This window comes from Sebastes umbrosus, chromosome 15, assembly GCF_015220745.1.
Source record: "Sebastes umbrosus isolate fSebUmb1 chromosome 15, fSebUmb1.pri, whole genome shotgun sequence".
NCBI lineage: Eukaryota > Metazoa > Chordata > Actinopteri > Perciformes > Sebastidae > Sebastes > Sebastes umbrosus.
The window spans coordinates 31,300,580-31,443,138 of record NC_051283.1 but is presented as its reverse complement, the minus strand read 5'-3'; the positions used below and the strand labels follow the sequence as shown (position 1 = coordinate 31,443,138).

Below are 142,559 nucleotides of genomic sequence, written 5' to 3'. Positions count from 1 at the left end.
AAAAGCAGTCTTCATTTGGATATCACCTTTTTTTAAACAAAATGTATTTATTTATTCAATATTGTATGTCACAAAAGGACACACAAACAAAGAGACGATTAGTTCAAACCTTTTTATCAGCAGGTCATTTACTGGACATTTTCTAGAGCTTTCAGCCACATCATGTTGTCTATGAAATATTATTAATTATACAATGCATTAAAGTCTATGGAGGCCCATTAGTCTCATGATATTTAGAACTCAGCACTTGTACACATTCAAATATGCCCTTTTCACAGCAGCCATTCTGACATGTCACTGCAGGGTGATCACAGGTGTAATTAATAACATTATGGCCCTGATCCACGGAGGTGGGCCAGCTCCCTGGTACTGTGCAAGCTGGCTCGCTGGAACGGCTGTGACACACTAAATAGAACTATTTAATTCAGTAAATACATTAAGGCCAATTAGCTTTCATAAAATCAAGCATCAGCATCAATGTGCACGTTCATCAGACACATTTTATTCAGGAAATACTTCTAGTTTTAGGAGGAAGTTCCAGGTGATACTACAGAGAAATTGTAATATTGAAACCCTTCAAACAAATGTGATTACATTTATCTATTTACCATACTCCACATCAAACACATGTTGATACACCGTCTTTTATATGAATCAGTGGCAACGTTTAGCAGATTACATTACTGTGTGCCACTGGGGGGGGGCGTCAAAGATCCCGTTTCGGTTTACTGGATCCAAAACTCAGCTCTCACCTTCTACATCTCCAGACAAACATCTCTGATAACGCCGGTGTGCAGCAGCTGCTCAGCAGCAGAGAGACCCAGTTAAAGACCAGCTGGTGAACATAGAGGAGCATCCAGCAGCTAAAGAGACAGATATTTCCCAAACCCAGAGCTGTAAGAGAGAATACTGGATACTAACTGGGTGGACACAGACTTGCCCCAAGATGGTTGTTCAGCATCAAAATTCATTCTTGACCTTGGAAACTGTAGTTCAACAAGACAAATCTTAACCTACGGTCCTCTTACAAGCTGTTTCTGCAGCAGTCATCATTAGAAGATCATCTGTGTCAGCTGAGCTGCAGTTTGTCCCATGAACACTGAGAGGACTACAGTTTGCATGTCAAACTTTATTCAAAGTGTGAATGCTGATAATTCAAAACCAGTAACTGAGATGCTCTGCAATGCTTCAGCCTCGTTTGTTGGTTGAAAGCATCCGACTATCTGAAACCAACGCTGGTGGACATGATGAGAGCAGAAGCATGGAGAGGAGAGGAGAGGGGGGGTCTCACGAGTCCTCCTTCTCTTGATACCTGAACACCAAAATCAAAATGATCAGCGAAAGGTCACAGCAGCACAGAGGGTTCAAATTAACTTACACTATACTGTATATATATATATTTATATATATGTGTTCATATTGATTACCTGCAGTGTATACAGGTGAAGAAGACGGTCTGTCCTTCATCTGCAGATCTCATCTGCCTGGTGTGGTAAACCATCCCCTCTTTGTTGCAGCGAGAGCAGCGTCTGTCGATCTAGAGGGAGAGCAGGTGAGCTCATTAATACAGCAGACTGTTGTTATCATCACACAGCAGCAGTCAGTGAGCAGCAGACAGTCTGTCCTCACCACAGCTCCCTTCAGCTCAGAGTTCTCCTCGTCCTCCAGAGCCACCGACGACTGCTCCGCGGGGTTGAACACGACCGTAGAGCAGATCTTATGGCCTGAGAACTCTGGAAGGTAAAATACAGGTTCAGTACTGTGTTTTGGACCTTATAGTGTCTGTCTCTGTGTCCCTGTCAGTCCCTCTCATGGACTGTGTTTTGGACCTTATAGTGTCTGTCTCTGTGTCCCTGTCAGTCCCTCTCATGGACTGTGTTTTGGACCTTATAGTGTCTGTCTCTGTGTCCCTGTCAGTCCCTCTCATGGACTGTGTTTTGGACCTTATAGTGTCTGTCTCTGTGTCCCTGTCTGTCCCTCTCATGGACTGTGTTTTGGACCTTATAGTGTCTGTCTCTTTGTCCCTGTCAGTCCCATTCATGGACTGTGTTTTGGACCTTATAGTGTCTGTCTCTGTGTCCCCGTCAGTCCCTCTCATGGACTGTGTTTTGGACCTTATAGTGTCTGTCTCTCTGGTCCTGTCAGTCCCTCTCATGGACTGTGTTTTGGACCTTATAGTGTCTGTCTCTGTGTCCCTGTCAGTCCCTCTCATGGACTGTGTTTTGGACCTTATAGTGTCTGTCTCTGTGTCCCCGTCAGTCCCTCTCATGGACTGTGTTTTGGACCTTATAGTGTCTGTCTCTGTGTCCCTGTCAGTCCCTCTCATGGACTGTGTTTTGGACCTTATAGTGTCTGTCTCTGTGTCCCCGTCAGTCCCTCTCATGGACTGTGTTTTGGACCTTATAGTGTCTGTCTCTTTGTCCCTGTCAGTCCCATTCATGGACTGTGTTTTGGACCTTATAGTGTCTGTCTCTGTGTCCCCGTCAGTCCCTCTCATGGACTGTGTTTTGGACCTTATAGTGTCTGTCTCTCTGGTCCTGTCAGTCCCTCTCATGGACTGTGTTTTGGACCTTATAGTGTTTGTCTCTGTGTCCCTGTCAGTCCCTCTCATGGACTGTGTTTTGGACCTTATAGTGTCTGTCTCTGTGTCCCTGTCTGTCCCTCTCATGGCCTGTGTTGGGAGTTTAGAGCGAGGTCAGCTGGTACCTGCTACAGGGATGCAGAAGGAGCAGCGAGGACAGCGGACGGTGTCCAGGATTCCTGGAAGAGGAAGAACATTCCCACATTCGGGGCAGAAGTTGGTGTCGCCCCCGAAACACGACATCTGTGAGGAAGAAGAGGAGCATCAGTACGGTACTGTAGGTATATATAATAATAATAAGTCAATATCACTAACAAGACTAGTCCAATAGCATGTAGCTACCGGAAAGGTTGTATTCAGCTAGCGTTGTGTTAAAGAACCTCTCTAGTCTGACCTCATCAGTAACTCACCGGGTTGATGTGTAAACACAAACAATCCTCTCCTCAGCGGACAGATCTCAGCCTCTCTCTGTTGTGAGTTTAAGTCTGTCTCTGTCTCTCTCTGTCTCTGTGTCTCTCTGTGTCTCTGTCTCTGTCTCTCTGTGTCTCTGTCTCTGTCTCTGTCTCTCTGTGTCTCTGTCTCTGTCTCTGTCTCTCTCTGTCTCTGTCTCTGTCTCTGTGTCTGTCTCTGTCTCTCTCTGTCTCTGTCTCTGTCTCTGTCTCTCAGGCAGTTTAACATGTGGACGGTTGATGGTTAAACACTGCGGGTCTTTCTACTCCTACTGACGCATTCTGATGACGCGTCATAGCTGATGTACGGAGCCTCCTGATGACGTAGTTCAGTGAAATGTGAAAGATATTGACAGATTCAAACTCCCTGGATCAATAACTCATAAACCAAACGTTGTTAAAACACCAACGAGGGCTCTTTCTACCATATATATATATATATATATATATACATATAAATATATATATATTTATATGTGTATATATAAATATATATACACATATATATATATATATATATATATATAAATATATATATATATATATATATATATAATATAATATATATATATATATTATATATATATATATATTATATATATATATATAATATAATATATTAATATCATAGGTCTCTATGTGCAGCCGGCTGTGTTACGAGTGGTCAGGGACCGTCTACAAAGTGCAACGCCGAAAAGAGAAAAATAATCAATAACTTCAGTATTACAGTGTAGTACCACCAACATGACTTCACACATCAATGATCTCCTCCTGATTATAGCTATTAAACTAATTACGACATTTTGATTGCACTAGTGAAGTTACTGAATATCTTTACCATTAAAAATTCACCAAAATTATGTAAAAGCATATTTTTTCCAAACTAAGTGTTGTAGTACAACTATGAGGAGATCATTGATGTATGAAGAAATGTTGGTGGTACCACACGGTTAGAAAGAGCCCTCGTTGGTGTTTTAACATTTCTGTTATCAGTTATTGATCTGGGAAGTTTGAATCTGTCAATATCTTTCACACTTTACCAAAGTACATCATCTAGGGGGGGCTCCGAAGGTTTTTGTCGGCTTCCATATGTAAAGCGTCCTCGGGTCCCCTGAAAGGTGCTACTGTGTAAAATGAAAGCTATTCTTCTTCTTATTGTTCACAATGGACACACGACTGGTTCGGTACTGCTGGTCGCACGACTGGTTCGGTACTGCTGCTCACACGACTGGTTCGGTACTGCTGCTCACACGACTGGTTCGGTACTGCTGCTCACACGGCTGGTTCGGTACTGCTGGACACACGACTGGTTCGGTACTGCTGGACACACGACTGGTTCGGTACTGCTGGACACATGGCTGGTTCGGTACTGCTGCTCACACGACTGGTTCGGTACTGCTGGACACACGACTGGTTCGGTACTGCTGGACACACGACTGGTTCGGTACTGCTGGACACATGGCTGGTTCGGTACTGCTGCTCACACGACTGGTTCGGTACTGCTGGACACACGGCTGGTTCGGTACTGCTGGTCACACGGCTGGTTCGGTACTGCTGGACACACGGCTGGTTCGGTACTGCTGCTCACACGACTGGTTCGGTACTGCTGGACACACGACTGGTTCGGTACTGCTGCTCACACAGCTGAATGCTGTCAATGAAACAGTAACTCCTTCACCATGTGGGCAAATATCAAAATAGTTCATTTTATTTATACTGTATTAAAGTTATAAACACATCAGGCAGTGGTTTTACACATCACCATACAGACATGGGAATCAATCAATCTGCTGGAGAACCTCCCAAAGTTAATTACAGTACAGTGAGAATCATTCTGTAATCCCTCCACAGCACAAACACAAACTGTCAGAACAATCGGTGGTTTTTGAACAAACCTAAGCTGAACCAAACCGTGGTTTGGATGTCATGTATCAGGGCTTCAGGGTGATCATCACATCCGTCAGGTTTATCTCATTTGCAGCTCAACAAACTTGTTAGAACTTCAAGTTCAAGACGATTAAATCATTTCAAAAACAGCCACGACTCCATCCTTCATATGAACTACTTCCTTCTACACACTTAGACACCGAGGTCACTCACCTGGAGGAGAGATGCAGATTCTGTGACCCTCTGAATGTCAAAAGGGAAATCTCTTCAACCATCACATTGATGGAGTTTAAACTGGGCCACTCAAACATTAAATGCTTTACATTAACAAAAAAAAACTGAATTATAGGCCTTCCAAGACCAGCTGGAGATCAGCTGGAGATCAACCACCAAGACCTCAGGATGCTTCTCACACGGCGCTCGTCTAAAGGTGTCGACAGCAGAACTGAAGGCGCTGCGTCTGACGGTTTGGAACAGGTATGAACCTGGTGTTAGGTGTTTTTACTTTCTGGCAAATACAACTTCCAACTAACACGTTGGGCCCATCGTACACCTGGCGCAGAGCGCAACGGTCATTGCTAGTTTCATAACGACGCAGTTGACATTTTCACGCCCACGTTGTGGGCGCACAGATGTACTTTCGCCCATCTGTGCGCCCACATTGGTCTTAACATGAGGTGTGGTTCGGGTGCTTTGTTGGCGCGTCGCTATCTTGAGGCAGCAGAAAGCGATTGCACCGTTGACCAACAAAAACCTGGTCTAAAGTCTGCCGCAGTATTTTCCTGCTTATTTAAAGGGTGCATTATTACGTCATGTTTTTATAGGCGTTTGTTTTTTCTTTTCACTTTTCACAGGACTTTCTGTCTGGTAGCGGTCTACGAACAGAGAAGGTAAAGGAGCTGAAAACAACGCTTAATAGACGACAGTCTCTGTTTACCAAACTGATGAAGAAGAAGGCCAACGCTGCAGCAGAGGCTTCGTGTAGCGGCGCTCATCCTAACGGAACACAAAGCCCTTCACCGATGGAGGGATTGTAATAGAAGCGATTACTGAAACGTTATTAAAGGACCATGAAAGTAAGACAGAAAGGATGTCTGCTGTTGGCGACGGACCACTTGGTTGCGCTGTGTGTGTAGCTCTCGGCCACTTTCATTTTGTCAAATTAGCTCTCAGAGGAACAAAGGTTGGAGACTCCTGATCTACAGACCGTTGCGGTCTACAGTGGCCAGATGTGAAGAGTTGAAAGAGTTAAAAACATGTGATATTAACACTGTAGTGTCTCCGTTCTAGAGACGATCACTCTGCTTCTGTTTGGCCTCTGGTGTTTTATCACCGACACTGAAACAACTGTAAAGATTTCCTGCTACCAAACTCCCATTTACAGCTGCTGCAAACATCTGGATGTGATGTTTTAAGTCTACATTTGGCCAGTTATTCACAGAAATAAAATAAAAAAAACACACCAAGCAAAATGGGCCCAGAAAGCAAGGCACGTTGCCGATAGAAACCAGGTTTTTAAGGGTGGAATTCTCTTTTCCTTGCAGTGTGTGTGTGTGTGTGTGGCCGTTGAACGTGCTGATCCTGACCGAGCACCCTATTGTAAAAGCTTCCCTCACAAACAGCTGCTCTAAGTCCTTCATGAACCACCGTGTGCGTCTGCTGGATTCTTTGGTCTGAGAGGGTGTTTCCTCTTCAACACCATTCACATTGTCCAGTCTGGATGGGTCTCTCAGCTCCAGCTGACGTCGTACTGCGTCCAGCCCTCTGGCGGAGCCAAGAACACCCTCCGACCCCGGAACAGGAAGTTGACCACGCCCCTGTAACCTGTACGAGGAACTCCAGATTTCAAGTCGTCCATCACCCCCAGATTTCGAGCAAAGACTTTAAAACTGTCCCGGCTTGAGTACTGCACCCTGAACGGTCCAGGGCCTCTTAAGGTGCCCCCTTGTTGCAGCTCCTCGATCTTCACCAGAGGGGCGCCGTAAATCTCTTTTATAAACATTTCATCATACTTCTCTTTTAGCAAATAAGACAAATCCTGTTTGGTAAAAGGCACAAATTCAGTGTTTAGCTTAATATAGCGAAGGTACTGGTCGAAGAATTGACCTAAACTGACGCCTTTCCGGCCAAAGGTGATAGTCCGGGAGACTTCGGGCCGGATGCAGGAGCGCTCCTTGCGCTGCTCCGGCTGACGCATCCAGTCGTCCCAGAAGGCCGAGGGCCATTTGGGTTCCAGTTCGTCCCACATCTCCTTCAGCAGCATCCAGCCCAGACCGGGGAAGAAGTCTGTTCTGTAGAGGAGCTCCGCTCTGGATGGATCCACCAAGGCGTCTCTGCCGTTATCGTTCCACGCAGAGGCGCACCACAGGCTGGGGTCGGCGCGCAGGATCGGGTACAGGGCTCGGAAATACTCAAAGAAGTCCGGGGCCACCTTAAATAATGAGAGGAGACAGAAGCACAGTATTGAGCTGCTGCTTCACAGACACAAACAGATCAACAGAATCACTGAAAAGGCCGTTCACACTCTCTTAACTGGCAGTTTGGGCCAATTTAAACCTGCAGTAGTCAGTATATTTTTGGCATCATTGGGCAAAAATTCCATAATAACCTTTCAGCATATTGTAATTCAAGTGTTCTGAGAGAAAACTAGACTTCTTCTCCTCCTCATGGCTCTGTTTTCAGAATATAACAAGTAAAATATATATATATATATATATATATTATAGTATATATATAATATAATATATATATATATATTTATAAATATATATATATATATATATATATAAATATATATATATTTATATATATATAAATATAAATATATATATATATATTTATATAAATATATATATATATATAAATATATATATATATATTTATATAAATATATATATATATATAAATATATATATATATATTTATATAAATATATATATATATATATATATATATATATATATATATATATATATATACCATTATTAGATTGTTAACACTGATGCATTTGTGTAAGCAGCATTTTACTGTTGTAGCTGCTCGCGGTGGAGCAACTTTAGTTTAGTTTAGTCCAGTGGTTGCCAACCTAGGGGTCAGGCCCCTCTGAAAGGCCACAACATAAACCCGAGGGGTCATGACATGATGATTGAAGGGCAGGAGAGAAGGAAAAACATTTGTATGCATCTTTTTGACCATTCTCAAGTTTGATTCTACATGTTATTTAACCTCACTGGACTTCACACAGTTATTAAAATGAAACCATGTGAGAAGTTTAGAAGGGAAATGTCTCTTTAGTGGAGCTGCTAACAACTCATAGACATCTGAAATGTGACAAAGGGCCTCAACTAGACACTGCTTTCTGTACGGAGTCCCACTGCTGCTGCTATCTTTACTAATAATGCATCGTATTTTATAAGATCCTCATATCTTTTTAAAGTAAAATCTTAATATGAAGAGTAATGCTGACTACAGCTGTCAAATAAAGACTAAAAAGTGACATATTTCCCTCTGAAATGTAGTGGAGTACATTTATAAAGTAGCTTAAATGGAAATACTCAAGTGAAGTACAAGTACCTCAAAATTGTCCTTACGTAGGTACATAACACCCTCTATCTTTTCCTCTATCTTTTAGACGTTGACCGTTTCATTGCAACATCCCTGGTTCACACCCAGCCCTCCCTCTCCTCTCGTTTCCCGTCACCGATCAAAAAGACAAACCAAAAGCACCACAAACATAAAATGTTGTGCATTTGACCGCTGGTTGGCTGCACTCAGTAAGTCCGTATGGTGGTGGGCCAACTGGTGGGTTGAAGAGGTCAAATGATCTTGAACTCTGAACTTAAAGAGAGATTACCAGAACAAACAGGGAGAGTTGGTGCTGAGCTGTCGGGAACAGAAAGAGGAAGTCAGCGGAGTCACGGAGGTGAAGCCACATCTTCTCTGCTCGTTGGCTAAATAACTGCTGATTCAGTTCAATGTGCTAATCTCAACTGAGATTCTCTCTCTCTCTCTCTCTCTCTCTCTCTCTCTCTCTCTCTCTCTCTCTCTCTCTCTCTCTCTCTCTCTCTCTCTCTCTCTCTCTCTCTCTCTCTCTCTCTCTCTCTCTCTCTCTCTCTCTCTCTCTCTCTCTCTCTCTCTCTCTCTCTCTCAAGTTCCAGTTATAGTTTCTGCTGTGATCCAGAGAACACACACAGTCCTACATACTGGAAACCAGTCTGGGCTCTGTCACCACACACTAAAATAGGTACTGGTTAGCTAGTCGAGACCAACTAAACCGAGACCAACTAAACCGAGACAAGACCAGGACTTTGAGGGGTTGAGGTGACTTTTTTGTGGGAATGTTCCTTTGAGTTCTATGAGCAGTCGTAGTAATGATGTTAACAAATAAATCAGACAATAAGCAGGTCACTTAGTGTTAAAAATAAAATATAATCCAGAGTCCTCTTTGTCCAAGACGGAGACGAGACGGAGTAGAAACGCGGTTGATTCCGAGACGATACCGAGATCTTCAAAAAGTGGTCTTGAGACCGGTCTGGGTCTGGAGTATTACAACACTACTGGTTAGAGTTTACTAAGTTATCACAGAGTCTTCATAAGCTGATGTGGCACATTTTGAGGAGACTGTCTTCAGTGGTGAATACTTGAGACAAGCGTGGGATCAGTGGGACCAGCAGTGGGACCAGTGGGACCAGCAGTGGGACCAGCAGTGGGACCAGCAATGGGACCAGCAGTGGGACCAGCAGTGGGACCAGCAATGGGACCAGCAGTGGGACCAGCGGGATCAGTGGGACCGGCTCCAGACATCATTAACCCACATTTGGACGGAAGCCAGATGTAATTACACCTTTACCATGGAAAGGCTATCTACCCTCTTGAAACCTGCCAGACCTCCCAGTGAGAGAGATAATTACTAACTCATGTTGCGTCTACAGGCACGGCTCACTTTATTGTTTCTATTCTGCTGGAGATCCCAAAGTTTACAGCTGCAACGCTGCGAACCGTGAAGCTAAAGCTTGAAGTGGAGAGCTGGTTCCATACAGAGCTGTTAGACTGGTCAGTAGCATTCTGCTGGTAGACCAGTCTGAGTGAGTTTGTGTCTGACTAAATTAAAGGAATAGTCCAACATGCTGGGAAACACTTTAATGTGCTTTCTTTCTAGGGGTGTAACGATACGTTTTTACAACGATACGATTTCCATGGTTCCGATACGATTCCAGGACGATATCTGGCTCATCTAGAGCGATACGATACGATTCAAATACGTGATACAGGACAGAGCAGGTCAGGATTGTGTGGTCCTAATACTCCGTCGTACCGTCGTACCATAGACCTACAACAATGATCAATAAAAATGAAAATGTATAAACAAAAAACAGTTATTCATTTCCATTTCTAAACATCCACAGGGAGCCACTGGAGAGGAGCTAAAGAGCTGCAGGTTACCGACCCCTGGTCTAGGGGAACTGACAAAGAAAACATCAAATGTATTTTGCAATGCCAAAAGGCACGGTGACAAAATGTTGGGTGAATGGCTAAATGATGTGCTGTTGCACCAAAATAAAAAAAGTTAGGCGCACCAGTGCAACCACTGTAAAAAGTTAGTCTGGAGCCCTGCAATGCCGACTGTAATGCCTACGGTAATGTCTACTGTAATGCCTACGGTAATGCCTTCGGTAATGCCTACGGTAATGTCTACTGTAATGTCTACGGTAATGCCTACTGTAATGTCTACTGTAATGCCTACGGTAATGCCTTCGGTAATGTCTACGGTAATGTCTACTGTAATGTCTACTGTAATGCCTTCGGTAATGTCTACTGTAATGTCTACGGTAATGCCTACTGTAATGTCTACGGTAATGCCTACTGTAATGTCTACGGTAATGCCTACTGTAATGCCTACTGTAATGTCTACGGTAATGCCTACTGTAATGCCTACTGTAATGTCTAAGGTAATGCCTACTGTAATGCCTACTGTAATGTCTACGGTAATGTCTACTGTAATGCCTACTGTAATGCCTACTGTAATGTCTACGGTAATGCCTACTGTAATGTCTACGGTAATGCCTACTGTAATGCCTACTGTAATGCCTTCGGTAATGTCTACGGTAATGCCTACGGTAATGCCTACTGTAATGTCTACTGTAATGCCTACTGTAATGTCTACGATAATGCCTACTGTTATGTCTACTGTAATGTCTACGGTAATGCCTACTGTAATGTCTACTGTAATGCCTACTGTAATGTCTACTGTAATGCCTACTGTAATGTCTACTGTAATGTCTACTGTAATGTCTACGATAATGCCTACTGTTATGTCTACTGTAATGTCTACGGTAATGTCTATTGTAATGTCTACTGTAATGTCTACGGTAATATGTGGTAAAGTTGTGAGAATGAGGCAGAAGTCTGACAGCACTCACCTCCAGGTCGTCCTCCACTATGACCACGGTGGACTGGGAGAACGTGTTGAACACCTGGTTGAGGGCCCAGTGGTAATGTCGGGATATTTTGTAGTAGCCCTGGAACTTCCTGTGCTCCGGTCGGACTCTGATGTCCCCCAGGTCCGGCTGCCGTATGTGTGTCACTTGATCGCCGTACGAGCCAATCACGCGGGCCGTCTCGGCGTGACCGCAGTCCTGGCTGACGATGATTGGAAATAGTTCTTGAGAGGGGCGGTACTGGATCAGTCTGTCGAGGCTCCGTTTCACCGTCACTCTGTCACAAGCGATGACTAGAACAGGAATGACGACTTTTGGGCCGGCAACGGAAGTCCCCAATTTATTGTTCTCACCGATCTCCTCCTTTATATCAACGGCCTGGTGCTGATCCAACTTAGAGTCCGAAGCGACTATGTGAACGGGCGTCTGTGTGTTTTTTACTTGAGTTTGGTCCCCATCATCCACACCTTCTTTTACAGGAAGTGGAGGCTTTGGCGGCTGGTGGAAAACCTCTTGTTTGACTTCTTTTGCATCCTCCGTCTCTCTTTTCCCGACGTCTCTCTGCCGAGCCCACACCGCCCTGTGACTTTCAATCTGCTTCAGTAGTTTTTTCTGGGTCTCGAGCTGAATTTCGACCTCCTCCGCCAGTCGGATCACCTCCCCGGCCAGGTTGAGCTGGCCTCCTTTCCCTCTGCCCAGGGCCCACTCCTCCTTTCCTCCTGGTTCGGCTCCACCACCTTCTCCGAGGCGCCCGATGGGAGGACGACCCCAAAGATAAAGTAGAAGCAAAGCATTCCAGGCGACAAACAGGAAAGCACCGCATAGTATAAGAGAACCTTTTTTGCGAACCATGGCCCAATGACACTAGAAAAAGGGATGGGGTTGTGGAAAAGGCTGCAGGTAGGGAACAGGTGATGGAACCAGAGTGAGAATCCTACAGACTGAGGTGGCAATCTCAGGTGGGCAGGAGGTTGATATATCCGATCACATTGTAATTTTTTCAAATTTGAGAGTCATCCTTCGGGTGTCGGGAGGAGAACTGTCCAATTTAAAATGAATTCACATGATCCGACTGAGGAATGCATGCATCCCATGAGATCCCATACGGACGGGGAGACGAGCTGAGATAGGACACGCAGAGTCAAGCAGGGGGAGGTGGCACAACTGCAGATGGAAGTAAAAAAAGGGGAAAGTGGGCTCACTTTGGGTTGAGGGGATGTGAATCCTTGGATATTACCCTTCAGCCATCATCCTGAAAACAGAGCAGCAGAACAAACCATCAGCACAATGAACCAACTTTAAATAATGAAGCACAAACAAACGCTCCTTTCAGACATGCACCGTACATCTGTGTAAAATCCTGCACACGTGTCAATAGAAGCAGTCACAAGATTATCACCTTCTTATGTATGACATGAAAACCAGTCTTCTGTTAATGGTACCGTCGGGTTTGGGATGTTTCCATTGCGGAGACCAAATCTACTTTATCAGACCAACAGACCAGCAGTGTTACATTCCTCTTCAGAAAAAGGGATAAAATGTGTTGTTTCTGGAAGCTCACTTCCCTGAACAGGCACTTTATCGGACATGTTCAGAGAGGCCAACAGGATGTCCTGCTCATCTCCTCGTGGCGTTCAGTCTTTTACTGAGCAACACGTCAACAAAGATGTCAAATGTCCAAGAACATGATGATCAGAGTAAGAGGGGAATACCACTTTCACTTTTTCTCCTTTAGAAACATGACAACACTTCAGATTGCGTTAGTGATCCTGATTTAATTACTGTTCTCCACTGAAGGCAGAAAGGAGAGATTACTGCCATCTTTTCCTGACTAAGTACTTGGATGGAAAAGGTGACTCGTGGCAGGAGCAAACTGCAAAGACTTTACAAGTAACCAGCCTCGTTATCATGCTGGTAAACCAGCACCACAAAACCTCGCAGATGAATTGTGTCACAACCAGGGTCTGAAATTAACTTTTTCCACTTCCTGCCACTGTAACAGACGAGTGTTTCTTTTGTCTGCCACTTTACAAATCTCTGCGCTAAATGAAGGAATAACATTTTAGATCTAATGTCATTCAATGTTCAATATATTTAACACAAAAAACATTATATACACGGTATACAGTATTCATATTACACCGTGGAGGGAGGGTAGTGTACACAGTACTGTACTGTACTTTGTGGTTATTTGCATAAAAACACAATTCAAATGATTATGAATATTTAAATATTTGCTTTGATTAAAAGAAATCTTGGTAAGTTGTTATGAATTTAAACAGGTCATAATTCTCTCTCTAATATCTATTTTATATTGATGTGAAAACATTAATAATAACACAACAACAGAAAAGATGATGAAAGATAAAAGATGCAGTGTTTTTATGTTGAAGAACTTTCTAAATCAAAAGGGAGTTCAGTTCTCTTTTTAAAGAAGAATTTGAAGTGTAAATGAGTTGTTGTTGTCGGGGCATAAAACCATCGATCTGTTGATCTTTACGAATCAAGACTCCGTAGTCTGACAACGACGTGTTTAAAAAGTTGAATTAAACCGTGAACTTAAAATCCGAAGTCAAATCGAACTTTGGATTCGGACAGTGATAATGTCTCCCCTTGACACACTCAATTCATTCACTGTAGAATAGATCAGTTCAACATCATTGACCAGATGATATGAATGTAATAAAAGGCCACTGTGTTCTGTGTGAATCCCACCATAATAACTGAACACTGGAAGCTTAGTTTACACTAACTCGGCCTTCGTATCTAATGCCAGGATCAGACTACAGGATGTGTTTGACGGTTACCATGGTCACTATGTCAGATTAGACGATTGAGAGTCATAAATTCTTGTTGTGCCTTGGCCGTGACACATGACGGACTACACGTCGGTCCCCTGTTCCAACAACACACACTCTCCCGGCACTGCCGTCTCTTAAAATACGGGTTTACCGGGGCTCAAGTCCCCCCCCAGGCCCAACCATGTAAAGATATATAATATAATAATAATAATAATAATAATAATAATAATAAGTAGCCATGTGCTTCTGTGTGCGTCTGAGCTCAGCCGGTCAGATTCACGGCCGTGACAGAACACGTCGTGGAAAATAAAAATCAAACATGCTAGACTTCCTGTCGGGACGTCGTGAGGCGTCCCAGACGCAGTTGTCGTCTACCATGTCACACTACACGAGATAAAACCATCGATTGTCGCACACGACACTCATTTATTGTTCCCGATCTGAGTCGACACCCTACGACGGCCGTGTCGGGCTGTAATCGGGCTGATATGGTGTAGTCTGAATCAGGCATTAGACAGCATTCTATCCACATCCTCATGTTTACAGGTAGAATCATCTGCACATCTCCATCACGTGGGATTCTTCCCTGGTACCTGGTGAACATGCTGACTGGGCGGGTTGTTGTAGAGATACTACTGCACTATACACATGCAAACATTCAAAGCTGAATCATTATATTGGGATTTTATTCTATTACCTGAGAGATGAGGTACCACGAGAGGGAAGTGACAGAACTGTTTTGTAATTCGGCTGAAACGACCTTTAAATTAGCCCTCTATGTCTATTTAGTGTCTGACTATACCTGAGATTCTGCTGTACAAAGTCCAACCCCCCCCATGAACGGACACTTTCCAGTGCTGAGTGAGTGGAGGATGAAGGAGCTCCTCAGCATTAGAGAAACCTAAACCAATTACTGCTGATAAATATAGGCCTGCAATAATCTAGTCAGGATGGATGTTTGACTAAAAGGAACAAACGCTGTGATTAGTAACAGATCTTTGGCTGTGATTCACCTGTTTATCTCCATATTACATCACCTTACAAAGAACCCCCCCACCCATATTCAACATGTGTTCCACCTACTGACACACAGTAGATGTTTAAACATGGTTTTTCGAGCGCTCAAACCTCATACCTGAACGCCTTTTTATATGGAAGTGATAAATAATGATTTGAAGATGATTAAGAAACTGGTATTGAACACATGTTCACAGCTCTCTGCCGCCTCCGAGAAAGACAAACCGCTACTCCAAGTCGTTCGTTCCCTCCGTCATTACGAAGCTGAACGAGAGGAGCTATCTTGAATGCACAAAAGTTTTATATTGAATGTAAAGTTATTTTGCACTAACCATATGATGGTTGTCCGTGTTTGCAAGAAGGTACATTCGTGGAATGTATGTGCAATACTCTTGGCACTTTATTCTATTTATTCTTTTACCTCGTCTTGTTTTTATTCTTGTATTTATTGTTTTTATTTCAAATATTTGTACTCTCGTACTTTTATTGATCTTGCACCTCCCCATATGCAAATATACAATATTTAGACCATTACACGGTTTTAAACGTAAACATTCTAAATGTGTCCCAGTTTATTTCCTGTTGCAGTGGATGTGAATCACATCAGCTGACAGGAAGTAAACATGGATCCAAGCTGTTGCCTAGTAACGCAATTCCGTTGCAATTCCGTTGAAATGCACTAAAACGGAGCGCTTCAGACGGAGAGGGAATACAGGTATATTCAGACAGACAGGATGAGGAAAATAAAAGTTATTTTTAACGTTACAGCATGTAAACATGTTCTAGTAGAAACACAAAATACAAGTATGAACCTGAAGATGAGCTGATATGGGACCTTATATTCATGAGGTTTACTGCAGGACTAAAATATTAGACTGCATTAGTCTCAGCTAAGAGGACCGTATGAGTGGATATTTTAATGTGTTTTGAAAGAGTTGACTCAAATTACTCATCTTGACAAAGGAAGCAGCAACATGACCTCTTTAAAGCTGAACTGTTTTTACCCTGAAAACACACAAAGCAGCAACATGCAGACGCAGTAACGTTGAGCCACAGAGGGTCAATGGAAGTAGAAAAGTCTGAGAGGAAAGAAAGAAGTTGGTCTAAAGTTACAGAGAAACAACAACAAGTGAAGTACGGAGCTCAGAGTAAAGAGAGTGAAACTAAATGTACGTTACCTGAACCCGGAGCAGCCTACTGATCTGTCATGTCCCTTTCAACTGGAGTAAGTTAAGCTCTGCTGACTGAACAGGGAGGAGGGAGGATGGGAGGAGGATGGGCAGATGGAGGGAGGATGGGAGGGAACTGTTGCTCCTCTCACAAACTACCAGCTGAAGCTCTATTCTTCTTTAAACCCTCCTCCTCCTCCGGGACAACGTGGAGCTGGCTGGTAGGATCACACAGAGCAGTCTGGTAGGATCACACAGAGCAGAGCAGCCTGGTAGGATCACACAGAGCAGTCTGGTAGGATCACACAGAGCAGAGCAGCCTGGTAGGATCACACAGAGCAGTCTGCTAGGATCACACAGAGCAGTCTGGTAGGATCACACAGAGCAGAGCAGTCTGGTAGGATCACACAGAGCAGAGCAGCCTGGTAGGATCACACAGAGCAGTCTGGTAGGATCACACAGAGCAGTCTGTAGGATCACACAGAGCAGTCTGGTAGGATCACACAGAGCAGTCTGGTAGGATCACACAGAGCAGAGCAGCCTGGTAGGATCACACAGAGCAGTCTGGCAGGATCACACAGAGCAGTCTGGTAGGATCACACAGAGCAGAGCAGCCTGGTAGGATCACACAGAGCAGTCTGGCAGGATCACACAGAGCAGTCTGTAGGATCACACAGAGCAGAGCAGTCTGGCAGGATCACACAGAGCAGTCTGGTAGGATCACACAGAGCAGTCTGGTAGGATCATACAGAGCAGCCTGGTAGGATCAGATCACACAGAGCAGTCTGTAGGATCACACAGAGCAGAGCAGCCTGGTAGGATCACACAGAGCAGTCTGGTAGGATCACACAGAGCAGAGCAGCCTGGTAGGATCACACAGAGCAGAGCAGCCTGGTAGGATCACACAGAGCAGAGCAGCCTGGTAGGATCACACAGAGCAGTCTGGTAGGATCACACAGAGCAGAGCAGCCTGGTAGGATCACACAGAGCAGCCTGGTAGGATCACACAGAGCAGCCTGGTAGGATCAGATCACACAGAGCAGTCTGGTAGGATCACACAGAGCAGCCTGGTAGGATCACACAGAGCAGGGCAGCCTGGTAGGATCACACAGAGCAGTCTGGTAGGATCACACAGAGCAGCCTGGTAGGATCAGATCACACAGAGCAGTCTGGTAGGATCACACAGAGCAGCCTGGTAGGATCACACAGAGCAGAGCAGTCTGGTAGGATCACACAGAGCAGCCTGGTAGGATCACACAGAGCAGAGCAGTCTGGTAGGATCACACAGAGCAGTCTGGTAGGATCACACAGAGCAGTCTGTAGGATCACACAGAGCAGAGCAGCCTGGTAGGATCACACAGAGCAGTCTGGTAGGATCACACAGAGCAGTCTGGTAGGATCACACAGAGCAGAGCAGTCTGGTAGGATCACACAGAGCAGTCTGGTAGGATCACACAGAGCAGTCTGGTAGGATCACACAGAGCAGAGCAGTCTGGTAGGATCAGATCCGGTCACAGCTCCTCATGACCACCCTGGGGGAGTAAAGGCCTCTGAACATGTTTAACACTAAAACACTGAGAACTTTAAACTGATGTGAGTTCATGTCCTAAACCAGCAGCTCACATCTGTCTGGTGTGTTGAGATGAAGCCAGCTGTTCCTGTTCTCCTCTGAGGCTGATAAGATGACTGTTAGATGACTAACTACAGATACAACACAGAGAACACAGAGAACACAGAGAACACACAGACAGTCTGTCAGGGCTAAGAGAGTCTGAACAGTAGAGAACCCTTCACTGCTGACATGCTGACATGCTGCTAGCCCGCTAGTGCAGCCAGTGGAGGGTTCTCATCAGTGACCGGAGCCGTGGTTCAGCAGTAGCCGGGTTCGGAGCAGCAGTAGCGGGCTGACTCACCTCTCTCCTGCCGCTCTGGTGGAGGTGTGGAGGAGATGGAGATCACATGGAGCTGCAGGCTGACCGGCTAGCTGGATAGCTAGCTAACTTCTGGAGCCCCCCCTCGTGTTTCCTTCACATCATCTCTCTGTGCTGCTCCACGGCTGGTCTCCCTCATCCCCCCGGTGCCCCGGTTCTCCGGTTCTCCGGTTCTCTGCTCTCTGGATCCCTACAGAACCTTCAGCTAGCTGCTAATGCTAATGCTAGCAGGCTACTGTCTCCACAGCTTCATGTCCTCTGCCGGGTTCAGAGTGTCTCCAGCTGTCTCTCCAGCTGTCTCTCTCTCTCTGGATGTCTTAAAGGGGCTGTCTCTGGAGGAGGCTGGCTCTTCTCCTGTAGGATGACGCCATCTTTCATTTAGCTACACTGAAACTACACTTCAGAAACTCTCGCGAGACTGGCTGCGAGACTTGCTGCCCGACGACCCCGTGTTGCCTTCAATGAGGTCATGTTTACCGGGTTTACGAACAGAGTCCATATGAACGCCCCATCATTAGCATTACGGCCACATTGAGGAAAACAAAAATCTGGGATTTCGAGAATAAAGTCATAATGTTACGAGAAAAAAAAGTTGCAATATTACGAGAATAAAGTCGTAACTTTACGAGAAAAAGTCATTATTACGAGAATAAAGTCATAATTTTACAAGAAAAAAAGTCGTAATATTACGAGAATAAAGGTCGTAAAATTACGAGAAAAAATTCATAACTTTACGAGAAAAAAGTTGTAATATTAAGAGAATAAAGGTCGTAAAATTACGAGAAAAAAATCATAACTTTACGAGAAAAAAAGTCATATTACGAGAAAAAAGTCGTAAAATTACGAGAATAAAGGTCGTAAAATTACGAGAATAAAGTCATAACTTTACGAGAAAAAAAAGTCGTAAAATTATGAGAATAAAGTCATAATATTACGAGAATAAAGCCATAACTTTACAAGAAAAAGTCGTAAAATTATGAGAATAAAGTCATATTATTACGAGAATAAAGAAATAACTTTACCAGAAAAAAAGTCGGAATATTACGAGAAAAAAATGTCATAAAATTACGAGAATAAAGTCAGAAGTTTACGTGTTATTTTAGAGGGGAATATGAGGAATGTGGAGCATCTTGTGAAGTTCTACTTTAGTTTAGGTTTCACAAATAAGGAAACACTTCATCTTTAGGCTCATCAGCAGCACATTATCATCAGGATCAGGACCTGGAAAAGATTGTGAAAGAAACTGAGTTGTCCTCTCGCCCGTTTTGTTGGTTACTGGTTATATGTTTTCCTAATATTACGACTTTTTTTCTTGTAAAGTTATGACTTTATTCTCGTAATATTACGACTTTCTTCTCCTAAATTTATGACTTTATTCTTGAAATGTCAGATTTTTTGTTTTCCTCAATGTGGCCCTAATACTCCGTGGTATATTCGTGACCTCGTCAGTGGAAAGTTTCTGAAAGCTCAGAGATCACGAGTTGTGATGTGTTTGTAGACGTTGTCAGAAATGGCGGAGGCCTTGGAAGGACATTTTTCGGTGCATAATAAGCTAATATATTGTAATTTAAGTCGTTTATTATTTTTCTTCGTAATTTTATAACATGTCTGAGGAAAATGTTGATATTCCCAACAGCCTCATCTTTCTCCTCTGTCATTATACCTTTACATTTACTACATTGTTACGCACTTTCTAGCTTGCTAGCTTGCTAAATTGTTAGCCTCTGTGGCTTCTAGACGTCTTCTAACTAGACTTGTATTTAACCAGATATGTTGGATTCTGATTCCTCCTGGTTATCAACATTCTGACATTCCCAACAAGGAAACACATTTGGTCGAGTTTAGGAAGAGAAACATTCATTTTAAATAAACATGATCAGTGTGAAGGACTGTTAATCTGAAAAGACATTTTGTGATCACAACTTTTGACACATAGATTTGCTGAACAGGAGCTCCGGATGAACCGCGTCAGACTTCCATATCATACCGTCTGTGCATTAAGAAACAGAAGCTTTACCACGGATACCCGCAGCCTGCCGCAGCTCCGTCTGCAGGTGAGTCGTTAATGATGCAGTACAGTAGTGCAGCATCACAGGCTGCATGATGTGAACAACATAATAATGATGTTATGCAACGTCTCCTTCATTCTAACAGTGTAGAGATCTCTCCATCTCTCAGACGATATTATAAATAATCCACCGAGTCGATCAGTTGGGACGTCCTGCAGTTATTCTGTCTCCTTCAGGACCTTCATCTGCTCCTCAACGGTCTTCAGTTCCTGCTGCAAGGCCGACATCTGGACACACAGGACGGGTCAAAATATCAAACACACATGGTTGTCTGGTAGTACGTTAGTTAGAACACAAGTAGTACGGAACTATAGTATAATGAAGACATAAATAATTATAATATACAAATAATTATATTAATAAATACAGTAAAACTAAGGAATACATCAACAAATTCAAATGTTATTTCATAATTCTTAATTTCATAGTAACAATTTGATTGGAATTTATTTTATGGACATTTTGAAATAAAAATTGCTTTGATGAAATAAAAGTTCAATAAAACTGTGGAAATAACATTTCACAATAACGAGTATGTTATCACAAAGATGTATTTTTATTATTTACTATATTTAATTATATGGTTATTGTTTAGAAATGTCTACTGATTCTAAATAACCCACCTTAGTGTCCATCTGCTGCCTGACCGCAGCAGGAACCTTGGTCAGGTAGTCTGCAGACCGGACTCTGCAGAGCATCTTCTCCAGCTCTGGAACAAGCTTGTCTCTGCGCTGGGAGAGCTGCACCATCCGTCTGTCAGTCTTCATTCCACTCTGAGAGAGCAAACATCATACTGAGTGTTAGACATCATCACCACCATGCAAACACACAGCAGCACACTGATGTGCACACATGTGGATGTGGATGATGAGGCTACATACTGTACATGGCATTCCAGTTCGCATTTTGATTTTGAAATTTTGGTAGCAAATTGCAAAGTCAATGCCGAGTCAATTTATTATAATGGCAATCAAATTATTACTCTGGAATACACAGAAAAGTATTTGTTAATTTTAAAGGTCCAGTGTTTAGGATCCGGCGGTATCGAGCGGTGAGGTGAGGAGATTACAACCAACTGCGTGTTGGAGAGCTAAACGCGAATGTGCCTCTCTAGAGCGATCTGGAGCTGAGCCAGTACCTAGAGTGTGTGTGTACGTGTGAAGTGAGTGGTGAAGCAAGAGAGAGAGAGAGTGGCGGCGATGGGAGCGAGTAACATTATCGACTCCAGAGTCATCTTGTTCAGGCAGTCATTTACCCTCAGATAGTTCATTACATTAGATTTCAATGACATCATATAAAGAAAAGCAGAAAATCCTCACAGTTCAGAAGTCGGAACCAGAAATTGTTTTTTTTGCTGAATAAATATCTGAACTCATCCATTAGTTGTGGGGACTGATATTACAATCAGCCCTGCAAATCCCACTTCAATCTGTGGGCCGGATATTGGCAAATAATATGTCATATTGGCGGCTGTGAGCTTCCATATTGTTGTGCTTGTGAGACAGGCTTCAGGGTTGCTGCAGAAGGAAGGTGATGGGTACCTGAATGGGAAGGTGTAGCTGACATGTGTGGTCCACCACGCCGACGAGGCCTCCTGCAGGAGGAGAGGAGTGGACGGGGAGCAGGTGGTCCGCTCCATCAGGACAGGAGATATGGAGGCTGGAGATCCGGCTTAAAGTCCAAACAGCTGAGCCGAAGTGAAGGAGGACCTGGGCCTGGCTGGGTGAACACACCGCCCACACTGAAACACATCACCACATGCATTCATCAGTTTATGTCATGTATGAAAACACAACTGGATTTACATCCAGCAGTCCAGAGTTAGTTATCGACTGTTAGATGACTCACTGGCTGGTTTTTCTTTGGTAAGGCCACACTCGGCTCGCAGCGAGCGGGCCACTCGGATCACTTCCTGCACCAGCAGGAAGTCTCTTTCCTCTTCAGGGAAATACCAGTGAGCCTGTCAGGATGGAGAACACGGAGAACAACACGTCAGCTAAAACACACGGAAGGTGGAAAATCCAGCCAAACATAACAAGTTCAGAGTAAAGAGTATCACGTATAGCAGAGAGAAGAAGCACAGTAATGTGTTTGTATATTTGATTTACACAAATTAATACTACACAAACATAACAAAAATAATATCTAGTGCAGGAAGAGGTAAAAACCCCGACAGGGCTTATCAGAAGACTCCACATAAATAGTGCTAAAGTTTCCTATGTTACATGTTACATACATGTTATGGATTTATAACCCTGCAATTACCGCTTATCGACATAGGCGCCGCCACAGAGAACGAAACTTAAAAGTTGCATCATCAAGTCAGCGGTACGTGACTCAGTCGGCTGTCTTGGTGTTTAGAGGCCATCCATCAATAGGAATGAGTCCAGCTGTCAAACATCTACATCTTGATGAACGGTGAGTGAGGAGAACTAGCAGGTACTTCAGATTTGGGGTACATTAATTTAAACTGTACTATTAACTATTAGGTGGTGGTACCAAACTGCTCTTATTTGAGCTGCATTGTGGGTAATGTAGGCGCCGGGTTTTAACAAGGAAGAATGTTTGAAATGAATAAAGACGGTATCTAATGACATGGAGCTGGAGAGACCCACAGACCCACAGCTTCAGAGTTCTTTTCATTATTTTGATCCTTTGTTACTGCGTTATAGGAGATCAACGCTAAATACTCTTTTAAAGGGATTAAAACTAATATACATTTATATCAAAAGGTTTAAATTAAAACCAAATCAAAGCTAACACTGGCTCTGTGGACTATCCAGAGGAACAGGGACACCGATTCAGTCTTTTTTTTTTAAGCAAAACAAATCAAATTCCATCGATTTTATCGGAGAGGAAGAAAATATCTGAAGACCTGAACAAATAAAACCAAAAGCCTCTAGATTCCTCTAGAGGTTCTTCTGTCGGAGCCGTGTTAACCGAGGTTGAACCCAGTGTGATGGAACCCAGTGTAAATGCTGTCATGGTGTGGATGTGGTGAAGGGTGGAGGACGGGTGTGGTGCTGGTGGTTGTAGTCCTACCAGCTGAGAGGAGCGGGGGTACGGCTGTAGACATAGAGCGGGCCGGGCAGCAGCTGCAGGTCTGAACGGCTGGAGTCTCTGCCACAGCTCCTCGGTGATGAAGGGCATGAAGGGGGAGAGCAGGGCCAGAGACGTGGACACACAGTGATAGAGGACGCTGCTGGCCACCTGCCTCGCTCTCACACTGTGCTCTGTGTCAGTCTGGACCACCGCCGCCCCCCCGTCCTGCTGGACCAGCACCGGCTTCACGTACTCCTACAGCACACACATACACACACACACACACACACACACACACACACACACTGGTTACACACCACTATCAGCTCAACTCTTTGGGTTCATCAATCATTGAGAGCCTGTGACTGAGCCTCCCTGTCGCCATGGTTACAGCAGGTTCCTGCGTAGACCGAGCAGTCGGTAGTTTACTGACGGTACAAAGTGACATCAAAGTGTACCCATAATGCATCGTGAAAGTTCTGCTCCTCACCATGTAGACGTCACACAGGCTGTGGAGCCAGAAGGAGTGCAGGGCGGATGTGACCGTGTGCAGCTCGTAGGCCTTGAAGGCCCGCTCACACTGGACCACGGTGCTGTAGAGCCGGGAGCAGATCCAGCGCTCCATGCTGCCGACAGCAGCCGTCTGAAAGATGGGAAAAGACAAGAATCATTTATTTATATTGTATACTCCAGAAGGATCCTGTCTGGTGAAGCTAACCTCCAGCTGGGCTTCCTTCATCGTGCCCCTGTAGATCTGTTGTATTAATGTAAAGACCAGCAACAACAGTATAACTATATACATATAAGAATAAGAATAAAGATGTAGTCCAACCGGCGGTTCCTTTGCCGTACCTCTTCCAGTGTTCCCACCGGTGTTGTGTTGTCTCCCAGCACTCCCAGTGTGAATCTCAGCGTCTGCCACATCTTATTACAGAAGTGTCTGCAGCTCAGGACCTGAGAGATGGACAGACTGATGTCTTCTCCTGATGGAGACGCAGAAAAAGAAAAAGAGTGTGAAGGTGAAGCGACATTAAGGTGAGTAGTTGTGCTCCACTAGAGGAACCGTCCAGAGTCCAAGTGTCGGTCTGTGTGTTCGTCCAGGGTCAGTGTATCTTTGGTCTTTCGATTTTCCCCTTTCACAAACGGATATTAAAATACAAAAAATAAGTGGTTATTTGATTTTCATTTTAAAATACAAAAATTTAAATTGAAATACAAAGTGTTTTTCTTTATCAAAAAGGGATGAACTAAACCTAAAAAATGAGTTGATTTTCATTTTTTATCGCGCTCTTACGCAACTTCCCGTTGCAGATTATGAAAAACGGGTGTTTTTTTGTTTCTGTCTTCTAGCGTCTTGAGATAACTTCTGTTGTGATTTGACGCTATATAAAAATAAATTGAATTGAATTGAATTGAATATTGATTTAATTTTTTATTTTAAGACGACGACGGTGCTGCTGTGTAACTGAAGGTGATGGACGTGCATCAGTATGTCGTTTTTTGAAACAATAAAAGAGTGTTTCTCAGGGAAGAAGACATGACAAACTAACTTTGGTAAAGTGTGAGAGATTCCTACTTCCTGGATCAATAACTCATCACAGAAACATTTTTAAATAACCGTAGTGAGGTATACAACGAACTTGATCTTTTGTTTTTAGAAATAGAAAATGAAAATCAACCCGTTTTTTAAGTTTAGTTCATCCCTTTTTGACCCTGATAAAGAAAAACGCCTTGTATTTCATTTATTTCATTTTTTTATTTTAAAATGAAAATCAAATAATCACTAATTCTTTGTATTTTAATATCCGTTTGTGAAAGGAAAATGGAATGACCAAAAGATACGCTGACCGTCCAGTCCTCTGGTCCGTAGTAGGAACGTCTGAGGACTAATGCAAAAACAAAACTTAGAGAAATAAACACCCTTATAAACCCTTTAAGACGTTGTAATGGCAATTTTCATATCTGCAGTTTAACACTGTACCTTTAGATAATCTCAGGGCCTCACATGTTCAACTTCGTCACCATAGGACAGTGACCTGGCATTTTAGGTCTCTGTAACTGCAAACAACAGATTGCTGAAATACTTGTTATGTCTTGTGATGCTCTGTTGTCTGCTGTGTGCTGACGCATTGATATACTTTCTATCCTTCTCTTCCTTTCTTCTTTGCACTTATCTTCATGTTATGCTTTAAATGTATAAATACTGACTACTCTTTGTATTCGGGGCTCACTTGCCACAGTCCACAACAGGTGGCTGTGCTCGTGAGTCCATCTGCAGTCCATCTGCAGATGTTTTAGTTATTAATGTATGCCTTTTTATTAAATTCACTGAAAGACAAGTTGTTACGTTGGTTTGTGTCTTGTTTTAACAGAAACTGCCACCACAACGTACAAGCTAACTCTAATGTCTGCTGTTCACCTCGCCATCGTCATGATTAAAAATGAAATAGTGCCACCATGAAAATCCTGTCTGAGTATTATAAACCATTGTACATTGTTTTGGTATCGGATAAGCCTTCACGTGTATTCATCTGTTACTCCAACTGGACTTCCCTCCATTGTCTTTCCTGTGTTGTTGTTGTTTGAACAACTAAAAATACTACTAGACTTCAGACTACAGATGCATTTCAGTCGGTACCAATAAAGTATTGAGGCTTCATACCCAGCCCTGCTTTACAGGTACATCAGACATGCTGAACACATTCAGTTCATCAGGTCATCAGTCCATCGTTCCAGGAGCAGGAGAGAGGACTAACCAGAGAGACGTGTCACTTAGGAGCAACACCTTTCAACTACATTTCTTCATCGCATAGTGAGACGCAGAGCAGATCAGCTGGTCAACTGGAACGTGATCTGTGTCTCTTGTCCTGTCTCTGCTGTCCCTCACAACTCCTCCTCTTGTTTCACATCACACAGCTCTCCACATTCATTCACTCTGACGGTCGGTCTTCCTCCGTCAGATAAAGTGAGCGGAGATGAGAGTCACTCACCCTGAATCTTGTGAGAGCAAAGGGCCAGCCTCAGAGCATCGGTCCCACACTGAGGGATCCCTCTGGGGAAGTCTTTCCTCTGTGGGAGGAAGCAGACGGACCTGACAGATAAGAGAGAGTCTGCTCAGTCAGCCAGACAGAAACAGATAGCAGAGCGAGGGGAGCTGACCTGAGCTTCCATGGCAACCAGCCGCTCCCTGGGGTCCAGGTTTCCCTCCTTCACTTTCTCCTGAAGTCTCTGGGAGGACACAAACAACAACATGCCTTTAGAGGGAACGAGGACAGACTGCTGTCTCAGCGGGCTGCTTCCTACTCACACTACATCCGCTGAACTGTCACACCACAACACACAAACCCCCAGAGGACATATGATGCCTTCACCTTTCATGAACTCCCATTGAGTAGGAAGTCATTCATCATTTATTGTGTTTTTAAGCAAATCACAGCATCTCGTCTTTTTATTGGTTTCCTTGCAGACAGTTCAACAAGTAGAAAAAGAAACTGACAACATTAAAGGGACTGTTTGTAAGAATCAGAAATGTCTTGTTAACAGCGAGACCTGTGGCCGTTAAGTCAACTAAAGTCAGCGTCCTGTTGCTCGCGCTCTTGCTTGTGCACGCGATAACTGAATGTGAGCGAGCATCTGTCAAAACAGTGAGGATACACACGTCAGCTAAAAGCACAATATCACTCTATATTTCAGCTGCTTGGCAGTAATGTTAGCTGACCAGACCAAGGTCTCTCCATGAATCAATGCTGATCCTAGTGTTGGCTTTTCCTGCCTCAGCCTCCCGACCGCTGCCGGAGGGAACGGGGGAGACGCCGGAGTTTAGGTCGGAGACGATAACGTTTCTCTCTGCGGAGCCCCGTCACTTCACAAGACACGGGAAACCTCTGTTGGTCTGGAGGAGCTGCAGCAGTTATTTCTGCACAAACGTCCACTGAACATTCACTAGATATTCACTAGACCGAGCCCACGTCTACGTACCTCCAGAGAGATTCCGTGTATAACATCCAATGGGTTGATGACGTTTCCCAGAGATTTACTCATCTTCCTGCCGTGTTTATCTCTCACCAGAGAGTGAAGGAGAACCTGAGAGGTGTGATGGGAACAGGAGAGGGAGAGAGAGGAACAGCAGGATGGGCTGGTTACTAATTACTGTAATTAATAGTGTTTGTATAACTACTGTTGGGGGGTTTCTCATTACTCATATAGTACCTGTTTGAAGGGCAGCTGTCCAGTCAGCTCTGTGCCCAGCATCACCATCCTCGCCACCCAGAAGAAGATGAGGTCACTGCCCGTCTCCAGGATGGAGTTGGGGTAGAAGCGCTGAAGGTCGGCGGTCTGTGGGGGGGGTGAATGTGTGGTTACAATAACAAAGGGATCGGGCTGTTTATTGACCGCTATGCTCTGCTGGAGGAAGTACGATACCTGCTCAGGCCAGCCGAGCATGGCGAAGGGAAACAGCCCCGAAGAGAACCACGTATCCAGAACGTCAGGGTCTGACAGGGAGGAAGCAGAATAAAGAAACACGTCTATATTTACAAACCTTTCAACCAGCTGTTTGTATTTAAATCTACAGTATTTCATAAAGTTGGTTTTGCCTCCATTGATTTGAAAACTGAGTCAGTGAAGGGGTTAATGTAAGAGGTGAGTCACCCTGAGTCAACGTGACGTCTTCTGGCTTCACTCCGTATTTGACAGCAGCTCTTTGTCGGGCCTCGTCCTCACTCCGTCCCCAAACCCACCGCTCCTAAACACACACAACACACAGACAGTCACACCACAGTCTGGGAAACACACTCACACTGATAGACCCCGATGAGGCCAGTTAACCCAATTAACCCAGTTAACCCAGTTAACCCAACCAGTCATCCATTTCTATCCACATGTTTCTATTCAGGGCTGCATTAGAGGAGAAGGCCTGAACATTACACAGTAGTGTTGTTCTTAAATCACATCCACAAAGCCGACCTCTTGTCTGTCGGTAGAATCAGGGAGCTCCACTTGGTAAGCCGGGATCTGATGACCCCACCAGAGCTGCCTGGAGATGCACCAATCACTGCGAGGCACACAAGAGGAACAATAGAGCTCATTCATCAGCAGACTGCTGTTGTTTCAGTAACAATGACACACACACACCGCCGTTGTTCCTCTTCACACCACCGTTACGAGAACTTGAATTCTGTCCAGGTCAAAGGTCAGAGGAGAACTACCTGATGTTGGACAGCCAGTTCCTCCACGTCTTGGTGTAGTAGGGAGGCATGATCTCCAGCTGTCCGTCCTCCACAGCCTGACGGGGACAGAAACAGTCACATCTGAGTGTTACAGAGATGAAGTCAAGGATGAGATGACGTCATCTTGACTCTGTTCCGTACTAGATTTACATGATGGAGCATGACAAACTTTTAATACATAAAGTTTGACTTTGATCTCAGCGTCGCCACCAACTCACCTGGATAGCTTTTTTAGCCATTTCATCACAGCTAACGAACCACTGCTTCTTCAGAAGAGGCTCAATGACGTCTCCTGAGCGGCTGAGACGAGGAGGAAGGAGGGAAGGAAGGAAGGAAGACACGGGGAAGAGAGGAACCACAAACATGAGAACATTACAACGTTACAGTGCAGCCTCTGTTGACTTGTTTGTGAGTCAGAGTGAGTCTGGTGTGTGTGTGTGTGTGTGTGTGTGTGTGTGTGCTCCTCTACCTGCAGATGGGTAGAGTCATGGCGTGACTCTTCTTTCCTCTGAACAGCTTCTTCTCCACCAGGGCGTCCACCACCAGCTGTCTGGCATCAAACCTCTTCACTCCCTGAGAGGAGACACAAAACCCATCAAAGCTGCTTTCTCTATCACTGAACACACGTCCAACAGCGTTCTACAGTGTTCTACAAGACACGTCCACACGTCCAACAGCGTTCTACAAGACACATCCACACGTCCAACAGCGTTCTACAAGACACATCCACACGTCCAACAGTGTTCTACAAGACACATCCACACGTCCAACAGCGTTCTACAAGACACATCCACACGTCCAACAGTGTTCTACAAGACACATCCACACAGATCACATCTCACAGTATAACAGATAACACCCACCTGCAGCCACTGTCCGCAGGGCGGCGTCATGGTCCCGTCTCCTCCGATCACAGTAAGGCGTGGCAGCGAGTGTCTCTGTGACAGCAGGAAGTCGGTACGGTCATGAGCGGGGGTCACCTTCACCGCACCTGCAGGAAGTGAGGAACACGAGCAGCTCAGATAACGTGACGTCAGCAGCGAGTCCCGGCTACGAGACCGTGTCAGACACTAGTGATGCTCTCACCGGTTCCCAGCTCCATGTCCACCATGGAGTCAGTGATGATGGGCAGCAGTCTGTCGGTGAACGGGTGTCTGCACTGCTTCCCATGAACAGCCTGGAACAAAGAGAGCACGGCTGTCTTAACAAACGTCACGTTGTATTCATCAGTATTCATACTCCCTAACTAGGTGTGTACATCTGTCTACATATCAGTGATACCCCCTTATCACCCTGACTAAAACTCCATCAACAGCTGGTACTAGCCTGATAGCGAGGATCGTCAGGGTGAACCATTACAGCCACGTCTCCCAGCATCGTCTCAGGACGGGTGGTGGACACCGCCACCTCTCCATCTAAAACACAGGGAACCAAAGCATGGTTAAGCCATCAGACAGAACAAGAACAACAGGTATCAGATCTCCAGACACAGATCTCCCGATGCTCACCGTGACCTTCCAACGGGTACGCGAAGGTCAGCATCGTTCCAAACTCCACCTCCTTCTCATAACCAGGAACAGACAGCATGGTCCGCCCAGACAGCTCCTTCGAGTCGACCTGACGGCAAAACCACAAGTTAACATCCGTACATATACCTTTCTCTCTTAGATCCACTTCACTTCAGATCCGTCTGATTTTAAATCCTTTATTTAATGGACTATCTTTAGAAATTGCTGAAACTATTTTAAGATAACTGTAAAAGTATTAGAGTAAGTCCTGATCACTGAGCACCGACACTACTGGAAACTAAAAACCTAAAAAAATTTATTTAGTCTGGCTTTTATGTTTTATAGTTTTATAATTTTAGGTTTTTTATTGTTTATACTTATTTTATTTATCATCATCATTATAGTGTTTATTTTACTCTATTTTATTTTATTAAAATTGTATTGCTGATCATTATTATCTCTTTTATTAAAACTTTATTTTTCAAATACAATCTGCTTATTAAGTGTAGTTTTTTAATTTGTATTTATTTATTTATTATTGTTATTTGTATTTTATTTATCTTTTATTATCTTAAACACACATCTCTTATTGCTTTCTTATTCAGTTAACTTTTATCTTGGTTGTTTTGGTGCATTAGTCTCTAAATCCATCCTGAACAATCGTCTGTCAGCACTTTGAATTACATTTGACTTGTTTGAAAGGTGCTATACAAATAAAGTTTGATTGATTGATTGAATATCTGGGTCAGATATCGGTGACGATGAGGCCGATCTTTTCAACTCAGTTTTATGTTTATATACTATATATACATCATATGCTGTAATTTTAATTCCTGTTTTAAGTTGTGACTAGTTCGTTGCTGCATTAAAAGAGTTAACACTAGAACTGTAATTCTTGTTAATTCTGAAGGTCTCTTACAAAGTTGCTGCTGTTTTACAATCCTCCATCCCAATAATAAACAATTTAATAAACTAATATCTACGTATTTATCTGTAACATTTTGTTTTACAAAGTTAGAAAAGTAATGTTTGAGTCCAGCCTGATGTTTCCGTACACATGACAGAATGATCCCAGTCACTTCCACTCAGTGAGGCAAACAGCTGATTAATTAAACACTGGTGTCGGATCGGTTCTCGGTATCGGCCGATCGGTGCATCCCTACTAGAACGACGAGCACGCGGTAGCTGGCAGAGGAAGAGCCTCACTCAGTTTTACATCCCATACTGTACATGTGGTATCCTTTATTTTGTCCACCCGTTGTGTTGACTGTGCTTCACCTCGATGTCGGAGATGGCCGACTCCAGAGCACAGCTCCAGTTGACCAGAGCCTCCGACCGATAGATGAGACCAGAGTCACACAGCCTGACGAAGGCCTCGGTCACGGCCCTGCTGAACCCCTGAAACACAGACAGACTCCTTACAGACCATAATATACAGTTTATATTCAATATAAATAATGAACTTATAATAGAAAGGACACATCGTTAACCCTGTGATAACTGAGTGAACCGTTTCCTGTCCTGAGATGACTTCACCTTTTAATAAGGCATGTGTCACTCACTATAATACTAATTAGAATGAAATGGTGTTAAAAGTAATGCAGCATATTATTGTCAATCTAAATGTCAGAAAAACAATGAAAGTACTATACTGTATATAATATAGTTGTTGTTGGACTGGAGCTCGTCATCTTCACATACAGTATAAATACGTTAATAATCAAACAGGACTCTGCTGATACACTGATGGTGAGTCTGTTATGTACAAAATGGGACCTGTCTTATTACAGTATTTGAATTTTAGGACATTAAAGCTGCAATAGGCAGAAAGCTTTTGGCATCATTTCGGCAAAAATCCCATAATAACCTTTCATCATATTGTAATTCAGGTGTTCTGAGAGATAACTAGACTTCTGCTCCTCCTCATGGAGACGTAACCACTTAAAAGATGGGTGACGTTACGTTGTTTCGTTACGTTGTTTCGTTACGTTGTTTCGTTACGTTGTTGAGTTACGTTGTTGCGTTACGTTGTTGCGTTACGTTGTTGCGTTACGTTGTTGCGTTACGTTGTTGCGTTATGTTGTTGCGTTACCTTGTTGCGTTACCTTGTTGCGTTACCTTGTTGCGTTACCTTGTTGCGTTACCTTGCTACGTTACGTTGTTACGTTACGTTGTTACGTTACGTTGTTACGTTACCTCCTCCTCATGGCATGTAAAATGAGAAAGTGTGCTCCGGCTGGTGGGCGGTGTTTGGTATTTCCTCAACAGATCTCAACACGGCTGCCGACGGCGTCACAAACTTTGTCATGTTACAGCTAAAGCGTGCACTACAAGATGTTTCTGAGAACATGTGAGGAGAGAAATAGGCATTAATGTAACAGAATATTGATTCATATTTGATCAGCGCTGCATAGTTTGACCTTTTGGTCGGAGTTCAGAGTGATTGACAGCCGGCTCTCAGAGACGGCAGCTGGACAGCAGACCTCAGATCAGCTCTGACTGCTTGTTTTCCTCCGGTCTGTGAAATCCTGCAGATGCCGTTAGGAGCACCGGAGGACACCGAGGAACATGATTTTTTTTCAGATTACCTGTCCCATGCACTACTGTCAGGATATAGTGTCCGTCTTATAAAAATAACTTCATCATAATTGCTCCACTGCAGCTTTAAGTATTAATTTCATTTAGTTGGTATAAATAACAAATATTTTTGATCCATTATCTCAGAACTGGGGGGGGGGGGCACCATATTTCAAACTCCATACAGATAATGTGCAACAATCACATTCAGTTTCTACACATCCACTCCACCTCTCCCTGGTGGTCTAATCAGTGAGTAGTAGTGAGAAGCTCTTACTGGATCCATCGTGAAACAGGCTCTGCTCCAGTCCAGAGAGGCTCCGAGGCTCCTCAGCTGCTCGTAGATCTCCTCTCCTGTCCTGGAGACGGGACACACACAGATCAGTGAAGACAACGTTGGGTCGACCAAACAGCGGATGACAAGTCATGAATGTGACCGTGAAGGAGACTCACTCGTTCTTCCATTTCCACACCTCCCGTAGGAACTGTTGCCTGGTGAAGTCCTGTCTGCGCTTCCCTTCGTCCCTCAGCAGCCTCCTCTCCACCACCGTCTAACACACACACACACACACACACAGCCACATGACACCTCGTACAGTTACCTGACAATGAAGTTGCTTCTCAAAGACCTGTCTGTGTAAATCTAGATGAAGATTTACCACCTGGTTATCAATGTGAGCCGATCCTTTAAATCCCTAACTGTGATGGAGGAGGAAGAGGAGGAGAAGTTGTTATACCTGTGTTGCGATACCTGCATGGTCACAGCCGGGGACCCACAGGACTCTGTAGCCCTGCATCCGTCTCCTGATGGGGACAAACTGATATTACTGCTCCATCAGCAGATAAACCTTCACACAACACGCTCTGTATGTCGATGTGTTGTTGTCAGTTACCATCGAACCAGAGCGTCCTCCACGGCGACGGTCAGAGCGTGGCCCAGGTGCAGAGTCCCCGTCACGTTGGGTGGAGGGATACACAGAGAGAAGGTCCGATCCACGGCGGGAGACAACCTCTCCTGATGGACATGACCACATGACTCACATTAGTCCTCGAGCCTCTGAGGCGGCGTGCCAACTACCCGCTACACCGTTATTACAATAACTGCTGGAAAGAAGCCATCATTAATGTGACCAGCAGGCCTGAGACTCTCACTCATCTGAAGAAACAAGAGTTTCACTTCCATGTGAGAAACATGCGCTTTATGTTCCTGAATAATATTTCAATAACATTTTATTTGCCTCTTTTTATTATTAACTGTCGTTGTATTGTTACCTTTTCCTAAAATCACAATTCATTTGTATGGCAGGAGGGGCGGGGACTTTTTCAGTTTGACACAAAGAGTTTGGGACGCTAGAAAGCGAATGTGTTTCAAACTAAAGTGTGCGACAGTGTCACCGTTTTTCTATCGGATATGGGATCCATGGATTACTTAGATAGAATCTACTTAACCTAACCTTTCTATGGTACTTACTTAATTACTACTACTAATTACTTAATACTTAATTACTAATTATTATTTTCTATTTGCTGTTTTTTTTTTTTTTTTTTTTACATTTAATTAATTCATTAATTTAAGGTTTCTATATAACTACCATGAATTATATTATTTTAGTACTTATTACCTTTAATTTTAACTAATTAATGAAATTATTTTTTAAGTTATTTTTATTTTATTTTTTCTGTAACTTGACCTCTGGGAGGGGGGGGTAATGTTGAATAACTTGCTATCTGAGGGGCATTACTTTAGCTTTGTGACAACAGCATTATTTAGATCTAGATCCTCACATGTTGCTCTGGACGGAAGAATCCCTCTTTCTCCCACCACTGGTACCAGCTGGACTCCACATACTCTGGACTGTACGAGGACGGGAACGGCGAGCTGGTGTCTGCAAAGAAGAACACACTTTTATGAAGCAGGTAGACCAGCAGCAGGTAGACCAGCAGCAGGTAGACCGGCAGCAGGTAGACCAGCAGCAGGTAGACCAGCAGCAGGTAGACGACCAGCAGCAGGTAAACCGGCAGCAGGTAGACCGGCAGCAGGTAGACCGGCAGCAGGTAGACCAGCAGCAGGTAGACCAGCAGCAGGTAGATGACCAGCAGCAGGTAGACCGGCAGCAGGTAGACCGGCAGCAGGTAGACCGGCAGCAGGTAGACCGGCAGCAGGTAGACCAGCAGCAGGTAGACCAGCAGCAGGTAGACCAGCTGGTGCTGGAGAAGTCCCAGAGCAGTGAGGAAGTCAGTCACCTTTCTTTGTCCCGGGAGGTGTTGGAGCGGTGTACTCAATCTTCTGCCTCTCACTCCACTCCACTGCTTTCTGTTCAGCAGTCTGGAAACAAACACAAGTAAGACTTGAGTCATCCAGACCGTTCACTCCGTATGAACTACTGCTTTAAAGGTGCCGTGTGTACGAAACAGCAGCAATATGAATATTCTGTTTGCATGAAACCAAAACTTTGGCGTCATAATATTATAAGTTATGACTTTATTGTGTAAATCTCAGATGTGTTTTCCCTCAGTGTGGCCCTAATACTCCGTAGTACATTGTCTCTTTGGCCCTCACTGCATTAGACTGATATACTATATACTTAGACTATAAACTGTTACCTTCATCACAATGATCACATGTTTTGCGGCTCCAGACAGATTTTTTTTGTTGCCTAAAATGTCTCTTCTGATAGTAACGGCTGCTGACCCCTGGACCAAACTTTATGGAACTGACAGTAAATTGCTTGAGCGCCTGCAGTACTAACCCAACACTACCATGAGATGATCAGCTCATTAATGAATGCAGCGTTACACAAACCTACCTGACCTTTCACTACCTCAAATGTCAGCACAGAATGGTGAAACTTCAAATCACCTTCAGTATATGGTTTTCTCTGTATAATGACTGTTTGATACAGATGTCATTCATACTTTAGACTTTGGATGTTGTCTTGGTGCTTCTCTCCTACTTACACCGTGTTGACCTGACAGGATGGCCTCTTCACGCTGTCGTCTCCGCCTCAGCTTCTCTGCCTGGGGCCGTGAAGAGGAAGAGGAGGATGAGGAGTTTGAGGATGAAGGAGGTTTTGAAGAGAAGGTGGCTGCTCGTCTCTCTGCCAGCCTCAGACTGAGGAGGCGAGCTGTCCTCCACATCCTCAGATAACACCCTGCACGCAGAAACAAACACACAGAACCAGTCATTAGATAGATAATGACTGAGTTAATAACTGAGCTGAGCGTGATGTAAGTGTATCTGTGATGACAGCTCATATTTAAAGGTTAAAGTGACTCACTGTGGTTCAACAGGATGAACAGCTGCGACCTCTCAGCCTCTCAGCCTCTAGTGAGCTCAATGAAGTGCATTCATATGATGTTAAAGCTCACATCAGAGTGTGAGCTGGTGGGGTAACAGTGATGTCACATTAACTCATTATTAGTTATATATAGTTATACTTTCTCTGTTATTCTCTGCATTAGGAGGAAGTCTGTTGACGGACTGTTAAACATCACGGACAACCGGAAATAACATGCTGTGTCCGTCTGGAAATATCTTCCCCACAACAACAACCACCGTCCGCTGACGTCACGAAGAAGAACCCAAGCATCCGGCCTGCCTTTCAAAATAAAACAAAATAATGTTAATAACAAAAATGCCATATTAATGTCTTAACTGCTGTTTAGTTACACACATAGTATTATGAGATAACACAGTGGTTTGGAGTGATCGTGTTTGTTTGCGCGACACTATTATTCAATTAAGGTTATCTAACATTCAACTTCCGGTTAGTGTGACAACAACATCACAGCTTGACTGTCTGTCATCACCTCACCAGTGTTCTACTGCTGTTCTACTGCTGTTCTACTGCTGTTCTACTAGTGTTCTCAGTGTTCTACTGCTGTTCTACTGCTGTTCTACTAGTGTTCTCAGTGTTCTACTGCTGTTCTACTGCTGTTCTACTGCTGTTCTACCAGTGTTCTACTGCTGTTCTACTGCTGTTCTACTAGTGTTCTACTGCTGTTCTACTGCTGTTCTACTGCTGTTCTACTAGTGTTCTCAGTGTTCTACTGCTGTTCTACTAGTGTTCTCAGTGTTCTACTGCTGTTCTACTGCTGTTCTACTGCTGTTCTACTAGTGTTCTCAGTGTTCTACTGCTGTTCTACTGCTGTTCTACTAGTGTTCTCAGTGTTCTACTGCTGTTCTACTAGTGTTCTCAGTGTTCTACTGCTGTTCTCAGTGTTCTACTGCTGTTCTACTGCTGTTCTACTAGTGTTCTACTAGTGTTCTCAGTGTTCTACTAGTGTTCTCAGTGTTCTACTGCTGTTCTCAGTGTTCTACTGCTGTTCTACTGCTGTTCTACTGCTGTTCTACTAGTGTTCTCAGTGTTCTACTAGTGTTCTCAGTGTTCTACTGCTGTTCTCAGTGTTCTACTGCTGTTCTACTGCTGTTCTACTGCTGTTCTACTAATGTTCTCAGTGTTCTACTGCTGTTCTACTAGTGTTCTCAGTGTTCTACTGCTGTTCTCAGTGTTCTACTGCTGTTCTACTAGTGTTCTCAGTGTTCTACTGCTGTTCTACTAGTGTTCTCAGTGTTCTACTGCTGTTCTACCAGTGTTCTACTGCTGTTCTACTAGTGTTCTACTGCTGTTCTACTAGTGTTCTCAGTGTTCTACTGCTGTTCTCAGTGTTCTACTGCTGTTCTACTAGTGTTCTCAGTGTTCTACTGCTGTTCTACTAGTGTTCTACTGCTGTTCTACTAGTGTTCTCAGTGTTCTACTGCTGTTCTACTAGTGTTCTCAGTGTTCTACTGCTGTTCTCAGTGTTCTACTGCTGTTCTACTGCTGTTCTACTGCTGTTCTACTAGTGTTCTCAGTGTTCTACTGCTGTTCTCAGTGTTCTACTGCTGTTCTACTAGTGTTCTCAGTGTTCTACTAGTGTTCTACTAGTGTTCTCAGTGTTCTACTGCTGTTCTACCAGTGTTCTCAGTGTTCTACTAGTGTTCTCAGTGTTCTACTGCTGTTCTACTAGTGTTCTCAGTGTTCTACTAGTGTTCTCAGTGTTCTACTGCTGTTCTACTAGTGTTCTCAGTGTTCTACTGCTGTTCTCAGTGTTCTACTGCTGTTCTACTAGTGTTCTCAGTGTTCTACTAGTGTTCTACTAGTGTTCTCAGTGTTCTACTGCTGTTCTACCAGTGTTCTCAGTGTTCTACTAGTGTTCTCAGTGTTCTACTGCTGTTCTACTAGTGTTCTCAGTGTTCTACTGCTGTTCTCAGTGTTCTACTGCTGTTCTACTAGTGTTCTCAGTGTTCTACTGCTGTTCTACTAGTGTTCTCAGTGTTCTACTGCTGTTCTACTAGTGTTCTACTGCTGTTCTACTAGTGTTCTCAGTGTTCTACTGCTGTTCTACTAGTGTTCTACTGCTGTTCTACTAGTGTTCTCAGTGTTCTACTGCTGTTCTCAGTGTTCTACTGCTGTTCTACTAGTGTTCTCAGTGTTCTACTGCTGTTCTACTAGTGTTCTCAGTGTTCTACTGCTGTTCTACTAGTGTTCTACTGCTGTTCTACTAGTGTTCTCAGTGTTCTACTGCTGTTCTACTAGTGTTCTACTGCTGTTCTACTAGTGTTCTCAGTGTTCTACTGCTGTTCTACTAGTGTTCTACTGCTGTTCTACTAGTGTTCTCAGTGTTCTACTGCTGTTCTACTAGTGTTCTCAGTGTTCTACTAGTGTTCTCAGTGTTCTACTGCTGTTCTACTGCTGTTCTCAGTGTTCTACTGCTGTTCTACTAGTGTTCTCAGTGTTCTACTGCTGTTCTACTAGTGTTCTCAGTGTTCTACTAGTGTTCTCAGTGTTCTACTGCTGTTCTACTAGTGTTCTCAGTGTTCTACTGCTGTTCTCAGTGTTCTACTAGTGTTCTCAGTGTTCTCAGTGTTCTCAGTGTTCTACTACTGTTCTCAGTGTTCTACTGCTGTTCTCAGTGTTCTACTAGTGTTCTCAGTGTTCTACTAGTGTTCTCAGTGTTCTACTGCTGTTCTACTAGTGTTCTCAGTGTTCTACTAGTGTTCTCAGTGTTCTACTGCTGTTCTACTAGTGTTCTCAGTGTTCTACTGCTGTTCTCAGTGTTCTACTAGTGTTCTCAGTGTTCTACTAGTGTTCTCAGTGTTCTCAGTGTTCTACTACTGTTCTCAGTGTTCTACTGCTGTTCTCAGTGTTCTACTAGTGTTCTCAGTGTTCTACTAGTGTTCTCAGTGTTCTACTGCTGTTCTACTAGTGTTCTCAGTGTTCTACTGCTGTTCTCAGTGTTCTACTAGTGTTCTCAGTGTTCTACTGCTGTTCTCAGTGTTCTACCAGTGTTCTACTAGTGTTCTCAGTGTTCTACTGCTGTTCTCAGTGTTCTACCAGTGTTCTACTAGTGTTCTCAGTGTTCTACCAGTGTTCTCAGTGTTCTACTGCTGTTCTCAGTGTTCTACTAGTGTTCTCAGTGTTCTACTAGTGTTCTCAGTGTTCTACTGCTGTTCTCAGTGTTCTACTGCTGTTCTCAGTGTTCTACTAGTGTTCTCAGTGTTCTACTAGTGTTCTCAGTGTTCTACTGCTGTTCTCAGTGTTCTACTGCTGTTCTCAGTGTTCTACTAGTGTTCTCAGTGTTCTACTAGTGTTCTCAGTGTTCTTAGTTCTTTGGGTTCCTGCACACATAGGGGTGTAAGGAAATGAGAATGCAGATATATTGGCCAAACAATCATTAAAACGACACTTAATTGACATACAAATACCGTTAAAGGGACTGTTTGTAACTTTTTAAGTGTATAAATCACCCGGGTCGGTTTCCCATGCGCGCTCGCATATGCACACTCGCGTGTGTCTCCGCTGTTCAGACTCAGACTCCAACACAAACTCCAGTGAAGCACCAAAACCTCTTGGTTGTATCTAGTGAAGCTGTTAAACAGTGTTGGCCGCGGTCGGAGGACGCGGGGGAGACCGTAGCTTTGGTCTCCAGGACCGGAGTCTCTGCTCCTCTGCTCCTCTGCTCCTCTGCTCCTCGTCTCCTCTGCTCCTCTGCCTGCCTTCACTCACACACCGCGCTCCTTCTCTCTCTCTCTCTCCACCTCTCACGTGCATGCTGCTCACTCCACACTGCAGAAGAGTTAGTTTAGCTCTGAGAATATCTAGTGAATGTTCAGTGGACGTTTGTGCAGAAATAACTGCTGCAGCTCCTCCAGACCAACAGAGGTTTCCCGTGTCTTGTGAAGTGACGGGGCTCTACAGAGAGTTACGTTGTCTTCTCGTTACCGACTGGGTGCCGGTGTCTCCCTGCTCTCTCCGGCTGCAGCCGGAGAGAGCAGGGAGACACGCTGCAGAGCCCCGCTGCCTCAGCCTGCACTGAGGCGGGAAAAGCCAACACTAGGATCAGCATTGATTCATGGAGAGACCTTGGTCTGGTCAGCTAACATTACTGCCAAGCAGCTGAAATATAGAGTGATATTGTGCTTTTAGCTGACGTGTGTCTCCTCACTGTGTTGAGCGATGCTCCTTCATGTCTATGTAGAGCGAGCACAAGCGCCAGCAACAGGACGCTGACTTTAGTTGACTTAACGGACACAGGTGAAGCTGTTAACAAGACATTTCTGATTCTTACAAACAGTCCCTTTAAGGGCAACAGAAATAATGCAGAATTTAATTATTAGTAGTATTGTTTTTATTATTATGAATAATTATTAATTTTTATTTTTCCTGCCACTCTCCTGCTCCTCCTCCAGTAGCTCCTCCTCCAATAGTTCCTCCTCCAGTAGTTCAGTAGCTCCTCCTCCAGTAGTTCCTCCTCCAGTAGTTCAGTAGCTCCTCCTCCAGTAGTTCAGTAGCTCCTCCTCCAGTAGTTCCTCCTCCAGTAGTTCAGTAGCTCCTCCTCCAGTAGTTCAGTAGCTCCTCCTCCAGTAGTTCCTCCTCCAGTAGTTCAGTAGCTCCTCCTCCAGTAGCTCCTCCTCCAGTAGTTCAGTAGCTCCTCCTCCAGTAGCTCCTCCTCCAGTAGTTCCTCCTCCAGTAGTTCAGTAGCTCCTCCTCCAGTAGTTCAGTAGCTCCTCCTCCAGTAGTTCAGTAGCTCCTCCTCCAGTAGTTCCTCCTCCAGTAGTTCAGTAGCTCCTCCTCCAGTAGTTCAGTAGTTCCTCCTCCAGTAGTTCAGTAGCTCCTCCTCCAGTAGTTCAGTAGCTCCTCCTCCAGTAGTTCAGTAGCTCCTCCTCCAGTAGTTCCTCCTCCAGTAGTTCAGTAGCTCCTCCTCCAGTAGTTCCTCCTCCAGTAGTTCAGTAGCTCCTCCTCCAGTAGCTCCTCCTCCAGTAGTTCAGTAGCTCCTCCTCCAGTAGCTCCTCCTCCAGTAGTTCCTCCTCCAGTAGTTCAGTAGCTCCTCCTCCAGTAGTTCAGTAGCTCCTCCTCCAGTAGTTCAGTAGCTCCTCCTCCAGTAGTTCCTCCTCCAGTAGTTCAGTAGCTCCTCCTCCAGTAGTTCAGTAGTTCCTCCTCCAGTAGTTCAGTAGCTCCTCCTCCAGTAGTTCAGTAGCTCCTCCTCCAGTAGTTCAGTAGCTCCTCCTCCAGTAGTTCCTCCTCCAGTAGTTCAGTAGCTCCTCCTCCAGTAGTTCCTCCTCCAGTAGTTCAGTAGCTCCTCCTCCAGTAGTCCAGCAGGGGGCGGTGATGCTCCTAGAAGCTGGTTTAGCACCACAGAAGCAGCCTCATCTCTCCTGCTCTTCATCAGCTGCTCTCCTCTTCCTCCAGTCGAACTACAGGCTGGGATAGAACCAGCCGGGCTGCTACTGTAGCTGTCATACCGGTGTATCACCAGAACCCCGTCTCTCTGACGGTCTGCTCCGGTTCCGGTCCAGTTTACAGCTGACAGTAGCATTAGCATTAGCATTAGCATTAGCATTAGCATTAGCCTAGCAGCTTTAGGGATGGCGGAGAATCCCGGGACATCCAGCGAGACCATCACGGAGACCGTTCAGACCAGCACACCACCACCACCACCACAGGTACCGGGACCGGGAGCGGGACCGGGACCGGGACCGGGAGCGGTCAGCGTTAAACAGGCTGGTTCTGGAGAGACCGGGGAGCTAACTGTAGCTAATGCTAACAGATCAGACTGAGGCCTTCATGTCCTCAGACTGATCCTGGACCTGGACCTGGACCTGGTCTCAGTCCTCAGGGAGACCACTGCAGTGTTCTATAATGATGCTTTAACTTCAAGTTCAAGTTTATTTGTCATATGCATCTAAGAGTAGAGTGTTCAGTGAAATGCATGTTACTGATGCTTAACTTCAACATGATGCCACCAGATGAGCAGAGTACTGGTCCTGGTTCTCTGATGATGCTTTACTGCTGATAATGATCCATAACAGTGTTGCATTTACAACCTAATGACATGTTTCATCATCCTCTGCATTAACCCAGGAGGAGACATGTTCACGACCTGCCAGCCAGAGCCCTGAGACTCTGTGGTGCAGACATGCAGGACCTCCTGTCTCTGTGTGATGACACACTACTCCTAGTTTACATCTCACTGCAGACCTCTGACATGTTGCAGGAGGAGACATGTTCATGACCTGCCAGCCAGAGCCCTGAGACTCTGTGGTATTTAGTTTACATGTGCTGGCTCAGCATCTCACTGCAGACCTCTGACATGTTGCAGGAGGGACGGAGCCTGACAATCAAGCTGAGGAAGAGGAAGACTGAGAAGAAGGTGGAGTGGTCCAGTGACACCGTCGACAACGAGCACCTAGGAAGAAGGTCTTCAAAATGTGAGTTCATCCTCCTCATCAGCACATTGAAATGTCTGTAATACACCGGTTACTTATTGGATGTTAACAGCTAGAGCTGCTTTATAAAGGTGTAGGTTGTCACACATTGTGATGCTCACTTCTTCTTCTGTATGCTCCGCCACACAGATGACAGGGAATTATTCCGTATTATTACACGGCTGTGTTGAATACTTGATTCTGATTGGTTAATCACAGCGTTACACGGACTGTTATTTCTGTGTAACAGACCGTTGCTATGTATAACAGACCGTTGCTATGTATAACAGACCGTTGCTATGTATAACGGACCGTTGCTATGTATAACGGACCGTTGCTATGTATAACAGACCGTTGCTATGTATAACAGACCGTTGCTATGGGCATGTTGGACTCTGGAGGACCGTTTTTGTGTAAAATGATTGATTTCTTGGTAAGTAGGTAGCTGTATAATAAGCGGGATAGGAGGAGGCAGGGGAACCTGATGTTTTTCACAGATTATCTGTCTCATGTTCTACTGTCAGGATCTGTCTCGTGACAGTTTGAGCAAATATGATAAAAAAATATTTTTTATTAAAGCTGCATCTTTAAGAGTGATGTATGGGGGATTAGGACCATATGAAAAAGTTGTCATAATCTCATAATCTGGACTCTTTCCATAATTAATTCTCAATTCATTAATTTTTCATAGGGCCTTAATCTTCTCTCATACAATGCACACGCTGGTATAGTACACGTTCAAATGTAAAACACCTTCTGGATACACGACTCTGCCTCTTCATCCTCCTGCTGCGCTGCGAGATTCATCAAATCAAACAGCAGCTGAGGATCTATTTTTACCACACGCTCCCTTTAGTTCCTATTTCTGACTGTTTGAACAAGGTGTCGTGATGTATTTAGTCAGTGAAGGCATCATCCATCCTAACTCTGTGTGTTTTGTACCAGGCTGCTGTATTTAGTCAGTGAAGGCATCATCCATCCTAACTCTGTGTGTTTTGTACCAGGCTGCTGTATTGAGTCAGTGAAGGCATCACCAGCTGTAGATCCATCCTAACTCTGTGTGTTGTGTTCCAGGCTGCTGTATTGAGTCAGTGAAGGCATCATCCATCCTAACCCTGTGTGTTGTGTTGCAGGCTGTTGTGTTGAGTCAGTGAAGGCATCATCCATCCTAACTCTGTGTGTTGTGTTCCAGGCTGCTGTATTGAGTCAGTGAAGGCATCATCCATCCTAACCCTGTGTGTTGTGTTGCAGGCTGCTGTGTTGAGTCAGTGAAGGCATCATCCATCCTAACTCTGTGTGTTGTGTTCCAGGCTGCTGTATTTATGAGAAGCCCCGACAGTTCGGAGAGTCGTCCTCTGAAAGCGAGGGAGACGATGATGATGAAGGGTGCGGCAGTGCTCACTGTATCCTGGGCCACGGCAGGAGAGCCCCTGGACCTGGACAGAGGGGGAGTGGGGGGACCACAGTACCCCCAAACACTGGAGGGTCACACACCCACTAATGAGCCTCTGAGGGGGGTTCTCATCACGACAATGACACATTACAAAACTGCACTCTTTTAGTTTAGTTCCATCACTGAGGTCCAGGTCGGCTGCTGGAGCCGGATCACAGCCTGCGTTCGTTTGTTCGGCCGCTCTGAAAATGGATTATTGAATTAGTCTAATTGAAAATGCGGCTCTCCTTTCAGCAGCTAAAAGCATGCTCAGTAATGGGCCGACTGACAACTCCAGATGCCTCGATGCTGTGATGGGAACTCAGTGTTTTTGCATGTTTTAGCCCGTTGACTACAGAGTATACTACCCAGAATGCATCACTGTACATCACTGCTGAGCGTTCTCCAAAGCATGTCGAGTTTGGATGCTTCCCTGTCGTCCAGGCAGCCGTTGGTTTCCACTTATTCCTCTCTGCTATGACAATAAACTCTGAGGTTTGTGATCCATCAGTGAACATCATGTTTGCTTTTATTTTTGTCAGAGTTGTTACGCAATTAATGTTGCAACTGACTTATTATGTTCATCATCACTTAATCTGATGAACATTTTCTACATTAATTGTCTATAAAACGCGGGAAGACGGAGACCAACGTCCGTCCCACTCGTTAGGAGCGACGAGCATTTCTTTGACAAATCAGTTCAGCTCTATTATCGATTTCTTTTTTATTATTATATTATTGTTTACCATTCAATATGTTGTGCTATAGTGCAATACTGTAAGCAAGGTGATATTTTGTCATTTAAAAAAAAAAAAAAAAAATCTAATTTGAGGAAAACTAAAGTCTGAAGAAGTCCACTCCGCCGCCGTGTGCATCAAATCTGACTTTTTTTATGCAGTGGGATTTGCATTTCCATTTATCCCAGTCGCTGTAACATCCAGCCTTATGGCCTTGAGAGGACACATCTCTTTACAAATTAAATAAAGTCCTGAAAGATTATTGTATTAAAAATCGATAGTGTTTTTGAGAATCAATCACAAAACATAATATTACGATACTCTCAAGTGTATCAATATTTTGTCACCCACCTGAACTGGCTTGATTTGTCCAAAAAACCCAAAGATATTCACTTCACAAATATAATATTATACAATATTATATTATAATATTACAAAATAATATATTACCAAAATACAAATATGTTGGCAAAAAAATCACTTTTGTGTTTTTCTTCATCAGCATGCTCGTACACCTACATTACCAGCCAATGGAAACTAAACTTTTACAACAATAAAACAATGAAATGATGGATTACAGGCTTGATGATGGTTTCTCTCCTGCCTGGAGGTCAACCTGAGGGAGTGCAGCGTGCTTTGGAGATGATCAGCAGGAATGTGAACCAGATCTGTCGTACGAGAGCTGAAACGTGTTAAAACACGAGTTCCGTACCGGCGTTGTGTCGGCAGGCAACACGGATTATTGAATCAGCCTCATTGGTCTCATTTCAACAGCTAACAGCTGACCTCATTAGCATGGAACAGCAGCTGTTTAACCCTTTAACATGCAGGGCTGATAATAGAGTTGGACTAGACCAGAGGTCAGAAACCTGCGTCTCTTCAGCTCCTCTCCAGAGGCTCCCTGTGGAGTTAGAAACATGGAAATGAATAACTGTTCTTTGTTTACATTTTCATTTTTATTTATCATTGTTGTAGGTCTTTGGTACGACGGTACGACGGAGTATTAGGGCCACACTGAGGAAAGAAAGAAATCTGAGATTTAGAGAATAAAATCATAATATTATAAAGTAGTAATTTAACGTGTTATTTTCTTTTTTTCTCGTAAAGTTATGACTTTATTCTCGTAATATTCTGACTTTATTGTGTAAATCTCAGATGTGTTTTCCCTCAATGTGGCCCTAATACTCCGTAGTACATTGTCTCTTTGGCCCTCACTGCATTAGACTGATATACTTAGACTATAAACTGAGTTACCTTCATCACATTGATCACAGGTTTTGCGGCTCCAGACAGATTTTGTATTTATTTATTTTTTGCCTAAATGTCTCTTTAGATAGTAAAGGTTGCTGAGCCCTGGACTAGACCGATGTCTTAGCCTGTGACCAGCTGATCGTGTTGAAGAGCCTCTTGAAGTCTCTAAAAGTTTGATTTTCATAAATGAGTGGAAACCAACGGCTGCCGGTTGAAACGGCTCCAACAGCGTGGAGGGCTTCAGAATATAAAAGGAATGATTCATCACAAATTAGTTGAAACATCTAAAAGCACCAGTTCTAATGTGGCTGTAATCACACAACAGGTTGCTCCTAAACCAGCAGCGACTGGGACTGGGACTGAGACTGGGACTCTGGGACTCTGGGACTGGGACTCTGGGACTCTGGGACTGAGACTGGGACTCTGGGACTGGGACTGGGACTCTGGGACTCTGGGACTCTGGGACTCTGGGACTCTGGGACTGGGACTGGGACTCTGAGACTGGGACTGGGAGCACAGCATGCACTATGTTAGGAGGTGAACACATGGACACACACTGCCGTGTACTTTCCTTTTGTTAATTGTTTATATTGCAGCACATTGTTTTTAATTGATATGCTGGTCATCAGTCTAAACTTGCTAATACTCGACATGCAGTCGACCCCAGTCCGTGTGACACAGACCAGTCCGTGTCGGACACCGGTCTGTGAGGACGACAGCAGCAGAGATCTCCTGGTACGTTTAGTGGAGTATTTTCTGTTTTTGCTTCGTAGACCAGTTTTAAAGTTAATGCCAACGTTTGTGATGACTGCTGACGGAACATATGACTATAATAACTACATTATTACAGTTGTAATCAGTCAGAGCTACAGAAGCAGTACTAGAGAACCCAGCCCAGGACCCGGTTCTGTTCTTCAGACAGTATGTGGACAACTTCATTCACCTGAGTTCATTTCAACTGGATGTTTCAGTTCTATCCGGTTTCTGTAAATACCAGCTCTCACAGTAAAAAACAATAAATATAAAACGAGATCAAATCATTTCAGTAATTACAACAGATCCCATGAGTTAAGAGAAGGATGAAAGAGAGCTCATTAAAGGAGAGATGTAACAGGATAGTGAGGGGATGAGCTGTAGGACTGGGTAGAGGAAGGTGTATGACTGCTTTGTCCTCATGTCTTTTGTCCTCCTCATCCTCTCCGGTCTCACACCGTGTCTCTGAGGGACACTCTTTCTGTTCCACCTCTACACACCCACATAGTTCCATACAGTATGTACATTGTTCTTGTACTGGTAATGCACCTTTCTGTATATACTATTAAGCATAATGAGAGCAGATTTAATGTGAATTAAAGTTTTAAACTGAGTCAACTGGCCTTCGAGTGTGTGTTATCTGATGCTCTGAACTGTAGTATGATGTTTAGTGTTTATAATATAATACAGAAGCACGATGCTCATGGAGACGCTTTATTTAACTCAAGTGTGTGTAAGTTGATAGTTGCAGCGTACTGAGAGGAACAGGCAGGAAAACATATTCAATGTCGTCTTTGATATGTAGCTCAAAAAACACCAGTGTGATCCTTTAAACCAGCGTACTGTTGGGATGCTGAAGAGGTCATCCCGGCATAATTAATATGCCATAACTGTATTTGCTCTGTAGGAATGAAAAACAAGCAGACGATGTAATAAAAGAGAATATTTATTGAGCCAGCGGGAGCGTTTCATCTCAGAGTAGTAGAGTCGTGTGTCGGGTTCAGAGTGGCTATAAATTCAATGTACAGTAAAGAGTTCACAGCAGACACTTCCTCCCTTCCTCGTTTCCTCCGAGTTCAAACAACACCACAGGTATCAGCGAGCTCCTTCAGGACAGAGCTTCTTCAGCTGCAGTGACCCAGCACCGGGCAGGTCATAGAAAAATAGCTTTCCTTAACAAGAGATTAACATCACTGCAATAAACGCTCCATGTGAGCAAACTATGAATAACAACCTTCCTGGGACTCTCATTGTTATTGGACATCTGGTCAGATTTCATTTTTCCATTTGTGTGCACACATTGAAACATTTAAATTAAACATTTCTAAATACAATTTTATTATTTGAAAATACATCAATACTGCCAAGATGAAGATGAAAATAAAAACGACAGTGCCAATAACAGTACACCTTCACATAACACCGCCATAAGAACTATGAAACTCAAACAGCTGTGGACATCTGGTACGACCTGATTGTAGTTCTAATGAAATTAAAGACGGGTCTCTGTTATGAAATCTGTCAACGTCAGCTATTATTAAATGAACCACCGTTTACATTTGCTTGTCATCAGGGTCTTTTTTTCTGCCACTCCTGAGATCTCCGTAGAACGCTCTAGGACTGTAACACTGAGTCAGCGACACTAGAAATATGGAATATATTATTTAACCTTAATATAATCCCGGACTATTTTCAACCGGGAATTGCCTTTTAAAAATAATATTTCTTAATAAAAGGAAGTCCTATCTGCCCTGGTGGTAGATAGGGTGACGGTGATATATAGGTATTGACAATAACTATGATATTTAAAAATGAAACACACTGATAATATTGTATAAATAATTCAGCGCCTCTTGAATCATTTTAAATATACATTTATGCTTACAAACTCTCTCTACCTCCTTACACTGGTATTTCAGGTGTAATTAATTAGCCAAAAAATAAACAAAACACACAAAGTTAACTTTTCTATAGATATCTGGATAATACCATTATCATGAATTATATCAGCCACAATAATGTGTTGTTAAAATCTGATATTGTGTGAAACCTGGTGACCTGGAAGTCTGACCTGCCACAGCCAACATGTAACCTGTTATTTGGCAGGTGTCAGGTAAGAATTTCATTCCTTGCTCGTCTTTACTAACAATATAAATCAAAACATAAAGGGCAATCTGACAGTTATGTTCTTGATAGTTTGGTCTATAAAATGTAAGAACCAGAGATGAACAGGCTGAGCTATTCTGCTGAACTAAAAACACGGTAAACGACTGAGAAGCTGAACGAGGGAACGACTTCAACAAACTATTGATTATTAAAATAGTTGCAGACACAATAGATCTTCTGTTGATCAATGAATGGATTGTTTCAGCTCTTCACTTTCACGTTAACGTTAAACTAATATGAGAAGACAATGTTCCATTCAGTTTCCTGTCATTCTGGCGTTGTGTTTAGGAGTGTTATGTTCAGGTCTCTTTTTCTAACTGGCCATTGATGTCCTAATTCAGTTACAGATGCAAGATAAATGCCGTTTATTTTAGCTAAAGTTTTTGCTTGGTTCTCAACGTCTTTTTGGGCTTTCTTTTTTTTAAAGATACCGCTTTGTTCCACCGTTTTTCTACTTTGGGCCAAGAGTTCCTGCTGTTTTAGTATGGCTTCTCGTACTGCTGGGGTAAAAGCTGATATAGAGGAGTTTTCCGGGAACTCTTTATTCTCTATCATTCCTTTAAACCATGCATCCATCTCCTTTGTCTCTTTTCCCCTTCTCTCTGGGTCAAAGGTACATATCGCATTCGTTCTTACTTTCGCCCACTGTTGGCCGAAGGTTAACCCACTTTTGTTACAACCGCCTTTTTCCTCACAATCTTTGTCAAATTCTCCATCCATTCTGTCCAGTACTATTTCACACAGGTTTATTCAGTTTATGACAGTAACTAGATTCAGAGTAAATGGGTCGCTATGCCCCTCGCTGTGATCCTACCAACATAAGCTTCTACTGGACACTTTGATGTTCCAGCGATGTTGGCCCAGTATCAACAGTAAGTTTTAATTTTCCTCTGAATACTAGTTATTAATGTACACTCATACAGGCGCTCCAAGCGCTATTTTTACTATTCTCTAACGTCCCAGACGTTACTAAACTAGCGCTCCAAGCGCACTACTCTAGCGCTCCAAGCGCAGCGTTCCAAACGCTTTTTTAACGTCCCAGACGTTACTAAAAGGGCAACTTTCCTCCTTTTAGTTTTCAAACAGTAGTGATATCAGAGTAATTGGGTCGTTATGCCCCCACCACAGATCCCACCAACACAAGCTTCTACTAACGGTCTCCCGTCAGCGGTGCTGGCCCGGTATCTGAGGCAGTTTTAAATTTCCTCTGATGTACACTATCAATACAGTTTATTAGTGTTCCAAACACCACAGTACGGATCCCAGATCCTTATAGGATCCCAGATCCTTTTAACTAAGATCCCAGATCATTAGCGGATCCCAGATCCTTTTAACTAAGATCCCAGATCATTAGAGGATCCCAGATCCTTTTAATTAGTGTTCCAAACACCACAGTACGGATCCCAGATCCTTATAGGATCCCAGATCCTTTTAACTAAGATCCCAGATCTTTAGAGGATCCCAGATCCTTTTAACTATGCAACTTGATTTATCAAAAGTCAAACAGAGATGCTTCAAACTCAGCCAGAGAGATAAATTTAGATCCTATGCCAATATGCAGATTTTGTTTTAACAGGTTCTGCTTACCTTTTTTCCTTGTAGTCAGGGTACCCTTATCTCTCTCTCACTGAGTTGTCCGGTCTCTGGCTCGCTTCGCTCTTTCCGAAGATCACGTCGGGGTCACCAAATTGAAGGAATTCCCCTCAGGGAATCGTCACCTTCATGCGTGTTGGTTTATCTTCTAGGCAGCTGCAAGCTCAGAGTTAAAATCATAAAAGATTGCAAATTAGGTTATCAATTTATTCCGCAGATATATTCATCAAAGTTGCAAAGAGTTATTACAGAAGTTCTGGATTCATCAATGTGTCCCTGATAACATGTAATACAGTTTTCAGTTCGCAGTGAATGAACCCCGAGCTTTTCTTTACATTTGCTTTTATACACAGCAACAAGCATTCTCTGAAGAGGGCAGGGTTTTGATCCGTCTTAGTACTTTTCCACAATATCACTGTAGTACTTTTCCACAATATCTGACCTTCCTATTATCTGACTCCATCCTTAGACAACGCTGTCTACTGGTCATATCATTCTGTCCTCTCCCCCCTATCTGTTTCTTCCCTAAGGCTGAGTCCTTGAGACTGTTCTATCTACACAAAAATATGTTTATGCCGTCTCACCCTTGAGACTCTGCACGAGACGTCCCTCAGACGCCACAGTATTCATCTTCTAATTCTAGTCTAAACATCTTCAACCCACTGAACTCGTAACATAATAGTTTAAGCATTTGCCATATTATTCTTCATGATATATTTCCAACAGACCCTCTTTTGAACTTGTCTAAGTTCACTTCACAGAAATATATGACATGAGGTTCAAGTCATTCCCGCCCTCTGAATCGGGGTCGGTGTCACGGTATTCTAAATTAAGCCTTTCTACCCCTTCTTCCGCTGTGTGCATGCTCATCTGATAAGCAGGTGGGTTGTCAGGCTGTCTCTTTTCTATAGCAGTAATTATTACTCTCTCACTGAGATGACGAATACATGGAATGCAACAACAACCACATAATATCAGGCATGCAATGGCAACGAGGATAGAGGAAAACAGAGAAATTATCATAGACTTCCATTTCCCAAAAGTACGGTCTAACCAATCATTTATCGGGCTGTCAATACCAGAATCCTCATGCATTTTGTCAGATAATGTCCTAAGTCCTTCTAATGCTTTGGTCACTGTCCCGTCAGGTGCTGTATTGTTGGGGATGAAAATACAACAGGAATCTTGGAACATGGAACATACTCCGCCCTTTTCGGCTAGCAGCATATCCAATGCCATTCTATTTTGGATCACCATCAGTGACGTAGGAGCCATTTGTTCAGCTAGTCCGGCAATTGCATCACGGGTTAAATTAGTCAAACGGAGAACATTATAGTGGATGTAGTTAATGCGGTCAACATTTTTACTGGGTGTGATAGGAAACAAAGCGGACACCAGGGGCAAGTTTTCAAATCCTGCAGCTATTTGATCAGCTAATTTAAACTCATTTGGCACTCCCCGAGGTACACCAATAGCATCTATGTATGTGGGATTATTTGCAGAGGTGTCAAAACTCCTCTTTTGGCGTATATTTTGTCTTTTATCTAATCCTATGATAGTCATAGGTACTGCCAACCGGACTAATGAGCATACTCCGGACCAATTAGCTGGTAGCATGATTCTTAAGATTTGATTTCCACAATACCAGAAAAGATCACCTCGGCCCTGAGTCCAGTTATTAGAAGTTTCATTTCCTGTTACATCATAGGATACGTTACACCATTTAGCGGTCCCCTTTGTTACACTAATTTGGCCTGTTCTATTAAAACATACATAGTCCCCTTTTCGTATAGTAAACATTGGTGGCTGGATGTCTTTCCTTAGGGGCGGATATATTTCATCTAGTCTAGTACATGTGTCGGTTATATTGGATCCGGATGTTATAAGTTGCTGCATGCATTCCCACCCCTCTGGGTCGTCCATATGTATCGGTCCGGGTACCATAAATAGAGTGGGTCGTGCAGTTGAGCAGGCAAAACAATTACCTGCCTTGTATTGTTTTGCAGTATACGTCATCCAATCAAGCCAGATGTTTCTATCCCCATATCCCGTGGCTAAACGTATGATGTCATTTGTATTTAGTTGGGTAAAATCTATTTTTATTATTCGGGGATCGGTCTGTTCTGGGGTTTGTGTTGAGGTGAGTGATGGGGGGTTTACTGAGGTTGCGGTGGACGTTTGACTTTGTTTTGGTTTTGGTTTTGGTCTTGTTTCTGGTTTTGCTTTTGGTTTTGGTTTTGGTTCCGGTAAGAATTTGAATCTAATTACCCCCATTTTATCAGTTCCTGATTGATCTACCCCTATTATTATACGTCCTGTGTCATTGGATCCGCAATCCCCTCCACTCAGTGGGTTTTGTTTAAGATTTTTAATAGTGATCAGCATAGGGTTATTTTTGTTGTTTGATTGAGTGTTCCGACGCTCTCGCGGTATGCCAGACTGTATTTGACCTCTCATAACAGAAACATGGGAGGAAATGCAGAGATGATTAGCTGGACACTTCCTCCCTGGATTCCAGTGTGGTCCTGTATAGGCCCACACCGCATCCCATGACGGACACCATCTGTATCGGCTGTTGAATGAGCATGTGTACAACGCATAACCACGCCATTGAAGGCCCCCATCTGACCCCCCGCAGTCAATAATGTCGCATAAATCTATCTGATAGATGGTGTTGCTACCAAATGTATATGTTAATTCGAATTCTTTAGAAGTACATTGACTCGATCTTTTAGTTCTACGTTGAGGTATGTCTCGTTTTGTTCTGGTCAAAGTGTGATTGGGGTGTGTCTGGTTGGTTACCTGTTTGCTCGCTTGTCTTGGTAAGAAGTCTAGAAAATATAGAATAAGACCCCCTAGTAGTATTGAGCCCAATACCACTAGGGCTTTATTTACCCATCCCATGGTTAATGTCCTGATAACCCTACCCCTCTACCCGATAGATGAATAAAAAATAAGCTATTGTTAACGTGATATATAAAGCAATAATTAATACAACATATAATATATAAGACTTTCACTGAGTCACCTTTTCCTTACGTTTAAGCCGTGTTTTATCTGTAAAACAGGCAAGACCTTGAAACCTTCCGTCCCTTAATTGTGTCTCATACAGCTCACTTATATTTTTTACAGTGATATATATAAAAAATTCAGTATAGAAAACAAAAAATTCAGTCATTAGCTTCAATGTTTACGTGTCTTCTTCTGTGCTCTTCTCTGGTGTCCCTGCAGAGATGCTTGCATCTACCCCTGGTGCTGTTCCTTTGTCCGGTTCATCTGGGTTGTGCGTCTTCTTCTGTGCTCTTCTCTGGTGTCCCTGCAGAGATGCGTGGTGCTGTTCCTTTGTCCGGTTCATCTGGGTTGTCCACCCCTCCGCTGATGAAGTCTGCCGTTGGTTTTGGATTTTTTGTTGAGCTGCACTGGGTCAAGTGCCACCAAACTCCGCCTTTCCCTCCAAGTTGTACTGCCGTTGTTGTCCTCGCTATCACTCTATAAGGCCCCGTCCACCGTGGCTCCGACCACTTCCTCTTTAACACCTTCAACCAAAGGTGTTCCGGGGGGCCTTCAGGTGCTGTCAGCAACACAGGCTTCGGAGCATGGGGGGCACCTGAACAGGAGAGAGCTGAGACAAGAGCATTCACCTTCTGATAATACGGGCGGTAGCCTACAGCAGGTAGGACACACAAAGGCACTGTGGGACCTGGAAAAGGTCGTCCACAGTTGAGTTCAAACGGTGTTAAACCTGTTTGCCTATTGACTGAGGATCTCATAGCCAGAAGAGCAATGGGAAGAGCCTCAGTCCATGGCAAACCTGTTTGCTGACAAATCTTCAGCAGTTTCCCCTTAATGGTCTGGTTCGCACGTTCAACTTTTCCTTGCGATTCGGGGTGGTACACTGTGCCAAACTTGTGTTCCAGACCCAAAACCGTCTCCACTTCTCTCAAATCCTTATTTTTGAAATGAGAGCCATTGTCGGAGCGAATAAGTTTGGGAAAACCATGATATGGTATATAATTATTCACCAAACATTTGATGACTGTTTTAGCGTCCTCTTTTCCAGTAGGATAGGCCTCAATCCACCTGGAAAATGCATCCACTATGACCAACAAAAATCTTTTCCCTCCCGCCCGGATCCCCATATCCGTAAAATCCATAACTATTTGTTCGCCAGGACCCTCAGGTTTTGGGTATTTTCCCAAAGGAGGTTTTTCAGTAGGTCGAATGTTGCATGCCCGACAGGTAGTACAATTTTGTACGAAATCAATCACGGTTTTCCTCTTTTGTGGGAACCACCATGCCTCCAGAGCATACATCATTACCGCCACTCCCCCATGATGTAAGCCATGTGTTTGTTTTAACATGGATGGTATCCAATCTGACGGCATTACCGTCTTCCCATCTTTCTGCCACATTCCTACAAAACAATCCGTAGCACCTGCATCATCCCAGGATTTTTTCTCATGTGCAGGAGCGTCCTCCTGTGCCTTTTTTACATCATCAATAAATGCTCCTACTTCTTCGCCAAGCATTAATATACATTCAACAACATATCCTGCAGCAGCCTTGGCTGCAACATCCGCAGCATTATTGCCAATGCTCTCTAGGTCCTCTCCCTGAGAATGACCTTTCACTTTTAAGACAGCAACCTTTTTAGGAAGCTTAATGGCAGACAACAACTCTCTCATGAGCACCTCATGTGCCATGTTTTTGTTTCCGCTTGTCTTGAACCCTGTTTGTACCCAACCTGACATGTCCCTGTGAATAGCATTACACACATATGCCGAATCCGTGAAAATATTTACAGCTTTACCTTCAGCGAGTTTAAGAGCGGATACCACAGCAGTCAACTCAGCAGCTTGGGCAGATTGTTTTCCGTCTAGTGTAGCGGAGCACAGTGTGATAGGTTTTGAGGTGACATCAGGAACCGACACTACAGCATATCCAGCTTTTAACCCCTCCGTGGGATGTCTAAAACAGCAGCCGTCTGTAAATAGACTGAGATCACATATTGTTAAGGGGGTGGTTTCTAAGTCTGCTCGTAGTTTTGTGAATGACATAGATTTTTCTGCGCATAAGTGCTTTTTACCCTGACCATCCCCCATTTTGTCAGCCATATTGCAACCCTCGTGGAAAAAAGAGATGTGTGGCTTTGATAGTACTTGTAGAATCTTCGTCTGTCGCAATGGAGTGAGAGTGAAACACGCTGATGTAACGTAGGCTACAGTACTATGGGAAGTGAGAATTCGGAGTGGGTGGTGCATGACGATATGACCCACTTTCTCCACTATTTTAGCCAGTGCAGCCGCATACCTTACGCAGGGGCTGGCTCTCTGTTCTTGGGTATCTAATAATATGCTACAATAATATAACACATTTCTGTCTCCTCTTTGCTTCTGATACAAGACACCATGGGCGGTAGACAGCTGTTCAGATACGTCAAGATGGAACGGCTGGGAATAGTCCGGAAGGGCTAAAGCAGCCGCTTCGGCCATCTTCTGTTTTAGGCGGATGAACCCCTCTTCCCCCTCCTGTGACCATTCCAGTTCTGCCGTAAGATTTCTCATTCCTGCCATAGTTACCATCTGTCTAAGCAACTGTGTATCTCCGGCGTAGTTAGGAATGTACTGTCTGGAATAACCAGTGAGTCCCAAGAATGACAACATTTCTTTAACGATTAGTGGTTTTGGATGGTGCAAAATCGACTCTCTGTGTGCAGGTGACATGGCAGTGCCTTTGGCTGTAATTATTCTTCCCAAGAATGATACCTGCGCTCTGCAACACTGGAGTTTTTCTTTAGAGACCTTATAGCCACAACTATATAGTCTTAACAAAAGAGCATGCGTCATAGACAGACACACCTCCGCCGAGGGTGCTGCTATGAGCAAGTCATCAACATACTGGACAATAAAACATCCGTCCGGAAGTTCCAACCCTTTTAAATGTTTTCTTAGGGTTTCATTAAAAATTGAGGGCGAAAGAATAAAGCCCTGTGGTAACACATTATATGTCAGCCTCTGGCCTTCATATGTAAACGAGAAAATATCCTGTAAATGTTCTGCTAAGGGTAGACAAAAGAAAGCGTTAGCTAAGTCTATACATGTAAATGAGGTGTGGGCAGTGGTGAGCATGGAGAGAGCAGAGTGGGGGTTAGGCACTGGTGTAACAGGGGTCGAAACCAGCTCATTTATGGCTCGTAAATCATGAGCCATTCTGTATGAGCCGGAGGGTTTGATTACTGGCAAAATGGGAGTATTCCACTGAGAATAAGATTTTTTTAATACCCCTGCTTTTATTAGTCCCTCAATCGTAGGGGAGATGCCCTGGGCTGCTTCTGCTTTATGTTTATACTGAGGTCTCCAGATAGGGCAGTAAGTGTTCATTTCAAATGTTACTGGTTCCATGCTGCATCTTCCCACATCAAAGGGGCCCTTAGACCACAATGAGGAAGGAAGAGTGTTCAACATGGAAATGGCCCCTTCCCCATCCGTCATTTCACAGCCGTGATGACGTTTTAGGGACACATTCTCACATGTGCCTGTTACTGTGCTGAAATGTGATATTTTATAATACTTTCCCTTTTCTGCCACCCATATTCCTTTTAATGTTGTTTCTTCCCACCCTGTTACGTTACCCGCTTCTTTACACATGGTTCCTAGGTCTTTTGCTTGATGTTTTGGAGCGAGCGCTAATGAGATATGTGGGACAGCGTATGAGGATAGTTTGTACCATAGTTTTTGTTCTGGGTTTAGAGAGACTATGGCTGCAACGCCTTGGGGTCCTATTACAATGTCCTTGACTTGTAGTGACCACGATCTATCAGCTAACTGTTGCTGAAACTCATCCTGATATTGCATCTCATTTTCCCTATCATAGTTTAGGGTACAGTGGGGAGGATCAGGTACAGGAAGGTAGGGGTGTAGAGCTCGGATCCATGGTTGCCACAGGTTGTAAAAGTCAATCAGTGGATTGCAGTCTTCCAAAAGAACCCAGTATATTTCAGCAGTGGGTGGACTCTGTTGAGGATCGATTATTTCTTTTAATAACATTTGATGTCCAGGGGCTCCTGACCCGGAACATCTGACAACACTTCCATTTGGGAATTCCACCGATATGCCACCTTTTGAACAATGCACAGAAGCCCCTAGGGCTGCCAGAACATCTCTTCCCAAAAGATCTTTTGGACAGTCAGGTGCATATAGAAAAGAATGCATTAGTCTTTGAGTACCATTTTCCACAGGTATTGGTTCAGTAAATGGTAACTGTTGTTCTCTGCCGGAGAAACCTAAAACAGAGACATAGTGAGAGGATAACCGGCATTCTGGCTCCGCTAGGGTGGAATACCGAGCTCCGGTATCCACCATGAACCATCTTTGTTTTCCATTCACTATTAGTTGTAAACAAGGTTCGGCCAGTCCCTGCTCCCCTCTGCTTTCTAGGCTTCCCTATAGTCCCCATTGTCCTGGAGGTGGTCCTGGTATTTGGTATTGGGGAGCCTGGAGGGGTGCGTATTGCTGATTGGGTGCCTGTGGAGGTGGGGCTAGTCCACCCTGAGGCTGCTGGTTCTGCTGATAATTTGGGCACTCCCTAGCCCAGTGATCTTGGCTGCCGCAGATAAAGCAGGCTCCTCCTCTCGGTGCTCCTCCCCTTCCTCGGCCTCTACCTCCTCCCCTTCCTCTCCCCCTATTCTGACCCTGCGGCTGTTGTTGATAGGGTGGGTACTGATATTGAGGGTTAGGTTGTGGTGGGGCATATTGGGGTGGATAATATGGTGGAACTGGAGGTGGGACAGGTGGGACAGGTGTGGGTATTGGGGCAGGTGTCTGGACCATCTGTTTGTGCAGGTTCTTCTGCTTCTTTCCCTCTGTTGCACTTTCTCTAGCTGAGGCTAGCTGAAGCTTCGTTAATTTAGCTACCATGTCTTTCATTTCCTCAATTTCATCATCTTTTTTTTCCTCATGTTTTCGCATGTGGTGTAGGTAATGTGTCTCCCATTTACTAGATTCAGCTGCTTGCATGTCAGGGTTATTATCCATTGCTTCTTTTACGGCTGGGGGAGAGTGTTTTAGAATAGCATTCCTAAAGGGATGTTGATGATTTACTTTGTCCGGATTATATCCAGAGGAATCAGCCCACTCTCTCTTGCACCTGGCCAAAAAAACACTCCCCGTCTCGTCATTCTTTATTTTAAATACCAAGTTATGCAGTTTTCCTGCGGGAATGGGATACTTAGCCCGTATGGCGTTTCCCATGGGGGTAGCATATCTACACCAAGGTTCCTCATCCCTTGATTGAGTGGTGTGTGCATTCTCTTCCAATTCTCTCTGTGCCCATACTGACACGTTTCCTGCTCCCAACAATGCTCTCACGTCCCCTAATGAGAGGTTCGTGCCCCTGGTCTGCTCATCCAATGCTCTAAGCCATGCACCGCCTCCTTCTTCCAATGGGGGCAACCTAGCTGCTATGGCACCTTTATCTCCGGCCCCAAAGGGTTGATATCTCTGACCTCCGGTGGTCTGAATGATAGGATACATGCCTAACGGTTTTTGTCTGACCACTCTTTTGTTGCCATCCCGGGGTCTCAAATTATGTCTATGACCAAAGTCTGTGCTACGCTCTGCAAACTGTTGTAGCTGTTCTTCCCCATACTCCTCGTCTAGTCTCTCTCCTTCTGGTCTTTCCTGCTTTGTTCTACCGTGTGCCGTGAACTGTCCGGTGAAGGTCATACAGGACCCATCTCTACCATGACCCATTTCTCCGTCCTGTGAACGTCTATCTGACCTAGTCCAATGGAACGCATCTGGTTCTTCCCCTGTTTCTTCCACTTCCTGTCTTCTAGATCTTTCCCTCTCTCGACTGGACTCAAACCGTGGCCCAGTTCGTCTACAAAGACTGGAGGTGTTGGATGTACCCTCATCCTCCTGATGGCCTGATGGGCCTCCTCCACATGCTCCATCCCGCTCTCTGTCACCCTCCCTCCTGACTTCCTCTGTCCTTCTTTCTAATTCTACCCATAGTAGTCTGTTCCTCTCCTGCTCTTCCTGTTCCTTTCTATGTCTCTTTTTCTCTGCCTCGTCTCTATCCCTATGCCATCTCCTAGCCACCTCTTCTCTCACCCTCCTACCCTCAGGGTCAGAGGATTCGCTTGGGGAGACGACCATCGGTGGTGGTATGGGAGATGGTAGGTTCTGTTCTGAGATTGTATCCCCCATTAGATCCACAACCCCAGGCTGATTTCCCCCTCTGGTTACCCCTAGCAGGCCTATTTCTAGGAGCCGGATCCTTCTTTCTAAATCTTCTCTGTTCCTTTTTCCCTCAGGATCTTCTAGCCACAAATGTCCTCCCTGAACAGGAAAGTGGGGCATCTGGGCAGATACTGGTTTGGGACTGGAATGTTGTGGAGGGTCGGATTCAGGGCTATGTTCAGGGAGTGGAGGCGGTGGAGGCAATGTTTGGGTGTTATCGTATGGTGGGGGTACCGTAGGTGCTATACCTGTCATTACCATTTGATGATGCGGTGGTGGCGGATCGGGGAACGGACCAGGATAGTCCCCTAAAGCTGGGTACAGCCGGTTGTATCCGTCCGGGGTTTTATTTGGTTCTTTTTTAGTCTCTTTTTTTACTGGCCATTGATGTCCTAATTCAGTTACAGATGCAAGATAAATGCCGTTTATTTTAGCTAAAGTTTTTGCTTGGTTCTCAACGTCTTTTTGGGCTTTCTTTTTTTTAAAGATACCGCTTTGTTCCACCGTTTTTCTACTTTGGGCCAAGAGTTCCTGCTGTTTTAGTATGGCTTCTCGTACTGCTGGGGTAAAAGCTGATATAGAGGAGTTTTCCGGGAACTCTTTATTCTCTATCATTCCTTTAAACCATGCATCCATCTCCTTTGTCTCTTTTCCCCTTCTCTCTGGGTCAAAGGTACATATCGCATTCGTTCTTACTTTCGCCCACTGTTGGCCGAAGGTTAACCCACTTTTGTTACAACCGCCTTTTTCCTCACAATCTTTGTCAAATTCTCCATCCATTCTGTCCAGTACTATTTCACACAGGTTTATTCAGTTTATGACAGTAACTAGATTCAGAGTAAATGGGTCGCTATGCCCCTCGCTGTGATCCTACCAACATAAGCTTCTACTGGACACTTTGATGTTCCAGCGATGTTGGCCCAGTATCAACAGTAAGTTTTAATTTTCCTCTGAATACTAGTTATTAATGTACACTCATACAGGCGCTCCAAGCGCTATTTTTACTATTCTCTAACGTCCCAGACGTTACTAAACTAGCGCTCCAAGCGCACTACTCTAGCGCTCCAAGCGCAGCGTTCCAAACGCTTTTTTAACGTCCCAGACGTTACTAAAAGGGCAACTTTCCTCCTTTTAGTTTTCAAACAGTAGTGATATCAGAGTAATTGGGTCGTTATGCCCCCACCACAGATCCCACCAACACAAGCTTCTACTAACGGTCTCCCGTCAGCGGTGCTGGCCCGGTATCTGAGGCAGTTTTAAATTTCCTCTGATGTACACTATCAATACAGTTTATTAGTGTTCCAAACACCACAGTACGGATCCCAGATCCTTATAGGATCCCAGATCCTTTTAACTAAGATCCCAGATCATTAGCGGATCCCAGATCCTTTTAACTAAGATCCCAGATCATTAGAGGATCCCAGATCCTTTTAATTAGTGTTCCAAACACCACAGTACGGATCCCAGATCCTTATAGGATCCCAGATCCTTTTAACTAAGATCCCAGATCTTTAGAGGATCCCAGATCCTTTTAACTATGCAACTTGATTTATCAAAAGTCAAACAGAGATGCTTCAAACTCAGCCAGAGAGATAAATTTAGATCCTATGCCAATATGCAGATTTTGTTTTAACAGGTTCTGCTTACCTTTTTTCCTTGTAGTCAGGGTACCCTTATCTCTCTCTCACTGAGTTGTCCGGTCTCTGGCTCGCTTCGCTCTTTCCGAAGATCACGTCGGGGTCACCAAATTGAAGGAATTCCCCTCAGGGAATCGTCACCTTCATGCGTGTTGGTTTATCTTCTAGGCAGCTGCAAGCTCAGAGTTAAAATCATAAAAGATTGCAAATTAGGTTATCAATTTATTCCGCAGATATATTCATCAAAGTTGCAAAGAGTTATTACAGAAGTTCTGGATTCATCAATGTGTCCCTGATAACATGTAATACAGTTTTCAGTTCGCAGTGAATGAACCCCGAGCTTTTCTTTACATTTGCTTTTATACACAGCAACAAGCATTCTCTGAAGAGGGCAGGGTTTTGATCCGTCTTAGTACTTTTCCACAATATCACTGTAGTACTTTTCCACAATATCTGACCTTCCTATTATCTGACTCCATCCTTAGACAACGCTGTCTACTGGTCATATCATTCTGTCCTCTCCCCCCTATCTGTTTCTTCCCTAAGGCTGAGTCCTTGAGACTGTTCTATCTACACAAAAATATGTTTATGCCGTCTCACCCTTGAGACTCTGCACGAGACGTCCCTCAGACGCCACAGTATTCATCTTCTAATTCTAGTCTAAACATCTTCAACCCACTGAACTCGTAACATAATAGTTTAAGCATTTGCCATATTATTCTTCATGATATATTTCCAACAGTATATACTATTAAGCATAATGAGAGCAGATTTAATGTGAATTAAAGTTTTAAACTGAGTCAACTGGCCTTCGAGTGTGTGTTATCTGATGCTCTGAACTGTAGTATGATGTTTAGTGTTTATAATATAATACAGAAGCACGATGCTCATGGAGACGCTTTATTTAACTCAAGTGTGTGTAAGTTGATAGTTGCAGCGTACTGAGAGGAACAGGCAGGAAAACATATTCAATGTCGTCTTTGATATGTAGCTCAAAAAAACACCAGTGTGATCCTTTAAACCAGCGTACTGTTGGGATGCTGAAGAGGTCATCCCGGCATAATTAATATGCCATAACTGTATTTGCTCTGTAGGAATGAAAAACAAGCAGACGATGTAATAAAAGAGAATATTTATTGAGCCAGCGGGAGCGTTTCATCTCAGAGTAGTAGAGTCGTGTGTCGGGTTCAGAGTGGCTATAAATTCAATGTACAGTAAAGAGTTCACAGCAGACACTTCCTCCCTTCCTCGTTTCCTCCGAGTTCAAACAACACCACAGGTATCAGCGAGCTCCTTCAGGACAGAGCTTCTTCAGCTGCAGTGACCCAGCACCGGGCAGGTCATAGAAAAATAGCTTTCCTTAACAAGAGATTAACATCACTGCAATAAACGCTCCATGTGAGCAAACTATGAATAACAACCTTCCTGGGACTCTCATTGTTATTGGACATCTGGTCAGATTTCATTTTTCCATTTGTGTGCACACATTGAAACATTTAAATTAAACATTTCTAAATACAATTTTATTATTTGAAAATACATCAATACTGCCAAGATGAAGATGAAAATAAAAACGACAGTGCCAATAACAGTACACCTTCACATAACACCGCCATAAGAACTATGAAACTCAAACAGCTGTGGACATCTGGTACGACCTGATTGTAGTTCTAATGAAATTAAAGACGGGTCTCTGTTATGAAATCTGTCAACGTCAGCTATTATTAAATGAACCACCGTTTACATTTGCTTGTCATCAGGGTCTTTTTTTCTGCCACTCCTGAGATCTCCGTAGAACGCTCTAGGACTGTAACACTGAGTCAGCGACACTAGAAATATGGAATATATTATTTAACCTTAATATAATCCCGGACTATTTTCAACCGGGAATTGCCTTTTAAAAATAATATTTCTTAATAAAAGGAAGTCCTATCTGCCCTGGTGGTAGATAGGGTGACGGTGATATATAGGTATTGACAATAACTATGATATTTAAAAATGAAACACACTGATAATATTGTATAAATAATTCAGCGCCTCTTGAATCATTTTAAATATACATTTATGCTTACAAACTCTCTCTACCTCCTTACACTGGTATTTCAGGTGTAATTAATTAGCCAAAAAATAAACAAAACACACAAAGTTAACTTTTCTATAGATATCTGGATAATACCATTATCATGAATTATATCAGCCACAATAATGTGTTGTTAAAATCTGATATTGTGTGAAACCTGGTGACCTGGAAGTCTGACCTGCCACAGCCAACATGTAACCTGTTATTTGGCAGGTGTCAGGTAAGAATTTCATTCCTTGCTCGTCTTTACTAACAATATAAATCAAAACATAAAGGGCAATCTGACAGTTATGTTCTTGATAGTTTGGTCTATAAAATGTAAGAACCAGAGATGAACAGGCTGAGCTATTCTGCTGAACTAAAAACACGGTAAACGACTGAGAAGCTGAACGAGGGAACGACTTCAACAAACTATTGATTATTAAAATAGTTGCAGACACAATAGATCTTCTGTTGATCAATGAATGGATTGTTTCAGCTCTTCACTTTCACGTTAACGTTAAACTAATATGAGAAGACAATGTTCCATTCAGTTTCCTGTCATTCTGGCGTTGTGTTTAGGAGTGTTATGTTCAGGAGAACACTGAAGATGATTTGTCACTCATATTTCATTCTGGCAATAGTTCTGCATGTTCATGAATATGGGATTTTAACATTTTTATTCTAATGTTGTCATGTGCACACAGGTGGGCGATTTACATTTCAATAAGGTTTCATTTCAATATAGTCGGCCACAGGTTTGAACATCTTCCAGGCTGCGATGCAGGTGAACTAACGTCTCCCTGTGTGTCTGAATAAATGGATAACGGTGCATGCTATAGAGAGAGAACGTGGATAAATACAACACAAGTGTTGAGTGCAAAACATGCGCTTGTGCACTAAAACCAAATGAGATGTACCTTTAAATCTAAAGAAAGCATGGCGAGGAAGTAAAAGCACATAAAACATGTAATGGAGAAAAGTAAGTTTGAAACAAGCAATATATATCATGGCACAGGAAGTAACATAAAAACACATTAAGATGTGCTGCTGCTGATATTTATGTGTCACTTCAAATCTCTAAAACAGAAACGTCCTACGACGAGCAACGACAGAACAGTGTCCTGTTGTAATGTAACGCAGCCCGTGGACTGTGTGCCTCTTCCACAGCGCACACACAATGAGAACTTACTCAGTATAGAAAGTAGAAAACAGATTCACCAGCGTTACACCAGCGTCACACCAGAGTTTCACCAGAGTTTCACCAGCGTTACACCAGAGTTTCACCAGAGTTTCACCAGGGTTACACCAACGTTTCACCAGCGTTACACCAGCGTCACACCAGAGTTTCACCAGAGTTTCACCAGCGTTACACCAGAGTTTCACCAGAGTTTCACCAGGGTTACACCAACGTTTCACCAGCGTTACACCAGCGTTACACCAGCGTTTCACCAGCGTTATACCAGGGTTTCACCAGCGTCACACCAGAGTTTCACCAGCGTTACACCAGAGTTTCACCAGAGTTTCACCAGCGTTACACCAACGTTTCACCAGCGTTTCACCAGCGTTACACCAGCGTTACACCAGCGTTTCACCAGCGTTATACCAGGGTTTCACCAGCGTTACACCAGCGTTTCACCAGCATCACACCAGCGTCACACCAGCATTACAGTCATTTCTAGTTGCTGGAACCACTTCAACAGCTACTAGATGCTTGTTCCATTCAACTAACCGTCGCAGTCTTTGCTCTCAAAATACACATTTTATTTTGAAGAAACTAAATGTGAGATCAATGCTGAGTTAAGGAGATCGTATGGCTTTAAGGCAGTGTATATTTAGTAGTGTGTGTGTGTGTGTGTGTCTAAACCAGTAACTGGGTCAGCGGTGCCGGTTGCTACCTGCTCATCCTTTCAGGCTTCCAACCGCTGACCAAACTCAGATTATCTCTCCAGTAAAAAGGTACATTCACATTTAATTAGCCTCCTGTTCAACAGAACTAGCCCTCCGCTCCGCCCCCCCCCCCCGGAGAGGGATGTGTGATGTCACAGGTCTGATGTGGGTAATACAGAATAATAAGCAGCATGATCACAGACTGTTTGCAGTCCATGAAACAGCGCTAGAATAACTTCTCTGTTTCAAAATACAGTGCAGTGTCTCTACTTTCTAGTGGTCGACCGTGTGAATCTGCAGGTTAATGTTGTGCTGATGCGTATGCATGTGCATATGTAACTGTATGAATATGTATATGCTTGGTTCTTTATTTACCCATTCTCTTGTTTCATTATTTATGTTTTATGTATTCTGCTGTCTATGATGTGGATTTCCTTGGAAAGTACTTTGTGCTTTGGGCTTGAAAAGAGCTCTACAAATAAAATGATTATTATTATTTATTTAAAGTTGGACACAGGTTGATGGACAAATTCAAGCCAGTCTACTGGAGCCAGCTGCGTGAATGTATCTGTCTTTGAAGCGTTATTGGAGGAATATTAACGGGGGGAGACGTGTAATGGGACAACAAAGAGAGAAAGACAAACCCAGATTCAAGCTTCAGAACAGACAGTCTCTGGTTCAAACTGCACTCCAACTGGACAGAACCTTTAGGATTCAACATTCACTTAATATGGACTTGAGGATTAAATAGCTTTTAAAGTCCCCACCCCCAGAGAATGAACCAATCAAACATCAGAAGCTGCTTGTCTGGTCGGTGGGAACGTTGTTCCTTCAGAGATATTTGATATTTGATGTGATAGTCTTGTAGCACTAAGGTTATTTTTGTGAACACTCCTCTGTCCTGAAACACAGCTTCAATGTTTCTTTTAACCTTTTACACTTTGATTGTTTTTTGTTAATGCAGTGGTTTGTATTCGGTTTGCATGCCTAAAATGTCTGATCATTTAGGCTCTGTAGTGTATTTGGTTGTCTTCGGTTCAGATTTGATCTTTTCTTCTCACCCAGAATAAACCAGAGGCATCGCCTGGTCCCAACGGGGTGACTGTGTTACGGTGTAATCCCACAGGACAAGACTATGTAAACAGAATAAAATGCAACAGAGTGGGTCTTCCTCCTGTTTGACCTGACAGACGTAGTGTATCTCTGTGAAGTGTGCTGTGTTCTGTAGCTCTGCACACATCTTCAGTATATTTGGTGGATTGTCTAGAGGTTTTATTCTCCGTGTCTACGATGCATTTCGTTGAGGCATTTCTTGAACATCCATGGCCCCAGGATTATAGTGGTAGTAGTATACTTTCTGATACTAAACTTTGTGCTGCTATCAATGTCAACGTTCTGGTGACAACATGAAGATGGAGGACAGACAGACAGACAGACAGACAGTCTGTAAAATGCAGATCAATAGTGTTGAACATAAAGTGACTTCTATGAGCTTGTAATGAATGTGCAACACAGTAGAGTGAAGTGACACTGCAGAACACGGCGGTGCAGTGAACCGGTCCGTGTGTCGTCCTGCTGGAGGAGGTCTGATACAGCCGGACTCCTGAACGGACAGCAACGTCTCGCCATCTGTGGAAGAAGACAGAGCTCTCTTAGTAAACAGCTGATGTGGACGAACACAACATGTGGTGTGTATAGATGATGCTGGTGCTGCTCTTTAGTGGGTGAATGCACACCCTGATCCAAAGAGGTCAAATATGAACTCATCAATACTCTACTAGACTACAGGAGACTGTACCAGGGGGGTTACTGGTTTGCTCCACATCACTTCCATCAGTAATAACAACACTGGACTCTGTGGGAACACAGTGACATCACTAAAACCAAATACCAGTCTGACCGGTCAAGAAACACGAGGAGTCAGCTCATCTCTTCAGCTCATTTTACCAGATTACATTTGAACACATCATGATGACGTAATTTACCTTCGCCCAATAGTCATTTTTCCTGAGCAGAATGTGAACGCCTCATAATAATAACTCAATGGCACCCCCGTTAACGTTGGTATCTCCGTTATTCATCCAGTCAGGACTGAGCTGCTAACGGCTGCTAACAGCTAACGTTACTAACTCTCCTCCTGATGATTTCAACACAGGTTTGTTGTTCAGTGTCTCTTTATCAGGTAGAAACAGGGTGCACCCCCTCAGGTTTAGTAGCGCCATGCTGTTGAGAGCTTTATTATCTCTTCACCGTGTCTCCGGTCCCAAACTAACTGAAACATGATGCAGCGTCCGTCTGCGTCATTGTGCAGCGTAACTGTGGGAAAGCATCAATAAGAGGAATCGATAATCACGGAGGCATGAGATGACAGGAAAGAGGACAACTGCGGTTATCTATTCCATCACTAGCGTTTTCCCTGCCTGCCAAAGAGGCGGATGTCCTGATGATTTCACCGCCACTGCCAACAATTTACCCGCATTTGGCGGGTGGCGGGTGCTAATTACAGACCCTGGTCCTCACTACATCATTTTATCCTGTGTGACATTGTCATAATTAGCATGTGAATTCTTGAGTTATGGCCAAAAATGTGTTCAGTGAGGTCACAGAGAGCTTTGACCTCTGATGGACGGACAGCCTGAGAACAGAATGCCTCTGGCCACGGCTGGCTGTCACCGTAAAGAGATTAACTAGTGTAGCACAGTAGTTTGTTTACTTCAGGTGAGCTCTGGCTTTGGTCACTGCTTAGTGTGCACATCTCCAGACAACCAATCAACGGTCCTCTACTCATCCACATGGAAAGACGGAACTGTAAATGGGTACTTTACTTCAGCTAAGTGTATTCCATCATCTCCGATGTCTGCCTCTAATGCTTGTGTCCACATAATAAACAGATCATTATGCAAAGTGAAGCCGATCAGAGGCCTCAGGCAAACACACTGAGCTATCTGAATGCTTCTCTTCTCCGTCTGTGGTTGCTGCTGGTTTCACACCACTCACACAATCTCACAGTTGTTTTCGTTTCACATGAAGTTGTCAAGCTCTTCAGTACAAAGTGGAAAATACCAGAGAATAATAATAATAATCGGACTGAAGAAAGACCAAAATCCCTCTAAACCGGCAGGATGTACTGTGCTTCGGGTCCAGGATAAATACGTCCACATCAGATCCCTTAGAGCAGGAACACAATGTACTAAACTGACCTATTAATATAGAACACAACTAACCACTAGTTCACTTCAGAAACACACCAGTACAAGTCTTGCATTCAAAAGCGTACACGAGTAACAGTACAGATTGATGTTTTTAAAAAGGTAAAACACTTCCGGTTCCGGTGCCTCGCTGCAGTTTGAGTTTTTTTATTTATTCTTTTTATCTTAGTGTTTGTTAGTTTTTATTACATTTTATGTTGAGGTTCCCGTGGGATCGTGTACGGCACAATGTCGACACTTAAGACACTTTGGTTGGCACTTTTTAATCTACCTCCTCCTGCCGTGCCAAACATTCCAAGCAGTAAATAACAAGGCGGTGGTGTCATACACCAGAGAGGCACTGCTGGCTCTCCGCGCTGTAGGCAACACGCCAAACCCCGATCTGCCGGAGTCTTTGACCGCCGCCGCCACCGCCGCCACCGCCGCCAGGGAAGAGGACGGAGAGGAGGCGTCTCTAAGCGGCTTTGCTAACTTCATTTGAGAGGCTTCGCTGTTAAAAGTAAGATTTGTGTAGCCACTGTAGAAGGTTAACATTTTCAAAATAAATTAAAAAAAGTTATATTCTGCATTTTCTATTTCTGCATTGTTCTGAAAACGTACCTAACTGTGACCCCAAAACCCGGAGACATACCGAACCGTTCCACCCCTAGACCTGACCTAAGCTTAACTATCTGCAGTGACGATGCTACAGCTTCAGTTCACCTACATCGTGATGTAACGCTCTTAGCTTTTTCATTTGCCAGGTAAAATGTGACCCAACCATCCCGTCAGATGAATGAAGGGACTGACCTTAAATTTAACTTGTCTTCACTTTGTCCTTAACAGACACAAGCTTTTCTGTATGTTCCCTGTTGTCTATCATCTCTTCGGCGTCCTTGCCCTCGTCGTCCTTCTCTTCCTCCACGCCGAGCATCACGCTCTGTCGGACGCTGACGGAGATCACCAGCGCCTGGATGATGCCGTAGATCAGAGCGAACTGAGGGAGGTACTCCTGGATCAACCAGAGTAATCCCGCCATTCCAACTGTGGAGACAAAGAACATGGCCATGCCGTGGAACCACAGCCTCAGCGGTCCCTGGACCCCCAACACCTCCAGGATCAGCTTGGCGGGGGGGGACACGGTCCACAAGAAGCCGACGACGAACAGATCGAACAGGTGGCGGAGGAAGTTGAAGCAGATCTCGTAGTGCTCCGGGACGATTTCCACCTTCAAGCTGTGAGCGAAGAACCTAAATGGAGACGTCAGCTGAGAGGAAGGAGGCGTTGGGGACGGAGGAGGCGTCCCGTAGTCAGAGAAGTCCCCGTCGACATCACAGTCCCACCCATCACGTTTCCTCCGTCTCAGTCCGCTCCATTCTGTTGTTATTGGCCACGAGAGGTAAGAAGTCGGGAGATATTTATTCCACCATCTAGAGACTTGCTCTGACTTTGTGCCCGTCTCCTGTTTCCCCGCGCCGAGGACTTCGATTTCCATGGGCTGAATCTTCTCCTGCGCCTCCCAGAACTCCTCTACCGGACTACTCTGGTTGCTCTGACGTCTCCACCCTCCCCAGATCCAAGAGGTCCACCCCTTGAGGCCCTGTCCGCCGGAGCCGTGTTTCTGGCTCTTGGCTACCACCGTTGTGGTGGTGTTCTCTGATGACACGCCACCGCCGCCCCATGAGCGCACCCAGCCCCACGCTTTGCCCACCACGGCGGTCATGCTGTCCGTCTCACAGCCGGTTGGAGTTGAATTCAGAATCTCAGTTCTCCTCTCGTTGAAGTTGGCAGCTCTGTGAGTTCACTGGAACAGCGTGCATGTACTGCCAGCTCAGCGGTGAAGTTGTAAGACTTGTTCAGAGGGATGCAGGCCTCGGCACGGTGACGTCCTCAGGCCACAGACACACCTGTGGGAGTGTTTGAGCAGCTCAGCAGAGAAACAACAACATCACTCTCAATGCTCTTTAATGAGAATCACAGCATGTAGACGTTGAAGGCTTCTCGTCTACATGTCTTCAGTTTGACCTGCAACACCTGGAGCTGCCAGGAACTCAACATGAACATTAACATGAACATTAACATGAGCTCCAGATCCAGCTAGCTGCAGGCTGCAGGCTGACAGGAGGAGTTGACTTCAGCTCTGGAACCTCATTGTTCTCAGACTTTGTTCACTTGTTCAGTCTCCAGAAACTCTTCTTCACACCTGGAGATAAAACACAGAGACATGAACAGTTAGTTAAACATCAGATGAACCTCCTGAACCCTCCTCCTAAACCCTAAACCCTCCTGAACCCTCCTCCTAAACCCTAAACCCTCCTGAACCCTCCTCCTGAACCCTAAACCTCAAGTCTGAACACTCCTCCTAAACCCTAAACCTCCTAAACCCTAAACCTCCTGAACCCTAAACCTCCTGAACCCTAAACCTCCTAAACCCTAAACCTCCTGAACCCTAAACCTCCTGAACCCTAAACCTCCTGAACCCTAAACCTCCTGAACCCTAAACCTCCTGAACCCTAAACCTCCTGAACCCTAAACCTCCTGAACCCTCCACGTCTACAGCAGCGCTAGTTAGCATCGCTAATGCTAAGCTAATGTCACACAGCTGTAGCTAGCAGCTAGCGTTAGCCTGGTTAGCTACATGCTAACCAGGCTAACGCTAGCTGCTTTGATGTTTTGACACATTCCGGTGTTTTGTTCTTTTGTCTCTTTCAGCTCGGTGTCTCACATGAGGAGGTGATTCTCACCTTGTCGCGGGAGTCTGGTACCTGGAGTCTGGTACCTGGAGTCTGGTACCTGGAGTCAGCCTGGCAGGTTGTTAACTAGCTGCTGTAGTTAACTTCAGTGTTAGCATCAGATCAGTTTAACTTCAGGTGTTGTTCAGACTCTCTGCCGGGTTACAGAGTCTCTCCAGTCCGGAGCTGAGAGCAGACCAGAGCAGACTACAGGAGACCAGGGGTCGGTACTGGTACCGGTTCTGATCACGTTAACCAGCAGAAACCTGAAGACAGAAGGTCCGACTGACTGCCAGGTCGACAGAACCGATTAACGTCCTCTGAGAACAAAAGAAACGAACTACCGGTTCTGTTCAGCCTTCAAAATAAAAGCTTCAAAATAAAAGCATCTGTAGTTCATGATGCTGTCAGACACACAGACTCTGTCTGACTGGAGACCTCAGTTTATAGATTTAGCACCAGTAGATCTATATATAATAATATAAAGATATAATATTTAATATAAATATATAAATAATAATATCTATATATCTATAGATCTATATCTATCTATCTATCTATCTTTGTATATATATATCTATATATCGATATATAGAGACATATAGTGTATATATAGACATATCTAGATCTAGATCTATATATATGACCTGATGGGTCTGAACCCTGAACTGGAAGGTTAAATTCCACATTAAAGGTTGAGCTCGCTGAACGTCCTCAGTGTTAATGTGGTTTCTATACCTGATAAAGTGTACTAACGCTTTTCTTAGAGATCATTTTGAACATATTACTCCCTTATGTAAATACAGATGAGATTTACAAAATTAATTTGATTATCCTAGCAAAATATTATATACATAAAATTATATGGCTTAAAATACCTTTTATTTTTAAAGACACCGATTTTAAAACGTTTGTTTGTCAACATTTGACCATGATTGATAACTTAAAACTCAAATTCTAAACTGACTAAAACTAGTAAATTATTCAAATGTATTCCAATTGTTTAGCAGACCACAAATGTTTAGTTTGTTTTGTATTCATCTTTTCCTTACAATTTGTTGTTTAATTTATAATTCATTGAATTTTTGAAATAATATATAAAAAACAAAATTGAGCATTTAAGAACAGGCCATCAGGTGGCCATCAGAACTCTGTTCTACTTAACCAAACAGCCTCCTGATTTATGTAATCCTCAGCTCTGTAGATGAGTTCAGTTAGCAACACCATGATAAATATAGCACACTTGTATGCACATTAGATGGATTGATGGTGAGCAGCAACATGCAGCTGGACTGCAGCTCATTGAGTTAATCCACCGCAATCAATTGTTTTATGTCAATCACATTTTTATATTAATATATATATATATATTTAAAAAATGCATGCAACTACAGATGCCAACATTGTATATTACATGTCCCAAGCAGTTTTCATCTTCCTGTGCTTCATTTTATTGTAATCTGCCATCACTGGAAAAAGAAACAAACAAGCCTGGAGTCCTTGTGTTGTCAACCATTTATTTGTATTTAAATAAATCTGCAGGTCAAAGGTTAAAGCCATTTAACAGAGGGGGGAAGCTTTGGACAATCAAAGACAGGAAACGGCTCTTCAGAGGCCGATTATATTTATATCAATCTGAATGGGAACGCGTCGACACCGGTAACGCTTCGTTTCCTGGAGGACTTGGATCATCTTTCAGCAGTTCCTACTCGCACGTTGCAGCTCCTGTGAAGGACATTAAATCTTAGAGTCAATTCTTTGACATTTTGGCTTCAACAGCTTCTTCAGAGGCTTCAGTCTGAGTGTCTCAGTGCGCTGCGAGTAAACTTCAGTTGAGATCAGTAGAACCAGATAACTGAATCATCATTGACCAAACTCAGACACTAAAGCTCTAGTAAATTAATTTACTAAGAGAGAGTTCTATAATTCATAATTTATGTCATTTGTGTCAGAACCAGTTGCATTATTACCTGAAAGATTAATCCCGTCCTTTTGGGGGCTTTTCTTCCAGAGGAGTTGGTGCCGGTCACGCCGACTCCTTCCCGTCTGTGTGTGGACGAGCTACAAGGCAAATTTACATCATTAATACCAGCACATGGCAGAACGAGGACACGTTCAGCAACTCCACCGTTTTTGGATGTTTTAACCCCGTTACTGCAATCACTTCAAGCTTTGTTAGGAAATAGTTCCGAAGAACCGGCTCAGTTTGCTCAAAAGTACATTTCCAATGTTTCAAAAAACTTAAGCAGAAATCAGATTTACTTATTATAACCTAAAATCCTAACCTAAATAATACTAAGGGTAAGGATAGAACACTATAGGCATGCATGATAGGCATGCTTTGAAAAATATCCAGCAGTGATCTAAGGCCTACATGATTTACAGTAAACGGGTTAAAACAAACCGGTGTGGTTCTGTGGTCAGTGCACTGTGAAGACATCTTCATGCTTTTGTCAGAGACTCTAGTCTATGAATCATCATCCCACAAGAGGAGAGCAGCAGAGACTTCTAGATCCAACACATACCTCCTTAGAGAGCAGTCCTCATCTAGTCCAGCTGGTTACCACCTGGAGGGAGAACACACACAGAACACCATCAGAACCGGTTCTAATGTTTGCAGGTTGTATTGATAAATCAGTACTATGCATACTCAGTGCACTGTGAAAGAGCATCACGGTTAATCAGAGACTCTAGTCTAGTGAATCATCATAGCAGCACATTAGTTTTCATAGAATCTCATCCTGACACTGACCTCAGGGCTGCAGGCCGCTCCTCGCTCCAGGTGAGGCTGCTCAGTACCAGAGAACCCAGTAGAGCTCCATCAGTGCTCCGAGGAGGCCGCTGCATCCATCTCTGGTCTGATCCTGAAACAACAGAGTCATTTCCGTTAGTCAAGTGTTCGTTGTTCACCTCTCATGAACACAAGTTTTAAAGACTAAATATAAATCTGTACTGTTTAAAAAGCATGAAAACTGAAATATATTTTCTGTAATCAATACTTAGATACAGATAATGAGGACACCAGTCCCTGTTAACACATCTGGTTATTAGATTAGACTTTACATTCTGCAGTGTCACTCTGAGCCCAGCAGAGGGAGCTGCAGCCCAGCAGACACCATGAGGGAGAGGTCTGCACCAGGACCTTCACTAGTTTTAGGATTAACAGATACTATAGAGTACTAGTTTGTATTCTCATATTGTACTGCATCCTCTTACAGAACTACCATAGTAACGTTAGGAATTCATTAATGAAAATGAGTGCACTTTTCCTGCAAACTGCAGCTGTTAAAGATGCATTCATCTAATAAATACTCACTTTATTCATCCAGCTCCAGACTGGCTCCTCCAGCAGGTCCTCGGACTCTCCATCGTCTGCACAGGAGACTCATCATCTACTGAGAGGTCAGAGCTTCAAGGGCCGAGGCAGGGTGCCTCTCTGTGGGCCATGTGCTCAGCATGAAGAAGCTCTGCATGAAGCTCTGCAGACTGCTCTTCTTCTCATTTCACCCTTAAACTCCTGCAGAGGTCTAAAGACCATCCTGCATCACAGTTACCTTCACTAGTGTCACTGTAACTCATGATACAGTCCTGCTGACTAGAGTAGAGATGGTCTGAGCTGCTGAGAGGACCGGTCATGTAGGAAAGCAGGCAGGAAGAGACTGAGTCAGAGTCCCTCCCTGCTTTATATACTCTGGTCCTCTGCAGGACCCACGCGGTCTGTTGGTGTCCTGAATAATGCCTGCTAGTAATGCAAATGATACAGATGCCATGAATTAAACTTACATGTTATGGAAGTTTTTATTGGACTTTCTTAGTTGTAATCCACAGAAGACATTCCACAAATGTGTACCATGATCTGCAAATATTTCACTACCCACAAACATGTATTTTGTATTTGTGTTGTGTAAAGTCACATCCACAAATCCACAGGAAGTGCATTCCACGTGCACCAATGTGTAGATATCACTTTACATGTAAACCTTAACATACCTATTTACAGAGTAAGGCTTGTGTATTTGCAAATCACTCTGCATTTTTGTGGATGTGACTTTACACAATACAAATACAAAAATGCATGTTTGTGGATAGTGTGATATCTGCAGATCATGGTACACATTTGTGGAATGTCTTCTGTGGATTACAACTAATAAAGTCCAATAAAAACTTCCATAACATTTCAACAAGAGAAAGCACAAGAACATCTTTAATAAACTGTTCATCTATCAAAAGTTACTTGAAGGGTCATTTAATTGCTGTTTTTATCTTTTTTATTTTATTTGTATTTATTTTTTCCCAGTCACAATGTTGTGTTTGGTTATGATTGCCCAGAAGTCTTAGTAGATATTTAAATCAATATCCTCCTCACAAACACTAACCATACACTTCTATGCATACACACACACACATTTTTTTTAAAATATATTTATTGTTATTATATATATCTTGTTGTAATTGTTTGTTATCACTATTATGTAGTCATATTATTTCTGTATATTAATCTTGTCTCTAGGTGGAGGCTTCAGATCAGCCCAGTGGTTTTTTTTTGCCTCTTCCTGCACTTTATATTATTCATTTATTTTCTGTTATGTTGTGTTGTCTTAAATTGTGCAAAATATATAAATAAATAAATAAATAATACACAATGGCCATTCATATATAATTGCTATGAACATACATTTTTCCTTTTACGGTACTTTGATTAATTTGAAGAATTGATAAAGTAAACAATGTGTCATTTGGATTCTTAAAATGTTCTAACTGAATTTCTTATCAATTTTAGGACAAATTCATATGAATGGAATAAAAGGGTCGAAAGGGAATATATATATATACAGTAACACTTAAAGATGTGAATCTCTACAAAAACTAAAGCAATCTATCTCTGACTATAAGTGAATAATGTGTTAATGACATACCAAGTAAGAAGCTAGAAATAGTTAAGTTTGTGGGTTTTTGTAGAGGACACATTACAGGGTTTCATTTACAAAAGAATCTCTCAAAACATTTCAAAAAACAATATCATTCTAACAAAAATTGAGATATATATATATATTTTTTATTATTAACAAAATATAAGTACAATAACAATATGTACATTCAAAACTGTTCATGCTAAGGGTACAATAAAGTAAATTAAATAAATAAATAAAATTCATAAGTAAAATAAAAAAACATATAATAAACATTAGAAAGATATACATCTATATAGAGACAAAAAATACAAGTTCAAAATAAATTCTCATCTGTCCATAAGAACTTTATCAAACACAAAGCTGGTTCTCACTGTCAAAAAATCCCAGTTTTTCGACGGATGAGATTTACATAATTAATTAGATTTTAATCCTAGCAAAATATTATATACATAAAATGATATGGCTTAAAAGATTACCCTCCTTTTTTTTAAAGACACTGATTTTAAAACTTATATAACTATGATTGATAACTTAAAACTCCAGAATTCTAAATTGACTATAACTATTAAAATATTTAGACATTTAAAATGTATTCCAATTTTTTAGCAGACCTCAAATGTTTTTTGTTTGTTTTTATTCATCTTTTCCTTTCTTTACAGTTTATTTGTTGTATAATTTATAATTTATAGCTTTTTATATATATATATATATATGTATATATATATATATACTGTATGTATATAAAGCTGAGATGTAGTAGCTTATTGCAGTGATTGAACTACAAATACCAGCCATCCCCTCACCTCAGGGTTGCCAGGTCCGTTGGGTTGTGAAAGAGGCTTTACAAGCACTGCGCCCTCCACGGGCTCAGCGTGTATCTGGCAACACACAGAGCCGCTGTCACTGCTGCTGACGTCACTGAGGTCAGGTAGACGGAGCAAAGATGGCGACCGCCTACGAGAGATACAACCTGTGAGTCTTTAACATCTCTAATCTATAATCTGTAATCTATGATCTATAACATCACCTGGTACTGAGGTTAGAGCCGCTCCGTTCTACCGGAGGTGACAGTCAGGGAGCAGCTGGAGCTGCTGGCTGGAGGTCAGAGCGGCGGCGGGTCAGATGACTGGCTCGGCTGAAGTTCGCCGACAGGTTCGGTTCTGTTCGGTTCCGTTAGAACCGAACAGAACCGAACAGAACCGAACCTGTCATTCATTATGTAGAACATCTCTGTGTAGCCTCAGCAGGAGGTGGATTCACTGTCTAAAGCTGCGGGTGTTTAACCGCTGAACGGACCCGGTGAACCGGTTAGTCTGGAACAGAGCGGAGAGAGTCGGTTACTGTTCGGTTACTGTTCGGTTAATGTTCGGTTAATGTTCGGTTACTGTTCGGTTAATGTTCGGTTAATGTTCGGTTAATGTTCGGTTAATGTTCGGTTACTGTTCGGTTACTGTTCGGTTAATGTTCGGTTACTGTTCGGTTAATGTTCGGTTAATGTTCGGTTAATGTTCGGTTAATGTTCGGTTAATGTCCGGTTACTGTCCGGTTAATGTTCGGTTACTGTTCGGTTAATGTTCGGTTACTGTTCGGTTACTGTTCGGTTACTGTTCGGTTAATGTTCGGTTACTGTCCGGTTAATGTCCGGTTAATGTTCGGTTACTGTTCGGTTACTGTTCGGTTAATGTTCGGTTACTGTTCGGTTAATGTTCGGTTAATGTTCGGTTACTGTTCGGTTAATGTTCGGTTACTGTTCGGTTACTGTTCGGTTAATGTTCGGTTACTGTTCGGTTACTGTTCGGTTACTGTTCGGTTAATGTTCGGTTACTGTTCGGTTAATGTTCGGTTAATGTTCGGTTACTGTTCGGTTAATGTTCGGTTACTGTTCGGTTAATGTTCGGTTAATGTTCGGTTAATGTTCGGTTACTGTTCGGTTAATGTTCGGTTAATGTTCGGTTACTGTTCGGTTAATGTTCGGTTACTGTTCGGTTAATGTTCGGTTACTGTTCGGTTACTGTTCGGTTACTGTTCGGTTAATGTTCGGTTAATGTTCGGTTACTGTTCGGTTACTGTTCGGTTAATGTTCGGTTACTGTTCGGTTACTGTTCGGTTAATGTTCGGTTACTGTTCGGTTACTGTTCGGTTACTGTTCGGTTAATGTTCGGTTACTGTTCGGTTACTGTTCGGTTAATGTTCGGTTACTGTCCGGTTAATGTTCGGTTACTGTTCGGTTAATGTTCGGTTACTGTTCGGTTACTGTTCGGTTAATGTTCGGTTAATGTTCGGTTAATGTCCGGTTACTGTCCGGTTACTGTCCGGTTAATGTCCGGTTACTGTCCGGTTAATGTTCGGTTAATGTTCGGTTACTGTTCGGTTACTGTTCGGTTACTGTTCGGTTAATGTTCGGTTACTGTTCGGTTAATGTTCGGTTAATGTTCGGTTACTGTTCGGTTAATGTTCGGTTACTGTTCGGTTACTGTTCGGTTAATGTTCGGTTACTGTTCGGTTAATGTTCGGTTACTGTTCGGTTACTGTTCGGTTAATGTTCGGTTACTGTTCGGTTAATGTTCGGTTAATGTTCGGTTACTGTTCGGTTAATGTTCGGTTACTGTTCGGTTAATGTTCGGTTACTGTTCGGTTAATGTTCGGTTACTGTTCGGTTACTGTTCGGTTAATGTTCGGTTACTGTTCGGTTAATGTTCGGTTACTGTTCGGTTACTGTTCGGTTAATGTTCGGTTACTGTTCGGTTAATGTTCGGTTAATGTTCGGTTAATGTTCGGTTACTGTTCGGTTACTGTTCGGTTACTGTTCGGTTACTGTTCGGTTAATGTTCGGTAACTGTTCGGTTACTGTTCGGTTACTGTTCGGTTTAACGTTAACCGAACGATAACCGAACATTAACCGAACGTTAGCCAGCAGCAGTCGGTGGTTTAACGGGTCGGGTCGGTTGTTGTAGATCAGGATGTGTCTCCGGGTCCAGTCTGGTTCAGGTGATCTGACAGCTGATTGATGACTCACAGGTCTTTGAAACCGACCTTGTTTCATCCAGGATCCAGAATCAGATCCAGGATCCAGGGTCTCAAGCAGAGCCGGAACCAGAACCAGTGTTCAGATAACTCTGAGGCTGATCCTGGATCTGTTCCTGGATTTGTTCTTGGATCTGATCCTGTGCCAGGAACAGGTCAGATCCGGGATCAGCCTCAGAGTTATCAGAACACTGGTTCTGGTTCTGGTTCTGGTTCTGGTTCTGGTTCTGCTTGAGACCCGTTCAAAGGGAATGAATGACTTTATTTCGAACATATAAATAAATATAAACAGATACAAAATAATAACAAACTAAACGAGTCATAGTGTCCGAAAAGCAGCTGGTAGAACCTAAAACTACCCTTCCTCACTTCTCCTCTAACAACTCATCATAGCATGATAATATAATATAATATAATATATAAACTATACCAGATTTATTTACATCCCAAATTAAATATATGAACAGCATCCCAAGTTTCCCACATATCCATCCAGTTAAAAAGTAGATATAAACTAACCCTCAACACAACTCTTAACACAACCCTTAACACAACTCTTAACACAACCCTTAACACAACCCTTAACACAACTCTTAACACAACCCTTAACACAACTCTTAACACAACTCTTAACACAACTCTTAACACAACCCTTAACACAACCCTTAACACAACCCTTAACACAACCCTTAACACAACTCTTAACACAACTCTTAACACAACCCTTAACACAACTCTTAACACAACTCTTAACACAACCCTTAACACAACTCTTAACACAACTCTTAACACAACCCTTAACACAACTCTTAACACAACTCTTAACACAACCCTTAACACAACTCTTAACACAACTCTTAACACAACTCTTAACACAACCCTTGCTCAACCATAAACCTCCCAAAAATATCTTTTGTTGTACTGCTTTTTAAATTGATTCATATTTGTGCTCTGCTTAAAGTCCACATGGTTTACTGTAAATGTGCTACTAAGCCATGCATACAGTTAACCGTTAGTGTCTCAGTAATACTACTTGGTGTTAATCACATGTTTAGTTTAGTGTGGTCTAAGTTATGGAAGGACAACAATAGGGCGTTTGTGTAGAAACTCACATTCTTCTGCTGCAGGATTTAAAGCTGTGTGTTACTCAAGCTGTTGCTGTGATCTCTGATCTCTGGTCCTTTTAGAGCTGCAGCTGGGAACCTTTATATAAATCTCTTTTTATCATATTTGCCCAAACTATAACTAAACTATAACTACATCCTGACTAGATTGCACTGATACCCATACCAGTATCAGGTATCGGGTTCGATACTGTGCTCATGTACCCGTACTTGCAAAACGGCTCTGATACCACTTCACAGCAGCGTGACGTTAACCTCTCGTCAGCATCTTTGGGGTCCTATCGTCCCTATCGCTGAGCCCCGGCCCAAGAGGCACAACGCGGTTGGCCCCCGGGAAGCACCTTCGCCCCGAGCCTTTCCACGACTCCCCAGCCTGCCGTGTGTCGCTCACACCCTCCAGCTGGCTGTTAACGAGGGTCTTTTGGAACAGAGAAGTACTCGTATCGGTACTCGGTATCGGAGAGTACCCAAATGTAAGTACTTGTACTCGGTCTGAAAAGAAGTGGTATCAGTGCATCCCTAATCCTGACAGTAGTACGGCATGGATGAGAACAGCCTTTACCGGTCCCTTTGGACTCAAAAACACACCAGCAACCGTTCAGAGGCTGATGGGGATGATCTTGGGAGAGCTGAGAGGCAACATCTGTTTTGTGTACCTGGATGACATCATCTACTCTCTGTCTTGGGAACAGCAGGCAGTTTTCCAAAAAGACTGACCGCCGACATGAAGAAGTGCAACTTCTTCCAAATCTCCCTAAAGTTCCCGGTCACGTTGTGTCTGCCGGAAGCATTCAGACGGATCCAGACAAAACGAAGGCAGTAGAAGAATTCCCCGTTCAGCTAACATTAAGTCAGTCCAGCGGTTCCTTGGCGTGCCCGGCTGCTGGTACCATCGCTTCGTCCCGAACTTCTCTCAGCTGGCTGAAACCCCGAATGCACTAAAGAGCAACGGAGCCAAATTCAAGTGGACCCCCGAGTGCCGAATGTCTGCTTTTGAAGCCCTGAGGACGGGTTTGACCTCCACACCCATCCTAGGGCACCCAAACTTTGACCTCCCTTTTGCTGTTTACACTGATGCCAGCAACATCTGTCTTGGAACAGAAGACGTTCTGGCATATGGCAGCAGGAGGCTAAACAAAGCAGAGTGAAAAGGAGTGTTTGGCTGTGGTGTGTTTGGGCTTCAGAGAGGTGGAGATTAGTACCTGGATGGAAGATTCTTCACTGTAGTCACCGACCACTCAGAGCTGCTCTGGGTCTTTAAAACCCAGTTCTTGTCTTGACTGAGAGAGAGAGAGAGATCCACAAAGCCTTATCTGTAGGTCATTGTGATGCTTGGTGAACCTGACTGCTGTAATGTTCCCCCTGGATGAAAAGCTCATCTTGACCGTCTCCCTCTTTCTCTTCCAGGCACACAACCCCAGAGAAGTTCTTCATCGAGGCCTGCGATGAGGGGGCGGACGCTGTGCTGGCCATCGACAGGGTCTCAAATGAGATGACCCTCACAGGTAGAACTTCTGACAGTTTAACGATAAAGACAAGTTCAGAATACAGATTAAAGCTGAAGTCTGGAACTCTGAGCAAATATGATATTATTTTTATATACCTGTATATTACCTGTCTCACTCGTGAGAGTGAGACAGGTAATCCTCTGCCTCCTCCTAGTGCTCATAACGGCGTTTCTAAGATTAGACAGACCGGAGGAAAACAACCAATTAGAGCTGAGGAGTCTCTAAAGCAGCTGTCAATCACTGCTGGTGAAACTCTGATCAAACTGTCAGTCGAGGCATATTACAAGAATAAAGTCAGAAGTTTACGAGAAAAAAAGTCGTAATATTATAAAGTACGTTACGTGTTATTTTCTCGTAATGTTATGACTTTATTCTCATAATATTGTGTAAATCTCAGATGTTTTTCCCTCAATTGTTTTCAGGTTACCTGTCTCATACACTACTGTCAGAATATAGTGACAGTTTTATAAAAATAACTTTTTATCATATTTTGCTCAAAGTTACCGACTGCAGCTTTAAATAGAAAGTTAAATGATTCATCATGTTCTCTCTAACTGTTGAACTACTGTGGTGCTTTCACAGGTAAGAAAGACGTCCCCCCCTCGGCGGTCACCAGGCCGATATGTGGCATCATGGGGACCATTCGCATGGTAGCAGGTAGGTACCGGGCTGCTACTCTTGTGTTGTTGAGCTCGTCTTTGAAGCCTGTAGAGTAAAGCAGCAGTGACTGACCACCTCCACCACACAGGGATGTACCTGATCGTCATCACCAGGAAGAGGAACGTGGGCAGCCTGCTGGGCCACGCCGTGTGGAAGGCAGTGGACTTTGACGTGATCTCTTATAAGAAGACGGTGCTGCATCTCTCAGAGATCCAGGTCAGCTGATTCACTGATAATCTGCATAGAGACAATACTGTACACTAACGGCATACACTGTAACATGAGCTGCAGATTCACCCTGGATTAACCCCTCGTTGGTGGCGTCTCTGTACGGGACACAATCAAATGAAACTCATGTGGACTGACTCTGACTCTGGGTCAACATGTTGGCATGTTCTTTGAACTTAAAGCCCCTAAAAGCTTTATTTCAAATATGAAACATTAAGTATTTATGACTAAATAAGCAACAATGTCATTTAATAAGAGTTTAACAGTCACAATCTCAGCTAATCTGCTCCACCAGGACGGGGCGGGGGTTTGTTTGATCAGGTTTATTGATGGCATCCTGTTAACAGAAGCAAACAACCTCAACGCTGTCGTTACAGTTTGATTGCTAAATCGTTAATTGGTGCACCGGAATACACGACAAACACATTCTGTTGGCCCTCTTCAACCCCGTCATAAGAGTCATAAGAGTACAGACAAAAGTAAAATACAGAAAATCTCAAAAACTCTCAACTCTAAATTAAAATCATTATTCACTTTCATTAAATAAAGACATTATTGTCATTCATTTAATTCATTAATTATGTCCGTATCGGGTTTGTAAACTCCAATACATCATATTTTAACTGTTTAAGATGCTATGGTGAAGAAGTCTATGAAGTCTATGAAGTATTCATAATTAACTCTCTTCATTCACTCTATAGCTCGCTCTACCATCGCCTCTCTCTCACATTGTCCTCAGTCCATTTCTCAGTGAGGTTAATGATGGTCGGGCCTGTTGCTGAATACTGTTACTGGTTCTGTTTGATAGTCCAGTAGACTGTTACTGGTTCTGTTTGATAGTCCAGTAGACTGTTACTGGTTCTGTTTGATAGTCCAGTAGACTGTTACTGGTTCTGTTTGATAGTCCAGTAGACTGTTACTGGTTCTGTTTGATAGTCCAGTAGACTGTTACTGGTTCTGTTTGATAGTCCAGTAGACTGTTACTGGTTCTGTTTGATAATCCAGTAGACTGTTACTGGTTCTGTTTGATAGTCCAGTAGACTGTTACTGGTTCTGTTTGATAGTCCAGTAGACTGTTACTGGTTCTGTTAGATGGTCCAGTGGACTCTCACCCTCAGATAAACCCTCCGTTCTGTTGTGTGTCTGTCTGACTGGCGTCCCGTCTCTCAGAGGGAGACCTCATGTTTCAGGATCAGTTCTTCTTCACGGTCTGGACTCACACTGAGCTCTCTGGTTTCAGCGTAGCGGGCGCTACATTATTCATCTGCTGCTGCTGTTCTTGGTGTGCTGAGCTGATAACGGTGTGATTGATGGGAACACTGTGTGCAGTATAGAACTAATAATGGGAAACAATGGACTGTTGGTCGTAGTAGATTAGAGTAGCAGGTACAGAACAAACCAGTCTGTGAGTATAATCAGTGGTCCAACAGAGAGCTGATCTGGTGAGAGGAGAGAGAGAACGGTGGAGGTGTAACGTCAGTCTTCTCTCTCTGTGCTAACTGGCTTACACCCAGATCCTATTAGAAACTCAGCCTGTTGGTTTGCTCTTCAAAAGACTGAATGGAGCGGTGGAAGGGTCTCCTGTTATCCTCCCAGCAGCATGAGCTGTCAGCAGTTTAACATGTGAGACAGACCTACACAGTACATAATGATGGCACATCTACACATGAAGTTCTTCTACATTTTGAAACACTGGGTCGTTGGTTTGAGACGGAGGGAAACAAAAGCAGCTTCTCATTTCTAGCTGCCAGCTGTCGACTCTTTCAGCTCAACTGACACATTGTCAGCTGTAGTGAGCTGATTCTGTGAGATGGATGAGAATACATGTATCCAGCTGAGCTGTTTTAAAACATGTCTTAAATATGCACGTGATTGCTACATACGTGATGTCATGCTAAAGGCTAAAGGCTAGCAGGTATTCTATTTAATTTCAAATCGAAATGTTAAGGTATCTCTGAGTTTTAGTGTGACACATTCAGCAGAAGCAGTAGTTTAGTTTAATGCATGGGACGGCAGATTTCCTGGGAAAAGGAAGGAAAAGAAGATCCGGCAAAACAAGAGGGAGCAGCTGCAGAGCTGCCAGCTCATAAGAGGATATGAACCAGTGTATAATCTTTGTTCTGGCCTCGGTGTGCAGTTCAGTGTTCCTGTGTCAAATGTTTGCACACAAAATTTTGCATGTTCACATCAGCATTTGAGTTCAAACCTGGTGTGCAATGGTTTTGATGCCTGACAGTCACGTGACCACCTTTACTAAGAACAGTCACGCTCCCCAGGCTATAAACCATTATGATTTTACAACCTCGTGACCTCTTCTAACCATCAGGACCTCAGATATAGCCCTGCCAGTCGTAATGCTTCAACAGGAGCTACTCTTTTAACTTTAATGTTTTACCAGGAAGTAATCAGTTTATTGTGTCACAGCAATCCTAAACTTAATCTAAGCTCTCAAACGTAGTCCATGCAGTGAGGTGTATAGATCTGAATGTGGGTGAAAGAGAGCTGCTATCACGCTGGTTCTCAGTGTTGGTAGTTGGAGTTGAGGTATCAGGAGAGAAAAGGTGGTATCGGTGCATCGCTAACGCACAGCACCAGTAAACATGAGTATGCAGTTCTCTACACTCTGCAAAGTGCATCGTCGTGAGTTTTCCTGAAAACTAAAGTGTGTTCTCCTTCCTCCTCTAGTCTCAGGAGAACAAGACTTTCCTGTCCATGATCAACAACGTGATGATGACAGACGGCTTCTACTTCTGCACCGACTACGACCTGACACACACTCTGCAGCGGCTGGCCAACACCAGCCCCGACTTCCAGGAGATGAGTCTGCTGGAGAGGGTGAGCCGATGAATCGCCTCGCAGACGTCCGCACTTTATTCATTATTGTAAATAAGTCATGAATTCTGTTACACTCAAGTGTTGTTGGTCTGAAATGACAAAATAGAGCCTGAAACAGAAGTGGTTTTATGGTTGTGTTTGTGGCATGTATGCTCGTCCTCAACACGACATATCAACGATACAGCGACCCACATAGGACCTGGGGCGACTAGCGCTCAAAAGCTTTTCTATTATTCTAAAGAGGCATGCTGTTTCTTCTGTCATGTTGACGTCATGTTGCTTGTGGTTTTCAGGCAGATCAGAGGTTTGTGTGGAACGGGAACCTCCTGAGAGAACTGGCTGCACAGCCAGAGGTAACGACGGTTCACCTGTAGCCCGTTTACGTTCTCACTCAATGTTTCTGTTCTGATTTAATGACAATAACTGACACTATCTCCCCACAGCTTCACAAGTTTGCACTTCCTGTTGTCCATGGATGTATCCTTTTCCCTGAATGTCTAACATTTAGACGAGACGAGACGAGACGAGACGAGACGAGACGAGACGAGACGAGACGAGACGAGACGAGACGAGATAGTATGAGATGAGATGAGATGAGATGAGATGAGATGAGATGAGATGAGATGAGATGAGACGAGACAAGAAGAGACAAGACAAGAAGAGATGCGATGAGATAGTATGAGATAAGATGAGACAAGAAAAGAAAAGATGAGACTAGACGAGACGAGACGAGACGAGATGAGATAGTATGAGATGAGAAAAGATGAGATGAGGTAAACTCCTGAACAGAGCCGTTCCTTGACCCTCCCGGTCCAGTCATCGTCATGAAGCCGTGTCGTGTCAACGGAAAGATCTTTGAGTGGATCCTCATATCCAGGAGAAGCTGCTTCCGGGCCGGCGTCAGATACTACGTTAGAGGTAAAACCCCCTGAAGCATGACGCTGTCTCTCTCTGTTGAACTGCACTATGAACAACATAAAGGTACAACGTGAAGGTGATGTTGTCTTCCTCACCACCGACATGACGAACACTGCTAACTCACTGCTCTCATGTCCTGCTGTCTCCACAGGCATCGACTCCGAGGGCCACGCTGCTAACTTTGTGGAGACTGAGCAGATAGTTTTGTACGAGGGAGCGAAGGCTTCATTTATACAGGCGAGTATGAGGGTCTGTCTGACCTGTGGCTCATCAGACCTGGCTCTCTCTCAGTCTTTCTGTGCAACCTTTTGTTCACATGTTAAAGCATTTCAGTTTGAGAAGTAGAAGATTGCAGAAATTACTTTTCAAGGCAACCATTTGTGTTTTTCTCCCCAGACACGAGGCTCCATTCCCTTTTACTGGAGTCAGAGGCCCAACCTCAAATACAAACCTAAACCTATCATCAACAAAACCACCAATCACGTAAGAGCAGGCCGTTTCACCTTTCTGTGTTCTTTTAAATGGCGACGTGTGAATATCATCCAGTGCTAACCACCTGAACACGTTGTCTAGATGGATGGTTTCCAGAGGCACTTTGACTCTCAGCTCCTCATCTATGGGAAGCAAAGCATTCTGAACCTGGTGAGGACCCTTTGCAAGCTCAAGTAGTCCGTTTCAGCGAGTACTGGAGTCCTTCTGAGGCCAATGAGTGTTTTGTTGTGTTTCCCAGGTGAATCAGAAAGGCTCAGAGAAGCCACTAGAACAGGCCTTTGCCAAGATGGTGTCTGGCATGAACAATGGTATGCTCAAGTAAGTGTCACTCAATCAATGGTTCTATATTCTTTATGTTCACTGGTCTCTCATGATGTCACTCAGTGCATTTACATTGAAGTAAGCAGGTTACTGGTGTCCCGTAACAATGATCTCCTCCTCTGACTACAGCACCTTGTCTCCTCTGTCCTCAGCTACATCGCCTTCGACTTCCACAAAGAGTGCAGCCACATGAGATGGGACCGTCTCCAGGTCTTAGTGGATGCTGTCGCTGAGACACAAGATGAATACGGGTAACGTCCCCAGCAGCAGCTGTTCTGGGCTGATAATGTGTCATTGTACACCGTGTAGGAACATCACCACCTCTCTCTGTGTGTAGTTACTTCATGGTGAACTCGGAGGGGAAGACGGTGGCCCAGCAGAGAGGAGTCTTCCGCAGTAACTGCATGGACTGCCTGGACCGGACCAACGTCATCCAGAGCCTGCTGGCCCGACGCTCCCTCCAGTCTCAGCTTCAGGTAGCTTTAATAAGAATCACACTATACTTTAACAATGAAGGGCTTTCTGGTCCTGCTGTTCTAACTCCTCCTGCTGTGTGCTGTTCCTGTGTGCACAGAGGATGGGGGTTCTGAATGTGGGTCAGCGGATTGAAGAGCAGGCTGAGTTTGAAAAGATCTACAAGAACGGTAAGGTCGTCCTCCGTGCGCTCCGCTGTGAGCATGTGATGTGTGATGAGTAGAGAGTGTAGCCTCAGAGTGTGTCCTCACCGTTCTCTGTGTGTGTGTGTGCTCTCTAACCAGCATGGGCTGACAATGCCAACGCATGCGCTGTACAGTACGCCGGAACTGGAGCCTTGAAAACAGACTTCACCAGGTGCAGTACTGTGAACATCCTGCACCACACATCTGTTGACTGACGGCTTGTTATCTGGAGTCCCTCTGCAGTAGTTTAATCAGACTTCCTGTCTCCATCAGGACGGGGAAGAGGACCAGGTGGGGGCTGCTGATGGATGGCTGGAACTCAATGATCCGCTACTACAAAAACAACTTCTCTGATGGATTCAGACAGGTATGATGTCCAGGACGTGATCTGTTGTCGATACATCTGTCACGGTCAAACCAGCTTTGCCTCAGTAATGATCTGTCAATACTCACTCGGCTCTCCAGGGGTAACTACGAAGCTAGTCCGCCGTGAGCATATGAAGAAGGATTGGGCTATTCGTTAGCATACCTGCTGCAGCGTGTAGTGCGGGATGGCCTACCTGGTCTCCGCTTGCGACCGCTCGCTGTTCCAAGTTGCTCGGCCAGCTCGACGGTCGGCCGCGTAGTTCATTAAGGTCTCGTTAAGACGAGACATAGACGATACACGACGAACTGTTAACAAACTTGACGGCACAAACATTTACGGGGGCGTTGTTCAGTCACGTCCTCAGTCTTCCCAGGATTGGCAATCAACTCTCACGACCGAACACGCCACGCCAAAGTCCTCCCTTGTGGCGTCATTCTCGCTCTCCCGCGAGTTGCTCAAATCACGTCCTGCTCAACAACTAGGCCCGCCCCTAAACCTCAGCAGCCAATCATAATAGCCCATCCTTGTGACTTAACTTATGACCGACAGTTAGACCGTGACACATCGTCAGTGAAGAGAGTGAGAACGTTAACGCTCCATCACAGACTGCTGAGAGAACGTTAACGCTCCATCACAGACCGCTGAGAGAACGTTCAAGTTGCACTGTAGCCTTAAACTGAGACGAGCATAGAACTCCACATGATACTTGTGTGCATCTCTGTTTCCTGCTCATGCCACGCTATAATCTCCAACCTATATATAGCGACGTTCACCCCTTTAATCTGAAGCTGGTTGATCTGGAATAGTGCGTATGATCAGTCCACTCATGGTTTCACTGTGGTTTTGTCGGTTCCAGGACTCCATCGACCTGTTTCTTGGTAACTTCGCTGTGGATGAGTCTGATGGACCGACTCCTCTTCGTGTGCAGAAGGACTGGAAGTTCCTTACAGTCAGTATATCTGTGTTTATCTCTCATCAGCAGCAGCAGTTCATGTGTTCATATTCTTCTAATCCTCTGAATCCTGTTCTTCTCTCAGCTGCCCATCATCATGCTGGTGGCCTTTTCCATGTGCATCGTCTGTCTTCTCATGGCTGGTAAGTTCTTCTCTGCTCATCAGTCTCTACACTCGTATCGTCTATGTGGGGGAGCAGGGAGGAGCTGTAGGAGCAGGAACGTTCAGTGAGCCTTTCAGCCTGCGTAGACGGCTGTATTTATTAAACAGCTGTGGATGTGTTCCATCAGACGTGTAGACATTGAGCTGAAGATCTTCAGGTGATCTACAGGTTTTTGTGGTTTGTCTTCCAGGGGACACGTGGACAGAGACCCTGGCCTACGTGATGTTCTGGGGGGCTGCCAGTGCGATCACAGCCACCATCATCCTGTTTAACGGCCAAGACTTTGTAGACGCCCCCAAACTGGTTCACAAGGAGAAGCTGGACTGAGGGTGTGTGTGTGCGTGCGTGCTGAGTGTGTGCGTGCGTGTGTGCGTGTGCGTGTGTGTGTGTGTGTGTGTGTGTGTGTGTGTGTGTGTGTGTGCGTGCGTGCGTGCGTGCGTGCGTGCGTGCGTGTGTGAGGAGGACCAGCAGGTTCATATACCTCGTAATCTTCACCGTCTCCTTCCCCAGGTCTGGACTTCAGGCTGATCTGCTGCCTCCGTACTGCCCTCCAGACTCTCTCACCCAGACCCGTCTGTCTGCCGTCTGTCTACAGCACATTTACCTTCCTCAGGTGTACTGAACACACCTCTTCACCGGGTTTACATTTACTTTCCTACATTCCTACATACTGTATCTTTAGGTTGGTTTAGTTGGTGTTAGGTTGTCAGTCAGACAGAAGGTTTGTGATGGCACTTCAGTTAATCGTCTGGTTTCCACACAAAGAAACTAACTCTAACACTACTGATCATTCTCTCCTTCGTTACACGCAGCTTTCTATCGTGTTTCATTACACACATTTTAGTTAAAGTTCTGTTTTCAGTTCCTCCGGCTGATCAGACCCCCAGTCAGGTTGAAGTCTGGTGGAGTTCTGCTGGAAGTGACATGATGCAGAGTGAAGGAGATGTCTGCTCATGTTCACAGTCTTGAGAAGAGGTTTTTTTTATTACTTGTGGGCAGCGCAACAAACTGAAAAATATGAAGTTGAGATGGTGAACATGTTAGCAAACAGTCACAAACTGTGTTTATGTGGTGTTGGGCCCATAGCGTACGAAGGGTCATCAGAGCTTTTTCACTGTGATCAGCTGCCTGCTGCTGCAGGTTGATCAGAGCAGAGGTTTGGACTGTAAAACCAAAACAATGAGCTAAAAGAAGCTAAAAAAGCTCTGTGTTCATCACCACAAATGACCCCTTTACACATTACACATAAAAAAGATTGACTTTAATGATACTAAATGTAATTATATTTATCCCAAACAGATGATTTTATTAATGTTGATTAACCCTAATCAGTCCCCTAAACATGCAAATGATTATGAACCTATATGACGTATCTAACTGACGAACAGAGCGCTCTATATACAGTCTGTACATGTTGAGTGTGTGAATGTAATAAGCCTTACAGATGTGCATAATGAGATATAGATATTTGGCTGATCTGTAAGTAACTGGAGTGAACAACGTGTCTTCCTATGAAGCGAACCTGCGAGAGTATCTGGGATGATTTCTGCACTTTGGAGAACGGTGAAATGTTCTGCCTGCATACATCTGTTGAGGATTTATCCTTATTGAGTGTTAGTACTCCGTCATTTATCTAATCTGGTTCCAGGCCTGTCTGCATTTCCGCCCACAACTTAAACACAGACCACAACAGCAGACCTATTTGAGTCTCTTTTAACAAATCCAGAGGTCTGGAAGCAGGTTAGTTTGTTTGTGTTTGCGTCACATTTCACTTTCACATCACAATCAGCTCATTTGTGTCCCCGTGTTCACAACGTCAAGTCACACTTTCACTGTAAAATCATAATCATTTAAATCCCAACCATGTTGTTTTTTCCCAAAACCAAAGTGGTTTTGTTTAATTCACAACATTAAGAACGTGTTTACTGTGACTGAAAAGTGACGGCGAGGGGTCTGACAGAGCGTCAGTATATGACGAGTTGGGATGACAACGTGTTGCCATGGCAGCACGCGTTGCTGTCCACAACGGTGTCTGGCGAGCCCGAGTTGGAGCATTTCAAATTCTTCACATTGTGGCTTTAACTCGTAGGTTCTCTGGAGATATCAGGAGTAGCTTTGTGGTCGTCAGGAACTCGATGTCTCATTCTATCGAGTTACTTCATGGTGTGTCCATGTGGGTCGTATTTTTGAAAGAAAGGTGTCCCAGAAGACGAAGAGAGAAGACCTACATAATGTTACTAAATCTTTATATTACAGTTTCTTGTTCTAGCAGTCTTAAAGAATCATGTTTTACTGTGTCTTCAGAATACTAGATTATGTTAAAGACGTATTCGTAACCACATTCATGTTCTCAGTCTGGTTCAGTTCCCTGTTTCCTCACAGAGGTTTTGGGGTTTGTGTTGCCTTACATACATTCTGTACCTGCCCCCCCCCCACACAGCGGAGAGCGCAGAGACGTTTGAACCAGATACAATTTGGCGTTTGAAACCTTCCTCTGGTGTTGATTTGTAGACGTAGCCTGCTCTAGTTCTAGGGAACTGGTCACCATGCCTTCTTCTTCTGTGTATGATTTCAGACGTGTGCTGTTCGTTTTTGATGATGTGTTTCAAATCATTCCTACAGTGCAAAACATTATCTCATGTATCCGATCACCAACACGTAGTAGGCTGATTGATTTCCAAACTAATGATAATGATAATCACGTTAGCTTTTCGAAGAGGTCATCTAGTCTTGATCTGAACTGTGTAACTTTGTGTGACAGTAAAGGTCAGAGGTCAGCAACCTGCGTCTCTTCAGCTCCTCCAGTGGCTCCCTGTGGATTCATAAACATGGAAATGAATAACTGTTCTTTGTTTACATTTTCATTTTTATGTATCATTGTTGTAGGTCTATGGTACGACGGTACGACGGAGTATTAGGGCCACATTGAGGAAAAAAATAAATCTGAGATTAGAGAATAAAGTCATAATATTATAAAGTAGTAATTTGACGTGGTATTTTCTTTTTTTCTCCTAAAGTTATGACTTTATTCTCGTAATATTCTGACTTTATTGTGTAAATCTCAGATGTGTTTTCCCTCAATGTGGCCCTAATACTCCGTAGTACATTGTCTCTTTGGCCCTCACTGCATCAGACTGATATACTATATACTTAGACTATAAACTGAGTTACCTTCATCACAATGACCACATGTTTTGCGGCTCCAGACAGATTATTATTATTATTTTCTTTGCCTAAAATGTCTCTTTTGATAGTAAAGGTTGCTGACCCCTGGTCTAGGTCAAGGTCCACTTACTTATGGAGTCCTAAAAAATGTTTTTTTTAAATCTTGTGCACACAAGAAAAGATCTAGTGTGACTCAGAAGATCTCTTTTGTTAACAGGATAATGTGTAAACCATTTAACTTGTGTGTGAATAAGATAAAACATGCATAACATATATTGATCTCACAAGAACTTGTGGATCTTAACTTGTGTGATTTCAGGTTTACTAGACTTTCAGTGCTGCATCTTCATGGTGTTAATCAGCAGATGGAGCTCCAGGCTCAGATGTAAGCTGCAGCAGTAGGTGGACCTTCACAAGCTCACCAGAACGACCCTTCACCCTCCTACTGTATGTAATGTGTGCAGTGTCGTTGAAATCTGTCTCATGGACATCTCCTTGTAATGCCTGTACATTTATACGATTGTAGATTTGTATTTACAGATGTAATACGGTAGGTTTTATCTGGAACAAGCAGCGACGGTCAGTCAGCAGCACCTTATCTGAAGTATGTTTGTACCATATTATCATTATATGAAGAGTTTCTGCTGCCGGGTCCACAGGACGTATACTTTGATCTGTGTCGGGATGTGATCGTCACATCTCTACTGTGTCTGTTTGACTTGTAAACATAATAATGGGGCTAATGACATGTTACTGTGACATAAAAACCTGCTCAACTAAGGTGTGTTAGGTACTGTATGTGTGGTATAACATGACTTGCAAACTTGACTACCTGGACTACATGTTGTGTTCATCTGGACCCAGGGCCTTTGGAGGGTTTAGATTAATGTGGGGAGTTCGTTCTTTATCTAAGGAAATAATATAAAATACATTTTTAAATGAAATCATGGAATCAACATCTGTTAGATCATTAAGTAATTGGTTCAGATTATAGTGCACACAGACCGATATTTTGTTTTCCATGTTTACAGTTTGTTGTACAAGTTTGCAAATGATGTTCCAACCGTGCACACTGCAGCTGGTTTTTATGTCTGGAGGATGCCCGTTAATGTCGTATATTAGGAACATCTGGATTGTATTGATATAAATGCATCATTTGAAAGCTATAAACCACGTTGTTATCTGAGGGATCAGAAGCCAGAATCTGTTCTTTTAGTTTGTTGTGTTTGTCCTCAGCAGTCTTCAGTGCTCCTCCTTCCAGAACCAGACTTCATACTTCATTCAGTGGTTTCTGTAAATGTCAATAAACTCCAGTGAACACACAGATTACATGACGGCACCGTTGCTCTGTTGGCTTCCTTTGTTTGTTGCTAAATATATATATAGTATTGCATTATACTGAGAGAGGTTTCCCTGGTCCACGGTGCAAAACTACAGAATGAATGAAGACCATGAGGTGCAAACGGCAAAATACAAAAACAGGTACAGAACAAGGTACAAACATATAGAGCAAAAACATCAATACAAGTAGAGTAAATATACAATAAAATGAGGTAATATATATGCATATATATGTATCTGTGTGTATATACAGTATATACACATACATGTATGTGTATATATGTATCTATGCATATAGTGAGCCTGGACTAACATATAGAAACTGGTGTAGTATCTGCTCAGTACTGGACTATACAACAAACTAAAGTAACTGTGAAAGGATCATCTAATCATCAGAGGGCAGCATTACGTCATAGCAGCGTCTAGTCTGCCATAGAAGAAGAAGAAGCAACTGACGCAGAGTGACGTCAGGACGTTATGTTGGTGTACTTCCGCCTTCACTGCTAGGCTAGTTAGCATCTTAACACCTCCAGAGTTAGCATGTGCAGCCTTTAAGATCAGATTAACTCATAACGAACACAGTCAAGCTGCAATATCCATCTCTCCGGCGGCAGCATGAGCACGTTATGGATGGGCAACGTGAGTAGATCAATACCTTTAACATGGATCTGATGCTGTTAGCATGTTAGCATGTTAGCATGTTAGCATGTTAGCATGTTAGCATGAGCTCAGTGTGATGAAGAGTTTGTTTGATTTGTCACCAACAGTAGAAGTTCATGTGATTGTGATCAGTCTGCTGCAGCTAGAGTCAGCTTTAAGAAAAGAGAACAAGGTCATTACAGAACAAAATAACATTCAACTCAACACTATAAATAAATACATATTAAAATATATATAATATATATAAAACGCCCTCAGTGTAGTCAATAAATAAATAAACTGACCTCTGCATAGGAACGATGCCCACACAATACTAATAAACAGTAAATATGCTCTATGACCATGTTTAAAGAACTTTAACTCTCATAAAACATAAATAATGAATATATTTCAGAGGACTCCACAGTGGAAGACAACACAGCATTACAGTCCATTCAGTTCAGGTGTGCTGTGTGTCATTAATGGAGGTGAGGGGAGGGGAGGGGAGGGGAGGGGAGGTGATTGTGTCCCTCGTTAACGTCCTTTACCACCAGTCTGATTGTAGCTGTGAAGAAGCTGTTGTGATGAGTCAATGAGAGTCATTCAGAACTCCCTTTAGAGAACCAACACTTTAATATCACCTCGTTTAGTCTGATAACTCTGAGTACCGAGTACCTGATAGACGAGTGGTTAGTTCAGGTGAGTCGGTACCTTACAGCAGTGAAGCAACACGCAGCTCTGGTTCACCGGTTCGGCTGGTTCAGGTCCTCTGAGGTGGACCTGATGGGCCCAAACGGGACCAACGGAACCCTGATGGAGTACATCACCATCTAGACCACATCACCATCTAGACCACAACACCATGTAGACCACATCACCATCTAGACCACAACACCATGTAGACAACATCACCATCTAGACCACAACACCATCTAGACCACATCACCATCTAGACAACATCACCATCTAGACCACATCACCATGTAGACCACATCACCATCTAGACCACAACACCATGTAGACCACAACACCATGTAGACCACATCACCATCTAGACCACAACACCATGTAGACCACATCACCATGTAGACCACAGCTGAACTTGTGAATCAGAACCATGCCTGAATGCTTCCTGAGCTCTTTGTTTCTCTCCCATGTGTTCCTGCTGCGTGTAGCTGGAGGCCTACATGGATGAGAAGTTCATCACCAGGTCCTTCTCCACCATGGGGGAGCAGGTGATCAACGTGAGGATCATACGCAACAAGATGACAGGGTGAGAACTAAACACCACAACATGTTGTCCCTCTGTTGGAGTCCTGTTCTATTTAACTGACGTTAAACAGTGTGTCGTCACCCAGGGGTGCTCTGGGTTACTGTTTCGTGGAGATGACGGACGAGGCCACGGCTGAGAGATGTCTCCGCAAGATCAACGGGAAAGCCTTACCAGGAGCCAACCCGGTATGAAGCCTGCTCGTTCAGTAGCCGTGTGTTCTTTACTTCTTATCTCCGTTGATGGAGACTCACGGTGGACTTTAATGTTTCTCTCTCACAGCCCACAAGATTCAAGTTGAACCGAGCCACGTTTGGGAAACAGGACAGCGGGTGAGTCCAGATGGAGACGCAGGAAATCAAAGATGATCGTGACATTAGAATAGCTTTGGTATTTTTCAACCTGCTGCTTCAGTTCTCAAGATACAAGGCAATATTTAACATTAAAATATAATGAACCAACTTCTATTCAAGTTAAATGAAGAGTGGTTTAACCTGCTGCTTCTGTCCTCATGGTCAATATAATATGATCTGAACACATTTCAAAGCCCGGTGGAGGAACGGGACACAAGAACGTGGGAAAGTAGGCTCCAGGTTGAAAAATAGCAAAGTTACTCTTTAATGACAAAATGCTCATAGATTCCTCGTTTCATTGACGCGTCATACTGTGTGTCTTTGTGTGTCTTTGTGTGTCTTTGTGTGTCTTTGTGTGTTGTAGTCAGATGTATTCTCTGTTTGTGGGAGATCTGACTCCAGAGGTGGACGATGGGATGCTTTATGAGTTCTTCTACAACCGCTACCCGTCCTGTCGGGGTGGAAAAGTGGTGCTGGACAGCATGGGCAACTCCAAGTGAGTATTAACACGTCACCACACAATATGGAGAACATCTGTAACATGTACGTACTGTATATATCAGTGAAGATATGTGTTCCCACCTTCCTCAAAACTTAATAATTAGATTGATGTCTCCATGAGGAGCCGCACAGCTTTGGTGTCATTTCATTTCACTTCTCCACTCGGTTGGCTGTTTTCAGACCAGCTGCACTCATCCAATGTGAAGATATGGTGTGCTTTAAGGTCTCTCTTGTCCGTCTGCAGGGGCTGCGGCTTCGTTCAGTTCCCAGACGAGCGGCTGCAGAAGCGGGCGTTAGACGAGTGTCAGGGTGCCGTGGGACTGGGGAGTAAACCTCTGAGACTGAGTCTGGCTGCTAACAAGTGAGTTCTTCTCAAAGCCTCCGCTCCTTTTCACCAAGCTCCTTTTATTGGTGCAGCTCAACAGTGTGTCTCTTCCTCCCTCTTTGAGTTTAAGGAACCGGCAGCAGCAGCAGCAGCAGCCGTCGGAGCACCGATCGTGGCAGTCCAACTCAGGATACAGACAAAACTACGACCAGTACAACCAGTACCAGCAGCAGGCCTATCCCGGCTACTACCCCTCCTGGGGCTACGATCAGACCGGAGGAGGCTACGGCTATAACTACCAGCAGTATGACTACACCCAGTACCCCCCGCCACAGGTAAGCTCTCTCTGTTAAACCGCCGCTGTTGAAAACCGTCACATAGGGTTCTTTCACCAGCCGCAATCAGAGTAAATGGTCCGTTTTCTATTTAGTCTGGTTCGGTTTCACAGAGCACAAATAAAACGGATAATTAGCTGAAGGGGTGTTGATGTGGCGTTTGAAGGAGCCACTTCTATACAGGGAGTCACAGACTTTGATGTGTTGCTGTTGAAGTGTTTTCTCTTTGACTCGGCACTGATCTGCCGTGAATCCTTTCTCCTCCAGATCATCTCCAAGGACTTTAGAAACAGCATTGTTTTTGTGGACTTTATCATATTCTGTGTGTTCTGTTCGGCCCAGTATCAATCAAACTCATTTTAACCTGCCGTTTACCAGCTGTCCATCTCAACCAATCCTCACACAGACAGCCTGTGCTTTGGTTCGCCTCTCACCAGCGGTCTCGGACCGGTTGTTTTGGGCACCAGAGTTGATTAAATGGGACTAAATGTTGAGTCATTGAGACGTGAGTCATTCTAAGATGTGTTTTCTTTTTTTAGGAAAGTGAAGCGGTTCCGGAGGACGGACTTGAAGGTCAGTATCAAGATTAAGGGACCTCAAATTACTGTTTTCATTATTGATTTCAATTATTATCAATTAGATTTGTGATTGTTTAGTCCCAAGGGGATATCTCCAGATTGTTTTATCGTATATCTCAAAGGTTTTTATTGCATAAATAAGCTGATTTGAAGCAGTTTATTCTGGTTTATTATTCGGGGGCAGCAAAACAAACGTTTTTAATAAAGAAGTCCGGCAATAATTCATCATTCTATGAGCAACCGTGATCTGATTTGATGCTGCGCACAGCCTGAGTGGAAGTAGTCTTATTAATGTATTTTATGTGACAGTCTGTGCGTTCCAGTACTCATACCACCATACTATTTACTATACCAGAACAAGATTTAGTATGTTCCAATACATAGTATTTCAAATGCAGTATGCCAAAAGTTCCAGGATGTCCTACTACATCCACTCACATTCTGCAGTTTGCAAGCCAGCATGCTGTTCTGGCTGTTCTGACCCACAATCCTCTGCACAGCAGATATATGAGCAAGAGGTCAAAGTTCAAGGCACAATGTTATGAGGAAGTAGAATGTCCTAATAGTATGCATACTGCATGCAACAGAACGTACTTAGTAAAGGCAGCTGCAGTATGTTTACTAGAAGTAAAAAGTAAAAGTATGTGATTTGAACTGTAGCCACTCATCATCTGGTCTTCTGTCTGTGAAGCTCTTTGTAATCCTCCGTCTCCGTGTTGCAGACCCCGGTCTGGAGCTGGACGTGTCGGAGGCCAACAGGAAGTTCATGGAGCTCAGTGAGGAGCTGTACGACGCTCTGATCGAGTGTCACTGGCAGCCAGCGGAGCTCTCTACAGCAGAGCAGGACAGTCTGACCTCCAGCCTACCGGAGCCCATCTATTGCTGAAGCTCTGGACTTTACCTCCCTGAGGAGGGGGGGGGGGGGGGGGGGGTTATTCACAGTTTACAGTTTACAGTCTGATATGTTGATAGTATGAATACTTTTTTTTAAGGACATAAAGGAAATAAGTCACGGTGATGGTTCTACAACAAAACCTATTTTTGATTTATTTATGGATCCATGAAACACTCTGAATCCAGAGGACAACCTGGGATGTCTTATCTCCAACAGAGGGACACAAAACATGTCAAACTAAACGATCGAATGTTAAAAACTAAAATGACATAAATATAAAGTAAACCAAAAAAGAAACATCAGACGTTGCCACCAAATGTGTATAAATGATAGACGCTGTTTGTGCAAACTGACTGATGATGAATATATTTGAATACAAACATAAACAACACAAATTACATGTAACTTTTTTATTTATCATTTCTTTTAAATGTATAGTTTAAAACATGCAGGTGCTCTAATATCTGCCAGTTGTTGCTGCAGCATCCTCCACACCCCTACGGTACTTCCCACCGTGACCTTGGGGCTGGTTTGCGGAGCTCACACCTCCTGAAAAAGTCATAGAAACAGTAGACATTCTTGCCTCCATCTGGCGGTGTGTTTGTGTTTGCATTATTCTATGGTTTAATTTGTCATTATTTCTAAGATAAGTTAGAGACGTAGACTGCACATCTTTTAAATCAGACTTCTACAGAGGAACATACACTCACCGGCCACTTTATTAGGCACACCTGTTCAATTGCTTGTTAACAGAAATAGCTAATCAGCCAATCACATGGCAGCAGCTCAATGCATTACGTCATCTAGACGTGGTGAAGACGACTTGCTGAAGTTCAAACCGAGCATCAGAATGGGGAAGAAAGGGGATTTAAGTGACTTTGAACGTGGCATGGTTGTTGGTGCCAGACGGGCTGGTCTGAGTATTAAACTGCTGATGTACTGGGATTTTCACGCACAACCATCTCTAGGGTTTACAGAGAATGGTCCCAACAAGAGAACAGATCCAGTGAGCGGGGGTTGTGTGGACGGAAATGCCTTGTTGATGTCAGAGGTCAGAGGAGAATGGGCAGAGTGGTTGGAGATGATAGAAAGGCAACAGTAACTCAAATAACCACTCGTTACAACCAAGGTATGCAGAATACCATGTCTGAACGCACAACACGTCCAACCTTGAAGCAGATGAAGACCACCCATACTAGCAAGGTGGACCTAATAAAGTGGCCGGTGAGTGTATGATCTCTGTCTGTCATACCAGCTGGAAATGAAAAGAGTGTGAACCCTGAAGTACCTCACATCCGCTACAACAACAACTACCTTATTAATTCAAGGCAGAGGAGCTCCTCCTCATCATCCAACTCTTATTATACATTATATATGTTATGTTGTCTTGGGTCAAACATATACGGAACTATTGAATCAGTCCTATCAAATAAATCAAAGGCCGTCTGATAGAGGATCTGAAAATCACCTGCCAAATTATAAATAAATGACATGCTGTGCGTCGCAGCAGGAGGATTCCCCCCCACTGAACACACGGGTATAAATCAAGCATTAGTCATCAGAGGCAGAAATGTTCAACCAGGCTTTAATATTAATAACACCTAATATTAGTAATCTGTAGTAATCAGATACACTAGTAGTTCTTCAAAGCTGCTTTTTGACCCTAAATCAGGTCAATGTTAAGACTTGATTTACACCGTGTGACATCACTACCCGTCCACCAGGTGGAGACTAACAGACACGTCTGTTCCTTCTGACTCTCTGGTTTTAGTTGTAAGAGAAAAAAGTGATATTATAGTATGTCAAAAAAAAGTATAAAGTATAGAATGTCTAAGTCATAAAGTAGTCATAGTATAGCATGTCGATAGTCCGTTTATATCCTAGATAACTGACCTCAGTGATAACTGACCTCAGTGATAACCCACACGGTCAACGTGACTGTTAAAATGTTAATATCACACTTGGACTATAGATGTTTATCGGGGTGAATTATATAAAAATAATACAGTTTAATTCCATCAAATCATAAATGAAGGGTTATACTATCATATGATTCAAAATCCGCTACAGAGGCCCACACTGGCATTAATGTCATTATGAAAGGAACACAAAGATAAAATAAAATAATACAGACTGGTACTGAATAACAGAGAGATATCACCAACGTTCTGTCCTCTGAAGCTGAACAGCAGTGAACATGTTCAATCAGCGCTGTAGTCAACAACATGGAGAGTATTGTATATACTTATGCCAGGATAAACAAGCATCAAAACAAGCATCATTAACATTAAAAAGATGGTAAACAAAACCAGCTGGCAGCATGACAGCAGATTTAGGTACACTGCTTTTCTGAGAGTCTAAATAACTGTTCACTTTAAAAGTTTACATATATATATATATGTATATATATATATATATATATATTCAACTAATTAGGTATTGCACATAAGATTTCTATTACTGAAAAATGAGAACAACAACCTATAATACCTAATAATAAACAGTGTAACAAGAAACCATATAAAATATATCTTCTACTTTCTGAGCTGGCCTGTTTGTATTATAAGGAATGTTTAGAACTAATATGTTTATTTGATCAGTTTATTGTAAGTTATTTATACTCATAACGTAATAACAGTTTCATTTAATTTAACATCTTAATTTAACAGTGAAATACTTTTCGCTGGGAAGCTCCATTTAAAAAAAGTAAGTTATATACAATAAATAAAAGGAAATACTAAAGGCAAGACAAGGCATATTAAGAACACACATATACAGTATAAAGAGGCAGTGATATAAATATAGAAGCATATATATATAAATATATAAATATAATATATATATTGGAGCAGTGAGGTTGGATACTGTAAAATAGTGCACAGGCATTTTTTAAAAATTTTTTTATATTGCATTGATTAAAGTATTGCACCTGTTTATTGCACTTTGTTTGAGAGAGAGAGAGAGAGAGTTGTATGAGTTATCTGTTCAACAGTCTGATGGTCTGGTCACCATCTGGTGCAGGTACCGGACCAGGTGGGACTTCCTGGTCAGGTACCGGTCCAGGTGGTTCAGGTACCGGATCAGGTGGGTCCAGGTGGTTCAGGTACCGGTCCAGGTGGTTCAGGTACCGGATCAGGTGGGTCCAGGTGGTTCAGGTACCGGTCCAGGTGGTTCAGGTACCGGTCCAGGTGGTGCAGGTACCGGATCAGGTGGGTCCAGGTGGTTCAGGTACCGGTCCAGGTGGTGCAGGTACCGGATCAGGTGGGTCCAGGTGGTTCAGGTACCGGTCCAGGTGGTGCAGGTACCAGGTGGTGCAGCTGGAGACAAAGCATGGAGAACCCCCCCTCCGTTGTTGTCATGTTGTTGGGATACTTTTATTTTGAAAAACGCCGTGTGAGAGAGCGGAGCTGTTGCTGCTGACTTCACTCACCCTGGACTACTGAGCTCAGTGAGCTGGTCCAAGAGGAGCAGGAGAGACTACCGCAGACCGGCAGACCAGACCAGACACGCAGACCACACCATACCACCACGGAGCTGGACGGAGCTGGACTGAGCTCCTCATGCAGCAGCAGCAGCAGCAGCCTGGAGGAGGATCTGCTGGTGAGCAGCCCCGTTAGAGTCTCTCTGTCTGTCGGAGCAGAGTAACAGTTGGGTTGGTCTCAGCCTGGAGACTGGAGTCTCTCCATCAGGACGCTCTGGATGTCCTCTGTCCTCCAACTATGGACGAGCTGCAACAGGACCCAACAAATACAGGCAAGTTCACACAAGTCCACAATCCCAGAGGATGCATGCAGCCTTATTATTATTATGATTAATATGATTATGATTATTTTAATTTTTAATTTTTTATTATTAATAATAATAATAATAATAATAATAATAATAATAATAATAATAACATATTATTTATATTATTATTATTGTTATTATATTATGATTATTATGATTATTATTATTATTATGGGATAGAGTCTCCTCAGTGCTGCAGTCAGAGAGCAGCTCACTGAGAGCATCTCTTATTGTTACTGTGACTTTCACTTTCATTACCGTCGCTGTGCACGGAGAGCCGCCGTGTGCATGGTGTGTGCACGGTGAGCTGCTGTGTGCACGGTGTGTGCACGGTGAGCTGCTTTGTGCACGGTGTGCGCACGGTGTGTGCACGGTGAGCTGCAGCAGCTCGGTCAGTCAGACACATTGCTGTCTGTCTGGAGCCTCATGCACTACAGCAGACTCTGTTCTAGTGGAGGTGGTCCGGCTCGGCTCGGCTCGGCTCGGTTCGGTTCGGCTGTTCAGGTAAAGATAACCAGCATTATTCCTGTTGATTGAAGGCTGTAGGCTGATTGTTCATGACTGAAGCCTTGGATGATGATTCCGGTGGGCTTCACCACAGAGAACCCCAGGTTCTGCTTGTGTTGCATTAACAGAGAAAGAGTTCTGGTTCTGGTTCTGGTTCTGGTTCTGGTTCCACTGGTCCACACCCCGCTGGAGGATCAGTCTTTATCAGCATCATCTCCTTTCACTTCAGACTGCTGCTCCATCCTGAAGACAACTTGTGGCTTCAGGAGTGAACTGGCTCCAGCTGCTGGTTGGAGAACAGAAGATGACTAGTATTCATGAGAATGGATCAATAATAACAGTAATACAGCAGCATTCTATAGTTGGTTCATTACTTTGGACACATGCAAGACCAGAAAAACACTATTTGATATAACGGGCTAACTCACAGTTTAACGCTGATAATCCACCTGGACACAGACCTGTTCTCCAAATATATGTGATATCCTGTAGGGATAGGTTTCTACAACGATACGATACGATACGATTTCCATGGTTCCGATACGATTCCAGGACGATATCTGGCTCATCTAGAGCGATACGATACGATGCGATACGATGCGATGCGATACGATACGATGCGATACGATGCGATGCGATACGATGCGATGCGATACGATGCGATGCGATACGATACGATGCGATACGATACGATGCGATACGATACGATGCGATACGATACGATACGATACGATATGATACGATTCAGTGATTTGAAATCGATTCAGTAAATTCAGTCAGAGTGACTGAAATAAATCTGTGATGCTGGACAGAGCAGGTCAGGATTCCTCAAAGTTTCTCTTGTGAGGGAATCAGAGATAAATTAATTATGGATATTAACAAGTAAACAACGATTAATGGCAAAAACATACAGCTTTTATTAGAAAATAATAAAAAGTGTAACTGCAGGAGCTGCTGACTCAGTTCTCAAGATACAAGGCAGTGAAATATTTAACACTAGATATAATAAACCAACTTCTAGATATCATGACGAGGAAAGCTCCTGTAGGTGAAGCCGCCCTCGTCAAGTGGACTGATAGCGTCTGAAACTCTGCCGACCGGCTCCTCTACCTGATAAGAGAGCGAGGAGTCCAGTGCTCCGTTCGTCTGCGTGCACGCCATGGATGCGTGCTCGCGCTCTAGAGGGCAGAGCTGGCGAGCTGCTGCATGTCTGGAGATGAACTGGAGTAACGTTTAACATTTCTTTATTAGTAAAAGTGCTAAAAAACACTTTGATATAACGTTTGTGGTCCTTAAATACAAGGTACAAATCCTCAGTATCCATACAATCCATTTTATGTCGATATACGTCTCCCGTGAAGGACAACTAGCCGAGCACTTATCGATGTAGTTGGATCGTAGGAATATAAATCGATGTAGTAGATGAATCGTTACACCCCTAATCTGTTATCCTGTCGTCATTAGTCACTGCTGAAAGATGATAGTCACCAACACACCAAACTCCATTCTCAAATTTAACACTTTAAAGTCTCTTTAAATATTTATCCATCACTTCTGGAAATCCACGTGAACCGCTCTTCACATCGGCATGAATCAGATCCACCGCGGAGCACTTTACAAAACGACAATCTGTCGCTTCTAAAGCTGATTTAACCTTCAAAACTAAAATAACCTAATATCTAAAGAGCTTTTGGTGCAGGGTGGTGAGGCCTCCGCTCCGTCTGAACATGAAGCTTTACACAAGGAAGAAGGAGAAGTGGCCGTCTGACTGTGAGCCGTCTCACTGTGAGCCGTCTGACAGTCAGCGCGGTGAGAACATTTTACCCTCACTGCAACATGTCCGGACCTCTCGGTAATTGCAGTCGGAGTGTTTGAAGCTTGTTTTTCCATTTCACTCCGCTTTGTTTATGACCATGTGGGAACCCAAGAAGAACAGCACATGTGTGAGTGTACTTTTGTTTGTACCTCATTGAGTTTACAAGCTCCCCACAGACATGGAGGGTTGGAACAGTTCAAGGAGTTTCACTCTCATTACTCTCAGTGGTGATTAACAACGAGAAAGGACTGCGTGGTAAACAACCGCTGACTAATGGATGACTTCAGTGAGCTGAGGCCGGCAGGGCTGAAGACGCCTGGATTCCAGACATCCACATGTGATGTGTAATGTCTCTGTCGTGATGAAGTATTCGGCCGTATCTACCCTGAAGCCAGATGAATGCTTCTATGTCAGAGTGCTGCAGAGGCGACGCTCAGAGGCTCGCCAGAGGTGACGTACACTTCCTCTAGGATCTCGCTGCATATCGGGGCTATAGGCCTACAGTTTTATATTCAGTGATTTAGCAAAGCAGTCTCCGGTGCAAACCTCATGTTACAGCTAAACCGTGCACTACAAGATGATTGTGAGAACATCTGAGGAGAGAAATAGGCATTAACGTAACAGAATATTGATTCATATTTGATCAGCGCTGCCTAGTTTGACCGTTTGGTCGGAGTTCAGAGTGATTGACAGTTGAAGCCAATAGGAATGCTCTCTCTCTCTGAAATGACCTGTGATTGGAAGTCTAGTTCTCTCTCAGAACACTTGAATTACAATATGCTGAAAGGTTCTTAAGGAGTTCCTGCCCAATGATGCCAAAAACGTTCTGCCTACTGCGACACGACCGGTCCCGGACCGGTCTCTCTCTCCTTTAGGTAAAGACACAAAGACAACAATGATGTCAACAAACGTGCAATTACTGAATGTCCAACTGTAATCCCTCATGCTATTTGTTTCTGTATAGTTCTGTAACATCTTAGCAGGATGGATATAATCTTGCTAATGATGCACCGTTAACCAAAATGTTCTACAGTTTTGACAGATACTGATACAAATAACTGCAAGACGTTTCAGAACATCTTTTTTTTTGCAATTTTTGTCTTTCTTTTTCCCTCTTCTTCTTTTTACAGCAGATGGATCCTTTAAAAGCTTCCCTTTAGGATGCAGAATGTTCTACTACTGCCTGATCACAAACAGATGTAGAAATACACATTTAGACACTAAAGATTGTTTTTGTATGTGTAGAACTTCTATGTGATGATTATTCTGATGTGATTCTAAGTTTCTGTTTTGCAGTCTGTATCGCTTTCAGACCATTTATTCTGTGTCACATCGTCTTCTTTGATGCTACCGTCAGCGGGCATCTGTCAGAAGGTTTCAAATTGTACAAATAGAGAGTTTAAATCTGTTCAAAATGAAATAGAAATATCCGACTGTGTGGAAAAATGCATAATGACGTACTTGTGATCAAGAGATGAATTCTTAACATATGAATGTTTTGTGATGAGGCAGCCACATCTGATCTGCCCATCAGGCTGATGTATTGTGTATTTGAATTGATGGATGCAACACTGTTAGAGCTGCATTAACTCTTAAAACTCTTTCCTCCCTCCCAAAGTGCTCTGCCAGGGTGTAACCGGAGCTCTGGACTGACCGGTGCCATGAAGACCCAGAAGGCCCGAGGTGTTTCACCACCTTCACCTCCGTGCCCACGGAAGTCTCACTTCATCTTACGAGGCCGAAAGAAGAAGGACGGGGTGATCCGAGGCAAGCTCCGCATCCGGTCCATACCCGGAGCCTTCCTGGTGCTGGGGATCATCGTGGTGGTCGTCGGCACCGCCCTGGCCGTGGCCGGCTACTGGCCCTATCGGATAACCAGGTCGTCCATCCTGGGAGTCGCGGAGGCGGAGAGTGTCGCTGAGTCGCAGACTTCTGGCTGGAGTCTGGGAGCTAAGGGCCTCCTCTCCACAGCCAGCCTCATCCACAGTGAGCGGATGAAGCTGCTGGGACCTGTCATCATGGGGGTGGGACTCTTCATCCTCATATGTGCCAACACGGTCCTGTACGAGAACCGGGACAGAGAGACTCAGATGCTGCTGGCTCAGATGCGCAGCGTGATCTGCTCCGTGTCTGCAGCCGTCCCCTCAGCGGACCTTCAAGAGATAGCGACGGCCAACTCGATGGCCAAACACTACCAGTGGGTGAGCAGTCTGCCGGCCGCCCACCTCAACATCCTCTGTCTGCAGCAGGCCAGCTCCGAGCCTCTGCTCCAGACCAGACACACCCGAGACCAGGAGGACATTGTGGAGGGCATCTACCAGCAGGCTGTCCTCCAGACACAAGCCCTCCACCACCAGGAGTCAGAGCCTCCGCCCTCCCTCCACTCCTCCCACTCAGACTCCTGTAACTCCAGTCAGACAGACTTTAACACGCAGTCTGGAGACGGCTTCCATCCGCAGCCCCCCCCATTCGCTAAGCTCAACAACTGCCTGGCGTCTGCCAGCTCCATGTCCACCCTGGACGAGGCGGACGCCCCGGCCGTCCAGCCGAGGCGCTGCCACAGTATGAGCTACAGGACTAACCCTTACACAGCTCGGACCGGCGTGCGTCTGCAGGATGGACTCCACACGGCCGGAGAGGAGGGAGAGATAAATCAGCCAGTAGTCACGAGGAGAGAAGCCGCTTCACACGTCTGCGTGAACATCCCCTGGCAGATTGTGGACGCCGCAGAGGAGCAAACTCACCGGAGCTGGCCTCGGCTGGACCTGGGCAGCGGCGGGAGACGATACCTGAAGCTAGAGAACAAAGAGGACTCGGTGGACAGACTGCTGGACCAGTTAGAGCAGCAGTGTTATCAGTGGGATAAGAACTTTGGGTCCGGGCCTTTCCAGTGATCGGCTGCTTCTCACAGTCCTGAGGGTACCTCCGGATACAAACGGTACCCTGACAACCGAGGATCATAATCATATCTTCCCCTGGATTCTTATTTGAGTTGTTTCTGTGTGTTGCAGAGACAGATTGCACCTTTGGAGTACAGCATTTCTCACAAGGATCTTCCAAAACTTGAGCTCGTTCTCAGTCTTCCGTGGAATATTTATACTCCGAGGTTACGGCCTTGGATCTGGCAGATGTTTTATATAATTGAAGGAACAACATACGGACCCTACACTGTCACAGATGAGCGGAGCATCACGACAGACTGTTTACTTCTGCAGTTTGGGTCGGCAGCCACGCGAGAAATCAACGTGTATCTGGATGCCGTGACGGGTTCGCCTGTTTCCAGGATGTAGTGATCACGTCCTGGTGGAGGGGAGATAGAAGGGTTACTTGTTTTCACTGTGCAATCTATTCTGAACCAAACTACCTGGACTCCTGAGTCCATAAAGTGCTGACAGCTCTTGACAAATGCAACTAGTATATAATAATAATAATAATAATGGGATGTTTTTTCCTCAGCTGAGGTCCCATAATCCAAATGCAATGCATGGCAGTGATGTACAGTATGTTACATCCTAATACTTATGCAGAGTAATGTCATTGTTGGTTTTATGTGTATAAGAAGTGATGATAGTTAAAGGATGATTTATTACAGCCTGGTTCTTACAGTCTGAGGTTTGGCCGTTACTTCTACAGTATCAGCTCCGGTAACATTGAGCCTCCGTGTTGATTGCTGAGATCTGGGAACACGACGAGTACACACGACCACAGCTGTCTCTGAACTGGATGCTTATTGTAATGAATAATTATACGGTTTGGACAGATTATCATCTTAAGAGGCGGAGCCGGAGTTGCAGGATACAGGAAGACGGCTCCGGTCTCTCCAGCTCTCTTGAGCGGAGCGGAGGAGTTGTAGTTTCATAGCATTTATTCACCGACAAATAAACTGAACACTGCTACACCTACGATCACAACTAGAACGCCACCAACAACCTCACTCTCACCGCCAACACACACACACAGTCTGTTGGACACTCACTAAAGTTACTCAGACTACGTGTGACGGTGGCGAGCACGAAGCCTCCGACAACGCTAGAGCTGCTAACGTAGCACAAACACACACACTGTTTGTTGGACACTCACTAAAGTTACACCGGGCAGACACACAGCTGACAACCTGCTAAACTAAACTAAATGTGTGGTGGAGACTTTTACTGGGAAAGTGGCTGCATGTCCGCGACACTACACGCAGCATCGGAGCTGCTAAGTTAACGCTCCCGGACGGTGAACTGGAGACAGTGAACGCAGCATCGGAGCTGCTAAGTTAACGCTTCCTGACGGTGAACTGGAGACAGTGAACGCAGCATCGTAGCGGCTAAGTTAACGCTTCCTGACGGTGAACTGGAGACAGTGAACGCAGCATCGTAGCGGCTAAGTTAACGCTTCCTGACGGTGAACTGGAGACAGTGAACGCAGCATCGTAGCGGCTAAGTTAACGCTTCCTGACGGTGAACTGGAGACAGTGAACGCAGCATCGTAGCGGCTAAGTTAACGCTTCCTGATGGTGAACTGGAGACAGTGAACGCAGCATCGTAGCGGCTAAGTTAACGCTCCCGGACGGTGAACTGGAGACAGTGAACGCAGCATCGTAGCGGCTAAGTTAACGCTTCCTGATGGTGAACTGGAGTCAGTGAACGCAGCATCGTGGCTGCTAAGTTAACGCTTCCTGATGGTGAACTGGAGTCAGTGAACGCAGCATCGTGGCTGCTAAGTTAACGCTTCCTGACGGTGAACTGGAGTCAGTGAACGCAGCATCGTGGCTGCTAAGTTAACGCTTCCTGATGGTGAACTGGAGTCAGTGAACGCAGCATCGTGGCTGCTAAGTTAACGCTTCCTGACGGTGAACTGGAGACAGTGAACGCAGCATCGTGGCTGCTAAGTTAATGCTTCCTGATGGTGAACTGGAGACTCAGTTGTCTGTTGTGCTCCTGCAGCTGGTTCACCGCTGCATGCGAGGCACAAATTTTGTTGGTTAACGGTTAATAATCGGTTAACGAGGGTCGGCTATCGGTTAAGAAGATTTTTCAAAATTAGCATCCCTAGTTTCAAAACTGCATTTCCAGGTTTAGGCAACAAAACTACTTGGTTAGGTTTAGTAAAGAATGCTGGTTTGGGTTAGAAAAAGTACTTCTGGTTTCTCGCAGGTCACCAACAGCGGTCTCCTGGTGAAAGTCCCACGTTATCCATCGCCCCCACCCCGACCTCCTCCCTATGCATACGTCAAAAACAAACAGAAAATACGTATCCCTCGAAATGTAATGTGACGATGCAGTTTTGTAGTATGGGAATGTCATTTTTAGGAGACCGGGCAGGCTGACAGAGGGGTTAACAAACCCGTCTGATCTTCTGACGACTCCGGCTTCGTGGTTTCCGTGTCCCCAAATCTCAGCTGTTACTTGGTGATTACAATGTTATTATTATTACTCATAAAAGGATGGCCAAAATGATGAGAATAAGACCCACGCTGTAAAAAGATTGATACTTAATAATGAAGGAGAATCTCTTTATTGATGCAGTATCAGCTGGAAACAGAGACTCCTCCTCCTCCATCGGCCTCCTGTTGACCACAGCTCCAGTTAGAGTCCGTGAGTTGACCAGTGTTATACAGCTGGTAGCCTTTGTGTTATACAGCTGGTAACCTGTGTGTTATACAGCTGGTAACATGTGTGTTATACAGCTGGTAACCTGTGTGTTATACAGCTGGTAGCCTTTGTGTTATACAGCTGGTAGCCTGTGTGTTATACAGCTGGTAACCTGTGTGTTATACAGCTGGTAACCTGTGTGTTATACAGCTGGTAACATGTGTGTTATACAGCTGGTAGCCTTTGTGTTATACAGCTGGTAGCCTGTGTGTTATACAGCTGGTAACATGTGTGTTATACAGCTGGTAACCTGTGTGTTATACAGCTGGTAACCTGTGTGTTATACAGCTGGTAACCTGTGTGTTATACAGCTGGTAGCCTGTGTGTTATACAGCTGGTAACCTGTGTGTTATACAGCTGGTAGCCTGTGTGTTATACAGCTGGTAACATGTGTGTTATACAGCTGGTAACCTGTGTGTTATACAGCTGGTAACATGTGTGTTATACAGCTGGTAGCCTTTGTGTTATACAGCTGGTAACATGTGTGTTATACAGCTGGTAACCTGTGTGTTATACAGCTGGTAACATGTGTGTTATACAGCTGGTAGCCTTTGTGTTATACAGCTGGTAACATGTGTGTTATACAGCTGGTAGCCTTTGTGTTATACAGCTGGTAGCCTTTGTGTTATACAGCTGGTAGCCTTTGTGTTATACAGCTGGTAGCCTTTGTGTTATACAGCTGGTAGCCTTTGTGTTATACAGCTGGTAGCCTTTGTGTTATAGAGGGAAGAGAATATGAATCACAGCGTCATGGTCTTCCTCGTCCTTCCCCCCTCTCCTTTAACACCACGTGCAGACGTGCGGCGGCGACTCTTCCATGTTTGAACCAACAGTCTTACTCTGGTTTTCTGTGTCTGTGCTGCCTGTTCTGTATGCCATGTGTGACACGTCGTGTTCTAAATGTACAACAAAGCAATACGAGCGGTCCGACGGAACAATCAGCGGCTGTGTCTTGAACTGTGTCGACCGCCGAATTAAACTACATTTGCCAAAGCCTGTGTTGCAAGTATACGGCAAAGCAAAAAGCAGCTTCTGTTTGCTGTTGTCTTATTTATTCAAGCTGTCGAGGTAACCTGGTTGTATATGTATGAATGTATGCAGCGTATAATCATCTCTCCACGCTGGCTGCTGCAGACGACCCCATCCCTCACCCCCAAAGGAGACGTTTCATCCATATTTCTGAGGCTAAAAACATCCATCTGGGATCTGTACCAGTGTGGCCCATGTTCACTTTATCACCCAATGAATGGAAATGTGAGAACGTCCTGCTCCTCAGAAGCAGCTGGGCATTGTGAAGCGGTCCTGAGCAGGGCGTTAGGGATGGAGTGGAGTTCCCCAGCCGCAATTATCCTCAGCAGAGAGCCTCCTGCATGCTCCAAATGTTTCCTTCTTATTAGGTTTTATGGTTCCTCCTGGGCAGGTATGCAGTCCCTCGTGATCTCCTCTCATTTAATTGGTCGTTTACAGGCTCGCCTCTGGGTTTTTAAGAGCTCATAAAGCTAAAGCTGGCAGGACCTCCTGCCCTCTGCGGCACAAGCACAGGAAGGTAGGAGATTACACGGCTGCAGGAGGGCATGAAGGTGCAGAAGTTAAAACCTGGGATCATCTTACAGCCTCTCGTTCAAACTTTCATCACAATGCCAACAAAATAGAGCAGGAAGAGAGGTTTCTGTAAGTAGGGATGTGTACAACTCTTTTATTTGTATTATTTAAAGGTCCCATACCGTGCTCATTTTCTGGTTCATACTTGTATTTTGTGTTTCTATTAGAACATGTTTACATACTTTAACGTTGAAAAAACACTTTATTTTCCTCGTACCGTCTGTCTGAATATGCCTGTACTCACCCTCTGACTGAAACGCTCCGTATTAGTGCATTTCAACGGAATTGCTTTGCCTGGCAACAGCTTGGGTCCATGTTTACTTCCCGTCAGCTGATGTTATTCACATCCACTGCAACAGGATTAAACTGGGACACATTTAGAATATTTACGTTTAAAACTGTGTAATGGTCTAAATACTGTATATTTATGACATCACAAATGGACAGACATCCTGATATAAAAAGACATGAAAATGGGACCTTTTAATTAATGTACACATTTAAATTACATGCTGACATAATTTGCACTGACATGCAGAGGTGGAGGAGGAGTACTAGAATATTGTACTCGAGTAAAAGTAAAAGATTTTCATGTCTTTTATATTATAAAGCAGGTTTAAGTGCTTTATAAATACTGTTAAACTATCAAAACGCTCAATATACGGAGAAACACACACAGCCTGTATTCAGAAATTGTGCGTTTGAAACAAGCCGTCAGGATTTCTGTCCATTTGTGATGTCACAAATATACAATATTTAGACCATTACACGGTTTTAGATGTAAACATTCTAAATGAGTCCCAGTTTATTTCCTGTTGCAGTGCAAGGCCTATGGAGAGGAGGCTGGGTCATGCATCATCAATGCGTCATATCTTAGGGGGTACAACACATGTGCAGTCAAATCTGGCCTGCACTCGCTGAAATTGAACCAATTACAACACACGACCGTAGCTTCAGTTACACTGCGCATGTGTTATACCCCGTACCCCAAGACCCATGTCCGCCCGTGACCCAGCCTCCTTCCATAGGCCTTGGTTGCAGTGTATGTGAATAACATCAGCTGACAGGAAGTAAACATGGACCCATGCTGTTTCCTAGCAACGCAATTCCATTGAAATGCACTAAAACGGAGCGTTCCAGACAGAGTGAATACAGGTATATTCAGGCAGACAGTATATGAGGAAAATAATGTGTTTTTTGAACATTAAAGTTTGTAAACATGTTCTTGTAGAAACAGAAATACAAGTGTGAACTCGAAAAATGTGCGTGATATGTCTCCTTTAAGTGAAAGTAAAAAGTAGGTGTGTTAGTATGTAACCTGAGTAAAGTTACTGCGAGGCGGGGTATAATGATATGACTGTTAAAGAACTTCTTTAGGCTACAAAATAGATTTTATTGCATTAAATGTCAGCTTATACACAACTGGAACAACATCAGCAACGAGACCCCGTCTGTCCGAGCCAACAGGTGGACAGACTGCAGTCTGTGTATAAAACTGATTATCAATTATATCTGCTGGCTGTTAGAAAGAATACAAGTTTAAAGCTGCAGTAGGCAGTATATATTTTTGGCATCATTGGGCAGGCATCCCATAATAACGTTTTTTCAGACTTGTTTTTTCCCAACATTTTCCAACTTTTTTTTTTTTTTTTACCTTTTTCAGACATTGTTTAGACTTTTTTTCCCGACATTTTTCCAACTTTTTTTCAGACTTTTTTTACGGACATTTTTTCAAACTTTTTTTTTTCAGACTTTTTTTTTTTATAATTGAAGTGTTCTGAGAGAAAACTAGACTTCTGCTCCTCCTCATGGCTCTGTTTACAGGCTTTAGAACATCTAGCCCGTGACGGGAGACTTTGACCAATCACAGGTCATTTCAGAGAGAGAGAGAGCGTTCCTATTGGCTGAGCTCATGTGACCAGAACTTGGCGTTCCTTCACCAGATTTCACAATGGCGGCGGCGGCGTCACAAACTTTCATGTTGCAGCTAAACCGTGCACTACAAGATGATTCTGAGAACATGTGAGGAGAGAAATAGGCATAACAGTAACAGAATATTGATTCATATTTGATCAGCGCTGCCGAGTTTGATCATTTGGTCGGAGTTCAGAGTGATTGACAGCCGGCTCTCAGAGACGGCAGCTGGACAGCAGACCTCAGATCAGCTCTGACTGCTTGTTTTCCTCCGGTCTGTGAAATCTTGCAGAAGACAAAAGAACATGTACTACTGTCAGGATATAGCGACCGTTTTATAGAAATAACTTTTTTTAATCATATTTGTTCTAATCTGCCTCGTCAGGTTTAAAGCTCTCCAGCGTTGGCTTCACTTTGTAGAGCGAGTTGTTGTCTGGCTGAGAGGAGCTCTACTGGAGTATTAATTGGCTGCATTCCTCCGTGTGCGTGACTTGGCTTTCAACATGGAGGCAGCATGTCAGGTCAGTGTTCAGCCTCAGGAAGACTTCCTCCTGAGCATGTCCTTCATTCATATATTCATAGAGCAGCTTCTATATACAGTCAACGACGAGCCTCTTCCAGTGTGACAGAGGCGCTCTCAGCTCTTCTAAACACGCTGAAGTCGTATTAATGGGGAGATTACGTGCTGATCTGTGTTTATGTTTTCAGCTGTTGAAGCTGGAGTTTGATGTTTACAGCTGAACATTTCTCTCCATTTATAGCTTCTAGTTTGGGTTAAGTGTGTGTGGGCCGGTGTGGAGAAGGCAGCGAGGAGCTCCCCAGATTCTCCCTGCGTTGTTTACCAGACTCGTCTCAGGGTTGCAGTCATGAATCTGCTCCAGAGCTGCCAAGGCAGGACGGAGGGAGGGGAGAAGAGAGGCAGTCTTTCTGCTGTTCAAACAGAATAATCAAGCTGGATCTCTCTCTCCAGTTTGCCTTCCAAGCCACCCTCTTTATCTGCGTGCCATACAGCCTCTCCCTCAGCCACCTTATATAAGGCTATCAGGTCTGGATGGATAATATAAAGATAGAGCACATTCATCAACCGTCTCACAATCACTCCGAGGAATGTAGCTGGAAGTTCACCTAGGACTAAAAATACTCCTACATAACAGAGTTATTTATTACACTAATGAAACTACAGCTAAAGCAAAGGCAGTGTATTTTAACCAGAAGTAGACAGCCAGTCAAACTCCCTTCATGAATGATATATATATATACTGTACATACAGTGCACGAGCTATCACAGTATGCAGACTTCAGCTCAATGCCTCCTCTAATACACCACCCTAATGACGCCTGAATTTTAGTCATATCCAAAACAACAGTACAAAATAAATACACTTGTTAAGCCACAAAAATACACAATTATCTTACAGTAAATTACATTAGCTCCATGTAAAATATACACTCATGAATGTACATTCATTTTATGAACATTCTTATGAGCTCAAAACACATTTTTCAGAATAAAAGCTCCTCACGGTTTCCTATCTCCCCTCTAAGTGAAGCAGAAACACATTTCAGTGAAATAGTTACCATACATATGATGATATGATTCTATAAACGTGTACTTTATCAACACTGCCCCGCTATCTAGTATTTTCCTGAGCAAAGCCTACTTGCTGTGAGGACACGAGGACATGGAACTATTCCTTTAAGCAGCATAATCAGGAAGCTCCTTCAAACTTTGAAGCGATGAACACGGCGTAAATGTGAGCGGTCCTAATCTGTCCAAAACCAACAGAGACTTGTAAATCCAGTCCAGATCTACAGTTAACGTGGACCTGCCCGGGTCCAGCAGCGGCACGTTGCGCTGATTCTTTTTTTGTAACTTATGAAAGAAAGTGAAATGATGTTTGAGTGCTTTCACACACGCTGCATCAAAACCTCACCTGGATCCAGACGGAAGTAGATCAGCTTTCAGTCGAGTTATGGTAGGTGTCCACAGGGGCGTTTTTTATCGCGAGGGGACGCGACGCTTCCCAACATTGGACGCTTGGTGTGCTGTCCCTAGAAACAAGGCACTCGGCTCCTGATTGGACGAACGCTTTCCCGCCGTTGGCTGCTGCTCCCAGCTTTCAAACCGGAACCAGTATGGAGGCTCCTTTAGAAACTTTCTTCTCTTATTTCACGTAAATAGTTCACTGAAATGTGTTTCTGAAAACATTTGAGGCGAGAAATAATCCATGCAGTTGATGAATCTGTCTTTATTTTGGATCAACAACGTTTATTTTAAAAGATCCTCGGGAGTTTTGAGAGGCGGTGAGTCGCGTCGGACGCCCGTGATTTACATAAAGTAGACGAGCCCTCAACTTTATGCAAATGAGGAGCGGGCGTCGTGACGCCTAGTCTCTGGAATCGCGACGCCACGCTACCAGAATGCATTGCGCGGCTGCTTACATAGACAATGAATGGAATGAGTGGAAAGCACGGAGGCTGTGGACACGTACCATCAGAACTCATAGATCCTCCTACAGGAACAGACTCTTTAATAACTCCAGTTTCCCTCAAACTCTGTAGAAAGAGCTAAAAATACATAAATAAATCTGCTTGAAATATCAACTCCACCTCTTCACTTCCATCGGTAAATGGGGAGCGAAGATATTCAGCTTAAAGTGAAGGATGCTTTTAATTAAAGTTATTTTAATACTCATGTATTACAGTATTTGATGTTTTGCCTGCACATCAGCAGGAGAAGTATAATAATCATGTCTCTCTTCAGAGAGCAGCAGCCTACTGGAGGTTTCCTGGTGTCTTGATATTCATAGACGGGTATTACAACACGACTGACCGTGTGATGTGACGCACGAGTGCATACATTTTCCTCTCCACTCACCCGGACCCTAAACATTCATCCCTATATGCCCGACTGTGTTTGACTGAGCTTAACGAGGCGACGTCCGCTGGAGTTCACCGGCAGATCAGCCTGCAGTCAGAGCTGACGATGTGCAGTGAACCTATCCAGCTCCTCCGCTGTGTGCGTTGGCTCTGTGGATACTAACTGAGGAGTGAGTCCTCCCAGTGGGGCCTGAGCACTCTGAGGCTTAACAACGAGCTCTTAAGATAAAGGACAACACTTAGATACGGTCTTCCTCTGACATTAGGCAGACGCTGAGGAGGTCTGCCAGTATTTTTAGCTCCTACAGCAGCAGATTGCTATGTAACAACAGCAAGACCTCCATTTCTCTTCTTCCTCTGGCACACATAGTCTGATGTTCTCTCTCTCATGGTGGGAGCCACCTACTGTATACTGTAGTCTTAAGAGAGAGAAACAGATGGCAGAGTGTCCTCTTCCTTTGCCTGCCTTCACGTTTCATCTCACCGCTGTAGGGCCGGCTGTAGTTCAGAGGGAAGAGTGGTCGTCCTTCAGCCGTGCGATCGCGGTTCAATCTCCGGTTCGATCTCCGGTTCCAACCGTCTACATGACCGTCTAGTGTCCTTGAGCAAGACACTGAACCCATGAAGATGCTCCTGAGGATGGGTGACATGCAGATGTCAGATTTCATGTATGTATATGATGAATCTAATACAGTTTAAGTTTTTAAGTTAAAAAGGCCACTGGATGAAAGACGGGAGCTAAATCCTACAAACGATTCAATATTCTTTATACCCCACATTATCCAAGTGTTTGTCTACATTAAGGAAACACTTCATCATCTCAGTATAACACCGTCATCAGTTAAACTTCAGGAACATCAATCTGTCCATTTAGGAAGCACCAGTGATTGTGAATTACTTTCAGCTTCTTTGGTGCAAATGAAAGTGACATCAGGTGGGCAGCTCAGTCCTGACTGGTTAAATACCGGAGATACCAACGTTAACGGAGGTGCCATTGAGTTATTGTTATGAGGCGTTCAAAGTCGGCTCAGGAAAGGTAAATTACAATGTTATCATGATGTGTTCAAATGTAATCTGGTAAAATGTAGTTTTTGGTGAGAAAGTTGAATAAATCCAGTGTTTGAAGATGTTTTCACATCAATATAAACTAGATATTAGAGAGAGAATTATGACCTGTTTAACTTCATAACAACTTCAAATCAAGACAAATATTTAAATAATCATAATCATTTGAATTGTGTGTTTTTATGCAAATAACCACTATAGATGACAATAACAAAGTACAGTACTGTGTACACTACCCTCCCTCCACGGTGTCATTCAAACACTGTAATTTACCGTGTATATAATGTTTTTGTGTAAAATATATCAAACATTGAATGACATCAGATCTAAAATGTTATTCCTTCATTTAGTGCAGAGATTTCTAAAGTGGCAGATAATATAAAACACTTGTCTGATACAGTGAAGTGAAGAAAGTTAATTTCAGACCATGCTCGGATCGATTTGTAATATTTATTTGTTGTAGACATGCGAGCAGCACGTCTGGGATGTTAAAGGTCCCATATTATGCTAATTTTAAGTTTCATTCTTGTATTTTACGTTTGGACTAAAACATGTTTACATGCTGTAATGTTAATGTTGTTTTCCTCATTCTCTGTCTGAAATGTTATGTTTTAGTGCTTTTCAACGGAATTGCGTTGCTAGGCAACAGCTTGGGTCCATGTTTACTTCCTGTCAGCTGATGTCTTTAACATGCACTGCAACAGGATTAAACTGGGACACATTTAGAATGTTTACGTTTAAAACCATGTAAAATGGTCTAAATATTTTATATTTGTGACATCACAAATGGACAGAAATCCTGACGGCTTGTTTCAAACGCACAATTTCTGAATACGGGCTGTGTGTATTTCTCCGTGGATTGAGCATTTTGATACTTTCACAGTATTTATAAAGCACTTTAACCTGCTTTATAATAAACAAAGACGTGAACATCTCCCTTTTTACAATATGGGACCTTTAAAGTGAAGTGAATCCTGCTGTGTACTGACCCTCATTGAGTTTTTACTGTTGTGAGGACATGTCTTCCACTTGGTGTTCACATCCTCAGCTAATGGGAGGACAGCCAACAACAGAACAAGTTCCCTGCTCTGATTTTACCTGCCAACATTTCTCTGTTACTGTAGTCGGCAGTAGTGAGGTAGATTCACCAGGGCGGGGACGGTCACCTAGCAACAGACCGGTAGGACATCATACGGAGCTGCTGGTGTTTAGGACACGTTCTCTCATAAATGGAGCAGGAGGACTCAAACAACATTAAAATGTAGTTGACTGTTTATTTTAGGACTGAGACTAAATCTAAAAATAGCTCACACAATGAACACTAGTGCTGAAAAGTGAAAGCATTAATTCATTGTCATTATCAAACATGCAACTTCATGTTGAGGAGAATAAGTCGACAGAGACCGTCGTCTCTTCTGACTCATCTCCTCAGCAGGATGTTAGCGAGGAGATGAGACGCAGCGCCTGACAGGCTGCTGCTCACCTCATGAAGACCATTAGCTCAACATCTCTCTGACACCAGAGGATTACACTGGTGGGGAATCTTTGACAGCAGCGATATCAACATGTGTCATGAAATGTACTGCAGTAAGCCGGCGCGCATACTGCAGCAGGTTTACTGTCAGAGAGCCCAGAGCTGCTGCTTTGTTACTGTATTAGAGAAGGTTTTTCACAGCATCGTGGAATGAGTCTGCTTCAAAATCATGGCTGCAGTTTTAGATTAAAAGTGGTCGTACGACCTTGTAATTTGCAGAGGTCGTGCTGGTTATTATCTACTCTGCAGTCGTCTATATAGCAGCAACATGGTGGTGATACTGTGGTCTGACTGAACAGTGTGATGTGAGAAGGGCTGGCTGGCTGTGTGCAGCACTGGGACTTGTGAACAATAACCACAGCTGAGCGTCCTCTGATCCGTCTCCCGCAGGGAAGCTGCTCGGCTCACAGCATCACAAAGTCATTTATTTACTTTCATCAGGTCCTGCAGCCCCGGCCCAACAGCAGCAACGCGGCATTCAATTACAGTGAGACAGTGAGACAGTGAAACAATGCTATTCTGATTTATTCTGTTGGGCGGCTCCACTGTAAAGAAATAAAGGTCACCTTTGAGTGAACACTCTGATATCTCTCCAAACTTTAACCGAAGCCTTCATTTGAATCTGCAATAATAGGCTTCACACCACAGCTCTACAACTGGGGAAGCTTTGTTTTACTTCAGAATACTGACTTCCATGTAGTGGTTTGGTGGTTAAAACTGTCGCCTCAGCAATAAAGTCCAGGGTTACAATTAAGAACTGTGTATGTGTGGAGTTTGCGTTTCCTTCCTGTGTTGGTCTACGTGGTCTAAGAGAGACTTGAGAGCATTTTAGTAGCTTGTGGCTCATTAGTAGTTTCCAGCTGTAGCGTCCTCGCTTCGCCCTCATCCGGTCGGTCTCTAGCCCTCTTCAGTCCGTTAATGTGACAGAGGACTGTTTCAGCCGGTGGGTCGGCTCTAGCGGTAATAGCTGTCATTAGCCTACTGGTCATCGGTTCAAGTGCTTTAGCGAGCCCGGGTTCCAGATCCATCTCGCTATCGTCTTCTTCTTCTTCTTCACGCTCACAGCCATGTTGAGCTTTATGGTGTGGCGTTGTTATGGCGGTCTGCTCTGCGTTGTTTGGTGTTGTTTAGTCCAGAAATGTTAGAGAGTCATGCTACTGCCCTGACATTAGAAACAGAACCATATCTCACGTGTGAATACTAAATATACACCGATCAGCCATAACCTTCAGACCACTGACAGGTGAAGTGAATAACATTGATTATCTGGTTACCATGGCGCCTGGCAGTGGGGGGGGGTATATTAGACAGCAAGTGAACATGTTGAACTTTGAACTTTATGTTGGAAGCAGAAGAAATGGGCCAGCGTGAGGATGTGAGTGACTTTGACGAGGGCCAGATAGTGCTGGCTAGACGACCGGGTCAGAGCATCTCCAGAACTGCAGCTCTTGTGGGATGTTCCCGGTCTGCAGTGGTCAGGACCTACCAAAAGGGGTCCAAGGAAGGAGAACCGGTGACAGGGTCAGACCCGAGGCTCATTGATGCACGTGGGGAGTGAAGGCTGGCCCGTGTTGTCTGATCCAATAGAAGAGCTACTGGAGCTCAAACTGCTGAAAGAGTTAATGCTGGTTCTGATAGAAGTGCATCAGAGGTTTACATTATCCCGCTTATTACACCGCTAATTACCGAAGAAATCAAAAATTTGACGAATAAAAAAAAAAATGTCATGAATAAAAGTCATAGTATAGTAATTAACATACTATACTTTAAGTTTTTTGTACTATTTTTTTGACATGCTATGTAATGACTTGTGAAATAGCTCAGTGTGTAGATATCTGTTTGGAATACTGGAGGTTGTGGGTTTGATCCTTATGTGACACAGTCTGTTTTCAGGTCTAACTTCTAATGACCAAGTCAAATATACCAAGAGAACAGTCCTCAGTGTGGCATTGGTGGCTTGGCTGCTAAGTTCCCGGTTCTGGCTGCGGCAGAGTGGGGTTCCATCCCCACCCTCACATCGATGCCCGGTGCCTGACAGTGGAGTGAGACGAGCGTCTCCTCCCAGGGTTTACCAGAGATAACACTGGGGGGTTATGCAACAGGAACTGTAGTAAATTTTACTTTACTGTGGTAGTAATGTTTCACGTTAGGGTTGTATATAATATAGGGTTAGGGTTCTGAGCACCTGGTTGTGGCGCCAGCAGCAACGTCCATCAGCCAAGGCTTTAGGGCTGCTGAGGAGACATTTTTCGACACACTATACGACTTTTTTTTCATGACATTTTTCGACATACTAGACTATGACTTTTTTTCATGACATTTTTCGACATACTATAATATGATTTTTTTTTCATTACATTTTTCGACATATTAGACTATGACTTTTTTTCATGACATTTTTCGACATACTATAATACGACTTTTTTCATGAAATTTTTCGACATAATATAATTTGACTTTTTTTCATGAAATTTTTCGACATACTTTAATTTGACTTTTTTTCATGACATTTTTCGACATACTATAATATGACTTTTTTTCATGAAATTTTTCGACATACTATAATTTGACTTTTTTTCATGAAATTTTTCGACATACTTTAATTTGACTTTTTTTCATGACATTTTTCGACATACTATAATTTGACTTTTTTTCATGACATTTTTCGACATAATATAATACGACTTTTTTTCATGAAATTTTTCGACATAATATAATACGACTTTTTTTCATGAAATTTTTCGACATAATATAATTTGACTTTTTTTTATGACATTTTTCGACATACTATAATTTGACTTTTTTTCATGAAATTGTTCGACATACTATAATTTGACTTTTTTTCATGAAATTGTTTGACATACTATATTTTGACTTTTTTTCATGACATTTTTCGACATACTATAATATGACTTTTTTTCATGAAATTTTTCGACATAATATAATTTGACTTTTTTTCATGACATTTTTCGACATACTATAATATGACTTTTTTTCATGAAATTGATCAACATACTTTAATTTGACTTTTTTTCATGACATTTTTCGACATACTATAATATGACTTTTTTCATGAAATTTTTCGACATAATATAATACGACTTTTTTTCATGAAATTTTTCGACATACTAGACTATGACTTTTTTTCATGACATTTTTCGACATACTATAATATGACTTTTTTTCATGACATTTTTCGACATACTATAATACGACTTTTTTCATGAAATTTTTCGACATAATATAATTTGACTTTTTTTCATGACATTTTTCGACATACTATAATATGACTTTTTTTCATGAAATTTTTCGACATACTATAATACGACTTTTTTCATGAAATTTTTCGACATAATATAATTTGACTTTTTTTCATGACATTTTTCGACATAATATACTATGACTTTTTTTAATGAAATTTTTCGACATACTATAATTTGACTTTTTTTCATGAAATTTTTCGACATACTTTAATTTGACTTTTTTTCATGACATTTTTCGACATAATATAATACGACTTTTTTTCATGAAATTTTTCGACATAATATAATAGGACTTTTTTTCATGAAATTTTTCGACATAATATAATTTGACTTTTTTTCATGACATTTTTCGACATACTATAATTTGACTTTTTTTCATGAAATTTTTCGACATACTATAATTTGACTTTTTTTCATGAAATTGTTTGACATACTATATTTTGACTTTTTTTCATGACATTTTTCGACATACTATAATACGGCTTTTTTCATGAAATTTTTCGACATAATATAATTTGACTTTTTTTCATGAAATTGATCAACATACTTTAATTTGACTTTTTTTCATGACATTTTTCGACATACTATAATATGACTTTTTTCATGAAATTTTTCGACATAATATAATACGACTTTTTTTCATGAAATTTTTCGACATACTAGACTATGACTTTTTTTCATGACATTTTTCGGCATACTATAATATGACTTTTTTTCATGACATTTTTCGACATACTATAATACGACTTTTTTCATGAAATTTTTCGACATAATATAATTTGACTTTTTTTCATGAAATTTTTCGACATACTTTAATTTGACTTTTTTTCATGAAATTGTTCGACATACTATAATACGACTTTTTTCATGAAATTTTTCGACATAATATAATTTGACTTTTTTTCATGACATTTTTCGACATAATATACTATGACTTTTTTTAATGACATTTTTCGACATACTATAATTTGACTTTTTTTCATGAAATTTTTCGACATACTTTAATTTGACTTTTTTTCATGACATTTTTCGACATAATATAATACGACTTTTTTTCATGACATTTTTCGACATACTATAATTTGACTTTTTTTCATGAAATTGTTCGACATACTATAATTTGACTTTTTTTCATGAAATTTTTCGACATACTTTAATTTGACTTTTTTTCATGACATTTTTCGACATACTATAATATGACTTTTTTTCATGAAATTTTTCGACATAATATAATTTGACTTTTTTTCATGAAATTTTTCGACATACTATAATACGGCTTTTTTCATGAAATTTTTCGACATAATATAATTTGACTTTTTTTCATGAAATTGTTCGACATACTATAATACGACTTTTTTCATGAAATTTTTCGACATACTAGACTATGACTTTTTTTCATGACATTTTTCGACATACTATAATATGACTTTTTTTTCATTACATTTTTCGACATATTAGACTATGACTTTTTTTCATGACATTTTTCGACATAATATAATTTGACTTTTTTTCATGAAATTTTTCGACATACTTTAATTTGACTTTTTTTCATGACATTTTTCGACATACTATAATATGACTTTTTTTCATGAAATTTTTCGACATAATATAATTTGACTTTTTTTCATGACATTGTTCGACATAATATACTATGACTTTTTTTCATGAAATTTTTCGACATACTTTAATTTGACTTTTTTTCATGACATTTTTCGACATAATATAATACGGCTTTTTTCATGAAATTTTTCGACATAATATAATTTGACTTTTTTTCATGAAATTGTTCGACATACTATAATTTGACTTTTTTTCATGAAATTGTTCGACATACTATATTTTGACTTTTTTTCATGAAATTTTTCGACATAATATAATTTGACTTTTTTTCATGAAATTGATCAACATACTTTAATTTGACTTTTTTTCATGACATTTTTCGACATACTATAATATGACTTTTTTCATGAAATTTTTCGACATAATATAATACGACTTTTTTTCATGAAATTTTTCGACATACTAGACTATGACTTTTTTTCATGACATTTTTCGACATACTATAATATGACTTTTTTTCATGACATTTTTCGACATACTATAATACGACTTTTTTCATGAAATTTTTCGACATAATATAATTTGACTTTTTTTCATGAAATTGTTCGACATACTTTAATTTGACTTTTTTTCATGACATTTTTCGACATAATATAATCCGACTTTTTTTCATGAAATTTTTCGACATAATATAATACGACTTTTTTTCATGAAATTTTTCGACATAATATAATTTGACTTTTTTTCATGACATTTTTCGACATACTATAATTTGACTTTTTTTCATGAAATTGTTCGACATACTATAATTTGACTTTTTTTCATGAAATTGTTTGACATACTATATTTTGACTTTTTTTCATGACATTTTTCGACATACTATAATATGACTTTTTTTCATGAAATTTTTCGACATAATATAATTTGACTTTTTTTCATGAAATTTTTCGACATACTATAATACGGCTTTTTTCATGAAATTTTTCGACATAATATAATTTGACTTTTTTTCATGAAATTGTTCGACATACTATAATTTGACTTTTTTTCATGAAATTGTTCGACATACTATATTTTGACTTTTTTTCATGAAATTTTTCGACATAATATAATTTGACTTTTTTTTATGAAATTGATCAACATACTTTAATTTGACTTTTTTTCATGACATTTTTCGACATACTATAATATGACTTTTTTCATGAAATTTTTCGACATAATATAATACGACTTTTTTTCATGAAATTTTTCGACATACTAGACTATGACTTTTTTTCATGACATTTTTCGACATACTATAATATGACTTTTTTTCATGACATTTTTCGACATACTATAATACGACTTTTTTCATGAAATTTTTCGACATAATATAATTTGACTTTTTTTCATGAAATTTTTCGACATACTTTAATTTGACTTTTTTTCATGACATTTTTCGACATACTATAATATGACTTTTTTTCATGAAATTGTTCGACATACTATAATACGACTTTTTTCATGAAATTTTTCGACATAATATAATTTGACTTTTTTTCATGACATTTTTCGACATAATATACTATGACTTTTTTTAATGAAATTTTTCGACATACTATAATTTGACTTTTTTTCATGAAATTTTTCGACATACTTTAATTTGACTTTTTTTCATGACATTTTTCGACATAATATAATACGACTTTTTTTCATGACATTTTTCGACATACTATAATTTGACTTTTTTTCATGAAATTGTTCGACATACTATATTTTGACTTTTTTTCATGAAATTTTTCGACATACTAGACTATGACTTTTTTTCATGACATTTTTCGACATACTATAATATGACTTTTTTTTCATTACATTTTTCGACATATTAGACTATGACTTTTTTTCATGACATTTTTCGACATACTATAATACGACTTTTTTCATGAAATTTTTCGACATAATATAATTTGACTTTTTTTCATGAAATTTTTCGACATACTTTAATTTGACTTTTTTTCATGACATTTTTTGACATACTATAATATGACTTTTTTTCATGAAATTTTTCGACATACTATAATTTGACTTTTTTTCATGAAATTTTTCGACATAATATAATTTGACTTTTTTTCATGACATTTTTCGACATAATATACTATGACTTTTTTTAATGAAATTTTTCGACATACTATAATTTGACTTTTTTTCATGAAATTTTTCGACATACTTTAATTTGACTTTTTTTCATGACATTTTTCGACATAATATAATACGACATTTTTTCATGAAATTTTTCGACATAATATAATACGACTTTTTTTCATGAAATTTTTCGACATAATATAATTTGACTTTTTTTCATGACATTTTTCGACATACTATAATTTGACTTTTTTTCATGAAATTGTTCGACATACTATAATTTGACTTTTTTTCATGAAATTGTTTGACATACTATATTTTGACTTTTTTTCATGAAATTTTTCGACATAATATAATTTGACTTTTTTTCATGAAATTTTTCGACATACTATAATACGGCTTTTTTCATGAAATTTTTCGACATAATATAATTTGACTTTTTTTCATGAAATTGTTCGACATACTATAATTTGACTTTTTTTCATGAAATTTTTCGACATAATATAATTTGACTTTTTTTCATGAAATTGATCAACATACTTTAATTTGACTTTTTTTCATGACATTTTTCGACATACTATAATATGACTTTTTTCATGAAATTTTTCGACATAATATAATACGACTTTTTTTCATGAAATTTTTCGACATACTAGACTATGACTTTTTTTCATGACATTTTTCGACATACTATAATATGACTTTTTTTTCATTACATTTTTCGACATATTAGACTATGACTTTTTTTCATGACATTTTTCGACATACTATAATACGACTTTTTTCATGAAATTTTTCGACATACTATAATTTGACTTTTTTTCATGAAATTTTTCGACATAATATAATTTGACTTTTTTTCATGACATTTTTCGACATAATATACTATGACTTTTTTTAATGAAATTTTTCGACATACTATAATTTGACTTTTTTTCATGAAATTTTTCGACATACTTTAATTTGACTTTTTTCATGACATTTTTCGACATAATATAATACGACATTTTTTCATGAAATTTTTCGACATAATATAATACGACTTTTTTTCATGAAATTTTTCGACATAATATAATTTGACTTTTTTTCATGACATTTTTCGACATACTATAATTTGACTTTTTTTCATGAAATTGTTCGACATACTATAATTTGACTTTTTTTCATGAAATTGTTTGACATACTATATTTTGACTTTTTTTCATGAAATTTTTCGACATAATATAATTTGACTTTTTTTCATGAAATTTTTCGACATACTATAATACGGCTTTTTTCATGAAATTTTTCGACATAATATAATTTGACTTTTTTTCATGAAATTGTTCGACATACTATAATTTGACTTTTTTTCATGAAATTTTTCGACATAATATAATTTGACTTTTTTTCATGAAATTGATCAACATACTTTAATTTGACTTTTTTTCATGACATTTTTCGACATACTATAATATGACTTTTTTCATGAAATTTTTCGACATAATATAATACGACTTTTTTTCATGAAATTTTTCGACATACTAGACTATGACTTTTTTTCATGACATTTTTCGACATACTATAATATGACTTTTTTTCATGACATTTTTCGACATACTATAATACGACTTTTTTCATGAAATCTTTCGACATAATATAATTTGACTTTTTTTCATGACATTTTTCGACATACTATAATATGACTTTTTTTCATGAAATTTTTCGACATACTATAATACGACTTTTTTCATGAAATTTTTCGACATAATATAATTTGACTTTTTTTCATGACATTTTTCGACATAATATACTATGACTTTTTTTAATGAAATTTTTCGACATACTATAATTTGACTTTTTTTCATGAAATTTTTCGACATACTTTAATTTGACTTTTTTTCATGACATTTTTCGACATAATATAATACGACTTTTTTTCATGAAATTTTTCGACCTAATATAATACGACTTTTTTTCATGAAATTGTTCGACATACTATAATTTGACTTTTTTTCATGAAATTGTTCGACATACTATATTTTGACTTTTTTTCATGAAATTTTTCGACATAATATAATTTGACTTTTTTTCATGAAATTGATCAACATACTTTAATTTGACTTTTTTTCATGACATTTTTCGACATAATATAATACGACTTTTTTTCATGAAATTTTTCGACATACTTTAATTTGACTTTTTTTCATGACATTTTTCGACATACTATAATATGACTTTTTTTCATGACATTTTTCGACATACTATAATACGACTTTTTTCATGAAATTTTTCGACATAATATAATTTGACTTTTTTTCATGACATTTTTCGACATACTATAATATGACTTTTTTTCATGAAATTTTTCGACATACTATAATACGACTTTTTTCATGAAATTTTTCGACATAATATAATTTGACTTTTTTTCATGACATTTTTCGACATAATATACTATGACTTTTTTTAATGAAATTTTTCGACATACTATAATTTGACTTTTTTTCATGAAATTTTTCGACATACTTTAATTTGACTTTTTTTCATGACATTTTTCGACATAATATAATACGACTTTTTTTCATGAAATTTTTCGACCTAATATAATACGACTTTTTTTCATGAAATTTTTCGACATAATATAATACGACTTTTTTTCATGAAATTTTTCGACATACTATAATTTGACTTTTTTTCATGAAATTTTTCGACATAATATAATTTGACTTTTTTTCATGAAATTGTTCGACATACTATAATTTGACTTTTTTTCATGAAATTGTTCGACATACTATATTTTGACTTTTTTTCATGAAATTTTTCGACATAATATAATTTGACTTTTTTTCATGAAATTGATCAACATACTTTAATTTGACTTTTTTTCATGACATTTTTCGACATAATATAATACGACTTTTTTTCATGAAATTTTTCGACATACTAGACTATGACTTTTTTTCATGACATTTTTCGACATACTATAATATGACTTTTTTTCATGACATTTTTCGACATACTATAATACGACTTTTTTCATGAAATTTTTCGACATAATATAATTTGACTTTTTCTCATGACATTTTTCGACATACTATAATATGACTTTTTTTCATGAAATTTTTCGACATACTATAATACGACTTTTTTTCATGAAATTTTTCGACATAATATAATTTGACTTTTTTTCATGACATTTTTCGACATAATATACTATGACTTTTTTTAATGAAATTTTTCGACATACTATAATTTGACTTTTTTTCATGAAATTTTTCGACATACTTTAATTTGACTTTTTTTCATGACATTTTTCGACATAATATAATACGACTTTTTTTCATGAAATTTTTCGACATAATATAATTTGACTTTTTTTCATGACATTTTTCGACATACTATAATTTGACTTTTTTTCATGAAATTGTTCGACATACTATAATTTGACTTTTTTTCATGAAATTGTTTGACATACTATATATTGACTTTTTTTCATGACATTTTTCGACATACTATAATATGACTTTTTTTCATGAAATTTTTCGACATAATATAATTTGACTTTTTTTCATGAAATTTTTCGACATACTATAATACGGCTTTTTTCATGAAATTTTTCGACATAATATAATTTGACTTTTTTTCATGAAATTGTTCGACATACTATATTTTGACTTTTTTTCATGAAATTTTTCGACATAATATAATTTGACTTTTTTTCATGAAATTGATCAACATACTTTAATTTGACTTTTTTTCATGACATTTTTCGACATACTATAATATGACTTTTTTCATGAAATTTTTCGACATAATATAATACGACTTTTTTTCATGAAATTTTTCGACATACTAGACTATGACTTTTTTTCATGACATTTTTCGACATACTATAATACGGCTTTTTTCATGAAATTTTTCGACATAATATAATTTGACTTTTTTTCATGAAATTGTTCGACATACTATATTTTGACTTTTTTTCATGAAATTTTTCGACATAATATAATTTGACTTTTTTTCATGAAATTGATCAACATACTTTAATTTGACTTTTTTTCATGACATTTTTCGACATACTATAATATGACTTTTTTCATGAAATTTTTCGACATAATATAATACGACTTTTTTTCATGAAATTTTTCGACATACTAGACTATGACTTTTTTTCATGACATTTTTCGACATACTATAGTATGACTTTTTTTCATGACATTTTTCGACATACTATAATACGACTTTTTTCATGAAATTTTTCGACATAATATAATTTGACTTTTTTTCATGAAATTTTTCGACATACTTTAATTTGACTTTTTTTCATGACATTTTTCGACATACTATAATATGACTTTTTTTCATGAAATTTTTCGACATACTATAATACGACTTTTTTCATGAAATTTTTCGACATAATATAATTTGACTTTTTTTCATGACATTTTTCGACATAATATACTATGACTTTTTTTAATGAAATTTTTCGACATACTATAATTTGACTTTTTTTCATGAAATTTTTCGACATACTTTAATTTGACTTTTTTTCATGACATTTTTCGACATAATATAATACGACTTTTTTTCATGACATTTTTCGACATACTATAATTTGACTTTTTTCATGAAATTGTTCGACATACTATAATTTGACTTTTTTTCATGAAATTGTTCGACATACTATATTTTGACTTTTTTTCATGAAATTGTTCGACATATTATACTATGACTTTTTTTACATAAATCTTTCGATATACTATACTATGTCTTTTTTTCATGACATTTTTTTACATACTACGCTATGACTTTTTGTGGAAAACTTTCATGAAAAAAGTCATAGTATAGTATATCGTAAAATTTAGTGAGACCGACATCAGAGCTGCGCCCATAGCAACGGTCTGTTGTACATAGCAACGGTCTGTTATAGAGGAATTACAGAACGCTGTGATTAACCAATCAGAATCGAGTATTTAACACAGCCGTGGAATATTTATACACAGTACAGCCAGAAAGTGTCTTTTACCACATGAAAATGAGCTGCTGTATTTCTGCTGTTACAACACCAAAAATGGGGTCCAGTACTATAGTGGGTCCTCACAACTCTATAAAGCCTTCAATAGAAGAGGAAACCCCAGGAAGAGCCCCATATCTTTCTTTCTTCTGTTTTCAAGGAGCAGTGGATGTTGAATAGGATGTAGGGTGTGTATGACTCCTTTTAAACACACATCTACAGTATGTATATACGAGTGGTCAAGTTCACAGAAGCCATGGAGCGCTCTCCTATCGAGCGCAGAGGGCTTCACCTGTGTTCATAGAGTTAGAGTTACATTACATAACCACCGAGGTCCAACCGAACCAATGAGATTATTCCCGCTTCCAAAGTGACTCCATACAAAGTGTGTTTGAAATGAATCAATTTGAGCAGGAAGAATAAGAGTCCACGCACCGACTCTGACAGCCTGACGCTTTCATGTGTCAGCACAACAGGAAATAAATCACCATGCGTCTCCCCCTGAAGCTCTCAGTGGAGCCGGCAGACAGTCATTTAAGCTTTAAAAACTTCAAAGAGTGTTTTTGAGTGTTTGGAGTTTAAACGGAGAGCTGGTTCTCTGAGGAACAGATGGAAGAAGACAGGAGTGACATGACACTCTGTAATGAAATAAGACAGATGGGTGATTTATTTTCACTGAGAGCAGAGCTGCACTTGAACTGAATTAATGAGAGGCAACAAAAACAAGGAGGGCGATCCAGATGTTTACCTCCAACAGCCACTGGGGTATCTTCCAGGCCCGCTGCAGGAATCATCCGTCAGCAGCCTTTATTGAGATGCACCTGTAAGCTCGAGCTAATCAGAAAACACGGTGCCGTGATTATGTACAGTAATTCGGCACAAAGGCCACGGGGGTTGATAAAAGGCTTTGCCGAGCCAATTAAGAGTAGGCAGGGAGAGCAGGAGATGTTTGAATCAGCACATTGCAGGAGAAAGGCTTATATAACTCAAGCTGACAAGGAGGAAGATGCAAATTGCTGTAACTAGTGAGCTCATCGTGTCCCAAAGCCAGGAGGGCTGAGAGCACATTAGAGATTACACTTACACTCAGACATATTTCAGTCCACTGAATTATACCTTTGATTCATTACAGACAAAAGTGAATTGCTCGGGCTGCACATTTCCCCCGAGTACAGCTGACTACAGCGGTCAATGAGGCTTGATATACAGTCTCTCTCCAGCCCAGCCTATCCAACTATTATCCCTCAGAGTGTTACTCTGCTACCCAGAGTCTGAGGACAGGGAGGGAGACGGAGACGGCTCATTAACGCTCTTTATGATCTGTAATACGATTTCAAAAGGCGGCAACAAGATGATGAAATAAAAAACATATGGTGGGCAATGATGCAGTTATTGTGGAATTATTTTAGGTATAGAACACGACATTGTTTTGTTTTTGCACTGCAGATAATTGCACGGTTGAGGCCAGGAGAGGTCAAATGAAACAGCAGACTGGAGGACTGCAGACAGATCTCGGCTCTCGCCTGTGAAATATGAATTCTCCAATAGAAGTAGTCAGTAAAAACCCATCTGTAACTATAACTATAACTATAAATATTATGCACGAATGGTTTATTGAACACACTAATTTGCAATAAACACACATATGGGATTTTAACAGATGTATTGATTGATTAATGGTCGATGTATTTCAGTGGTGTGGGTCTGACGTGCAGGGCGTTTTACAGCAGGGACGTGGGGCGATTCCACCTCGTTGTTCGCCTGTAAAAGACCAAAATATGCATTAAAATGCACATCGATGTACACCCCAGTAGTAGAAGAATGTAATGCTGGGTAAGGAAGAGTAGACTGATTAGACGCAAAGCTGCTATTAGCATTAAAACGGTCATTTGGATATCATGCGTGTTCTTATTTACCTCTGCCTGTTTCAGCAGCTAATTTTTGCCCTGGAACCATATGTGTATACGTGTTGCATTTGTATTGCGTTGTACTGACAGGTGTTTCTATTATTTTGTCCACTCATTAATGAGGGAAGGCTAAATAACAGAAACACCTCTCTGTGTGTGATGCAATACGGCTCAACAAACTGCATTCAAAATAGTTTTAACAGAACCTGAACGATCATGAAGGTTTACTACAGGACTGTCGTATTAGACTGTGTACCTAATAAACTGGCAACTGAGTGTATACTCGTCAGTAACCTTTTCCATCAGTAATCCTACTCACGGTCTAAAACTGCTGGGTTCTCTCCATTTGAAACCATAAGCCTGGACCCGATCTACACCTTCTGTCCGGTGTAGATCTGGGTTTTGGGTCAGTTCTGCTTTTGTTTAGACTTTAAAACACTACCTGCTGCTTCTGAGCTCTCAGGTGGGAGGAAATGAAAAACACCATCTCACCACGTGGACACACACACAGGAGAATACTGGATACATAGACACACACTATTAATGCTGACAAATGGATGCACAGAGACACTTTGTGGACAAAACCCCATCTGGTTCTGCAACATTATAGAGTCAAATGTTTCTCTCAAGCCGACGTCGCCTCGGCAATTAACTAATAACCTCTCAGAACTCTTGCGTCGGTGTTGCTGCGAGGTCATCAAACAGGACGCCGATTTATTGCGTCGTTGAGTGCTTCGTTTAATTTCCCAGAGGGCTCTGAGAATGGATTGCTTTTCATTTATTCATGTCGTGAGGGGGAGCTCATAATAAGACTCAATATTCAGATTTGTCAGAAACTGCAACTGCTTCTGTTCACAGATGCCATTTGAGCCGTATAATGCTCTGAGTTTCAGATTCAGCTCACGCTCCGCTCCCTAAAGAGGGAATGATGTGACAATACGAGACGTTATTATGCTGCAGACCGAGCCTCTCGGATTAGTGGATTACTAGCGGGAACAGCTAGAAAAGCTCGACTGAAGGCTGTTTGAGTTTCGCCAAATACAACACACGACATGTCCAACTGTAATCTGGACTAAATGTCTCACTGGCAGTTCTGGAGGGTCTTTACAGTCCACAGTGTTGGACAGAACAAATCACCCTCTGATAATTCTGATATTCTTAAATCTTTATTGGTTGGGGGACGACAAAAGTCTGTCTTGACATGCCCACTTAACGTTACATTGTTGACGCTGCTCACTTAACCTCGCAGCTCGTTCCGCAGCTGATTGTTACAGCGTAACCCCTCCCCTCTATACTCGACCAATCGTTGTCCTTATTAGTCACTTAGACAAGAAAACATGGGTCCAAATAGGGTACAAGTTGAAATAAAAATACCAAAAGTTACCCTTTAAATAATGTATTGCATATGAATGAATGTTTAACTGGGAAAATGTGACTCCTGAAATGGACATGACGTGATCAGCTCGAGAAAAGACCTGTCAATCTGCCGGAGTTGTTGGAACTACGAAAACACTCCAGTCCACTCAACGTTCAGAGTTTCAATCTGAAACTCTGGAGCAGGTTTAGTGTGCAGCATCAGTTACCATGGCGATCTAGCCAGGTTAAAAGAGAGCTTAAAACTCTGGCTTTATGGTACGTGTCCACAGCCTCCGTGCTTTCCACGCTCCCCATTCATTGTCTATGTAAGCAGCCGTGCAATGCATTCTAGCGTGGCGGCGCGATTCGAGAAACGGAGCGCCACGACGGCCGCTCCTCATTTGCATAAAATTGAGGGCTCGTCTACTTTATGTAAATCACGGGCGTCCGACGCGACTCGCCGCCTCTCCAAACTCCCGAGAATCTTTTAAAATAAACGTTGTTGATCTAAATTAAAGACAGATTCATCAACTGCATGGATTATTTCTCGCCTCAAATGTTTTCAGAAACACATTTCAGTGAACTATTTACGTGAAATAAGAGAAGAAAGTTTCCAAACCAGCCCCCATACTGGTTCCGGTTTGAAAGCTGGGAGCAGCAGCCAACGGCAGGAAAGCGTTCGTCCAATCAGGAGCCGAGTGCCTTGTTTCTAGGGACAGCACACCAAGCGTCCAATGCTGGGAAGCGGCGCGTCCCGATAAAAAACGCCCCTGTGGACACGAACCATTAGGCCCAACATACCTCGCCAACCCATTCATCTTGGTTGGTAGTACACCCCCTCTGGTGTAGCTCATGATGATTTAGACTTGACTCTGGTTTACAATGTACAGGTTTGAGTTACTTCAACTTAAAGTCAATTAGCAGAGAATTAACAGCCTTGAAATGAGTTTTCTCAACTCTTATTTTTACGATATACATTACTGCAACTTAAAGGTACTGTATGTAACTTTCAGAAGATCCTCGTTATTAATGACTCCTGTGGCCGTTTAGTGAACTGCAGTCAGCATCCTGACGTCTCTCCACGTCGTCAAATGATAAATAATGTTCTTTAATGTTCCTATATTTTATTCGGACCATTGGCTCCATGATGCTAACTAACTTGAAAATTACTTTATCAGCTAACGTTATGAAGCAACAAAGCAGATCCACGCTGCATAGCTACTGTAAGTTACAGCAAGCTGGCCAACCTTAGCTGAAGCACTCCAGACAGTATTTTGCCATATTAGCTGCACACTGTTGGCGCTTTAGGCGAGCTGAAGAGAGGCGAGGCGCTCGGAAGCACGCATACAGGCTACTATAAGCAGCCGAGAAAGTCGGGGAAGGTCTCGGTTTTTAAATTACGTTACAATCCGTACACACATTGGCAATATAAAGTGATTAAAACATGTAAATTGTTACATATAGTACCTTTAAGTAAAGGATCTGAATACTCTAGTATGACCATGACCAGTATGACTTGAGCTTTTCAGTGAACCAGGGCTATTTATATTCACTGGCTAATGCTGTATACACGTCACACCATCTTGTATCTATGATTCTGAGCATGTTGTTGTTGGAACCATGTACTTCCTCCGCTGGTGCAGTTTCAGGCTCTGTTCACATCATGAGATCTGCAGAGCCAGAGTTTCTTTTGCTACTGATAAAAATACATACTGCGAATGCTGCATTATTGAAGCAGTGATGCAAAGCTGACAATCTGTTCCACGGCACTGCCAATGGGCAGAGAGGAAGTAAAACACCAGGCGGCAGACACACACACACACACACACACACACACACACACGGCACTTTAGCCATTCCACCCGCGCAAAGACTCAGAAAGCCGTGTGGTAATTAAATGAAACCAGTGAGTTGAGGTTTACATGCGGAGCGTTTAGCTGCTGTACATTCAGACATTCGGTGCTGCAGAGGGCCGGAGGTGTGTCAGCTCTCGCTGTATCTCATGCGCCAGCTGCAGCTTTATATTGCAGTAAACAGAGTGTGACCACTTATCTGGTTTTGCCGAGGCTAAATGTGACAGGAGAGCGGAGGGATTTTCATACTGCGGGACACACGCATGGAGAGAAATGACAGATGTGTGGAAGAGCTCTTATTGAAATAAACATGAACCAATACGGTCCTTAATTTCCTCTGTTGTCGTCTTCACCGCGGATTGGGTTGCCAGGAATGAAAGTCTATGTTCTCAGTGTGTTTGTAGGCTGAGAGGACGGAGGATAAGAGAGATGGAAACTAATCTAAGCTACCAGCGTGTTGCAGACATTTGAAGTAATGATTCACCTGGCAGTATAGCAGCGTTGGGTGGAGGCCAGCAGTGGGAGAGAGAACAGAGGTGATAATGTGGGGATTGGAGTTTTAGAGAATTGTGTAATCAGTTTGGTTCAGCTAAACCTCAGTGGATGACGTTGAAAAGTGAAAAGTAAAACACTGTTTCTCAGAAGGAAGTGAGCTAATTGGTAAACTTTGAATGGAAATTTTGAAATAAATAGTTCTTGTCTTGTTTAACTCAATTCAAAAACACCCGTGTTTACCTCGGTTAGTTCAACATGTGGTCTGGAAAGAACATGTATATAATAAAATATAACACGTTTGTTATATTTGTAGAAATTCTCTTTACATTCTGACAGCAATCAATAAATCAGATCTGGTATCTGTGGCTGTCGCAGGACTGTAAAAGCCCGTCCAATCATTTCATGGCTCTAGTTTTCATAGTTTGGGCTGCCATCATCACTATCAGTAACAACATTATACTCATTAAGTCAAGAACCTTGGAACATGCCGTATAAGAACATGTACTGCATACTGCATACTGCATTCCTCAGTAGTATGCAGTATGAAACGGTTAAAGTGATGTGTTTTGCAGTATGCTAGACGAGGCTGGAGTCTTTAAACCAGGAGCTGCTCTGTGAGCATCAGTAAGCTACGCCCGCGGGCGATTGTGGAGCTTTTCAACTCCAGAAAGGCAGATAAACACATGTTTCTGTTCCTGTTAATCTATAACGGACATTTGTGTTGTGATATTTAAACAAACTATCCATCAACGAGGAAATAGAAGCCCCTCGTCTACAGACCGGTCTCTAGAGAGCTCCAGCCAGCTCATAGCAGTCTGTTTCTAATTAAGTGGCGCTATTACTTGTACTTGTAAGCTATAATGAATTTCACAACTTCTGTTCTCTTATTCTGAAATGCAAAAATGAAGAGCGGTGCCTCCAATAAGATTAAAGAAATACAATAAAAGTGTATGTATCCAAAACTCCTAAGCTTTGGGTATTTATTAAAATATGTGCAAAAAAAATAATAAAGTAGCAATGAATTTAATTCACTTATGAAAATAAAAATACCAGCCAATATTAAAAGGGCTGTTTGTAACTTCTTACACGTATAAATCATTGCGGGTCGGTGTCTAATGCGCTGTTCAGACAAGACTGTAAGGCTGACTATACGTGTTGGATCATTTACAAAACAAACACACTATGCTCATTTAAATGAAATATAAAATTTGGACTCTTAATGTTTTAAACCATATTTGTACCTTTTTAAAACATTTAGCCTGGTTTCTTTTTTAAAACTATTTGCATTCTGATATCTAAATGAATTTCAACCAGGGCTACATTTGTAAAACCTTTTCATTTACATTTGATAAATCATATATTAAGATAATACTGTTCCAATAGAAACTAAAGCATGTGCACAGAGCCTTACCAAACTGTGCACAGACTGTTGGCAATGGTACAGACTGGAGCACATGATGTCACCTACTGCATCCTGTCATGCGTCGCGGTTGCTATTTTCAGCACTATCCCACCTGTGCTGTTCTTAAGGTCTAGGGAGCTACTCTGTCCTGCAGGCTGGATTACAGAGGAGGGTGAGAAGGGGACGTTTTATGCAAAATGGACTTCACTGTTTGAATGACAACAAGAGTCAGTGGCTCAACGCTACTTCAATGTCCTGTGACGAAGCCCAACGCTGACAGCAGAGACTGGCAGAGCCCCGTATGTAGGTGGGTTTGGTTAATGATACATGAGAGACGAGGGGTCATGATGACAGTGGGCTTCATTTATTCCAGACCAGCGCTGCGACAGTCATAGCCAGGAGCCGATCACCTCTACCACACAGCCAGCAGAAAGAGGCGGGCTACAGTCCCAGAGGAACATACAGGAACATAGAAGCACACTGGAGACACCGTGACATTATGAAACAAGTCCTAGCAGACAGGAAGAGAATAATTTGGTTTCGTGCAGGGCCTCATAATATCACCATTTAGTCCCATTTGTAGTCATGTTGGCAGTCTTAAAGAGTGGGGGGGTGGTTGGGTGGTTGGCTCCGATATATACACCTATGTGTATATTTTCCTGTCGTGGACTTCTTGTAGTTGTCTGAATAATGACTCTTTCAGAGGCAAAGGAAGAAGTTGAGGTTTTTACCCAATCTGAAACTGAATTGTGGAAATGTACCTGAACTCAATGAGCAAATTAAAGGTCACACATTGTGCAAAATGCAAACATAAATCTGTCTCCCTGGTTTGGCTGCAGACCCCCAACGTGTCAGAAAAAAAACATCCTCACTCTTTTTCTCCTGCGCCATTGTATATAAACGAGCAGATCCGACTTGTCCGATGGTTCCTGGTGGAACGGCAGAACAACCTCTTGTTAGGTGACCCCGCCCACGCAGTCGCTGCTGAATCTCTCGCTGTCCGCTATTGTGATTTCTTCGCCATCACGGACCTGCTAACACAGCATGAGCAAAGCACGCTACTCGTTCTGTTGTTGGCTGCAAGAACCAACAGAAAAGTCTTCATGTACTCCCATCATCTGAGGACGTGAAGACCCGGTGGATTGATTACATGAAATGTGAACGACAGGAAAACTCTCTCTCAACGAGGGTCAGTATACTTCAGATTCACTTCCAACTGAAGCTCAGGATGGATCTGAACCGGCTGTCTGGGACCCACCTTCAGAGCTCCAAGCTGTAAGTTTTGCCATTTTATGTTGTTTTAGTTTCTGTTTATTTAGCAGACAGTTTGCCTGTTAACGTTAGCATGTTTATCTAAAACCATAAATGTGTTTTTAGACAAAAAACTAATACGTATACCACAACTGTTATATCAATAAATAAAATGTGTCATTTTGTGACTCATGATCCTCATGGCTCTTACCCTAGGCAAGTGGTGGGTGGTGCCTCAAAAAGGCCAATGCTGGCCCTACAAAGCCCACTTCAGTGCTGGCCCTGCAAAGCCCACTTCAGTGCTGGCCCTTCAAAGCCCACTTCATTGCTGGCCCTGTAAAGCCCACTTCAGTGCTGGCCCTGCAAAGCACACTTCAGTGCTGGTCCTGCAAAGCCCACTTCAGTGATCAAAACTATTAAAGCAGCTTTATCATGGTGAAAAGGGGAGAATTTGCTCATGGCAGCGATAAGTAAGCTGTATACTAGTTGTGCTGACTGGTGTAAATTGTCAAAGTGAGGACAGTACGGGGTGACTGCAGGACACTGTGGTCAATCACAGAGACAAACAGCACAGCTCCAGGGAATATGTCAATCCTAATTACAGCACAGGACAGCAGCAGCCAGCGGGAAGGAGAGAAATCGCGGGAGGAGGAGGGAGGAAGAGTAGACAAGGACACAGTGTTAGACGGAAGAGAGGAAATGATGGAGCCTGTGTTTGGAAAGCATCAAAACAGGTTACATGTGGCAGGAGGGGAGGAGTCATAGGCTGAGAGAGGATTAGGACTTTGCAAGAGTTACAGTTAAATATAAGAAACACATACAAAAGAGAACCTGCTCCATATTGAATATGAATTGAAGTATGTCCACCAGTTGAGTACAGCATGTATGGAGGCACAGGCGGAGCCCTCTACAGACACACTACGATCACGAGCACGCATTCGGCCACATCAAATTTGCACAAGCGCAGTCGGCCAATCAGGACGTGCCTACCCAAATATATGCAGATTACACAGTAAAGTATATAATGCATGTAACTTTGCCTCCGTGTCCTCTGTATGGGCTGGAAGACAAAAAGCCCCCGGCTGTATGACCCTGGAGGTTGGTTGGAATAAACCACAACCCAGCAGATCTGGTCACTTGCTGAATAAATATTGTCCACTACCATAGTGAATGATTTATTTGTGCAAACCCTCCTCTATCTGTTCATTTCAGAAAGGCCCTGGGCAACATGTCCAGTAATCCATCTGAATGTTGTCGGGCATCCAGCGGAGCCAGAGGCACAAAGTCTCACATGGGCTAATCGAGGTGGTAACAGTGGTGTGATGGAAACACCCAGCAACACCTCATCTAGACCTGTCCTGTCTAACAGTAGGAAGGCAGCAGCATGTTCTGGGAACGCTTGATGAAAATAAGCTTATGAATAGACTGTTGTTGACAAAGACTGAATGATATTAGAGACTGACCCTATGTGGGATGCAGAGGAGATCACATGCTGTTCCTGCAGACACTAATGTCCTCACAACGTTACACGTTGTAACGGGGAAAATGCAGCTGTGCAGCAGTGACTATGTTTACCTGCACACAATATTCAGTTTTTTGCCCTTATTCTGAAAAAGACAATATTCCTAGTCCGGAAGAAATAAAGTCGAAAAAAAAGTCTGAAAAATGTCAAAAAAAATGTCGGAAGAAAAAAAGTCGAAAAAAAAGTCTGAAAAATGTCAAAAAAAAAGTCGGAAAAAAAAAGTCTGAAAAATGTCGGAAGAAAAAAAGTCGAAAAAAAAGTCTGAAAAAAAAAGGTCTGAAAAATGTCAAAAAAAATGTCGGAAGAAAAAAAATCGAAAAAAAGTCTGAAAAATGTCGGAAGAAAAAAAGTCGAAAAAAAGTCTGAAAAATGTCAAAAAAAATGTCGGAAGAAAAAAAGTCGAAAAAAGAGTCTGAAAAAAAATTCTGGAAAAAAAAGTCTGAAAAATGTCAAAATAAATGTCGGAAGAAAAAAAGTCGAAAAAAAGTCTGAAAAATGTTGGAAGAAAAAAAGTCGAAAAAAAAGTCTGAAAAATGTCATAAAAGAAGTGGGAAAAAAAAAGTCGGAAAAAAAAAGTCGGAAAAATGTCGGAAGAAAAAAAGTCGAAAAAAAAGTCTGAAAAAAAAGTCTGAAAAATGTCGGAAGAAAAAAAATCGAAAAAAAGTCTGAAAAATGTCGAAAAAAAAAAGTCTGAAAAAAAGTCTGAAAGATGTAAAATAAGATGTCAAAAAACAAAAGTCTGAAAAATGTAAAAAAAAAAAAGGTCTGAAAAAAAAAGGTCTGAAAAATGTCAAAAAAAATGTCGGAAGAAAAAAAATCGAAAAAAAGTCTGAAAAATGTCGGAAGAAAAAAAGTCGAAAAAAAGTCTGAAAAATGTCAAAAAAAATGTCGGAAGAAAAAAAGTCGAAAAAAGAGTCTGAAAAAAAAGTCTGGAAAAAAAAGTCTGAAAAATGTCAAAATAAATGTCGGAAGAAAAAAAGTCGAAAAAAAGTCTGAAAAATGTTGGAAGAAAAAAAGTCGAAAAAAAAGTCTGAAAAATGTCATAAAAGAAGTGGGAAAAAAAAAGTCGGAAAAAAAAAGTCGGAAAAATGTCGGAAGAAAAAAAGTCGAAAAAAAAGTCTGAAAAAAAAGTCTGAAAAATGTCGGAAGAAAAAAAATCGAAAAAAAGTCTGAAAAATGTCGAAAAAAAAAAGTCTGAAAAAAAGTCTGAAAGATGTAAAATAAGATGTCAAAAAACAAAAGTCTGAAAAATGTAAAAAAAAAAAAGGTGTGAAAAAAAAAGGTCTGAAAAATGTCAAAAAAAATGTCGGAAGAAAAAAAATCGAAAAAAAGTCTGAAAAATGTCGGAAGAAAAAAAGTCGAAAAAAAGTCTGAAAAATGTCAAAAAAAATGTCGG

The 142,559-nt window shown here is 42.2% G+C and overlaps 10 protein-coding genes, 2 long non-coding RNA genes and 1 other non-coding gene across 18 annotated transcripts; 5 read left to right on the top strand and 8 right to left on the bottom strand.

Moving 5' to 3' along the window:
• Positions 1 to 97: 97 nt before the first annotated feature.
• On the bottom strand, positions 98 to 3,337 carry polr1h (RNA polymerase I subunit H). The gene is made up of 5 exons (XM_037794776.1): positions 2,992 to 3,337; positions 2,707 to 2,824; positions 1,630 to 1,733; positions 1,428 to 1,537; positions 98 to 1,312 (listed from the first exon to the last, which is right to left on the bottom strand). The coding sequence occupies exons 2-5, from the start codon at positions 2,822 to 2,824 to the stop codon at positions 1,288 to 1,290; spliced, it is 357 nt and encodes a 118-aa protein (XP_037650704.1). The 5' UTR covers positions 2,992 to 3,337; the 3' UTR covers positions 98 to 1,287.
• Positions 3,338 to 5,712: 2,375 nt separating this feature from the next.
• Positions 5,713 to 18,715, bottom strand: mgat1b (alpha-1,3-mannosyl-glycoprotein 2-beta-N-acetylglucosaminyltransferase b). Of its 3 annotated transcripts, XM_037794654.1 has the most exons (4): positions 18,255 to 18,715; positions 16,351 to 16,559; positions 11,337 to 12,606; positions 5,713 to 7,348 (listed from the first exon to the last, which is right to left on the bottom strand). In XM_037794654.1, the coding sequence occupies exons 3-4, from the start codon at positions 12,204 to 12,206 to the stop codon at positions 6,647 to 6,649; spliced, it is 1,572 nt and encodes a 523-aa protein (XP_037650582.1). In that variant the 5' UTR covers positions 12,207 to 12,606; positions 16,351 to 16,559; positions 18,255 to 18,715; the 3' UTR covers positions 5,713 to 6,646. The 3 variants fall into 3 exon arrangements, with proteins under 3 accessions (XP_037650582.1, XP_037650581.1, XP_037650583.1); XM_037794653.1 differs by lacking the exon at positions 16,351 to 16,559; XM_037794655.1 differs by lacking the exon at positions 16,351 to 16,559 and having other exon boundaries at positions 11,337 to 12,518.
• A 1,392-nt stretch (positions 18,716 to 20,107) lies between these two features.
• Positions 20,108 to 36,226, bottom strand: vars2 (valyl-tRNA synthetase 2, mitochondrial). The gene is made up of 30 exons (XM_037794593.1): positions 35,975 to 36,226; positions 35,655 to 35,848; positions 34,941 to 35,022; positions 34,482 to 34,582; positions 33,590 to 33,711; positions 33,434 to 33,500; positions 33,150 to 33,247; positions 32,974 to 33,055; positions 31,398 to 31,517; positions 30,120 to 30,228; positions 29,938 to 30,026; positions 29,698 to 29,788; positions 29,475 to 29,602; positions 29,081 to 29,184; positions 28,830 to 28,911; positions 28,591 to 28,667; positions 28,349 to 28,436; positions 28,034 to 28,127; positions 27,806 to 27,876; positions 27,593 to 27,718; positions 27,362 to 27,466; positions 26,543 to 26,611; positions 26,374 to 26,452; positions 24,236 to 24,366; positions 23,874 to 24,026; positions 23,384 to 23,638; positions 22,190 to 22,301; positions 21,883 to 22,082; positions 20,965 to 21,114; positions 20,108 to 20,568 (listed from the first exon to the last, which is right to left on the bottom strand). The coding sequence occupies exons 2-30, from the start codon at positions 35,832 to 35,834 to the stop codon at positions 20,500 to 20,502; spliced, it is 3,234 nt and encodes a 1,077-aa protein (XP_037650521.1). The 5' UTR covers positions 35,835 to 35,848; positions 35,975 to 36,226; the 3' UTR covers positions 20,108 to 20,499.
• LOC119503501 (keratin-associated protein 4-12-like) lies at positions 34,607 to 34,930 on the bottom strand (the record flags this gene model as incomplete). The annotated part of the gene is made up of 1 exon (XM_037795332.1): positions 34,607 to 34,930. A coding segment is annotated over one exon (324 nt), but the record flags the coding sequence as incomplete, so codon positions are not given.
• A 5,106-nt stretch (positions 36,227 to 41,332) lies between the features above and the next one.
• Positions 41,333 to 44,391, top strand: ppp1r11 (protein phosphatase 1, regulatory (inhibitor) subunit 11). Its single transcript, XM_037794772.1, has 3 exons — positions 41,333 to 41,682; positions 42,339 to 42,447; positions 43,755 to 44,391. The coding sequence occupies exons 1-3, from the start codon at positions 41,605 to 41,607 to the stop codon at positions 43,943 to 43,945; spliced, it is 378 nt and encodes a 125-aa protein (XP_037650700.1). The 5' UTR covers positions 41,333 to 41,604; the 3' UTR covers positions 43,946 to 44,391.
• Positions 44,392 to 53,530: 9,139 nt separating this feature from the next.
• Positions 53,531 to 56,867, bottom strand: LOC119503569. Its single transcript, XM_037795410.1, has 2 exons — positions 53,737 to 56,867; positions 53,531 to 53,639 (listed from the first exon to the last, which is right to left on the bottom strand). The coding sequence occupies exons 1-2, from the start codon at positions 56,865 to 56,867 to the stop codon at positions 53,567 to 53,569; spliced, it is 3,204 nt and encodes a 1,067-aa protein (XP_037651338.1). The 3' UTR covers positions 53,531 to 53,566.
• A 5,505-nt stretch (positions 56,868 to 62,372) lies between these two features.
• c15h6orf47 (chromosome 15 C6orf47 homolog) lies at positions 62,373 to 71,495 on the bottom strand. The gene is made up of 3 exons (XM_037794730.1): positions 71,137 to 71,495; positions 69,203 to 70,595; positions 62,373 to 66,833 (listed from the first exon to the last, which is right to left on the bottom strand). Exon 2 carries the CDS (start codon positions 70,113 to 70,115, stop codon positions 69,210 to 69,212), a length of 906 nt encoding a protein of 301 aa, XP_037650658.1. The 5' UTR covers positions 70,116 to 70,595; positions 71,137 to 71,495; the 3' UTR covers positions 62,373 to 66,833; positions 69,203 to 69,209.
• Positions 71,496 to 72,624: 1,129 nt separating this feature from the next.
• On the bottom strand, positions 72,625 to 74,793 carry LOC119503166. The gene is made up of 5 exons (XR_005210254.1): positions 74,441 to 74,793; positions 73,877 to 73,988; positions 73,650 to 73,691; positions 73,095 to 73,185; positions 72,625 to 72,849 (listed from the first exon to the last, which is right to left on the bottom strand). It is a non-coding gene; the product is annotated as an uncharacterized LOC119503166 (long non-coding RNA).
• Positions 73,542 to 73,609, bottom strand: LOC119504042. Its single transcript, XR_005210488.1, has one exon. It is a non-coding gene; the product is annotated as a small nucleolar RNA SNORD52 (small nucleolar RNA).
• A 2,081-nt stretch (positions 74,794 to 76,874) lies between the features above and the next one.
• Positions 76,875 to 90,536, top strand: sacm1la (SAC1 like phosphatidylinositide phosphatase a). Its single transcript, XM_037794649.1, has 21 exons — positions 76,875 to 77,009; positions 81,593 to 81,690; positions 82,276 to 82,350; positions 82,442 to 82,569; positions 85,267 to 85,416; positions 85,710 to 85,769; positions 85,860 to 85,893; positions 86,233 to 86,334; positions 86,486 to 86,571; positions 86,731 to 86,817; positions 86,908 to 86,976; positions 87,065 to 87,144; positions 87,300 to 87,398; positions 87,485 to 87,623; positions 87,722 to 87,791; positions 87,906 to 87,978; positions 88,080 to 88,173; positions 89,030 to 89,122; positions 89,211 to 89,268; positions 89,480 to 89,618; positions 89,800 to 90,536. Exons 1-20 carry the CDS (start codon positions 76,981 to 76,983, stop codon positions 89,614 to 89,616), a joined length of 1,761 nt encoding a protein of 586 aa, XP_037650577.1. The 5' UTR covers positions 76,875 to 76,980; the 3' UTR covers positions 89,617 to 89,618; positions 89,800 to 90,536.
• A 624-nt stretch (positions 90,537 to 91,160) lies between these two features.
• On the top strand, positions 91,161 to 121,674 carry LOC119503171. Its single transcript, XR_005210258.1, has 3 exons — positions 91,161 to 91,877; positions 114,286 to 114,290; positions 121,186 to 121,674. It is a non-coding gene; the product is annotated as an uncharacterized LOC119503171 (long non-coding RNA).
• On the top strand, positions 94,243 to 99,091 carry LOC119503129 (tRNA selenocysteine 1-associated protein 1-like). Of its 4 annotated transcripts, none has more exons than XM_037794728.1 (9): positions 94,243 to 94,434; positions 95,610 to 95,707; positions 95,793 to 95,892; positions 95,987 to 96,036; positions 96,422 to 96,553; positions 96,803 to 96,919; positions 97,014 to 97,218; positions 97,758 to 97,791; positions 98,519 to 99,091. In XM_037794728.1, exons 1-9 carry the CDS (start codon positions 94,411 to 94,413, stop codon positions 98,680 to 98,682), a joined length of 924 nt encoding a protein of 307 aa, XP_037650656.1. In that variant the 5' UTR covers positions 94,243 to 94,410; the 3' UTR covers positions 98,683 to 99,091. The 4 variants fall into 4 exon arrangements, with proteins under 4 accessions (XP_037650656.1, XP_037650655.1, XP_037650654.1 ...); XM_037794727.1 differs by having other exon boundaries at positions 97,008 to 97,218; XM_037794726.1 differs by having other exon boundaries at positions 95,778 to 95,892.
• On the top strand, positions 101,425 to 108,691 carry tmem200b (transmembrane protein 200B). Its single transcript, XM_037794687.1, has 2 exons — positions 101,425 to 102,444; positions 106,422 to 108,691. The coding sequence occupies exon 2, from the start codon at positions 106,465 to 106,467 to the stop codon at positions 107,695 to 107,697; it is 1,233 nt and encodes a 410-aa protein (XP_037650615.1). The 5' UTR covers positions 101,425 to 102,444; positions 106,422 to 106,464; the 3' UTR covers positions 107,698 to 108,691.
• Positions 121,675 to 142,559: the final 20,885 nt, after the last annotated feature.

Coding starts and splice junctions, on each gene's coding strand:
- c15h6orf47 (XM_037794730.1), bottom strand. CDS start 70,115: ATGACCGCCGTGGTGGGCAAAGCGTGGGGCTGGGTGCGCTCATGGGGC.
- polr1h (XM_037794776.1), bottom strand. CDS start 2,824: ATGTCGTGTTTCGGGGGCGACACCAACTTCTGCCCCGAATGTGGGAAT. Junction 1,538..1,629: donor CTGAGCTGAAGGGAGCTGTG/GTGAGGACAGAC, acceptor CTCTCCCTCTAG/ATCGACAGACGCTGCTCTCG. Junction 1,313..1,427: donor TTCACCTGTATACACTGCAG/GTAATCAATATG, acceptor TTTGGTGTTCAG/GTATCAAGAGAAGGAGGACT.
- vars2 (XM_037794593.1), bottom strand. CDS start 35,834: ATGTGGAGGACAGCTCGCCTCCTCAGTCTGAGGCTGGCAGAGAGACGA. Junction 33,501..33,589: donor GAGGACGCTCTGGTTCGATG/GTAACTGACAAC, acceptor TGTCCCCATCAG/GAGACGGATGCAGGGCTACA. Junction 29,603..29,697: donor GGACATGGAGCTGGGAACCG/GTGAGAGCATCA, acceptor CACTTCCTGCAG/GTGCGGTGAAGGTGACCCCC.
- sacm1la (XM_037794649.1), top strand. CDS start 76,981: ATGGCGACCGCCTACGAGAGATACAACCT. Junction 87,624..87,721: donor CCCTCCAGTCTCAGCTTCAG/GTAGCTTTAATA, acceptor CTGTGTGCACAG/AGGATGGGGGTTCTGAATGT. Junction 88,174..89,029: donor TCTCTGATGGATTCAGACAG/GTATGATGTCCA, acceptor TGTCGGTTCCAG/GACTCCATCGACCTGTTTCT.
- mgat1b (XM_037794654.1), bottom strand. CDS start 12,206: ATGGTTCGCAAAAAAGGTTCTCTTATACTATGCGGTGCTTTCCTGTTT. Junction 7,349..11,336: donor TAGTGGAGGACGACCTGGAG/GTGAGTGCTGTC, acceptor TCATTATTTAAG/GTGGCCCCGGACTTCTTTGA.
- ppp1r11 (XM_037794772.1), top strand. CDS start 41,605: ATGGCGGAGAATCCCGGGACATCCAGCGAGACCATCACGGAGACCGTT. Junction 41,683..42,338: donor CACCACCACCACCACCACAG/GTACCGGGACCG, acceptor GACATGTTGCAG/GAGGGACGGAGCCTGACAAT. Junction 42,448..43,754: donor AGGAAGAAGGTCTTCAAAAT/GTGAGTTCATCC, acceptor GTTGTGTTCCAG/GCTGCTGTATTTATGAGAAG.
- LOC119503569 (XM_037795410.1), bottom strand. CDS start 56,867: ATGACGGATGGGGAAGGGGCCATTTCCATGTTGAACACTCTTCCTTCC. Junction 53,640..53,736: donor ATCAGCGGAGGGGTGGACAA/CCCAGATGAACC, acceptor TGAACCGGACAA/AGGAACAGCACCAGGGGTAG.
- tmem200b (XM_037794687.1), top strand. CDS start 106,465: ATGAAGACCCAGAAGGCCCGAGGTGTTTCACCACCTTCACCTCCGTGC.
- LOC119503129 (XM_037794725.1), top strand. CDS start 94,411: ATGAGCACGTTATGGATGGGCAAC. Junction 95,893..95,986: donor CCTTACCAGGAGCCAACCCG/GTATGAAGCCTG, acceptor TCTCTCTCACAG/CCCACAAGATTCAAGTTGAA. Junction 96,037..96,421: donor TTTGGGAAACAGGACAGCGG/GTGAGTCCAGAT, acceptor TGTGTGTTGTAG/TCAGATGTATTCTCTGTTTG.